The following is a 141,137-nucleotide window of genomic DNA, read 5'->3' as shown; positions in this document are numbered from 1 at the left end:
CAACCCCATTCATGCAGGGGGACCCCAGCCTCCCGGTCAGGGCCGGCAGGGTCCGCCACTATGGCGTGGTTGCTCCTGTAGCCTTAAGTAAATATAAAAAAATTTCCACCAATTCTTAGGTTCCTACAAAACCACATCTTCTATCTCCACCCACCCCCACATCTATTCTAAGGGCAAGGAAAAGAACAAATCAATGTAATAAGTTTTATTTCTGCTCCAAGTACTGAAGGCGCCTTGCAGGCAGATTTTAAATCCCTGTGCAGCCCCTCAGTGGGGGTGGGGTGGGTGGTGAGTTCACTCTTCCCAGCCTGTGATCAGGCCGCCTCCCTCCTTTTCGCATCAACCATCAGGTACTCAGCTTCCAATTAGGACTCTTAATGGACCGCCAGTGTTCCCCTGGCTTCTTACCCTGAGCTAATGGTGCCCTATTATTAAGAGTCCTCCATGCCTACCCGGGAAATGCAGAAGGGAGCACTCCATCCCTCAGATTTGCCCAGGGACAGTCCCCTGAATGCACTGTAACTGGAGGTTCCAGCTCTCCCTTTGGGGCCTAACAAAGCAAATGTTTAAAGAAATAAAGTCTTTCCACCTTTTAATGTCAATTGCACAGGATACTGCTGATGATATAATTTTAGAACACAATGAAAAGAGTTCAGAGATTTTGCTTACAGGCCATAAGGCCCTCTTGGGTTTGGGAAGAGGGGAGAAGACAGTGAAGTGTCCGTGGTTCATCAGGATGAGCTGTTGGGGCAGCTTGGCTTTGTGCAGTCCCCTGTGGTCCCAGTGTCTGTGTGTTCCTGGGGCGGGACCGTGCCGGCTGCTGGCTCCAGCGCTGAGAGAACAGAGGGTCTGGGAATGCGGCGAGGCCGTCCCTTCATCCCCGAGCATCTTCCTGGCAGCCCCATCGCTCCGTTTCTGCATGCGCTCACACAAGCTGCCACGCTGGCACCGGGGAAGCACGAGGCCTCCTTTTAGCTCCAAGTCCACTCTCGTCCCTGAGCTGAAACCAGGCGGCGCTCCATGCTGTGGGGCCTCCATCTGGGATCCTGTTTCAGTTTTTTTCTAAATACCAGCAGCATAAATTGTCTGTAATCACAGCTCTGCGGTGAATCTGGAACTACTTAGGCAGCTGTAATGCCCCTCGGCCTCCCTAGTTGGGGGCGCGGTGAACCCAGGAGGATGGCTACGGGGCCACCCCAGAGGTGCCCGCGGGGCTGTCGGGGTGCAGACCAGAACCCGCCCTGTCCCGGCGCGTCCTCCCCTGGTGGCCCTTGGTGGATCTGTTCTGGGGAGTTCAGGGATCACTGTCTCCACTGGGGCCTTGACTCGGGTTTCTCTCTTGGAATTATTGTAATTACTCTAAAATGACAGTGTTGGCACCCGCAGCTCTTTGTGAAATAGTTCACAATGAGCACTGGCTTTTGGGGTAAACCAAGATTTTCCAGGAGTTTGCCTTTGGCCAGCAAGCCAGTTCCTGCTAGAAAGAATATTAAAATAAACAGCACTTTGGAAATTGAAGCTGCTGCAAGTCTTATACAATATCTGATGGATTAAAAACCAATTTCTTCCTTTCACAAACATCTATCGAGTGTCTGTCCCACCCAGGTCAGGCTCAGTTCTAGGTGCTGGGAATACAATGGCATTTAAAACTGACACAGCCTCCGCTTCCCCCAAACTGTCTCCCTGCAGCTTAGGTTCTGATACGGTGAAAGTGATGTTAATTCGTGTGTGGTAACAAGCAGGCAGGCAGTGTCTCTGAAGGAAAGGAACAAACCCCTATGAAAGCACCTGACGCAGGGATTGTGAGTTGGGCTCTGAAGGATGAAGCCCAGCAATGGAGGACGGTAGGGGACACCCTGCGGAGACAGCGGTCAGAGACGCTGGCGCGTCAGAGGAGGAAGGCAGGCCAACAGGCACCCCGGCCGTGTCAGAGATTTGTGACTTAATACACGTTTATCCCTCATTAACTGTGGCATTTCCTCTGTAAATTGACAGAGCTTTACACACTAGGCCTTGATGGAGCAGGACGTGGATTAACTTTGGAGAGCTGAGACTGCGTGGCTCACAGAGCGAGACCGTCCGGGGGGGAGGACATGGCCGAGCGTGGCGTAAGCAGGGGTCCCTGTGCTGGGGGGGGTGCCCTCAGCGCTGGCCCTGAGAACCCTTTGTCGTGGGGCCACGGTGCAGACGCGGAGCTGCTGCCTCTGTCCGAGCCAGGGTCTCCTCCTGCTCCCTTTGCGGGCACCCCCCCTGGCCCCCACGACCGGTTCCTCAGATAGCCGTCAGAATGGTCACTGAAAGGCATGAGCCTTGTTCCGAGGCTGGGTGGCCAGTAGTTTCCCATGGGCTGCAGTCCACAGCACAGATAACAGGAAGCTCACTCCAGCCGGCAGGGTCGTCTGATGGCCAACCCACAAACTTAGTGGCTGCTGCAGACTGAGTACCTGTGTGTTCCCCAAATTCACATGCTGCGCCTAACCCCCAGATGATGGTATTAGGAAGTGGGGGGCTTTGGGAGGTGATGAGGTTGTGAGGGTGCAGCCCCCATGATGGGGTAAGTGCCCTGATGACAGAGACCCCTGGAGACCCCAGCTCTTCCTCCAGCTGAGGACACAGGAGAAGACGCTGTCTGTGAACCAGGGAGCGGGTCTCAGACACTGTGAAGAGTAGTCAGCTTTCCTCCAATCTGCTGGTCTAAATATTAGTCTCAACTAAAAATACCTTCACAGAAATACCTTCTAGACTGGCATTTGAGCAAACACCTGGGTGCCGTGGCCCAGCCAGGCTGACGCATCGCCACTGTCCTGTTCAGACAGGAAGAACGACACGCAGCGGCCGCTCTGTGGGCAGCCCTGCAGGGCCATCGGACACAAGCGGGCTCAGTTCCAGCTCCGGGAGTGATTCTCAGATGCTCCTGCCTTCTTGATCCTCCAAGTCCTCCTCCCTTTTTCATAAAAAGTGCCTGGTGCTTGCAGCTGAGTGATTTTCTCAGCCTGCCTCCTGGTTTCTTTGAGCTGATTTGGCCTATTGACTCCAAGCTGGCAGAATCTCTTCCTGTGCAATTATCTTAAAAACGTTGTGGGCTTTCTATGGATCTGCTGGGATTGAAGCCATTAGACAGAGGTGTCATCCACAAATCCACTCAGTCCTTTCTCCACCTTGGACTCCCTGCAAGGCCGCTGTGAAAAGCATCCTTAAAATTCCTAGAAGCCTTGTGTTGTTTACCACAAGACCCTTCCAGGGCCTCTGCCTGGTGCCCCTCAGATACCAGGAGGTCTTAAAAGAGATCTGATTGTGCTGCCTAGACTGATCTTGGCTCTGAAGCCCCGTCTGAATTCGACAGTCTTGGAGGCGCTGGGAAGGAGAAGAGCTTCATCTGTGAACCCAGTAAGCCTGCTTCCTCTTTGTTTCCTCCAAATTGCACTTGAAAACGGAACCCTTCCTTCTCCAGCTCCCCTCTTCTCTCAAGTCACAGAGACAGCGCTCAGCAGGGCCCCCCCGGCCCCCCCGGAAGTCTTCTCCGGCATCATCCGGCCGACTGGAGCACCCTCCGTCTCTGGCATCGTGGGGCCGCGGTGCTGCTGAGCCCTGCCGTCCAGGAGCCCCGCTCGTCTGTCCTCGGAGCCCTGATGTGTCTGCCCACTGCCTGCCCCACTGGCTCTATAACTGACCACTCCAGACCTGCCAGCTCAGAACAGCAGGGCTGCCATGCCCTTCGACTTACAGGCTGGGCAATCTGGTGGGGAAGCTCGATGGATGCCCTTAAGGCCACCCACATCTGCTGCCAGCTGGGGCCCCTGGCAGCACTGTCTCTGTGGGCTCCAGCTGGGTCCCCAGAGGCTCTGGATTTCTCACAGGTCGGCACCGGGCCCCAAGTGTCGGTCCTAAGAGCGGAAGCTGTGTGATTGCCATTTTCAGCACAGCCTCCATCACCACAGTGACCAGCGTTTAGGATCTGGGGGCCGGAGCATACCCGTGGGGGGGCCGCTGTCACCCGGGGGATGACCCCCTCCTCTCTCATCTTGTCCACGTGGCCGGGCTGCACTGAGGGGCCCCAGGGACCATGAGCCGCGTCCTGCGCCATCCTGCCGCGCCCCCTCCAGCTCCTTCTGCCAGCTGGCGGGGCTGAGCTCCCAGGCCCGAGCTGCCCGCCCTGCGGTGCCTGAGTGCAGCCCTCCTGCGGCCCGGCTCCCTAGCCCTTGAGGTCCGTGTCCCGCGGAGGCTGGGTGTCCCGGTCTGAGTGCAGGGGCCTCGTGTGTGAAGAAGGTTCAGCCTCGCTGGCCCTTTGGTCTCCGAGGGTGGGGCCGTGCGGGGCAGGGCTGCCCGGCAGAGGTCCAAGCAGAGCACGGCCAGCCGACCCAGCGGGAGGCCTGGGAGAGGGCCCACCCCTGGGTGCACGCCGTGGCCTGGGAGAGAGGGCCCACCCCCGGGTGCACGGCCGTGGCCTGGGAGAGAGGCCCCACCCCCGGGTGCACGGCCGTGGCCTGGGAGAGAGGGCCCACCCCCGGGTGCACGGCCGTGGCCTGGGAGAGAGGCCCCACCCCCGGGTGCACGGCCGTGGCCTGGGAGAGAGGGCCCACCCCCGGGTGCACGGCCGTGGCCTGGGAGAGAGGCCCCACCCCCGGGTGCACGGCCGTGGCCTGGGAGAGAGGGCCCGCCCCCGGGTGCACGGCCGTGGCCTGGGCCCTTGGCGCGGTGGAGCCCATGCCTGCCCGGTGAGGGCCCGCTGTGCGAGGGGCTTCCGGGGTCGGCTGTGCTGGGACTGGGCCTGCAGATGCCCCCCACCCAGCCGGGCTGTGAAGCATCAGCTGCCCCGTGCACGGGATGTGGCCACCTCCTTGTGGACTTCCAGACCCCAGAAGACGGCAGGAAGGGGCCGTGTGTGTGTGTGTGTGTGTGGGCGTGTCACACCCTCCCCAGTCACTACTGCCTGACCTCCTGTGGTGTCTGCCCCAGTGGGAGTGCTGTTTCCCAAAATAGCTTCTTCCTGAGACTGAAGTGATCCCCTCACCCTGACCCCACCACAGCCCGGACTCCACACCCACATGTGGGGGAAATCCGGTGGAAACCAGTATGTTGGCAGCCTTCACCTATAAACTCTGTTTAGGCAGATGTTGGGCTTCCCAGGTGGCTCAGTGGTAAAGAATCTGCCTGCGATGCAGCAGACGCGGGTTCGATCCCTGGGTTGGGAAGATCCCCTGGAGGAGGACATGGCAGCCTACCCCTGGAGAATCCCATGGACAGAGGAGCCTGGAGGGCCACAGTCCATGGGGTCAGAAAGGGTGGGACATGACTGAGCAACTAACACACTGACTTTAAAAGAGTTTGCAAAGACAGCAGGTTAATAATATATTGGGCTGGCCAAAATGTTTGGGTTTTTCCATATAATGTAACAAAAACCTTAGCCAATTTTTTGGCCAGCCCAATAGTTTCCTTGGATTGAGTCTCAAGATCATTTAAATATTTTGTTTTTGCATCCACTTATTCCTGGCTGTCTCAGGACTGTCCTGATGGGAGAGGCCTCTTTGACGCTCACATGGAGGAATTCCCACTGACAGAACGTGTCTGGATTTCTGCTTCCGAAGCCAGGTGTCAACAGTGAGAGACGAGCTGGCATTTCATCTGCCTCCGCATCCCGTCCGCCACCCTCGTTGCTTAGAGGACAGAGATCACATGTTGAATTTGGATGAATTCCTCCCTGTAAGCTCTCCACCAGGTTCCTTGTCTCCTGACAGCCAAACAAAAGGCAGTGCTGCTCTGCAGCGGTTTCCAGGCAAGACTCAGGCCCTTTCCCAGGACCTGCTAAGCCGGAGGGGGCGGGCCTAGGTCAAGAGCATTGCTTCTGGGGACCGGCAGGATACCTGAGGACATAGGTCGGGGTGGGGCTCTATTGTTACGTCTTAACCACAGCAAAGCAGGAGAGAGGTCAGAGACAGGGCTTCCTAGCTTGTGATCCATTCATGCCAACAGCGATAAGTGCGCGAGTGCGATTAGTAGGCGAGGGAGCTGGGCTCCAATTTGCCAGTAATGGTGTGTGATCTTGGACAAGTCTCTCTGTATAAAACCAAGAAAATTGTAAAGTGTGAGTTTTTATTTAACTTCCCCACATTTCAGTTTGACCTTGACTTTACTCACGTACTCGTAGCACTAAGAATATGGCAACTTAGGAGTCTTGTTACCTAGTGAGTGACTTCGTTATGTTTCAGACTGTGTGGCTTCCACGAGAGTCAGTCGCAGTCCAGATTGATTATTTAATTGATGAATACTGATACACATATGGGATAACATTTTTAAGTTGTAAGTTATAATCAAACGCCATTAACAATGTGATTAAAATACCCATGGTATCCCAGTGAGCTTTAATACACGTTATCATCTTGCCGTTTACACTTCAAATCCTTAGGAAACCAGGTGTTAATACAGCAGGTAGACAACACCCCCCCCACCCCCACCCCCCACCAAGCCCGTCCCTTTCACACTTCCATGAGTGATACAGAGTTTTTGTTTTCATGTTTAAATGTATGTAAATAGTATTACGGCGCTTCCCAGGTGGCTCAGTGGTAAGGAATCCACCTGCCAATGCGGGAGACACAGGTTCAGTCCCTGGGTCAGGAAGATCCCCTGGGAGAGGAAATGGCAACCCACTCCAGTATTCTTGCCTGGAGAATCCCAGGGACAGAGGAGCCTGGCGGGGTGCAGTCCATGGGCTCCCACAGAGTCAGATACGACTGAGCACAAGCATAAGCAGAAAATCGGATTATACGGCATCTTTCTGCAAATGGCAAACCTTCAAAAATTCAAAATTATGTGTTTGGAATTTATTCACACCGATACATGTAGGTTTAGTTCATCCATTTTAATGTGTGTGGCCCTTTTGGCAGTGATGGAAAATCAGTCTGAAAGAAGTTTAATCAATCTTTTTGTACAAAAGGACACAAAGCTCTCTTTCTGAAACAGGAGATGGATTGCGTGGCTGCCCTGTCACCTCCCTCCACTTCTTCGAAGCCATCAGAGGATTCCTGTTGTCATTCGGACGTGAGGGTGGGGCCTGGCCCTGCTCACCCTGGGGCTCCTGGCCGCGCCAGGCTCTCCAGTTTCTGAACTGGTCAAGCTTGTTTCCAACCCAAGGAGTCTGTTCTCGCTTCCCCTGGCCCTGTGTCTGGCTCCCTCCTGCTCTCAGGAATCTTCCCCGATGCCAGTAGAAACCAGGTCCATCAGGCCTCTCACACCCTTGTTTATGTGGTTTGTAATTCACTAGAGTTCGTATAATGATGGCTTAGGCTTGTTTTCTCCCTAGACTGGGAGCTCCGTGGGGGCCGAGGTCAAGTTTTTTTGGTTCCTGCTCCCATCTAGGACCCAGGGCACTTCCTGAAACATTGTGGGTGTTCAGCTATATCCACTCAGTATGTGAACCAAGTAAGTGACAGAATACTATTAATTATTTATCACCGCTGATGGGACTTTAACAGATTGAAGATCTGGGGGGAAGTGTGAATTTGTTCAGCCCAGGCAAGTCTCTCACTTCTGACACCAGCTTTCCATCCCTGGTGGAGAGCTCACCTCTGATTTCAGAGGATGCCCAAGACAGCCTTATCTTACTCAACTGTTGCTCAAAACTGGGTCTCATGGCGACAGGTTTCCTGGTGGGACTGTGGCCCATGCACCTCCTTCCAGCCCCGGTGGTTCCTTGTGGGATCGCGGTGTTCGCAGTCCGTGTCTGCCTAGGTCAACACCTCCCAAACCCGAGCCGCAAACAGAGGCACGTGCTTCTCTTGCAGCGCGTTCTGGGCTTGTTCCCTGGAGGTGCATCTGGAAATCAAAGGTGTTGTTTGTGCTCATATAACTTGGGAGTCTTCCACGTGACGAGTGCACACGTTTATCTCCACCTGTTCTCCTTTCAGTCCCTCGGGGTGTGTGACTCCGCGGAGCACAGGACCGTGTTGTAACGGCACCCAGTTTGGCCCTGTCTGTGATGTCACGTTTGGTGGTGACTGAAGGTACAGGCTCCCTTGAGCCCGCAGCAGCAATGCCCCTGAGTGCCCCCGCTCTAGTGTGCTGACTTCAGGAGTGAGAGTTCATCTCCTGCCAAGGGCTGTCTCGTGAGTCACGATGCTCTGACACCGTGTGTGTCTCTCAGATTAAAAACAAAGACTGGCGATCTGACGAGGGAGGCGGAATGGTGAAGCTCTCCTACAGATCTTCATGACCTGGTTGTCCTGTTGGATTAACGTACGTCTCATCCCTTCACCCTGGGCATCATCTTACCCAGATGGCTCATTACTGGCAACAGCCAAGGGCACAGAGACGCTCCCCTGATTTTGGCTCTCTGACCCGCGGGGCTTTTCTCCCACATAAACCGAGGCAGTGCTGCTGCAGCAGGAGGACCATGGGCCATGCCTTTGACAGCACTCTGAGGGGGCAGGGCACAGGGTCTGCACGCACAGGCACACCTGTGTGGGGTGTGCATGCACACACAGCCTTGTGGGGCTCACCAAGGTGTGGGGTCTGCATGCACAGGCACACCTGTGTGGGGTGTGCATGCACACACAGCCTCGCGGGGCTCACCAAGGCGTGGGGTCTGCACGCACAGGCACACCTGTGTGGGGTGTGCATGCACACACAGCCTCGCGGGGCTCACCAGGGCGTGGGGTCTGCATGAACAGGCACACGTGCGTGGGGTATGCATGCACACACAACCTCGCGGGGTTCACCAGGGCACGGCGGCAGTTCTGCGCTCGCCCCACAGGTGGAGAGGCCTTTCTGGCCCAGGATGAGGGTCGAGCTCGGGGCAGACCTGGGAGCAGACAGCTCAATGCCTTGTTTTCCAGCCTAAGGAGTTTGGACTTTGCGAACAGCTATTACGTAAAGGCTTTTCTTCATGACATTCTGTGATTTTACTTCCTCCAGTGCAGCTGTGCCAGAGAGTCAGCCCGCTGTTATTCCCCTAAATCACACCCACACAGACAGCCCCAGCGGGCCCGTTCCTGCCAGACCTGCCCGCGTCTCCATCTGCTTCCCTCTCAGGGCTGGGACAGCCCCCTCCACCAGCATCCTGCCCCCCAGCTGCGCTGGGCAGCGGACCAGACCCACCAGCGTTTTGTAGGCGTCCCTCAGCCCACCGCGCGGATGCGGCAAAGTCCCGGGCTTCACCTTCAAAACTGGAACAGACAGGAAGGACCTCCCTGGTGGCTCAGTGGTAAAGAATCTGCCCGCCAACGCAGGAGCCTCAGGTTTGTTTCCTAGTCCAGGAAGATCCCACATGCCTAGGAGCAACTGTGCTCCACAACTGCCGAGCCTGTGCTCGAGAGCGGGGGGAACCGCTGCTACTGAAGACTGCAGGCCCGGGGGCTTGTGCCCCACAACAGGAGAAGCCATCGCCACAGCTAGAGAGCAGTCCCCGTGCACTGCAACCAGAGGACGCTGGCACCCTGCAATGGAGACCCAGCACAGCCAAAATACATAATAAAATTAAAAAAAAAAAAAAAAAAAACACTACTAGCAGCAGACAGAAGGACCCAGAGCATCGGGCGGGCGCTGGGTGGCATGGATGCTGGAGCCAGCCTGTGGGCCCCGTCTGGCTCAGCCACTTGCCGGGCGCAGGGCTAGTTAATTGTATGAAGTTGGTGAGACTGCTTCACATCTCATTTCCTCTGGTAAAACGGCTAAAAGCTACAGCCCCGCAGAAGGGTTCCTGCAAGGGTCACATATGTAACACACACAACAGCAGTGCCTGCAAGATAGACGAGACAGGCTTGAGCTGGGTCATGATCACTCCTGCACTGAGGTTGCCTTACAGTCTGGCGAGTCCTAGAAACGTCCTTCGTGAAAAGCAAATTAAAAATTACAGTGCTAAAGCCTGGTAGTGTAGACTCAGGTTAACGTCATCCCAGGATTCACTGGCTGCTCACTGTCTGAGTGGGGTCGCCCTGGTGTGTGGGGGTCAGTGGTGGGCAGGGCTCAGGGAGTGGTCCTGGGACCCTACTGTGACAAGCAGGTGGCTGGACACTCGGATTGGACACATGGTGGGCCTGACTCAGAGGACCCCCAGAAGGAACTGGCTACAACAACAGGCGCTGCAGGTGTTTAGATAAACTTCATAAGTCTGTTCACTAATGTTTTTTAAAAAATTGACTTTATTTGAAAGGGAGATTCTCTTTAGCAACCTATATCATGATAATGAAACAAACTTAATTTTAAATGATCTGATGTCCACATTAAGTGCATAAATAATGTCCACATTTGGAAATCATACACAATCTTTTTTAAAAAATTCATATTGAGAGAAAAATTCATAGGAAGAGACTAAAAACTTCTGCTTGGGTATTTACACTGTGGAGAAGAGGTGTATATCCTTCACAGGTAGTGCTACCTAAGTTATATTTAAAGCAGACATGTTCCTATTAAAATATTTTCTCACCAGTAGTCAGGAAGGATTCTGTTACTACCGCACACCCGCACCTCTGCTGACACATCCCTTCCCGTCAGTCACGACGATAGGCGGAGAGGCAGTTGTTCATCTAACAGCCCCCAGAAAGGTGCTTGGGGGAGAGGCCCTTCCCGTGCTACGGTCGGTGGGGAGTCTGGTGGTTTCCTTGCTATCAGGGCCGGTGCCAGGCTCAGAATCCTCCCAGAGCCTCCGAGGGGGACTCTGATTCCAGAGCCAAGTGCAATATGGGGAAAAGTCCCTTTGGAAATCCCGGACTTCCAATCAAAGAAACCTGACCTGAGCATCTTGGCAAACCCGCCAATGCCTGTTAAACACAGGACTGTTAAACACAAAATGGGCTGATTCCTTCCCATCCATTTAATGGGTCATTCTAGGGGAGAGGGTTTTGCTCTGAAAGTTGAGTTTCTTGAACATCATTTGGAAAAGGAAGTGGTCCTCTGCTTTCTCCTGGGGATGCTGACTATTTGTCCTTCATGGTGTGTGTGTGGGGGGGGGCGGGCAGGACCTGTCGACCTGCAGAACCTTCCTTCAGACAGTGGGCTGCACACGGGGAGCTGGCATGGACGGGCCTGCTGAGGCTGCTGACCGCCTAGATTGTGTCTGTTTCATCACGCAGCTCTTGCTTAGTGCGGCTATGACAAAATTTCTGCTTTGCCTGATTCTTTCAGGCTTTAAGTGGACTCTGAAGAGCTTTTAAAACACGAGAGTTCCGAACTCAGGCTTTTCAAGTGAGTCCCGTGCCCTGCCTTGGCTTTGAGTCTGTGATGCCTTCCAAGAGGAGAGCCCTCAGGGGTTGGGCCTGTGCACATTCTGATGAGAGTCAGGCCAGAGGAGTAACTAGGAAGTTCTGAAACTCTTTTCCTGGCTTAAAACTAGTTAGTTTTCTGAGGTCCAAGATTGGCCATACCATACAAAGAAAGTGTGAAAAGAAGCAAGTCAGAGAGCCAGTTCTCTGGTTCTACTTCAGGCATGGATGTGTATACATATATTTGGGTAAGATATGTAAGTATGTGTTACTTTTTATCTAACTTTCCCTGAATGACTCAGCTGACTAAGAAAACACCTCTGGCACTTTGGGAAAAAGCCAGAACTTTTGCTTATAAAATCTGCCGGTTTCCAGTTTGTCATCACATTCCGGTCACCGGGGGCCGGAGTTCATTTCCATCTCAGTGGACACAGCACCTCCCCAGCAGCTCCGCAGGCTGGTGAACAGCTGAGTAAACACGCAGCTCCCCCGTGACCCTCACGCCTGTGGTCAGAGTTTCAGCCCGTCCCCACCGTCCCCACCGTCCCCACGCTGCCTTTCCACACTGGACAGCGCCCTGCACGTGGGAATATGCCCCATGGGGTACTGGTAACAGTTTCTGGGCAATAGGGAGGGAGGGAGGTGAAGAGAGAGGAAGGGAGAGGGAACTGAACGTCTAGAATTTCCAACTCTGAGACACTTGTATTTCCTAACACGGCAGCAGGAAAGAGCCAGGTAAACGTGTTTATACACATACATACACTCAGCCCTGCACATTTATAGGGATCAGGTAACAGTATTAAGTACAATTAGCAGAGAATCAGAAGCAGCTGAGGGTAGGTGGTTAGGTGTCACTATATCTGGTCTAAGAAGTGAACACAGCCTGGAAAGACGGCGGGCCTGGCTGTGTGTATCTGGTGGATTTCTCTCGTCCACAGCCTCTTTGTAGGAAAACCAGAGCACAGCTGCCCCACCCCTTATGCCAAGACCCCCTTCCAGGCTGCTGAGTCTCAGTGAAGATTTGGCCAATTTAGGAAAGATAGTTTATTCTTCTGATTCATCTGCAGGTGCTCACCTCTGCCTTCCAAGGAGTTACGTGGGTTTTGTTTTCTGTTTCGTTTCGTCTTGGCTTTCTCTTTGGGGGCACGTGTGCTCTTTGGAGCATCCTTTCTTGGAGGTTTTCGGAGGTGCAGTGCAGAGAAGGAGCAATTCAAACGGGTTTCAGGTTGGAGCCTCGGAGGCCAAGCCCACACCAGAGCCCTCGCTCAGCACCTTTCTTCAAATACTGGCTCTAACCGAATTTGAGATAGCTGACTGGATCAGGTTTCAGGAAAACTGTCCCACGGCAGAACTGAGGAGGTATCATAGGCTAACTGTGCTTTCTCACTGAGAGTTCTTAATTTCACACATAACATCTCATTAGGTTGGAGTTCGGGAATGGTTGATACTGTCACTGATCCTCCAAACCAGCAGTTTTATGGTTCAACCCAATGAATTAATATTTAAGGCCCTTGGCTGAACTGGGTCCTTCCTTACAGGCCTCAAAAATCAGGGGAGGACAAGTCTTTTAATTCCTAAATAGTATTCACTGAAATCTCTCTCCAGCACTGAAAAGCCAAAATCCCCTTCCCACCAAATCTGAAGCCTACAGCTTGTGGGGTTGCTGGGGGCAGATGTTATCATGAAATCGCCTATGGAAAATGCAAACTCAAACATCCTCTCTTTCCCCTGTAAACAGGAACACGAAGAGCTGGTGACATGACATGGAAACACCTGATGTTCCGACAAAGGAAGTCGCAGAGGAAGGCCCCCGGTGGATGAGTGAGGAAGACGGGTCTAGTGTGTGCACTGACTTGTCCTAACGCCCACCTGGAGAGTGAATTACGCACCCCCGCCTGCCCCCAGGTGAACACCGCCGAGCCAGGCCCGCACTCAGCCCTAATGGCGAACGGGGGTCACACACGAGGAGAAAGCTCCCCCGGCGGCTGCCTGTAAAGCAGGACTGAAAGTCAGGGTTGGGAAGCGTGGACCGCAGACCGGCGCCGAGCGCAGACGCGATGGGATGCGGACGGATGGACGGTGACTCGGGGAGACAGGGCGGGCCAGGTGCTTAGTACCCGACAGCTGAGCCCGCAGAGCGGGACCCGTGCCCAGAGCGGCGGCAGCGGCTGCCCGACCGTTCCGTCCGCCCGCGCGGAGCCCCGACTACACAGACCCGGGCAGACGGCCGCCCGCCCGCGGGGACCGCGCTGGGGTCACAAGTTCAGCCGGGAGCGGGAGCGCGCTCCCGCAGACACACCCCTTTCTCGGGATAGCGGGCGGGCGGGTGCGAGCCGAGCGGCGCAAGAGCGAAAGCCGCTGTGGACACAAGGGCGGTCTGATCGCACACCCGGAGCCCGGAGGAGCCATCGACCTTGGGCAGCCCGAGTCCGGGCGGAGTGATGCGGAGCTGCTGAGGGGGACAGCTGCCCGAGCGAGCGCGCATGGAGAACCCGGTGGTCCCCTGCGTCCTCTACCCGGGCGACGGGGCGTGCGGCCAGGCCGGAGGCCGGGGCGGCGCTCCCGAGGCTCCGGGAGAGGGCAGCCTGCAGCCGCCGGACGCGGCCGAGGGGGAGGGCGCGGCGTCCCCGGCGCAGACACCCTGCAGCCTCAGCGCGTCCCTGTGCTTCAGCTCCGGGGACGACTCCCCGCCGCAGTCTCGCGCCTCCTCCGCGGCGGAGGACGCAGCGGCCTCGCCGCCCTCGTGTTGCAGCGGCCGGCGGGTGGTGGAGAGGCAGTGGGGCGTCGGCAGCTCGGGCGCCGCGTCCCCGGAAGACTCCGCGTCCCCCGAGGAGCCCGCGTTCCCCGGGGAGTGCCCGCCGACCGAGGAACCCACATCCCCGGAGGAGCCCGCGGACCCCGCGCCCGTGCCGCCCGGCGTCGGCCCAGAGCACGGAGAGCCCGACCTGCTCATCGAGGTCTCGGGCCGCCGGCTGCGGGCGCACAAGGCTGTGCTGGCGGCGCGCAGCGACTACTTCCGCGCGCGCGCGTCCCGGGACGTGCTGCGGGTGCAGGGCGTGGGCTGGGCGGCGCTGCGGCTGCTGCTGGCCTACGCGTATAGCGGGCGCATGGCGGGCGTGCGCCCAGACAACGTGGCCGACGTGGTGGCCGGCGCGCGCCGCCTGCAGCTACCCTGCGCCGCGCAGCGCGCCACCGACGCCGTGGCGCCGCAGCTGAGCCTGGCCAACTGCTTCGAGGTGCTGAGCGCGGCCAAGCGGCAGCGGCTGGCAGAGCTGCGCGAGGCCGCCTACCGCTTCATGAGCGACCACTACCTGGAGGTGCTGCGCGAGCCCGCCGTCTTCGGGCGCCTGTCTGGAGCCGAGCGCGACCTGCTGCTGCGCCGCCGCCTACGCGCCGGCCGCACCCGCCTGCTGGCTGCCGCTCTCGGGCCGGCCGGGGAGCGCGCGGGCAGCCGGCCACAGAGCCCGTCAGGGGACGCGGAGGGCCGCGGCGAGGCCGCCGTCTACTGTTTCCACGAGGCGGCTGGCGAGTGGCGCGAGCTGACACGGCTGCCAGAGGGCGCGCCGGCGCGGGGCTGCGGCCTCTGCGTGCTCTACAACTACCTCTTCGTGGCCGGAGGCGTGGGGCCCGCGGGCCCCGACGGCCGCGCCAGGCCCTCCGACCGGGTCTTCTGCTACAACCCGGCCACTGATAGCTGGAGCACTGTGCGGCCGCTGCGCCAGGCGCGCTCCCAGCTGCAACTGCTGGCCCTGGACGGCCACCTGTACGCCGTGGGCGGCGAGTGCCTGCTCAGCGTGGAGCGCTACGACCCGCGCGCCGACCGCTGGGCCGCCGTGGCCCCGCTGCCCCGGGGCGCCTTCGCCGTGGCCCACGAGGCCACCACGTGCAACGGCGAGATCTACGTGTCCGGGGGCTCACTTTTCTACCGCCTGCTCAAGTATGACCCACGGCGTGACGAGTGGCAGGAGTGCCCGTGCAGCAGCAGCCGTGAGCGCTCGGCCGACATGGTGGCTCTGGACGGCTTCATCTACCGCTTCGACCTGTGTGGGGCCCGCGGCGACGCGCCGGCGGCCGTGCCGGCCGGGGGGGTCAGCGTGCTCCGCTACCACTGCCTGGCCAAGCAGTGGAGCCGCTGCGCCTCGCACCTGCGGCCCCCGGGTGCGCCCTCGGGCCTGCAGCCCTTCCGCTGCGCCGCGCTGGAGGGCACCATCTACTGCGTGAGCCGCGCGGGCACCTGGCGCTTCGTGCCGCCCGGGGAGGGCGAGCCTGGCGCCGGCGACGCGGGCCTCGAAGGCAGCTTTGAGCTCCAGTCGCTCCAAACCCCGGCGGACGCCCGGGGCCTGCTCTTCCCCTTCGTGCTCAACTTGCCGGAGGAGAAGCCGGACCGAGGGGAGGAGGGCGCTGTGTAGAATGAGCCAGGTGGTCACCCGGCGTGTCCCTCCGTGGCCCGAGACAGGGAATGCGCCGTGGGCCGAGGTCCCAACTGGGAACCCGGAAGGGCGCAAGGGGAGCGGAGGCCGGGGGAGAGGGTCGGGGGTGGGCGCTGCCCACGGGGATCACTTAGGAGGTAGTGCTTGTCACTACCGGGCCTGGCAAACCGTGTGCAACGCTGCCTTAAGGCCCCCTTTCTACTCTGCATTCCTTCTGCTTTGTTTTGCTTTGCTTAAGGGGGGGGGGGATGTCGATGGCTTAAGAAGCAGGATATGAGCAAATAACTTTGCAAATAAGATACAACATACCTGAGAAAGAAGGAAACAGAATCAGAGACTGCGCTTCCGGGTGCAGTGGGTGGGCCCTGTGTACCCCGGACGGTGTGGCTCGTCGGGGAGGCAGGCTTGAGTGCTGCGGGGTGCCAGCCCCCTTGTTACTGCGTGCTGAGAAGGCCCTGGGAAACGCGGGGGGCTCCCAGACTGGAGTCCTAAATGAGGCCAGTGTGAACCATATTCCTGGAAACCCCTGAAAGAAGGTCGTGCTTTTTTTCAGCTTGGAGTTTAAAATCATAACCGATAAATCAAGCTCTTAAAGCTTTTCTAATTTAGTTTAAAAGTTCCTGCCCTATGTGTCAACTCCGAATGTAAGAAGTACTAAAGATGAAATCTTTGATTCCCAATAAGGTCTCCTGTCCAGTGAGCACGGGAGATCGCAGGGGCCCCGGACAGGGGCAAAGGTCCACACACCTGAGAGCAGGTCCCTCTCATCACCTAACTGAGGTGGGCTTAATACTTTCAATTTCAAGGATGCTCATCATTATGTTCAATGTGTAGCAATGATTGACTGTTACTCGGGCTTTAGATCTTTGGTGACTGTTGGCCAAAGAGCGTATCATCAGTAGGCGAGGCTGACAGCGGCCAGGTGCTCGCCTGCTTTGAAAGCAGGGCCAGGGTGCCCAGCCGCTGTGATATTTTATAGTGGGCTTGAAGAGAGTAGTATTCCCCCGGAAAGAGGACAAAAATCCTTTCTTTTTTTGAGAGTTCTAAAGAAAAACATACAGGCATAGTTTGAACCCACCAATTGTGATGTTTTAAATATTAATTCTGGTAACTCTGAGGGAAATTCATTTTTACAACCATTATTCTAAGAAAGTGCGGCAGAGTGACAGTGAGCATGTAGACACGAGGGGGAGCATGTGTTTATAAGGGAGTATGGGGCTTTCCTGGTGGCTCTGTGGTAAAGAATCTGCCTGCCAATGTGGGAGACTTGGGTGAGGAAGATCCCCTGGAGAAGGAAATGGCAACCCACTCTAGTATTCTTGCCTGGGAAATCCCATGGACCGAGGAGCCTGAAGTCTATGGGGTTGCAAAAGAGTGGGACATGAATTAGCAAGTAAACAACAGTAACATAATATAGTTTAGCAAATGAACTACTTTTGTCTAATTGTGAGCTCCAAAATACCATTAATAAAACTAACATGAAATTTCACTACTGTAATAGGGCACAAGGATTAAAAGGCAGGGTTTACTATCTATTAAACATTTAAGGATAAAATGTATGTTCATAAAGAGAGGCCAACTGACTTGGATTCTGAATCCAATCCACTTTTTTTTTATGACAGGAAAAGTGCCCATTGAAGGTTACTGGCACAGAAGTCAATGAAGTCATGTGTAGCTTACTGTGATTTCCTCATGAATCAGTGATGGGAGGGAGCCTCCCTGTGCGATCTGTGGGTGTGCGGGGAATAGGTTATGCTTCCTAAAGAGGCAGTGGTCGTTAAAGTGGTCAGTTAAGCATGCTTAGAAATTCAGCATGACTCATGCATGTCCTGAGGACAGGGCTCTGCCGTCTTAGCTGGTGTGTTCTGGGAACTTGTGTGCCTGCCCGTGACCACTCCTGACACCACAGGATGTCTTGGCAACTCGGGTCAGCATCTTAGGAAAAACCAGGCTCCAGATTGCCTGACTTTGTAGGAGCAGACTGGAGACATGGCAGGAGAAGAAGAAGTGAGATCCAAAAGAAACTGTGCTTGTAAAGACACGAGCGTTTCACATGACAGTACATTTTTCTCCAGACTTGCATTACTTATGCTCAATTTTTATTTGAAATGGAACCGAGGTGATATTTTCATTCCTTCAGTATCAAACTCATGAGATATGATCACTGTGATTTTACTTGAGAAATCATTCCTAGGATGCTTACCATTGAAAAACACAGATCCTAAAGTGGGCTTCCAAAGTCAACTCTCCCCATTGGAGATGGGAGACATACTAGCTGTCAGACATGGACAGCCAGACGATGACACACCCCTCGGGAGTGTTTGGATATTATTTCATCCTTGAGTTGAATGAAGGGACGCTTGGCTGAGATGCAGCACCGCTTCCTGTGGGAGCTGGCCCTGAGCCCCAGGGAGTTGTCAAGACAAGATCCCGGAGGATGCCTAAGGAGGGTGGTGGGCTTAGAACCTTGTAGACCACGTTTCTCAAGGCAGTATCACCTAGAACAGGTGCCAGAGGACCTGTGTGCTGCGAAGACCAGTTCATTTTGTTTGGGGGCCAGTACCTGGGGTGTGGGGCCAGTTGGGCCGTGTGCCAAGCACACAAGTGGAAAAGCCCCAGGCCCAGGATCCTTCTGCGCAGGAGGGCTGGGCGAGGGGCAGGCCTCCAGGGCTGGCGTTCCAGGGCCGGGGCTTGTCCTATTGCTGAGCCTGTGTCCAGCTCTCTGTAGAGAACCAGTTGGTGTAAAAGGATCCCTGCTCTTCTATCGCTTGAATCAAATGAAGGCAGAGCATTTACAACATCTGTAATTCTCATGAAATTAAGAAACCCCCAAACACTGACATTTCCAGACATTTGAAAGAGCGGTGGGGCATTTTCAGGGGAAACGTAATTCGCAGAAGCTTAATCTTTCGGTTAGTTCACAGCAATGACTTTTGTGTTGTGAATCAAGGTTCGTTTGGAACCTGAAGGATTGGGGTGAAGTCATCTTCATTTCCTTTCTGTTTTTCCTGCTGGTTGGGGAGAGCCCTGGTGCCAGCGCCAGCGTGGACTCTGGCAGCTTTATGGGGCTGGCCTGGGACTGCAGTGACTTTATTTCTGCGCCAGTTTATTTTCCTTTCAGAGAATGAATGCTGCAGAAATTCTTTGGCTACTTAGTGACAACAACTCCCGGTATCACTTTTGCTGCTGCTGCTGCTGCTAAGTCGCTTCAGTAGTGTCCAACTCTGTGCGACCCCATAGACGGCAGCCCACCCGGCTCCCCCGTCCCTGGGATTCTCCAGGCAAGAACACTGGAGTGGGTTGCCATTTCCTTCTCCAATGCATGAAAGTGAAAAGTGAAAGTGAAGTCGCTCAGTCGTGTCCGACTCTTAAGTGACCCCATGGACTGTAGCCTACCAGGCTCCTCCATCCATGGGATTTTCCAGGCAAGAGTACTGGAGTGGGGTGCCATTGCCTTCTCCAATCACTTTTGCTACAGATACTTAAATCACCTGGTCCATTTTTGTTACTTTCTGGTGTCAATTTAGTAATTCTGGTAGCCACTGTTCAATTTTTTTGGTCTCTTGGGTAACTCCCTCTGAAATGTTTTGAAATGAAATGTGTTTTTAAGTCTTTGCCTTTTCCTGAAGTTAAGGTGGTTTCAGGATGTTATCTGTTGTGACACCTTCCTGGGTCGAAATGTAAACAAAAGTGCTCTTTTGCATTCTGTCTTATTGTAGATGATTTCCTAGCTTACAAAATGATTTATTTTTGGTGTCTTTAAAAAAAATAAGTGTTCTCCTTTTCCCCTTTCCTCTGCGACATCATTATTCACGGGAAGATAACAGGAACTAAGGATGGGAAGGGGTCATGTTCTGGTTGCATCTGAGTGTGCATCAGAGCCACGTTCTGTTTGCTTCCCCGCGTCCTGGAGGGCACCGCGAGGCTCCGGCTCCTAGTGTGGGAAGTGGCATGGGTGAGGGCCTCCTACCTGCTTGGTGAACTGGTGTGAAATGAAACAAAAGACCAGATTTGTCCTCCTGCGAGACGCCAGCTCCTCTGAGGCTTTTGACAGCGCTAAGCAGTGCCGTGATGTTGCTGGGTCTTGAAGACAAACAGCCGTCTTGAAGACACAGCTTTGCCCAGCTGATGCTGTACCGATCAGCGCTCATGTTTCGAGTCCTGAGTGCCAACTCCGTAAAACCCTGTCCATCTGCCTGTTTATGCCGAGATGAAATAAATCACTGGGGTTGCTAGCGCTCCTGCAGTCTGCGAGGCTGTCCTTGTGTCTTCTCTCCGGAGCAGAGCCCTGGTGGAGGGCCTCTCTGGGAATGAGCTTCGGGGCTGGGAGATTCCGGCCTGACCTGCGAGGGGTGGGGGCGGGGGGCGAGCCCCCTGTGAATGAGGCGTGTGGAGTGTGGAGGGGCTTCCAGCGACCAGATCCAGGCATGGGGTCTCTTCATACTCCTCAGGCACCTGTGGGCGCCTCTGCCACCCTCCCCACCGCACGCCTTCCAGCTCACTGCTCCCGGGGGGCAGCGTCTATGCCGGGACATTGCCCGTGGGCCAAGGGCGGACCCAGGGCGGGCCGGGGGGCTCATCACACTCATGGCCCCGACAGGGGTCGGCACACATCTGGACAGGGATGCAGTGTGAGGGGAGCGCTTTACTGGGGTTCCTGTGGGAGGGGCAGGTAGGGGTGAACAGCAGGGCACTGGGTGCTCTGAGCAGTCTCAGGGGCTGTCGGGGGTCCCTGGGGTGCCAGGCAGGGGGAATGAGTGAGGTGGGCTGGGGAGGCTGGTTTGAGGGTGACTGAGGCTGGGAGTGTTGGGGGCCAATGGCCGTGGGGCTGGGGGCGGCCTGGGTGGGGGCTGTGGGGCTGGGGTGTGGATGAGAGATGGGCAGGGGCCTCGGTGGGTGGAGAGGAAGCCCGCGCCCTGGAGGGAGGCCCTCCCGGGTCAAAACCTCCCGAGAAAGCAAGAAGCCAGGTGGGCACAGCTGTGGTCCGCGGCTCAACCCTGCCAAGGGTCTGCGCCCAGGGACATTGGGCGAAGCTCAGGGCACAGCCCCTGCTCCCTGGGATCCTCCTCCTTCCCTGAGAAGCACCTGATGCCACTCAAATCCAGAGGACACAGAGTCCCCAGGGTGTGCCCCCTACTCCCCTCTCCGCCCAGCAAAGTCACCCCAAAATAAGAAAGAGGCTCAGGGATCAGAGCACACTTTCACCAGCACAGGAGGGGAGGAGAAGTGGGTTACTTGGCCAAGAGTGGCTGGTACCCGCCCCCTGAATCACTACCCAGGATGCAGGCCTGCAGACCCACGGGAGTGGGTGGGCTGTATCCATTTAAAGTTGTCTCCTGTGATGTTCTGACAGCTGAAATCCCGCCTGGCAGGAAGATACCCCCATATTGCTGAGACCTGTTGTGGGCAATGGGCGCAGACGGAAGCCGGCCCTGGCAGGGGCAGGACCCACAGAGGGAACCCAGGGTGTGACGGGCAGGGCCTGCTGTAGGGTGGGCCCCGCCAGGCCCGGGGAGGCCCAGCGAGGCGGGCCCAGTGCCTGAGAAGCATGGCGGGGCGGCGGGGCTGGCACGCTGGGTGAGGGACAGCCTGTGCAGTGCGGGGCCGGGCTGTGGCTGGGGCACTTTGGGGTGTGTTGGAGATTTCGAGCATTCAGGTCAGAGCCAAGAGAGATGGAGACCTCGTCCACCCAGCCTGTGTCTGGTGCACCCATCCGACTCCAGCCCGAAACCAGGCGGAGCACCGTGGACAACCTCTGAAAGGCTCCTCCTCCCAGCACACCCGGGAGATGGCTGCGGGTGGACGGGCCTCTCCACACCTCTTCTGTGCAGAGGGAGTCTCCAGGGGCACACCTGGGGTCTGTCTGCACCTTGCCCCCTTCACCCAGGACGTCACGGGGGCCGCTGTCCCTCCTCCACATCAAGGCTCAGGCATGAGCGCAAGTTTCCTGGCCTTTGGAGCCAGTCGAAGACAAACGGACAAACGTCCATTAAAGCAGATTCTGCTCAGTGCCACCCATGGCGAGAGGAGCCAGCGTGGGGCTCAGCCAGGTCATGGTGCCTTCCAGGGGGTGGGAGGGGGCAGCAGACAGCGCCGGGGCCGGTCCCTGGACTGCGATGGGGCCGCGTCTGAAGCTGGCAGCTGCTGAGTTAGGGTTCCGCCTCCCTCAGGGCCGGAGGCCCAGCCAGCCTTCCTCAAGCTTCCTCTGGAAGGCGTGGCTTGCAGGCCCCTGAGAAGGATGCCCCGAGTGGTGGGAGCACGCAGGTGTCTTGGAGGAACAGAGGACGGGCCCATGCGCGTCAGCCCTTCTTAGTGAAAGCTTTGGAAGGTCAGGGCCCAGCTGGGCACGGTGGGAGCAGACAGCGCACCCTTCGCTGCAGCCTGGAGCTTCCCAGGAGGCGCTTCCGCGGGGCTGGTGCCCGCAGGACTTCCTGGTGGGCAGGAGGCCCTGCTTGGGTTAGACTCAGGTCCTGGTGCTGAGCTCGGACGGAGCGGTGGGTACCGGGAGCCCCGGCCTTCAGACAGACGGGGCCACACAGCAACACCCGCCCGCGGTGAGAGTCGAGTCCAAGCCACTGCTGTCTCTGCGGGTTTCTGATGCACTCTGGAGACATTCTCTTCTGCTTCCGGAGCTTAATTTGAGAACTCGCTGAAATTGAGCAGGAGTGGTGTAACTGGGGCTGCACACTCGATGGAAGGAAGAGTCTGATGTATCAGAAGTATACATCCTGCCCATGCCCACGGTCGCAGGGGTGAGTGATGCTCTAAACAGACCACACGTGCCAAGCCAGGCTGCCCGGTTTCCACTGAGGTTTGGAGTACAGGCCCCTGCGGAGCCCCTACGAGTAACCCGATTACCGAGGCTGCCACTCCAGGGGATTGGGGGACTGGAGTCCAGCCCCCTCCCCCGCTCCAGCCCCGTCTGCCCCACAGCTGCTGCGCCTTACAGCCCAGCGTGTCTGCCCTTCAGATGAGCTGTGACTCTGCGGTGACTCACACACGGCTGTGGGCAAACCTCCCTACAGGCCGCACAGGCAGGGCAACGGTCGGGGGATGCATGGCTGAGAATCTGGGGCTGGCCTGGGGCCCCCGGGGCTCACCGTCCTGGAGGGAGGTCGGGGGACAGGCAGGCCGGGGACCTGCAACCAGCTGGGGCCTCGGGGTGGCCAGGGGAGCTCTGTCCACCTCCAGGATGGTGGCCGGACGCCTCACCAGCTTTCTGGGTTCTTCTGTGCACTTTTCCCTGCAGGCTCTATGCCATCCTGGTGCCCGCTGAGCCCGCCCCGCCCCTCTGTAAACAGCATAGCAGTGTCCATGGCCCTTTGTGACACAGCGGCTATGGGAACCGGTCCTCGGGCAGACAAAGACTCTTTCTCTCCGCTGCTTGCTCTGAATCTCCTCCTGTCCCCAGGCCGGCGGGTTGGCGTCCCTGCGGTGTCCTCGGCAGTTAAAAGCTCTGCGTTCTTTTCAGAAGGTCGTGGCCGGGGGGTCTGTGTCCCGGTCAGGGAGGCCACTCTCTGACCTTGGCCCTGAGGAATGGACGGGCCCCCCGGCCCCCACCCACTCCGTCCAGTTACTAATCATTTACTTGGCACAATTCAGATGCATTAAACCTGAACAGAGTTCAGGTTCTAGGGAAGGATGGATAATAGAGATGTGTAAGTAGGAAGGGATGGATCATAGGAGATCCTAAGTGGTAGCTGTGACTGGGGCAGCAGATGGAGTGAGGGCAGCTGGGGGGCGGCGGGGGGCGGACCACCCCCTCTGTCTTTTCAGCCACCACCAGCCCGTCACAGCCCAGTTCTGGAATGCTAACTCAGTAAACTGACTTGGGCCATTGTTTCCCCATCTATTTGTCATGAAGTGATGGGACCGGATGCCATGATCTTCGTTTTCTGAATGTTGAGTTTTAAGCCAGCTTTTTCACTCTCTCACTTTCATCAAGAGGCTCTTTAGTTCCTCTTTGCTTTCTGCCATAAAGGTGGTGTCATCTGCATATCTGAGGTTATTGATATTTCTCCCTGCAATCACCTCATGGTAAATAGATGGGGAAACAGTGGAAACAGTGAGAGACTTTATTTTTGGGGGGGCTCCAAAATCACTGCAGATAGTGACTGCAGCCATGAAATTAAAAGACGCTTGCTTCTTGGAAGAGAAGTTACTATCAATTTACACAGCACATTAAAAAGCAGAGACATTACTTTGTAAGCAAAGGTCCTTCTAGTCAAGGCTATGGTTTTTTCAGTGGTCATGTATGGATGTGAGAGTTGGACTATAAAGAAAGCTGAGCACTGAAGAATTGATGCTTTTGAACTGTGGTGTTGAGAAGACTCTTGAGAGTCCCTTGTACAGCAAGGAAATCCAACCAGTCCATTCTGAAGGAGATCAGTCCTGAATATTCATTGGAAGGACTAATGCTGAAGCTGAAACTCCAGTACTTTGGCCACCTGATAGAAAGAGCTGACTCATTTGAAAAGACCCTGATGCTGGGAAAGATTGAAGGTGGGAGGAGAAGGGGACGACAGAGGATGAGATGGCTGGATGGCATCACCCACTCAATGGACATGAGTTTGGGTGAACTCCGGGAGTTGGTGATGGACAGGGAGGCCTGGCATGCTGTGGTTCATGGGGTCGCAAAGGATCGGACACGACTGAGCGACTGAACTGAACTGAACTGACTTGGTCACCCCTTCCTTTTCCTCCTGCTCTTTGCCCAGGGCCCCGCCCCCCACACCCTCTTCGCCTTCACTGGGGCCCTGGCATCCACCCTGGTTCCTCACTTCCCTCTGGCTTCTGTGGGCACCTTCCCCTCTCAGCACAGCCTCTACTTTCTCACACTCTCCCCACCTCCTGTCAGTCCAAAGCAGTGCCCACCAGAGCCGACGTTAAATTCACTAATGTCAAGAGGGGGGTGACCTTCTTTTCCCCTCTGTCCTGTTCTGAGTCTGTTTGTAAAGGTGACTGCATGATGGCAGGAAGTTGGTCACATGTTACTCACAGTCCCCAGGAGAGAGGGGAACTCCTGGATGTGTGGACGCGCGGGGGATGGCCTGGGGTCGGGGGCAGAGACACGACGGAGGCAGGACGGAGGCCACGGGCTTCCCTGGGTTCCAGGATGGAGGGCAGGTGTCCGTCCTCGAAGGACACAAGGGGACTCAGTCTCAGGGCTGCAACCCGCAGGGGGCCCACGGTCTGCGGAGGAGGGTTCAGAGCCGCTGCAGGACGCTGGGGGTGGGAGGGGCTGCCAGGACGCCCCCGCCCACCTGCAGCTGCTGCTTCATTTTGTGTTTCTCAGTTCTGACAGTGAGTCCCTGGTCCCACCCCACACAGTCCTAACGCCGGCAGGAATCAGTTGTCTTTGGGATCAGTGTTCTCAAACCTCAGGCTGTGACTCACTTGTCAGGAAGTCCATGTGCTTGGGTGCAACTGCACACGCGAGTTGAAATAGAGCTGGATAACCAAAGTCAGAGCTCCTCTTTCCCCCTGCACCCACACACGTGCTCACACGTGTCCTCCAAGACGATGGGCAGGGGCGTTTGATTTCACATGTTCTCCTCTCCCCTCCTGTTTGGTGTCACACCCCCAGTGATCTTTGCATCATCCATCATTCGTAGTTCGAGGACAAGGAGGCTGAATCAGAGAAACAGGGGCAGTAGGAGGTATAGAGATAGGTAGGTAGATACTTGACAGATGAATGGATGGATAGATAATGTTGATATCAATACAGACACATAGATGCACATTTGTGTCTGGGTCACAATAAACTGTGGAAAATTCTTCAAGAGATGGAAATACCAGACCACCTGACCTGCCTCTTGAGAAACCTGTATGCAGGTCAGGAAGCAACAGTTAGAACTGGACATGGAACAACAGACTGGTTCCAAATAGGAAAAGGAGTACATCAAGGCTGTATATTGTCACCCTGCTTATTTAACTTATATGCAGAGTACATCATGAGAAACGCTGGGCTGGAAGAAGCACAGGCTGGAATCAAGATTGCTGGGAGAAATATTAATAACCTCAGATATGCAGATGACACCACCCTTATGGCAGAAAGTGAAGAGGAACTAAAAAGCCTCTTGATGAAAGTGAAAGAGGAGAGTGAAAAAGTTGGCTTAAAGCTCAACATTCAGGAAACGAAGATCATGGCATCTGGCTCCATCACTTCATGGGAAATAGATGGGGAAGCAGTGGAAACAGTGTCAGACTTTATTTTTTTGGGCTCCAAAATCACTGCAGATGGTGACTGCAGTCATGAAATTAAAAGACGCTTACTCCTTGGAAGGAAAGTTATAGATAGCATATTGAACTTAGCATATTGAACTCAGATAGCATATTGAAAAGCAGAGACATTACTTTGCTAACAAAGGTCCATCTAGTCAAGGCTATGGTTTTTCCAGTGGTCATGTATGGATGTGAGAGTTGGACTGTGAAGAAGGCTGAGCGCCAAAGAATTGATGCTTTTGAACTGTGGTGTTGGAGAAGACTCTTGAGAGTCCCTTGGACTTCAAGGAGATCCAACCAGTCCATTGTGAAGGAGATCAGCCCTGGGATTTCTTTGGAAGGAATAATGCTAAAGCTGAAACTCCAGTATTTTGGCCACCTTATGCAAAGAGTTGACTCATTGTAAAAGACTCTGATGCTGGGAGGGATTGGGGGCAGGAGGAGAAGGGGATGACAGAGGATGAGATGGCTGGATGGCATCACTGACTCGATGGATGTGAGTCTGAGTGAACTCCAGGAGTTGGTGATGGACAGGGAGGCCTGGCGTGCAGTGATTCATGGGGTCGCAAAGAGTCGGACACGACTGAGCAACTGAACTGAACTGAACTGATACATACATACCTGGGGCTCCCCTGGTGGCTCAGTGGTAAAGAAACTGCCTGTGGTGCAGGAGCTGCAGGAGGACGGGCAACCTGCTCCAGTATCCTTGCCTGGAGAATCCCAGGGACAGAGGAGCCTGGTGGGCTACAGTCCATGGGGTCCCAAAGAGTTGGACACGACGGAAACTACTTAGCATACACATATCTATATCTATTTCTAGAAAGATCCATCATAAGGTGTTTGCTCACGTGAGGCTGGAAGCTTAGGAGCTGGCGACGAGCCCTCTGGGAGCTGGTGGCCAGCGTAGCCGATGGTGCAGCCTGGGGCCTGAGTGGGGAGCTGCCGGGCAGACCCCGGTCTGAGTGCAAGGCCAGGAACCTGGGGAGCCCAGGACAGAGGCTGGGCACGGGCAGAAAGGCAGAGAGACACATCCACCCTGCTCTGTCCACACGGGGGGTGGGATGATGCCTCCCAGACACACCCGAAAACACTGCTTAATCTTACATCAGGGTGGTCCTGAGACCCACGGAGGTGACACTTGAAACCACCTGTCACAGAGGCAAGTACATTTAACACAAGGGATGCAGCCCTGGAGGCAGAGAACCCGGGCAGGGTCACTGGCAGATGGGGCCATCATGGGGCGGCTGGCCTGCTGCTGCTGCTCTGTTTAGGAAGATGATTTATACCTATTCCCGTGTGGGTCTCTACAAACCTGCACGTCTTTGGAGCCTCACTTGGTTAACTCTCAAGGGGGTGACAGTTTTGTTCGGTTTCTTCCGGTTTGGGCCGTGGTTTACAGCACCGCGAGTCCACTGCACCCCCTGAATTTCTGGACCTGGACTCTCGCGGTGGACCGAGCCGGGGTCAACACCCAGGCCTCCTCTCAAACCTGCGACTGGAAGATTCCAGGACTTACGGGTCTGCCTCGGATCCCGGGCCTGAGCCCAGACTGTGATGGGCCGCGCTGCCGCCATCTGGTGGAAAACTGCAGACATTACACCTTAGCCCAGCGTGAACTAAATACTCGGTACATGGAATTGGGGAAAGATCAGAAAGTTCTAAATTATACAGCTACTATAACATAGACCAGGGCACATAAGATACTTGCGAAGCCCTTTTATGTACATCCAATATTATTTAAAGTGAATTCATACAATAGATGGTTGCTAATTAAAGGACTGACATGCATCTCTACTTTCAAAGGTGACGCACACCCCAGGACAAATTAAATCCTCCAGCGACATGCATTTCTGATCGTAACGTGACACACGATTGGCCCCTTCATGCATGTGCACTGTGGTGTGTGAAAGCCACCCTAAGGGGTGAACAAACGAGGATTCCTGCTGTAGTAGGCACCTTTAGGAAAATCCCAAATAACAGCCCAGAGTTATTAAAGAGGCCAGTAGAATATAAGAAATAAGGAACCTTAAGCGGAAGGCTCTTGGAAATGCTAACATTTGCAACTACAAGTTCATGTAACATTGAGAAAGGATGTCTAATTTCTTCTGATCTGGTCCTTCCCTCCTCCATCACCGTGTCCAAGACGGCAGCCCAGCCCAGCTCCAGCCCTCTCCCTGCTCAGCCCTTAGAGTGCAGCCAGCACCAGTGTGTTCCTGTGGGCCCCCTGGTCCCGGCCTAGTGTGGCCTCTGTGGGTCAGGGCTCTGGCATTTGAATACAAGCATGCACAGCGCCTGCCCAGGGGAGGTGCATGGTGCAAGGGCTGGGGCCAGGTGTGGGCTTTGAAAGGTCCCTGTGGCTCCCAGGGCCGGTCAGCAGAACCAACAGGATGTAACACAGAAAATCCCCATAAGAGCCAAGCTAGGATAGGAACCCGGCTGACACCACTGCAGGCCGGCAAGCCCCAGATCTGCAGGTGGGCGGTGGCAGAACCCAGGCGAGGGCTGTAGTTTGGGTCTGAAGGTGGTCTGCTGACAGAATTCTCTTTCTGGGACCTCAGTCTTTCCCTATGGAGGCCATCAACTGATCGGGCAATGCCCACCCACACTGTGGATAATCCACTTCCCTCGGATCCCACGGATTTAAGTCTGAATCCTTTCCAGAAAGGACCTTCATAGGAACAGCTGCGTGGGTGTTTGACCAAATATCTAGGTGCCATGGCTTAGCTGAGTTGACACATGAAATTAACTGTCCCAGTGTGTGTACACACACATGTACACACATCTTCAGATTTTTTAAAAACATATTTTCAGTGTAAGAGTTACTATAAATAACTAACCTGACGTTACTCAACTTGGAGATTTTTTTTACACTGATATGCTTTTGGTTAGATAAAATTACTGTGACTAGCTGGAACCATGTTAGGATTATTATAATTTATTTCCACAGTGAAAAAGATGATTGGTAATACAATTATTTAAATTTGCATTTAGTGTTTTTCCTCTTAGAAAACGCTTTCAAATTTCTTGATGGAACTGGTAATTTTTGGATGGTTCTGCCGGTTTGGTGCGCCCTCCAGTGGATGTAAGTTGAATATGCACTTGGTCAAGATTTCAATGGATGGTTCGCGGCTTTAGCACTTCTGAGCGTGGTCCGGAGTCACCTGGACGTTTCTGATGCCGCTTACAGAGCCTGGGTATCAAGAGTCATTCTCATAACACTGATGAGATTGTTGGGTGTATCAACAGTGTGAGCTTTTGCTCCTGTATGATGGAATTTGGAAGGTCTGTGTAAATTCAGGGAACTCTTGTTTTCTGAATGGCCAACACAGGATGTCACAAACTGTGGGGTGCAGATGGTGTGTCAAAGCTGCAAGAGAGATCACAGGATGTAACAGGCGTGTAAGGTGGTGGCTGTGGTTCCAGGTTCCCTGTTGTAAAGAAGCTTTAAGAAATTACCAGAGAGCATCTGACTGCTGTAAAAGAAAAAACTATTCGCTTCTGAAAAGGCTGTGAAGATTGCCTCTCCTGCACTGTGTCTACGAGAGCCTGGATCTTCTCCACATATTCCAGGCAAGAACCAGACTGCAACAAACTGAACGGAGGAACACCCCAGGTGACTTTTCTTAAACCAAACGTCAGAGAGAGTCTTAAAAATATAAAGAAGTGCCACTCTATTTTTTTTGTTTTAAAAATATATTTATTTTATGTAAATACGTTATTTGTGTTAACATAAAATGGGTTAGATTTCGTTACCTTAAAGTTAACTAAATTTCTCATGTGGTAAATATTGGTAGACATAACCCATGTAAGTAAGAACTGTTTGGGATATTTTTAAGGGCACATGGGGGTCCAAAAAGTTTGATTAAAATGTTCAAGAAATCTTGGGCTCAAGGAGTACTTGATAGTCTGCAGATAATCAAGAGTCAAACATAATGTTGAATTTATAAACTACAATGGAGTAATGAATGATGTCTATATGTTGACACATATAGTAATGATGTCTATATGTTGTTACTTTTTTATACTTTAACATTATTTCATTTGTACCTCTAACAAATCAAGAGTTGATATTTGTATCTTTACTTTTCACAGGATTAAAGCAGGTTCCACTCCTGCCTTGACTACAATTCTTAACTCAGTTCATTTAATTTTCTTCTAAACAACCAAATCAAGGAATATTTATCAAGCATCTGTTCTTGCCAGCCCCAGGAATAGCTGTTTAAGAAAAAAGAGAATGAGACATGGTTTATGCCTCTCCTGGAGTAGAATAGCAATAGCTTTATTTATGTACATTTTTGAAAATAATTTGCTCAAATTTCTAAAATCATTGCCAAATTAGACTTCGGACGGTTGTCTTTTAATTTATGAGTAATTGAGTACTCTTAGATCCTAGGCACTGTGGTCTGCAGTTTCATTCCCAATTGGGCAAAGTTAGAATTTTATGTAAATAGCCGTTGCATGAACTTGGGCTATTTCAGCAGCGGGGCATTATCTGCACCCTGTTTCTCAGCGTCTTCTCTGTACAATAGTCTGTGATGATGAAAGGAACCTTCTCAGGAAGAGCACCATGGGAAGTTCAAGTTGAACGAGGTAATCCTGTGACAGCTCTTCACAGGCATGAAAAATAAAGTGCAGGAGCTCACGGGAGAGACAGTAAAGCTCCGTGAGCTCAGCTTTATATTCGGCTGGAAGGGAAAATGAGAGTCTTTTGGAGAAAAAGTCATCCTCACGGAGTGTGCCTCTCAGGGGTTTCATTTTCATGGGGCAGGTCTGGGCCCCCATTCGTGGGGTGAGCGTATGTTGGTTGTAATTAGGGTGCTGTGGTCAGCGTGCTCCAGAGAGATGGTGGGACAGACAGATGGACAGACAGACACAAAGGGAGGTTTAGAACAGGAAGTGGCCCACAGACTCACAGAGGCCCAGAGGTCCCACCGTCAGCCTTCGGCCTGTCTGGACCTGTTTATGCATTTGTAGGAAGCTAAGGGCTGGCCGGCGACAGCCGGTGCTGTCCAGCCCTGGGGGTCCTCTGAGGCTGGCCCTGGCCTGTCTGTGCCCCCTGCAATCTACCCTGGAGCCAGGGCACACGGCCAGCTTCCGCCGCGCACAGGACACGCGGCCCTGCCAGCTGAGCGCTCTTCCCACCCGCTCTGTTTTGTGACAACCGCTTTTTTAGAAGCACGCGCTCGCGGTGAGCTTGGTGAGCTCCAGGCCATGATGCGCTTACGGAGTGGAATCCTCTTGGCAGGCGCGTCCTGGGCTCTATTCCTGTTTCCTGGATCCTGTTCCGGGCCTGGCCGCGGGGGACCCTGCTCGCGGGGGCCGTGCTCTCTTCCCCGGGTGCTGTCGTTCAGGACTGAAGTCACAGCAAATCGGGGCTTACACAAGGACCATCTAATCCGAGTCTCGCTCTCCTACCGGGAAGCCAAGTCCCGGGCAGCGGAGCCTGTGCCCAGGGCACGCAGCTTCAGCTGCAGATTAACAGACAGGAAAACCAGGCCGGCGGCCAGTGCCCTTGACAACGGGCTCAGGGTGCCCTGGGTAGCTCTCACCTCCTCTGGCCCTGCTGTGATTATTTAGTGACAGGGTGGAGATAAACTTCCCATTAATTGAGGGCCATATCTGTAAACAGAAGCCTGTAAATAGAATCTACAGGACGAAGGCCATGCTCTCCCAGTTAGTAAACACGTCTTTATTGAGCTGGGACGAGGCGGAGGCCCAATTCGGTCACAGGGAGGGTGCAGGTGCCAACCAGCTCCCGTCCTGGGGGTGGTCCTTGGGTGTGGGGGACAGTGGGCTAGGAGAAGTGCCCACAGGGTACAGTTCTGCTGGTCAGACGGCAGTCCTCAGCTTAAAAACACAGCCATGAATACTGCATTCAGGATTGAGTTATAACTTCGAGCTTTACCAAGACATAGAAGTCTGTGGTTGCCTTGACAACCATAACCCACTTCAGGGCAGCCCTTCCCCTCCCACGTGGGTCTGTGGGGGCTCTCTGGGTTTCCCACCTGCCGAGACAACTTTTATTCTCTAGCTCATTGGGAAGAACCTCCCGAGTCAGGAAACATCAGCTCCCTGGGGAAGCTGGGCTGCAGGCCACCTGAGGCCCTGGGGGCTCTGACACCCCCATCTCAGGGAGGGACGCGGTAGAGGTCACGCTGAACAGAATGTACACATGACCCTGAAAGAGATGCAGCCGGGAGCTGGTGCCAGGTTTCCTAGGATTAGTTCTGATTTACAAAATATGGAAAAACTCCGGGCTCCATTACAGACGCGCTGAGGAATGCTCCAGGCACCCGCTCTTTGATGTCAGGGAGAGCGCGGGTCGGGTCACCCCTCCGTGTCTTGCTAATGTTGAAGGAGGCCTGTTAGCTAGTTCGGTCGTTCTTCAGGAAGCACCTCTCTGTTGAGCGTGTTTTCCCTGCGGGCCTGGAGGTGTTTTCACGGCCAGCTGGGTACACGGTGCTCAGAGGCTAGAGGGTAGATGGACGGGCCAGACCATCGCCCCGGTTACTGCACATGTACGTTTACAAACCACGGTGAGGGCTCTCAGGGGACATGACAGAGGAACCTGACTTAGACGGCGTCAGGGAGAGGCGCCCGAAAACTGGAGCTTGAGGTGGAGACTGGACTGGGTTAGCTGAGCAGAAGTAGGGGGCAGCCTGGGGCCTTCCAGCCAGGACGCCATGGCCAGGTGGACATCGGCATGCTAGTCTTTAAGGCGTGACGGGCTCTCCGAGGTTGGGGTGGCGGCTCAGGTTTGCACCCCGAGGCTGTTGCTTGGGACGGGGCCTGGCCTGGGGAAGCCAGGGCACGTGTGGGTGCAGACAGTGGTGGTTCTGGCGGAAGGGCCCAGCTCTGCCCTGGAGGGGGACAGAGGCGTGGAGGGGCGTGTCAAGGAGGACTGTGCATGGCCAGGTGGGCCTGGGGGAGGCGCCCAGGGTCCCTGCCTTGTGTGGCTCGTGGAGCGGGAGCAGAGGGGCCTGGGCTCAGCCTTCACCTCATGGAGGTTATGACTGCATCCACTCTGCCTAGGAGGATGGGCGTCCATGTCGGGTACCTGCCCCCCCAGGCAGGGAGTCCGTGGGGTAAAGCGGGCAGAGATGGGGAGAGAGGGGCTGTGGCCATGCCCCAGGGCAGCCGCGCCGTCTCTTCATGGTGGTCCCTGGGGTTAGATGGTGGCAGAGGTGGCGGGTCACAGCCCCTGGAGGTGGTGACATGGGGTCGGGGGACTGAGGGCTATTCTGGTGAGTGACGTGACGGCCGTGGAAGGTGGACAGAGAGGCCCAAGGGCGGTGGAAAGTGGATAAACGGGGAATGTGGCCACGTGCGGCCGGGAGCGGGGGGAGGGCGAGGCTGGCAGAGCACGTGGGGGCTGGGGGGGCACCGCAAGGACGCCAGGGCCGTGGGGGCAGGCCGGGGGGTGAGGAGGGGCATCAGTGGGCTGAGGGGGCACTGCAGGGATGCCGGGGCCGTGGGGGCAGGCCGGGGGGCGAGGAGGGGCAGTGGTGGGCTGGGGGGCACTGCAAGGACGTCTGAGCCGTGCTGGGGCCAGGGGTCGGGAGGGGCAGCAGTGGGCTGGGGTGGTACCGCAAGGACACTGGGGCCATGGGGGCAGGCTGGGGGGTGAGGAGGGGCAGCAGTGGGGCTGCAGGGACACCTGCACCCTTTGAGCACCTGGGAAGGGGCTGGGTTCCGGGAGGGAGGTGGGGGAGCAGGGTAGGGGGCAGCCCTCTGTGCAGACCTAGCTGGCTCGGTGGAGAAGGAGGTGGCGGAGTCTGTGTGGGCTGTGTTTAGATCAGGCCCCTCAGGCCCCAGCCTGGTGGGGTGGGGGGTGGCTTATGCTGCCTGGTTACTGGTGAGACCAGGGCCCCCAGGCTCCGCCGACACCCTGGGTCTGAGGCAGGGGCACCCCACTCATAGCGCCCCAGCTGTGTGTGTGCGTGGGGGAGCCACCCACATTTCTGAAAGTTTTTTGCTTTTGGCTGAGACCCCCCTTCCCACTGTCTCCATGAAAAGCTCTTCTCGTCTTCACCCCTCTGTGCAGAGCGGGTCCTGTCTGAAGCCGTCCTGGTGATTGTGACTGCTGGCCTTGAGTGCCTGGATCACCATGTGGCCCTGTCTGAAGCCGTTCTCGTGGATCACCACGTGGCTGGCTGGAGCTTCGTTCACGTTTCTTGACCTTCACGTCTGCTGAATTTCTTACATCCATGGGTTCAGAGTTTTAGCAAATTTAGAAACATTGTGCTGGTTATTTCTTCAGGTATTTTCTTCCGTCCAGCCCCCTCCCTTGGGGACCCTAATGACTCCTGTGGGACCACATGTATTACCTGCCTCAAGTCATCCTGCAGCCTCGGAGGCTCTTATTTTTCCCCATCTTTTCCCTCTCTGTATTTTATCTTGCTATGTTCTATTGTTGTATCTCCAATATTCAGTGAGGTTTCAATTCTGAAGTAACGTGCTGTCAATCCCATCAGTACTTTTGTTGCTGTTTTTCAGCTGTTCGGTCGTGTCCGACTCTTTGCAACCCCATGGACCGCAGCACATCAGGCTTCCCTGTCCTTCACCATCTCCCGGAGCTTGCTCAAACTCATGTGCATTGAGTCGGTGATGCCACCCAATCTCTGTCACCCGCTTCTCCTCCTGCCCTCAGTCTTTCCCAGCGTCAGGTTCTTTTCCAAAGAGTCGGCTCTTTGCATCAGGTGGCCAAAGGATTGGAGCTTCAGCTTTAGCATCAGTCCTTCCAATGAATATTCAGGGTTGATTTCCTTTAGGATTGACTGATTTGATCTCTTTGCTGTCCAAGGGACTCTTAAGAGTCTTCTCCAGCACCACATTTCAAAAGCATCAATTCTTCTGCACTCAGCCTTCTTTATGGTCCAACTCTCATATCCTTACATGACTACTAGAAAAACCGTAGCTTTGACTAGATGGACCTTTGTTGGCAAAATGATGTCTCTGCTTTTTAATATGCTGTCTAGGTGACTAGACGGTAAAGCGTCTGCCTACTATGTTGGAGACCCAGGTTTGATCCCTGGGTGGGGAAGATCCTCTGGAGAAAGAAATGGAAACCTATTCCAGTACTCTTGCCTGGAAAATCCCATGGACAGAGGAGCCTGGTAGGCTACAGTCCATGGGAGCACAAAGAATCAGACATGACTGAGCAACTTCACTTTCACTTTAGGCTTTTCATAGCTTTTCTTCCAAGGAGCGGGCATCTTTTAATTTCATGGCTGCAGTCACTGTCTGCAGTGATTTTGGGGCCCAAGAAAATGTCTGTCACTGTTTCCATTGTTTCCCCATCAATTTGCCATGAAGTGATGGGACCAGATACCATGATCTTAGTTTTTTGAATATTAAGCTGGTGTTTTCACTCCCAGTGGTAATTAGGTGTATGTATGCATTGCTGGAAGCAATGTCGATGGAGTCTTTCCGTTTGGATCATTGATTAAAGTTTTTCATCAAATTGGGAAGGTTTTTGGCCATGATTTCTTCAGAAACCAAGTTTTGCTGTCAGAAGAAGCAAATTTATGGCTTGTGCCTTTATAAGCTCAATGTGATGAGCAAAGTATAAAATGGAATGGGGAAGCCCTCAGCTTTGCTGGCCTGAGGGAGTAGACCCAGCGAGGGTGAGCAGAGGACCCCTGCATTGGACCAGCAGAGGGTCCCTGGGTAAGGTATTTGTGGAGCTCTTCTAGGACACGCCTGCGTCAGTGGAGCAGTGGCCTCGTGGGATGGTTGTGTCCCGAGGACAAGGTCCAGGGGGCAGAGTCCAGGAGGCAGAGCCCAAGGGGAAAGCCTGCAGCCCCCATGCAGGGTGACCAGCAACGTGAAGGGAACGGGATGCACAGGGGGTGTGATGGGCACAGATCCCTGTCCCCCATCGTGTAGCCTGTCAGGTGGCATCTGCAGGGCATGCACCCAGTCTCCAGGCTCAGGACGGGCCAGGCAGGGGTCAGCTCTGGTGAGCTGCGGTAAGAATGTCAGGATCACATTCTTCAGTGAGAAGCGAAGCCTTCAGCAGAAGAGGGGTGACCCGCCTGGGGGAAGAGTTGGGTTCTGGGCTTGGGGCCGGCTCTCCAGGGCCCCTGCTGGCAGCATCTGCTGGTGGGGACCCTCTGCAGAGGTGAAGGCTAACACGCGTGCCCGGTGCCACTGCGCCCGGCCCTGGGCCTCCTGCTCTCGCCAAAGCCTGGAGCTTCCTTTCAGTGGGCCTTCGTCCTCTGCAACGTAAGACAGTCAGCAACGTCTGGCCAGCTGGACACCTGTTCTCTAAACTGTGTTGAAACATTTCTTTTGCTGCTTTCTGAGACAGAATATGCGGAAATTAACAAAAACCCTTAGAATATTATGTTACTTTTTTCAAGCATTCAAACAGCTTTCTCTGAACTGAGCATCAGTGTTGGCCCTGTGTTATAACTTTGAGAAATCCTTACCACTCAACAGATGGGGACATGGCCCCCCTAGCCCAGCAGCCTGGGGGCTGGTGCTGCGGCTGGGTGGGGCCTCGGAGACAGGGGTCCCCCGCTAACCCCTCCTCTCGGCGCCAGGCGCCAGGTGGCAGCCGGGGCTCGATCGTGCCAGTCGTGTGTTATTTATATTTGGACTTGGGCCGCAAGAAACGACGGGCACCCTGCAGTCATCTGGGCGGATGAGATGCCACGCACGCCTGTGGTAATAACTATAAATAAGACGTAACTTGCCGACTAGGCATGGGTCTTCTTTTAGGTGGAAGTTCTGGGTAAATTAACCCCAGGATGAAACCTGGGGTGAAACCCCCAGCTGGAGTCGTCTCTGAAATAAAAACCCAGCCAGAACCTCCCCTGTCTCCACCAAGGCCACCTCCCTGCACCCACGGCTCAGAGCCTTCTCGGGGTTTGGAGCCCAAACGGTTCAGTGTTTGCTGCAGTCCACTCTCCACGAGAGAGCTGTCTCGGGGTGTCTGCTCATGAACCAGGGAGACTTTAGCTCAGAAGTGCTGGAAATAGGTCTGTGGACCCCTGTGCAGAGGGAAGCTGTGGGGGAGGGAGGGAGGACGGGCGGGTAGGGGGTCGGGCCCATGCTCCTTTTCTGGGTCAGTTGCCTCGGTTTCCTGGGTGTGAAAGGTACACCTGTTGAGTGTGGGCGGATGCTCTTAGCGTTTCCATTTTTCCAACTTGAATTGGACTTTCTCCCTCCTGAGATCAGGCTAATGATTTAGGACACAGGTAGCCCCATGGGGCCAGGCGTCCTGGGGTCTATAAATAGAATCTCCTCGGCCATAAATGGGCCGCGGCCGGGCCTCGGGAGGCAGCCGCGCTTAGCTGCCCCAGCAGATCCCGCGGCCCTGTGAACCCTCTCCCCTTGGCCAGCCCCTCCTGCGGTGAGTCTCCTCTTCTCTCCTTTGCTCATGGGAGGCTGGGCAGGGAGGACTGAGGCGTGGGTAGGAGCTGACCGCATTCAAACTCCCAGTGGGTGTCGGGGGAAGAAACGTGAACCAGAGCAGTCCACTCGTCGCAGACAAACGTCAGCCAAGAGTTGGAGTCAAACTTTGAGTTTCTGTGCCAGGATTTGAAACTTTCTGTGCTGTTAGGCACTTCTGAGCCCGTTCCAGCCCTCGCACCTTAGCCTGGATTTTGCAGCATCTCCAGGTTCCCCAGTCGGTTGATGGATGTCTGCAATTTTCTGGAGCCTCAGAAATGAGAGCCTCTGGCAAGAGAGGGCAGGTTTGAAGTGGTGTGAAATAAAGCTGGATATTTTCTTAAGAGAAAAAGAGAACCCAGGGCCATTGCACTCTGATCCGGACTGCAGCGTCTCAGGGAGGGGACAGCTCCGTGCTTCTCGTCACTGTTTCCAAGAGCTCCCGTCACAGCAGCAGGCTGCTCCCCCAGCTCTTCCGTGCGTTATGAGCCTGCACAATTCCCTCTCGGTTCCCCTGAGAGAGCCAGAGTGCTGGTCATGCTTTTGAAACGCTGCCCCAGAGGACGGCAGTGGGGTTGGAAGCCTACACCCGGGAGGTCCAGGGTGCAGGGGGAGCAGCGAGGCAGGAAGGTGGGGGCTCAGCGGTTGGAATCCCATGGGAGGACACAGGCTCGAGCCCTGGTCCTGGCCGGGAGGATCCTCCATGCCACACGGTGCCACCAAAGAAACCCAGAAATGCTGCTCTCTCCCCACCTCCTGATCTAAGGTCCTGCCCTGATGAATACAGCAGTAACACAGGCTTCCAAGAGCACTCGGGGCAAAGCTGATTTAGAGTTCTGTCCTAGAGTAAGGCTGGGCCGTACGTGTAGGGCATCTGTGTGAGGCTCACGCTGAACTAGGGAACTTGGCCCACGTGTTCTTATGGAGACAAGGAAACCAGTGGGTAAAGTTTGTGGGGTGAAATCTCCGGATAATCTCCTTTGTTGCTAGTTCTCTCCATTTGTGAAAGCTGCGGCAGGCCGCTGGGCTGCTGGAGAGGGCAGTGCTCCTGTCCAGGAAGCAGCGCCTTATCCTGTTTCTCTGTCTAATTTGATCCTGCTTAAGCGCCGGGGCGGTGTGGACCAGCTCCCGGGGACTGCAGCAGCAAGGAGGGAACTGCTAAGACATTCAGTCCCGGGGCTCAGAGGCTATTTGGGGAACACTTGAAAAACTGGCTACCAGACGTTAGGCGTCAGGCCGCGTCAGGGGGTGAGGATTTGAAGGGCTACTCTGTGCTCTGTTGTTACACTGACTTCTGGGCTGAGTAGCTTGGAAAGCCTCAGGGAAAGCAGTCCGTCTTGGGAACCGGGATGGGGGCCGGCTCCTTGGGGTGGGGGCTGGGGGCCGGCTCCTTGGGGTGGGGGGAGGTGGCCAGCTCCTTGGGGTGGGGGGTGGGGCGGGCCGGCTCCACGGGGTGGGGGCGGCTGTGTGCTCTGTTCTCTGGAGGCGCTCGCACCTGCTGTGCTCGTGGACTCTGAGCGCGTTAGCTGCACAAACCACACTTTCTTTTACTGCATGGAAGTAAATGGACATGTTTCCACGGATTAAAGTCCTTCTGGGGACATGGGTGATGACTCCGGTCCATCCTCATGGGACGGGACCAGGGCGGAGCCTGCCACGGAGGCACGTCCAGCTCGTGTTTCATTTCGGGCTCACGATCCCCAAACGTGTCAGGAGCACCCGTGGGTGGAGAGCAGCGGCTCCGGGTCAGACGGACGCTCAGCTCTGCTGCCGGGAGCCCGGGAGCAGGCGGCTTATTTTCATCACCTGAGGTGGCTTCCTCGCAGGAAAGGTCGAGACTCAAACCGGGACAGAAGGAGACCACGCAGCTTGAGTTGTGTAAATTCACTCAGAGTTGTAAACAGCGAACCCCGTGTGCTTTGACCACGGTTGACTGGTTGACTGTGTACCTTTGGTATGGAGGACGGTCAGTGGTCAGAGTGGGGTGTTGTCTCTGGAGGTCACAGAGCCTGGCCACCAGTGTGCCCAGTGTGCCCTGCCCCCTCCCCCAGCCCCTCTGTTCTCCGTGAAAGACGCTGACCTGGGTGGGCGGTGGGGTTAGAGCTGGGCTCTGGCCCCAATGCCTCCTCCCCTGGGACTCACTCCCTTAGGCTGTGCTGGGGGCAGCTGAGGGGTGAGTGAGGGGATTGTTTTCCTAAAGAGGAGAAAGCGGAGGGAGGTCTGTGCAAACATGCTGTCACCCCTTCCTCTTGGAGGATCCCCAGAGGGCAGCTGGCTGTGTCCCCATGGTCCCCTGAGACCCAGGGGCTACAACTCTGGAGCAGGGGCTGGGCCTGCAGGGCTCGTTTCCACGGGCATCCTCCCCGCATCTACAGGCCCCGGGCAGGCAGGGACGGGCACAGCTGGGCAGGTTCTAGAACCCGAGGTCCACCGAGCAGCACCTGCACGGGGCCTGGCGTGGGCTCTGGCTGTGTGGCAGTCCCGCTGGCATGGGTCTCATGCACAAAGATAGGAGTTCGCTGTCAGCCTGGAGCAGGCACCCCCAAGGCCTCTCCATCCTTGAGACGCAACCAGCCGGGGTCCATGCGTGGCTGGCACGGACAGGTGCGCCCGTTGTGGGCGGGGTGGATGTGGGGGAGCCTCCTGGATCTCTGGGCAGGATGTCTACTCAGTGAGTGGAGAAGCGTGTGGGCTGGGGGCTAGGTACCGCCGGGCCCCTGATGTCCTGGGGGACACATCTCCGGCAAGTCCACAGTCAAAGCAGGGGAAGGGCAAGCACTCGACTCCAGCCCTGCGTCCCCATCACCACAGAGGTCTCGCCCGCAGCAGGAGAGGGTGGGTTCGCCAGCCACCCATCAGCCCAGCACAAGCTGGGCGCCTACTGCACGTAGAGCCCATGGGGCGCTGGCTCTGAACAGGACCGGGGTCCTGCCAAGGGGCGGCTGCCTCTTTGGGGCGCTAGCTGCTACACTCTGAACACATCCTGACAGCTTATTCTCCCCTGTCACCTTGGCCATTTTTGGACTCTTCCCTCTGCCAAGAAAGGCGACAGATTTGACGGGTGGCTCAGCAGAGACATGTACATATCATGATGGGCCAGGACACCGGTGCAGCCGCAGCTGCAAGGCGTCCTGGGCTTCTCTGCCGTAGGACTCCTCCCCACGAGCGCACGGCCGGTGGGAGAAGGCGTCTCGGAGATGAAACTGGCTCCGAGTGGTGACCCCTGGCCCCCAACACATGGACTCAGCGACCCGTTTTCAGAGATGGAATGTGTGCCTTCTTAGAGGGGAAACTTTCCTTGAAGATTCGCTCTGAGTCACTCCCTGGAAAATCCCAGGGATGAAGTTGAGGGACTGCAGATATTAAAATGATAAGCGTGTGCTTTCAGATGCCCCGTCCTGCCTACACAATTAAGCTCGATAACAACAGACACTAGTGTGCCAGGCACAGACGGCCACTGGTGTCAGTGTGCGTTCCTCCCTGCGGAGCGTGCACGTTCAGCCGGAGGTCCGGGTTAGAGACAGAACAAGAGCATCAAAGCCACGCAGAGCGCTGGAGGGTCGAGTCCCTCCCAGGGCTGCAGGTGTCCGAACCTGCGCACTTGACCTCAGAGTCACAGCACCTCTTTCAGAGCTGGGTGGGATGGAGGGGCTGCGTCTGCATCGGCTCCCTTAGGCGGAAGTTCCCGTTGTGTGTTTACAGTCAGATGTACACCACGTGCCACACGCCGGACCCCAGGGATCCATGGTGGTTGGTTGACTAGCTGGCTTTTAGGAGGGAATTTGGAGATGAGTTAGTGCAGAAAAGTATAAAATGCCCAGGAAGAGCAGTCTGGTGGTGTCTGGACCTGGTCTTCTGTATGCTTCTGTGTGCACACAGGGCATTTCTGTTTGATTTTGGGAAATCACTCCCCTCTCTGGCCACGGGGGCACCTGCCCATCCTCCCCCAAGGGCAGGAGCTTGGCTAACCCCCAAGGACCTTGCCAAGCTCTGCAGTTCTGCGATTCTGGGAGATCACAGACTAAAGGGACCTGATTGTGAGTCACAGACGAGGAACAAACCCTGTGTTTGGAAGGCTTCCTAGCCTCCGCTCAGGAGTGTGGGTAGTGGTGCAGAGTGGGGGGCTCGCCGCAGGCAGGATCCTATGCTTGCCCCTCAGCTTTCACCCTGTCCTGTGGGCTGTACTCTGGGCCAGATCACTCCAGTTTGAACACAGAAGATGAGAATGGACTGGGGTTTGGGGGGTCCTTGAGCCCCTCTGTCTGGAGGTCAGCAGCCACAGGGCCTGGGGGACGCTGTCTGCTCCCCTCAGAGAGGCAGGCAGCTGGGAAGCTGGCGGGCTACTGGCTTGGCGGGCACGTGCAGCACATGCTGCTAACACGCCCTGCCTCAGACCCCCACATTCCCGCCGCAGGGGGCCCCCTGTCTCTGGGATCTAATGCTTGGTAATCTGAAGAGCTGATCATAGGTATAAAGTGCATGATAAATCTAATGCACTTGAATCATTCCAACCCTGCCCCCTCCAGTCTGTGGGAAAACTGTCCTCTTCAAAACTGGTCCCTGGTGTCAAAAAGGTTGGGACCACTGTTCTAGCAGAGAGAAGCTTGGGGAGAATTTAGCCAAAACACACTCACTTTCCTGCACCCCGCAGGCTTTGAGCTGGGCTCCGTCCCCAGGCCTGCTCCCCCAATGAAGTAAGCTGACAGGTCGCCCGTGAGTGGGCCAGGCTGTTAGACGGGTGGGCCTGGGTGTGTCCTGGAGACACCATCCTTTCTCAAGGCCCCTTCAATCAGGAGTGGCTTCAGCCTCTGCACAGATGCTGAATGCTCCACATGTGGCTGTGGTCTTTGCAGAGTGAAAGCTCTCCTTTTGGGACCCTGCGACCCTGTGTCCTGCCTCGCCTTGCTCCAGGGATGCCCTCACCCGCCCTGCGGCCGCCGTCACCTCCCCACCCAGAGAGGCTCCTCTCAAACGGCGCCTTCTTGGGGGCTGCTGGCTGCCGCACTCCAGGGCCACGTGCCCCGCTCCCGCAACCACTCCACTTCCCAGAGGGTTTCGTGCCTCTCTCTGCTTTGTCTCCTCCTCGCTCGGGTTCTAAGTGTTTGTGTACTTCTTTGACCTGTGCTTCAGTTATTTTTATCCTTATCACTCACATTGCTTTCCACATCGCCTGAACAGACTAGGTCGTCTGTAGACACTGGGTGAGTTTATTCATTAAGTGGAAAGTGTAGCTCAGTCTTCTGATTTTTTATGGACTCAAACAAGAAAGGCAGTCAGGTGCCGGGGGACCTAATAGGCGTCCAACACTATTTCCTCTTAGAGAGTCTTCCTTTTGTCCCCTTCTTTTCTTTTAGGAAGGGTTTAGTTAGTTGGAGTTGATTCTCGTGTAGGAATTGCAGCAGCCTGGTCAGTGGAAATGCAGGGCCTCAGCTCTGCCTGTTGCTCTTTCCTGCAGGAGTTACCAAGATGTCGCTCGTTGCTGTGCCCTTCTACCAAAAGAGACACAAGCACTTTGACCAGTCATACCGCAATATCCAGACAAGGTACCTTCTGGATGAATACTCAGCGAAAAAGAAGTAAGTCGAAAGTCACTGATGAGGCGGCTGATCTCGAGTATGAGCTGTGTCTGACCTTGGAGGCTTCCTAAAGCCCAGAGATGAACTGGTTTGGGGGTTCAGGGAGGGCTGTGATCCCCGATGCTTGTGTCCAGAGCAGAGAGGGAGCTGGGAGCCCCAGCTGCACAGAAAGCTTTGGGGCTACTGCATGACATCCTGGCAGGTCCCAGCAGGTCCTCTTAGATCGGCTCTGAGCCCCGGGTTTAGCTCATGAGGCAGGGATCTTCCTTCACATGCCTTCAGAACTAGAATTTAAAAGCTCACCCAGAAGCAAGGACCATGAGAAGGAACTCCATGGAAGGGAATGCTGGTGGGACTGAGTGTGTAGGGGCAAAGTGATGACTGGATGGAAGCTGACCTCAGAATACTGCTACGTTAATGACAAAGGTAGCAGAAGGTAGACTGCTCTCTGTCTGATGGGCTGGTGTCAAGCTGCAGCTTCATCAGTGAGCTCCTGCGGCGATAATTTAGGAGACGGACACTGGCACTGGCTCTGGCCTCAGCTCCGCGGCCCCTATATTTAGAGCTGCCCGTGGCCCTTGTGGTCGGCTGCCATCCCAGGAACAAACAGAGCCAAACATTCGCTGCCCCTCCCGCAGCCTTGGGGAGCTTCAAATCTCTTAAGATAGACATCACTGCGGCCTCAGGCCAGAAGGGCCTGGCGGGCACCTGCTGGCCCCAGAGGGCGGGCGGGGGTGGCAGGGAGCTGAGTCTGGGGAGAGGGGGCGCCCCCAGGGCTGGACACGGGCAGATGGGGAGGAGGTCACACACAGGGTTGAGTGTGTGCACGCGCGAGCAGGTAGGTGTGTACACACAGGCGCGCCCACAGGCGTGGGTGCCCGTGCATTCCGAGGAGAGGCTTGGGGGATGGAAAGAGTGATGCTGTTTGTAACTACACGTTTGCACTTCTCCCCTGCACCAAGGCGCGCTTCCGCCCAGTCGTCTTTGCAGAGATCGGTCACTCGGAAGTCGTCCTCGCAGAGGGAGTCCAGCCGGGCGGCGTTGGGAGAGTCCACCCTGGGGGAGACCACCCTGGGGGAGACCAGCCTGGGGGACACCACCTTGGGGAGGACCACCTGCCCCCTGTGCGCCAAGAGGATGAGCAGTGCGCTGGAAGAGGAGGCGCAGGAGAGGAAGCGCAGGTAACTCCCAACCCCCGCCACAGCCACACTCGGCGCCCCAGCCCGGGACCGGGGGCCGTGTGGCCAGAGAGCAGGGGCAGAGCTGGAGGGGCCTGGGACCCCCGCCACCGCCACACTCGGCGCCCCAGCCCGGGACCGGGGGCTGTGTGGCCAGAGAGCGGGGGCAGAGCTGGAGGGGCCTGGGACCCCCGCCACCGCCACACTCGGCGCCCCAACCCAGGACCGGGGGCTGTGTGGCCAGAGAGCGGGGGCAGAGCTGGAGGGGCCTGGGAGACGCGGGGGCGCTCCTGCTGCAGCAAAAGCCACGAGCGGCTGCTTTCAGCCCGTCTTGCTCTGCACCCCCGTCGTCTCCACTGGTCCCTGCAAGGAAGCGAGCGGGGTGGCTTTTCTGTACCCTCGGGCAGAGAGGAGCGCTGTGGTCCAGGGGACCCACGTCTACTTCCCCACGACACAGCTGGGCTGGCCTCAGGCCTCTGTCCCCTCCCCGCTAAATGCACTTCCCCACCCAGGGAACATGACTGCCACACTTGGAAACATCGAGACCTAAAGGTGTGAATTGGAGTTTTCAAATTTCCATCAACAACCTCTCGGGCTACCAACCGCCAGCTGTGAGGCCTGTGCTCAAGCAGGGGACCTTCCAGAGAGGGGCCAGGGTGCCAGCCGTCTGTCCTTGTGGACATGGAGCTGCAGGGAGTGGTCTGTGGACCCTCGTGCTTCACATTTCTACTGGCTCAGCTCATGGGGAGAAGCCGCCGGAATGGGGCGGGTGACTGAGAATGCCGGGCTTAAAATTATCCCAGATCACAAGAAGCTGGTGGTCAGCTTACTTGAATCTTCTAAGAACAGAGTGCTTACGCATCTCGAGAATGCTTTGTATCTGCTCTATTTTTCCTCCTCACCTTCTACTTATTTCTAGAAATTTCTCTCTATATCTCTAAAACACTCAAAATTCAGAAGGAAAAAAGGGATTTAGGTCAACATGTTTCAGTCTGAAAGTTGCACTATGACCAAGGAATCTGTTTAATGAAAATATTGTATAGCTGAAAAGATTAGCCTTTATTTTTGAAAATTTGAATTATCTTTAAATGCCTTATGGGAATGTTGTCCTGTAAATTAATTTTATTGTCAAGAGAAGACTTATTTTTTCAAAGAATCGATTCAAAATGTGTACCTTAAGAAATTGGGTTTTTATGTGTTGGATTATAGCAGAAAGAGTTCTACTCTACTTAAGTTGTGGCACAGCAAATGACAAGACCCGAGCCTTATCACTTTATCTTTATTTGAACCATCAGTTTTATTAATAACTTGGCGTGATCTTGTCCCATAAGTTCCCATTCCTCAGTTTCCTGAGGTGAAGTGGATGAGGAAAGTAAACTTGTGTTGATTTGAACAGTTAGGGAGTCGGTTACTGTGACTCGTGTGGTTTCAGCAAAAAATGACTTTTGTGACAGTTCTGGCTGTTGGAAGTTTGCCTAAAACCTTTGCTACTGCTCTCTTGCAGTAGCAAATCTGACTCAAGAATGTATTTTGATTCTCGGTGACTGGTTATAATCTTACTGTGTCCCTGGAGCTCAGGGTGAAAGTCAGTCTGTCTGAGCAGGTGCAGTGTGGACAGGGCTCGGCTGTGCCCGCCCTCCACGGAGCCCAGCACCCAAGCTTTGGGCGCTGCTTTTAGGACCCTCACAGGGTTTTACTCTCACACCCCGTGTGCACATCTCCCGTGCAAAAGATCCTACAAGGTCCTTCCTCCCTTCAAAGCGAGCCTGAGTACAGCTGGAGGTTTTGGTGAGCTGAGCCAGAATTGGTGGAGATTTTGTAGCAATTCCCGCTCTGTCCTGGCCACAGAGGGGAGCGGGTGTAGGGGGATTTGAGGAGTTAGATGAATTCCAGTCCTGGTGATGATTTCCTACTCTTGCTGGCCAAAACCGTTTCTGAAAGCACATATTTATTCCTTACGTCCTGTGGCAGACAGGAGTTTAATCTACAGTTAAACAGTAGATTTATCTGGACAAATCAGTCTTTGGTGAAAGACGAAATTGTGGCTCAATCAGTGTGAGTTAAGCTATGAGCTCTTCATGTGAGATAAAAGCCAAGGTGGCACCAGTGTGCTCTGAAGGGTCTGGGTGTGTCCTCCTGAAAGGAGGATTAGCAGTGTCCCTTTGATGCCTGTCTGTCTGTCCTGGGCAAAGTGGGCCTCCCAGTCTCACGAAGCTGTCCAAGGGGTGTGTCGTTAGGGCAGAAGCTCGGACACTGACATTACTCGGCACAGGAGGATGGGGTCCTGGCCTCCTGGACAGGGACCAGCAGGGACACTTTGTCAGTGTCCTGAGTGAGGGTGTTTGGGGCGAGGGGCAATTCCAGTTCAATTATAAATCACTAGGGGCTGGTGGTGCCATCAACAAGCCCCATGCTCGTAGTTTGTACACAGGTCAAGGTGGGACTTCTGATCCTTCAGTCTTGCTAGGACAGTCTGCGGCACGTGCAGAGATCCATCACTGCTGTGTCTGTCACTTCGTGGGATCCCTGCAGACAAGAAGGCTCCATTTCTGGGAGCCCGCTTAGCAGGTCCCCGCTGTCTCCAGCACAGACTCGCAGAGCCACTTGCGTGGACGAGTCTCCTGGAGTGAATGGGAGCCCGGCAGCCAGGATCAGGGTGTCCGGAGCCGGCCTGGAGCCTGGATGCCGGCTGGGCAGGGGTGTCGGGGGTCATCTGTGGGCCCACGGCAGGCAGCCCTCGGGAGAAGGAGTGGGGCCCTCATTTCTCCGCCCCTATAGACCGAGAAGCTGCCGACTGTGTGCTCTGGAATACAGACTATTTCACTCTGAATTTGCTAGTTCAGAAGGCTTTACCTGGGTCTTTAATTCACTCAGACATGGCAGCCTCAGGTGGAGACGAGTGGGTTTTGTGTGACGCAGGGCTCGCGGAACAAGCGAGCGGAGGGGAACATGAAGAGGGGAGCTGGCGGAACCAGCTTTCCACCCCAGGAGATCCTGGGGAGGCGGGGTCTGGCCCCGCCCATGGTAAGCGCGCCCCCTTCGCGGCTCCTGCAGGTACCAGTCGATGGTGGCTGCCTACGGGGAGGCCAAGCGGGAGCGCTACCTGAGCGAGCTGGCCCAGCTGGAGGAGGACGTGCACGTGGCCCGCACCCACGCCCGGGACCAGCTGGACAGGCTGGCCCTGCAGCACGCGGGCAGACACGGCCTGCACCATGCGGTAGGCGTGCGCACTGGGGGCGTCCGGGGGCGGTGGGGTGCTCCGGGGCCCGGGGCGCCCCCCAGCGCCCTGACCGTGCCGCGCCCTGGACAGGTGGACGATAGGCTGGCCTGGGAGCGGCACTCGTTTGAGGAGCGAATAAGCCGGGCGCCCGAGATCCTGGTGCGGCTGCGCTCGCACACCGTCTGGGAGCGGATGTCAGTCAAGCTGTGCTTCACGGTGCAGGGGTTCCCCACCCCCGTGGTGCAGTGGTGAGTGGGCGCCCTTCGGGTGGCCCGGCTGCTCCCCTCTGAAGGCTCTGCGGCCTTCTGCTTACCTGGGTGGATGGAGAAGGTCCGCGTGCAGGGAGCCTGGCACCCACTCCAGGGAACAACACACACAAGAAAGGCAGCAGTAAACGTGCCCGGGGTCCTGGGCAGGTGGTTTCATTTCACTGCAATTAAGCCAACTGATTGTCCAGAGGACTGTTATGTAAAACCCAGGAATTCCCTGGAGGCCCCTGGTCAGGACTCTGAGCTCTCGCTGCGGTGGCCTGGGGTTCCAGTCCGAGTCGAGGAACTAAGATCCTGCAAGCAGCACAATGCAGCCGGGAAAACACAATAAAGTAAAATAAAACCAGGTTCCCTGAAATGACCAGCGTTGACACCCACGGTTCTGCTTTTACTCGTGTGAGTGGAGACGCTAAACTCCAAGGCTTTGAAACCACAGGGCAGGGTTTCTGGAGCCTTGAGATACTGACAGATGAAGTCTCTAAGCCCATCAACACTTGGTTTTGATGTGCATTGCTAAGCTGACATATCTGTCCATTTCCTTCCTACTTGCTCATGCCCGGTCCCTGGAGTCTGTCTGGCCACAGAAGACATTTTGCTTGTGTCCCACATTGAGTCTCTTGGCAGCAGAGGAGACAAGTGTTTACCTGGCTCCTTTGGCTGCTTGATAGGCAGGGAGACTGGGAGCTGCCTGCCCTTGGTCTCGGGGAGCCGTGGTTCTGCTGTCCTGGGGGACCACTGGTCCAGCCTCCTCCGGGTGAGACCAGAGTGGCTGGGTCTCTCCATGTGAGTCCCGGTGACCCTGTAGCTTCCAGAGGCTATACCAGGGCCTGACCAACCTTGGCTACATTTTTTTCTTGGAATGATGTATCCTGAATCTTTAGCAAGTTCCAGGGGACCTTGGCCCATGCTCTGTTGCAGGTTGAGGGTTGCCCAGGTCGTCGGAGTCTAGTGAGAGCTGCCCCCTCTTAAACAGCTAAGGGGGGTTCTGGACCCTTCCTGAAGCTGCTCCCCTTGTTCATCCACCTGAGATGTGAGCGGTGACTCAGGCAGAAGCAGGGCGATGATGCGTGTGTGTGTGCACGCGTGTGTGCACGTGTGTGTGTGCACGCATGTGTGCGTGCGCATGTGTGTGTGAGTGTGGGGCCAGGCGGGGGCAGGGATGGAAAACGAGCAAGGTCGGGACACGCACCAGACTTCCACCTGCCTTCACACTCAGGTGCTTTCCTTGTTCAGGTATAAGGACGGCAGCTTGATCTGCCAGGCTGGGGAGCCGGGCAAGTACAGAATCGACAGCAAGTATGGTGTGCACACGCTGGAGATCAACAGGTAAGCGCCCAGACGCCTGCCCGGGTGGCCAGGCCCCAAACACAGGAGCACAGGGCAGCTCACTCCACGTTCCGCACGGTGCTCCCGGAGCTTCTGAGTTAACTCTTGGCGGGAGACACAAGTGTCCCTCCGTCTCCCTGGTGGCATCTGAGGGGTGTGGACCCGAGCTCTGCCCAGGCTTCTGCTTTGGACACAAAGGGAGTAGGTGGTTTAGACGGTTTATCGAAGGACGACGGCGGCCAGTCCAGGTGTGAGGCCACGGGGAAAGCTGAGACACCCTCATGCCCGCCCACCAGCCGGGCTGAATCTTCTCCCAGGTTTGGGCCACAGTCCCTAAGCTCCACTCTTCAAGGAAACGTGACTTTTTTTTTTTCTCACAACAAATTGGAAACATGTAATAAATACAGGTGGGCTTCCCAGGCGGTGCTGGTGGTGAAGAATCCACCTGCCAATGCAGGAGACCTAACAGACTCAGGTTCGATCCCTGGGTTGGGAAGATCCGCTGGAGGAGCACACGGCGGCCCGCCCTGGTGCTCTTGCTGGAGAATCCGTGGGCAGAGGAGCCCGGCGGGCTACAGTCCCTGGGGTCGCAAAGTCAGACACGACTGAAGCGACTAAGCATGCACACATGTGCAGTAAATACAGATAAGTAAAAGATAATGACGTTCACCCCTGTTTCCAGCGACTGGGGTCAGTATTCTGGTGCACTTACAGCACTGCTGTTTCTGTTAAACAACATTCACCCTCTATGCATACTTCAATTTTTTTTAACAAAAAGTGAAATTCTGCTGTTCATTTTCTTTCTGCTTTTCTGAATACATAGCTTTCATTTTTTACAAAAAGATCATAACATTATGCAGGTTAATGAGGACAGAGGCTAACAGGCTACAGTTAAGATTAAAGTCTGTGTTGAGTCATGACTTTGTTTCTCTAAAGTAAAGCTGAGGCTGCTTAGAACAGCTGGAGGCCCCACTGGCACTGTTGGCTGAGAACCTACTGTGTGCCCCACACTGTCCGGGAGCTTGGGATAAAGCAGCCAGAAGCTGGCTTCCTGACTTGGAGGTCTAGCACACGGAGGTGAGCTGTGCACGTCAGGAATGGAGAATCAGGCCAGGGTGATGGTGCTGGGCACCCAGATCCAGACACGCAGCCCGGCCATGGGGCGGGTGTAAGCTGAAGGGGCATGTCTTTGGGGAGAAGCTAACGGCGAGGCCTGCAGGTGACGGCAGAGGGACGGGGGCTCCCAGGAGGGGCACTGCCCCGGGGCTGCAACGATCGGCAGGCATCTCAGAGCAGGAGGGCAGAGACGACCCCCCCTACCCTGAAGCCATCCGCTGGGACCATGGCTGTTGTCAGGTACAGGGTGGAGGGCAGGTCTGACGGGTCCCCAAGAGTCACCACTGCGAGTGGCAGGAGGGCAGGTGGGCAGTTTGGCCGGAATGTAGGCAAGGTGGCGGCGTGTGGGCGGGTGGACGGGGTGAGGACAAGTTTCGAGAGTGGAGCACGAGGGTTTGTGGTGGAGTGGCCAGGCAGTCCCGTGTCCGCTGGGGTGTGGGTGGCTGGGGGACGGTGGGGGCCGGGCATCCATGCTCCTTCGAGTCCTAGAGTTTCCGGAAGTGTCCACAGGCAGTGAGCCATGCAGTTTATGAACAGGGAGAGGGGCCAGCTGCTGTTTAGGAGAGTGCTTTAATTTGAGGTGGCTTTCTCACCTGGGGTGCCCTGGGAGTGCTCGGGGTGAGCTTGAGGGAGCAATTGCTTCATTTTAAAGCTATATTTTAATCATTATTTTGAAAAGAGAAACAAATTCCCTTTCTCAAGTATGTGTGTGTTAGTTAATCAGTTGTGTCCGACTCTGTGCGACTGTAGCCCACCAGGTTCCTCTGTCCATGGGATTCTCCAGCAAGAATACTGGAGTGGGTGGCCTTTCCCTCCTCCAGGGGATCTTCCCGACCCAGGGATGACACCTGGGTCTCCTGCATTGCAGGCGGATTCTCTATCATCTGAGTCCCTGGGGAAGCTCTTCTTAAGTATGGAAAGATCCTACTCACCCTCACGCGGCAACTTTTCATGGTGTATTGAGAATAAGAGAAGCTTTGAACCAGGGGAGCTAAATCAGTGAGGCCCCAGTATACCCAGGGATCCTCAGATAGACTTGGTGTTGGCGTCAGCTTGCAAGTAGCCAAGGAACTGGGGACAAGGACATTCCCAAGACTAACGTTTTTCTCAGTATTCTTACTCGTGTGGGGACATTCTTAGCAGCTGAAATGAGCATATTCTCCAGAAGAAGTGCCGGGAGGTCCCACACACGACAGCTGCGTTCAGCTGTTCATTCCAAACTGCTGAGCTGCCATCATCTGATCCGCGCCCTGTAGGTGTGGGAGAATGTGCCTGCTCCTTGCCGCCCCGCCGGGAGCCAGCCCCGCCTTCTCTTACCCAGTGACATTTGCTCCTATGAATATTTTTTGGCTGCTGCTGCCAGATTCTTGAAGTGCCGAAAAGAAGCTTCGTCCCCTTCGGTACTGTTCGAATTGAAGCTGTAATTGACACGGTTTTACATGCTCATAAGACTTTCTCTTGGGACTCACAGGGTGAGTTCTGTTTCTTCAAAGAATTTTTATGCTGCTGCCGTTTTGGTAAAGGCGCTCAGAACATCACGTATTGTGTTTCAGTCTGACCCCAACGCGCCCCACTCCTTGTAGGGTGACTCCAGGGCTGGCCTCTTCTCGCGCTTTATTTTTAGACTTTGATATTCAAATTCTACTTTGAGTGAAAATTTAAATCCCGTGTCAACACCGCTTAGAGTTTGAGGACATGGGCCCCGATGACCCAGAAGAAATTCATGTCCTGCTTAAACGTTCATCTGTCCCTTTTTTAAAATAGACAAGGGACTTCCCTGGGGGTCCAGTGGCTGAGACCCCACGCTCCCAATGCTGCGAGCCTGGGTTCCATCCCTGGTCAGGAAAATAGATCCCAGGTGCCGCAACTAGGAGTTCGAATGCCACAACCAAAGATCCCACGTGCCGCAGGTGAGACCTGGCGCAGCCAAGTGAATAAGTAAATATTCAAGTAAAACAAAATGGACCACGTTGGACTTCCTGGTGATCCAGTGATTAAGACTTTATGCTTCCACCGCAGGGGGCACGGCTTTGGTCTCTGACTGCGGAAGTTCCACATGCCACTTGGAGTGACCCCCAAAAAAAATAGATAAGGTTTCTCGCCTGGGGTGGCTTTGGGAACACTTCAGATCGAGGCTTTGGGAAGCAAAAGTGCCCCACGACGTTTGAAACAACTGAGACAGAAGGAATGCCCCTCTGTGTGCCCTGGGATGTCGTCCAGATAGAAAGGAAGTTCTCTGCCCCTCATCACTTGTGTGTGGCTTCTGACAGTCTCGAATTAAGACTCTGGGCTACCCCTGGTGCGGCCTCGGGAGGGAGAGAGAGACTGGAGGCCCCTGGCTGTGGTCAGGCATGCGGGTCTCCAGGTGACCTGTGAACGAAATTTCACGTGGGGCGTGGTCCCCTCTGAACACTCTGTCCTGCATGCCCTGGCCCTGCTGTCTGCCCTTTCGTGCGGTGCCGCCGTGTACGAGGCTTCCTGCGGCCCACCCCTGCACCACAGCCAACCAATACACATGGGCAGCCCCGCACACCCGTGTGCTTATTTATCATCTGTATACGTTCCACTGTGTCTCATAGGAGGCGAAGCGTTTACAGAGACGTGTCCAAGAAGAAATAGATGAGAGTAACCCGAGTTCCGCCCTGCGCTGTGTGCTCCCTTAGGGGGCGTGCCTGCCCGGGGTCCTCTGCATGGAGTCAGCAGGTCTGGGCACTTGTAGGGGCCGTGGGCTTCTGTCCACATCACACGGTCCGTGGAGCCTCTGTACTGGATAGGTGCGTGTGAGTGGGTGCACAGGCCTTCTGTGCACCAGGACCCTGGGTCCCAGGCGCCCTTTCCCTGGCCCGGTCCCTCCTGCTAAGCGGCAAGTGCTGGCGGGTTACTTGACCTGCGTTTGCGCTAATGCGTTAGGGAGCTCTGCCCCGGGTCCTAATTCTGTGAATCAACCGAGGAAGAGCTCAGACTCCAGCAGGAGACGCTGTTGTCCAGGTGGGCTTGGCATCTGGGGCCGGACTGGAACCTCGCAGGGGTGGGCCAGGGTTCCTCCGAATGTTCTGAAATATGCTCTCCTTTTGTCAGTAAAGAATCTACCTGCAGTGCAGGAGACCCAGGTTCAATCGCTGGGTTGGGAAGATCCCCTGGAAAAGGAAATGGCAACCCACTCCAGTATCCTTGCTTGGTAAATCTCATGGACAGAGGAGCCTGGTGGGCTGCAGTCCATGGGGGTCGCAAAGAGTCAGGCACGACTGGGCCACTAACACTTATTTACTGTTGGAGACACTGTGTACTTTTTGGTCAAAGAAACTATTTTCAGCCCCAGGTGGAATAGAACATGCAATAAAATTAAAGGACTTCTGAAGAACCGGTTCGTCTCTGGGTCACTGGATGCTTGAAGCATCTAAATGTGACATTTGAGTAAATGTTCTCCGTGTTTTTGTCACTGTGCGTGTGATGCGCACGCTTGGAGAGGCGGCAGAAGGCAGAAAGCTGCGGATTTCAGGATTTTGTGTGTGTTTACCCAGCTTCTTAGAGACTCTGCTTTCTCTTTGTATTAATAGGGTAACAGGACTCTCTTGCCTGGCACTTAAGACTTGTATACAAAATAGCTGATGAAAAATGACCAGCAGAGTGTGTATATGCTAAGTTGCTTCAGTCGTGTCCAACTCTTTGTGACCCCATGGACTGTAGCCACCACGTTCCTCTGTCCATGGGATTCTTTAGGCAAGAATACTGGAGTGGGTTGCCATGCCTTCCTCTAGGGGATCTTCCCGACCCAGAGGTTGAACCTGTGTCTCTGGTGTCTCCTGCACTGGCAGGTGGGTTCTTTACCACTGGCGCCACCTGGGAATCCCAACCAGCAGAGAGTCTGCATTTAGTTTAAGTCCTCCCCTCCTCTCAACTCTGACGTTTCTGGGGGAAGCTGGTGGGAAGACAGTGCAGATCCAGAAAATAAGCTTCAACTTGTGTGAGATAGACGTGGGGTGAGGAGCCCCTCCCCGATAAACTGGGGTCTGTGGTGCCCGGGTCACTGTCCTTCCTGGGGCTGAGCACACGTTCCCGTGATTCTTTGGACCCCAAGGCCTCGGGCAGGTCCAGTTCAGGCACCCTGGATACACCCGCCAGTGGGTGCTTGGGGTCTGCACAGGGGCCCCCTGGTGGGGAGGGAGTAGGGGTGATTCTCCCAGAGGCTGAGGCCATTGGAGCTGCCCCATGACAAGACAAAACCACGGACGCAGCAGGTAGGAAAACAGAACCAGAGGGAACACAGGCTCCTCCTCGAGGGTGAAACTCGGGGTTTTAGGAAGGGCCAGTACATATTTTTGCCTGCAAAGCCAAGGCATAGTGTGTGTAATTAATACCTCATTCCGAGGACAAGCTGGCATTGTTCTTAAACAAATTGCTCAAGGACGAGGGATCCAGGTCACCCGAGCCGCTTTCGAGGAAGGCTGTGCTTGCATCCGGGGCCGAGCAGGGCGGTCCCAGGGCACCGTCAGGACTGTGTCTGGCTTTTCCCCCAGGGCTGACTTTGACGACACCGCAACCTACTCGGCGGTGGCCACGAACGTGCATGGGCAGGTGTCCACCAATGCGGCAGTGGTGGTGAGAAGTGAGTGTGCCCTCGGGGTGGGTGGGGCTGCTCCCGCCTTCTCTCCCCTTTCTCCACCTGCCGTGACCGCCCGGCTGTCTTGCAGGGTTCCGGGGTGACGAGGAGCCGTTCCATTCGGTGGGGCTCCCGATTGGATGTAAGTTGATTATTTTCCTGTTTGTACAGAAAAATGTGTCCAAATATTTTCTAAGCATCAGATGTTTTCTAAAACCATGTTGCAAAAGGCCCTTTCTCCCGGCTGGTGTCCGTATGCTGACAGTTGCTGCAAGGACTCGGGGCTCAGGGTGCTACGACTTGATGGGAGCCGCACGTCTTGGGGCTGGTGCAGGGTTTAGACCCCTTATTCTTACACAGTGCTCAGAGCACACACGCCCTGCACACTCTGATTCTCCCTCCTCTTTGGCACAAATGTTCAGATGTGACTCCACGCTGATTTTCTGGTTCTTCAGAGGTGGCTGAGTCCACGCAGGCATCGTAATGAACATCACACATGGGCTTGAACATCAGACTCTTCCTTCCCCTGGTGCTGGAAGGCTGGAGGTCCCAGGTCGAGGTGCCCACCGAGTGGGTGAGGGATGCTGCATCCTCTCTGAGAGGAGAGAGGGCTCTGGTCTTGTCCTCTTCTTATGAGGGCATGGATCCTGTCCCAGGCCCCACCCTCATGACCTGATCACCCACAGACCCCCAATATCATCACACAGGAGCTCCCCCACATGAGACCTGGGGGACACAGACGTTCCGTCCACGGCTGTCTGTTAGAGGCAGAGGGCACAGGGGTGGTGGGGGACCCGCTCTACCTGCTGGCCTGGCCGTGACCGTGCCCGCTGCTCTGTGCAGTGCCCCTGTCGTCCGTGATCCCGTACACGCACTTTGACGTCCAGTTCATTGAGAAATTCGGAGTCACCTTCCGGCGGGAGGGCGAGACCCTGACTCTCAAGTGCACACTGCTGGTGACACCGGACCTGAAGCGCGTGCAGCCCAGGGCCGAGTGGTACCGAGACGGTGAGTGGCCGTGGGCTCTTCCTGGGCCTCGCGGGTGGACGTGAGCTCCGAACCTGCCGCTGACGTGGCGCTGTCTCCGCCTCCATGACAGCTGTAGGGGGCAGAGCGGGCGAGCCTGGGCGGAGCCTGGGCCTGCCGTGACCTTGACCTTCCCCGGAATGCTGTTCACGGGCCTGGAAGAGATGAGGCATCAGAGCTGTTCTCGGTCCACAGAGAGGGTCTCGTGTGATTAGGGGGAGAGAGTGAGGCGTCTGTTTCCGTATGTTTTTCCTCGGCTACAACAGTTGTGAACAGTCACCAGAGCTGACTGTGTGTCCGACTCTTCTGAGGTTGATGACCCAGTTCATTTCATCAGGACTTTTGGAGTGACTGTGCTCAGCCCCTTATGGGTGGATAGCTGAGGCAAGGAACCACTGACCTCCCCTCCCTGCCTCTGGGAGCCAGCAGGATAGGGAGTGGGACCCAGGAAGCCTGGCCCAAGTCTCCACGGCCCCAGGGCCCTGCCCATGCTGCCGCCAGCATGGGCTGCCCTGTGCAGCTGTGTGTGAGTGTGTGTGTGTATGTGAGTTTGCATATATGTATGTGCAAACTCGTGTGTGTGTGTATGTGTGTGACTATGTTTGAGCTCCTGTGTATGTGTGTATGTGTGTGACTATATGTGAGCTCTTATGTGCGTGTGTGAGCTCCCATGTGTGTATGTGTGTGTGTGTATGAGCAGAGTGTGTGACTATGTGTGAACTCATGTGTGTGAGTGAGCTCCCGTGTATGTCTGTGTGTGAGAGAGCTCCTGTGTGCATGTGTGTGTGTTAGCAGAGTGTGTGACTATGTGAGAGCTCTTGTGTGCATGTGTGTGTATGAGCAGACTGCAGGAGGAACCTTCTTCACCTCTGGCGGCTGCTTGTTTCCTACGGATTCGGTCACAGAGCCTCCTGCTTTTATCTGTCCAGGACTAACGCAATGGGAAATACCACAAAGGATCCTATGCCATTCCTGTCTGTAAGGTAGTTTATAACCCTGGGGAAGTACACAAGATGGTAAATCGAGGTATCTGTGAAATATAAGGAGTACCCCAGAAGAGCCTGTGACAACTTGCCAGATGCCTGGTACTGGCCCCTGGTGCTGTCAAATGTAGCCAGGAAACCAGGCTCGCGGTGATGATGGAGAGCTTGATGGAAAAAAGCTGCTGACAGACAATGCAGCCCTGGGGGGGTGGGGCACAGAGGAGCTGCCGCTGACCTTGTGGCCACTGCGAGGGTGCTTTAGGTTTGAGGGCGTTGACAGTGGTGATCTTGGTTCGAAAAGGACAGTGTGTCTTATCTTCACTGCCCAGGAGGGCAAGGGGCAGGGAGAGACATGCTTTGTGGTGGCAGAGGAGATTAATCTATGCTTTGTAGTTCTGAGTTAGGATTTAAGGTCTCATGTAAATCCTAAGGTTCTAATTTACCCTTTCTGGAGAGAAGTGACAGGGACGTGAGGAGGGGTCTCCTGATATTTCCAGAGGACGTTGGCCTGGATGCTAGAAGGTGTTCCCGTGCCTAGGTCTTAAGTTCCGGGATCCCCAGACCACGTGGTGTCACAGTCTTGGCTGATTAGGGCGGAGCAGGCAGGCCCGCTCTGCACTTTCTGGTTGTGGACGTTACGGAGTCAGCGGATGAAAAATAATAGCTAATTTCTCATTATTTTATCCTGTGTCTCCTTGATGCCCAGTGTCGATTTTTTTTTTTTTCATTTATATTTCTTCTCCTGAAATTCACCTTTTTAGTTCTGTACCCTTTAGGCTGTGGTTTGTTGGCACGTTATTATTACTGTCTAAGGAACACTATGAGGGCCTCGTGGTACGTTTCCAAGGCTCAGGAGGGCCGTGTGGGACCGTCCCGCCTTCCACACGCTGCGAGCCGCCCTCTACTCCGCCCTGGGCGGGGCCCCGCGCACCGCTCGTCCTGCCGTGCGCGCTGTCCTCCGCTCGCCCTGCCGTGCGCGCTGTCCTCCCCTCGCCCTGCCGTGCGCGCTGTCCTCCCCTCGCCCTGCCGTGGCGCTGCTGTCCTCCCCTCGCCCTGCCGTGCGCGCTGTCCTCCACACGTCCTGGTATGCACAGTGTCCTCTGGATGCACCTGGGCCCTGCGTGTCCCTGAGGCCCGTCTCCTTACCCGTCTTGCAGACGTGCTGCTGAAGGAGTCCAAGTGGACCAAGATGTTCTTCGGAGAAGGCCAGGCCTCGCTGTCCTTCAGCCACCTCAACAAGGATGACGAGGGGCTCTACACCCTGAGGATCGTGTCCAGAGGGGGGATCACCGACCACAGCGCCTTCCTGTTTGTCCGAGGTGCGTGGGCTCCCGGGGGTGGGGACCAGCGTGATACTCGGTGTGAGTGGCGCTGGGGCAGAGGCAGGGCTTGCTGCCTGGGTGCCGACAAGCCACTGGAATCCAGGGGATAAGTCCTGGGGTGAGCACCTGCGGTTCAGGGGCCACGCCCGGCCGGGGTCTGGGGGAGGCCGGTTCCAGGCACCTCCCTCCTTCCCCTCTGCCACCCTTGAGGTTCGTGACAGCTGAGGATGGTCGCAGGAAGAACCAGCCTCAGCACAGGGCAGCCGCATCCTGGAGTGTTCACACAGGACACACTTGTGTTGTCTCCTTTCATCCTCTCGTTTCAGCTCGCGGGAGGGCCTCACCCACCCAGGTGTGGAAGGCGGGACAGAGCTCAGGACACCGCAGGCACAGTGGGCGAGGCTCTGTATAAGAGCATTTACCTTTAGACACAAGTGTAACATATGCATTTATATATCATATACACATGCCTATCCTTATAGGCTTATAGGTATACATTCATGTATGCATGAAGTACAGGCCATATATACATATTTTATATACATTTACATGTAAAATGGATAAAGGGATATACAAAATGGATAAAATTGTGTATATAATGTACACATATATGTATACGTACATATATATGTATTAATATATATATACACACACATATATTCATATATCATATGTAATCTAAACTTCGTAACAGTTTTGTAAGGAATGTTCTTCCGTTTCGTGTGGCAGGCAGAGGCCTGGGCCCTTCTCCAGGGAGGGGGCCCTGGGTGTCTAAGCTGGGGAGGGTCCCCTGTGCTATGATGGGGGCCTTGCTCCCCCCGCCGAGCCCTCACCCTGCATGGCCTCTGGGCGCACAGGGACCTCAGGCACAGAGCCCCACCTGGCCAAGGCACAGCTGACCACCCTCACCCAGGACACCAGCATGGTCTATTCTGGGTGGCCGGTGGCCACTGTCCTAACCTGGTCCCCCACTCCCCGTGGCCCTGGACGCTGAGCCCCCACCCCCCATCCTGTGCTCCTGTCTCCTGCACCTTTATGCCCACTCGGGCTCCCCTCCCGCCGTGGCCCTGGATGCTCAGCCCCCACCCCCCCATCCTGTGCTCCTGTCTCCTGCTGCGCCTTTATGCCCACTCGGGCTCCAGGTTCTGGGGGCCTGGAGTGACCCTCTCCTTACATTATGTTTCCAAACCAGATCAGTTAGATCCATGCATGAAGGAAGGGCTGTACCATCAGCGAATATTTTAGCTTAAAAAAAAATGCAAAACAAGTACAGACACCTACCTTCCCCACCCCCTCAAGACAATGAGGCTGGGGTTTCAGACACTTCCACAGAGTTTTGCCATGTTTATGAGGATGCCATTAAAATGTCCTTTGCACTCTCTGGGCAGACCTTCCAGCAAGATGTTTCACCTCATCAACGTGAGATACATACACTGGAGCTGCAATTTCTAGCTTATGCAGCACTGCCAGCAGAAAGAAAACGACGCGCGTGCGGTGGGGGCAGGGCTGGGGCTTAACTGTTCTGATGACTCTCTGAGGAGTTTGAATGTGAGAGAGAATATTTGGTTTAGTGTCAAGAAATCCTTAGATTTCAATGTGCTGAGGGGACAGAACAAGAAACTGTATACACCTGGCACTGATAGGAGGTCCAGTGGCTACAGGTCCCAAGTAACTATGCACGCCACACCAGGAGATTAAATGCTCAGTGTATTAATACTTCTGAACAGCTCTGTTGGCCTTCACAGCTGCAGTAATTAACATTTGGAAACAAACGCAATTGCACTCTGGTCGTAAACGGCTGAGGAAGGGACACGTGGGTACAGACTCAAATGTGGTCACAACTCGCAGGAAAAAATATAAGTCTTCAGATCTTGTGAGGACTCTGAAACACACGAGTGTTAAGGTACTGTGTCTCCAGTGTGCAAAATGCCTCCTGATAACAGTAATATTTCATCGGTCAGTTTTTGACATCCTGACATTATGTGACAACAGGCCATCAGGAGAAGGCGAACTTCAACTTTGGAGTCAGTTATGGAAAATCAGACTGAATGTGTGATAGAGGACAGAACGTTTTGAGTTTAAAAGTCACACATACGGGCACCTCTCTGGTTACCAGTGGTCACAGTTGAGTCATCTGGGCCTCAGGGTTAAGCTGGGGAGAGGAATAAGCAGGGGGGCCTCTAGGTTTGAGGGGCTGTCAGAGCTTCAGCTGCCCCCAGGCCCTGGCCACGTTCCTCTCCCCTCCCCCCAGAGGCCGACCCTCTGGTCCCTGTCCCCTCCCCTCCCCCCAGATGCTGATCCCTGGTCCCTGTCCTCTTCCTCTGAGACGCTGACCCTGGTCCCTGTCCCCTCCCCCCCCAGATGCTGACCCCTGGCCACTGTCCTCTCCCCTCCAGATGCTGACCCCCTGGTCCCTGTCCCACCCCCAGACGCTGACCCCCTGGTCCCTGTCCCACGCCCAGACGCTGACCCCCTGGTCCCTGTCCCACCCTCAGATGCTGACCCTTGGTCCCTGTCCCCTCCCCCCAGATGCTGACCCCTGGCCACTGTCCTCTCCCCTCCCCCCCAGACGCTGACCCCCTGGTCCCTGTCACACCCCCAGACACTGACCCCTGGCCCCTGGCCCCTCCGCCCCAGATGCTGATCCCTGGCCACTGTCCTCTCCCCCCCAGACGCTGACCCCTGGTCCTTGTCCCCTCCCCCCAGATGCTGACCCCTGGTCCTTGTCCCCTCCCCTCCCCCACCAGACGCTGACCCCCTGGCCCCTGTCCCTCCCCCCCCAGATGCTGATCCCTGGCCACTGTCCTCTCCCCCCCAGACTCTGACCCCTGGTCCCTGTCCCCTTCTCCCCCAGATGCTGACCCCTGGTCCCTGTCCCCTCCCCCCAGACGCTGACCCCTGGCCCCTGTCCCCTCCCCCCAGATGCTGACCCCTGGCCCCTGTCCTCTACCCTCCCCCTCTAGATGCTGACCCCTGGCCACTGTCCTCTGACCCCCCAGACACTGACCATTGGCTGCTGTCCTCTTCCCTCCCCCCAGACGCTGACCCCCTGGTCACCGGGGCCCCGGGTGCACCCATGGACGTGCATTGCCACGACGCGAACCGGGACTACGTCATCGTGACCTGGAAGCCCCCCAATACAACCAAGGAGAGCCCCGTCATCGGCTACTTCATCGATCGGTGAGTGTCCTGCTCCTCCGGGGCCAGAACGTGCCCGAGGCGAGTCTTCTCCTGGACAGCGGGCGCGGGTATCTTTCTCATCTGAAGGGTGTGATGGCCTCTGTGGGTGTAGGTGCTTCACGATGCGGTTGCTTATGGCTCCTGGCTGGGTGGTTGGAAAGCATCGCCTCCTTGGCAGGGCCTGGTGAGCCCTTGATTCCTCTGGGTGCTGAAGGGGCTCCGTGTGCCTGACCAACACTAATCCCAGCCTGCCCCAGGCCATTTGGAGCCACCTCAGGCTCTGCTCAGGTCCAGCCGGGGACACCGAAGGTCCAGCTGGAGGTCCCTGCTCAGCCCTGTCTCTTCCTCTGGGGCTAGAGCCCAGCACGGTACGTGTAGACATGGATGCCAGCTCATTCACACCCGAAGGCCCATCTTCTTTTTGGTTAAATAGTATTTTCTTCTTGTTTCCAAGTAGAAAATATTGATGTTATAATGCACAAAATATTGGGATTTGTCTTTGAGTAATAACGTGATGGTAGGTCATCTCTGATGCAAAAGGAGTTTTAACTTTCTTGTTCCTTTACCTGGAATGGAGCTCTGATCCTGGGAGGGAGACCAAGGGGAGCTGTGAAATTACTGGAAATGCAATTTATCATCCATTCTCATCAGTTCAGTTCAGTTGCTCAGTCGTGTCTGACTCTTTGCAACCCCATGAATCGCAGCACACCAGGCCTCCCTGTCCATCACCAACTCCTGGAGTTCACTCAGACTCACGTCCATCGAGTCAGTGATGCCATCCAGCCATCTCATCCCCTGTCGTCCCCTTCTCCTCCTGCCCCCAATCCTTCCCAGCATCAGAGTCTTTTCCAATGAGTCAACTCTTCGCATGAGGTGGCCAAAGTACTGGAGTTTCAGCTTTAGCATCATTCCTTCCAAAGAAATCCCAGGGCTGATCTCCTTCAGAATGGACTGGTCGGATCTCCTTGCAGTCCAAGGGACTCTCAAGAGTCTTCTCCAACACCACAGTTCAAAAGCATCAATTCTTTGGCGTTCAGCCTTCTTCACAGTCCAACTCTCACATCCATACATGACCACAGGAAAAACCATAGCCTTGACTAGACGGACCTTTGTTGGCAAAGTAATGTCTCTGCTTTTGAATATGCTATCTAGGTTGGTCCTAACTTTCCTTCCAAGGAGTAAGCGTCTTTTAATTTCATGGCTGCAGTCACCATCTGTAGTGATTTTGGAGCCCCCCAAAATAAAGTCTGACACTGTTTCCACTGTTTCCCCATCTATTTCCCATGAAGTGATGGGACCAGATGCCATGATCTTCGTTTTCTGAATGTTGAGCTTTCAGCCAACTTTTTCACTCTCCACTTTCACTTTCATCAAGAGGCTTTTGAGTTCCTCTTCACTTTCTGCCATAAGGGTGGTGTCATCTGCATATCTGAGATTATTGATATTTCTCCCGGCTATCTTGATTCCAGCTTGTGTTTCTTCCAGTCCAGCGTTTCTCATGATGTACTCTGCATATAAGTTAAATAAACAGGGTGACAATATACAGCCTTGACGTATTCCTTTTCCTATTTGGAACCAGTCTGTTGTTCCATGTCCACTTCTAACTGTTGCTTCCTGACCTGCATACAAATTTCTTAAGAGGCAGATCGGGTGGTCTGGTATTCCCATCTCTTTCAGAATTTTCCACAGTTTATTGTGATCCACACAGTCAAAGGCTTTGGCATAGTCAATAAAGCAGAAATAGATGTCCTTCTGGAACTCTCTTGCTTTTTCCATGATCCAGCGGACGTTGGCAATTTGATCTCTGGTTCCTCTGCCTTTTCTAAAACCAGCTTGAACATCAGGAAGTTCATAGTTCACATATTGCTGAAGCCTGGCTTGGAGGATTTTGAGCATTACTTTACTAGCCTGTGAGATGACTGCAATTGTGTGGTAGTTTGAGCATTCTTTGGCATTGCCCTTCTTAGGGATTGGAATGAAAACTGACCTTTTCCAGTCCTGTGGCCACTGCTGAGTTTTCCAAATTTGCTGGCATATGGAGTGCAGCACTTTCACAGCATCATCTTTCAGGATTTGAAAGAGCTCAACTGGAGTTCCATCGCCTCCACTAGCTTTGTTCTTAGTGATGCTTTCTAAGGCCCACTTGACTTCACATTCCAGGATGTCTGGCTCTAGGTCAGTGATCACACCATCGTGATTATCTGGGTCGTGAAGATCTTTTTTGTACAGTTCTTCTGTGTATTCTTGCCACCTCTTCTTAATATCTTCTGCTTCTGTTAGGTCCATACCATTTCTGTCCTTTATCGAGCCCATCTTTGCATGAAATGTTCCCTTGGTATCTCTAATTTTCTTGAAGAGATCTCTAGTCTTTCCCATTCTGTTGTTTTCCTCTATTTCTTTGCATTGATTGCTGCAGAAGGCTTTCTTATCTCTTATTGCTATTCTTTGGAACTCTGCATTCAGATGCTTATATATTTCCTTTTCTTTGCTTTTTGCTTCCCTTCTTGGATGAAATTACAGTCAAAGATCATGAGTTCAGAAGTAAGAGAGAAGGGTATAAGCTATTTGGTTATAAGAGGATGGTTCTGGGTAGGAATTTAAGGTTTTGTATGTGATAAATGCATTGGCATAAGGGGGTTATTTCAGAAAAGAACAAGGAGCTCTTTTTTTTTTCGCTTAATATTGGTTAAGTTCTCTTTCTCATCCAACACGTATGTCTTGGTCCTTGTGTCTTGGTTCCATCCTTTGACTTGTTTTCTACATGAAAGCAAAGTGGATACAGGCATGCCAGGTCTTTATCCACATAATACACACCCTAGAGCAAAAGAGATTGTCACTAGTTAGTCAGGCCATGGGGTTGCGAAGAGTCGGACACGGCTGAGCAACTTCACTTTCACTTTTTACTTGCCTGCATTGGAGAAGGAAATGGCAACCCACTCCAGTGTTCTTGCCTGGAGAATCCCAGGGATGGGGGAGCCTGGTGGGCTGCCGTCTCTGGGGTCGCACAGAGTCGGACACGACTGAAGCGACTTAGCAGCAGCAGCGGCATCAAACAAAGCTATGTGTTTAGGTAAAACATGCACCATCAGGGCGATAATTTGATGCTATGCTAGGGTCAGACTTGCATTGTTCAGGGTTTACGTTGGATTAATAACAGAAACCAAAACAAATTGGGAGATGCTCTCCCACTGTAACCGTTATACGTGTGTATAATGAATGCTGCTGTTGTTATTCAGTTGCCAAGTCATGTCTGGCTCTCTGCGACCCCATGAACTCCAGCACACCAGCCTTCCCTGTCCTTCACCATCTCCCTAAGTTTGCTCAAACTCATGTGCCTTGAGCCAGTGATGCCATCCAACCGTCTCATCCTCTGTCGTCCCCTTCTCTTCCTGCCCTCAATCTTTCCCAGCACCAAGGTCTTTTCCAGTGAATCGGTTCTTCACATCAAGTGGCCAAAGTATTGAAGCTTCAGCTTCAGCGTCAGTCCTTCCCATGAATGTTCAGGGTTGATTTCCTTTAGGATTGACGGGTCTGATCTCCTTGCATACACGTATTAGACTGCTGCAGTTGTTACTCTCTGCTCTTTTTTGTGCTCTGAAGATGCGAGGTGGGAACCGACAACTGGATACAGTGCAATGACGCCCCCGTGAAGATCTGTAAATACCCCGTGACTGGGCTCTTTGAGGGAAGGTCTTACATATTCCGCGTGCGGGCTGTCAACAGCGCGGGGATCAGCCGGCCTTCCAGAGTCTCCGAGGCCGTGGCTGCCCTCGACCCTGTTGACCTCAGAAGGTTACAAGGTAGGTCCTTTGGAGTTCAAGGTCCGGCAGGTTTGTGTGGCTTGTTCTTTCTCTTTCCCCCAACTTGGCTCTGAGCCTTGAGTGAATCCTCAGGGCTGAGCACGGCAGGACTGTGGCCCAGGGGCTTCGGGCAACCCTCGAGATCACGTTAGGAGTGTGGACACCAGACTGACGTTTACACTTCGGAAGGCAGGTTCTTCATCGTCCTAAGGCTTTTCACTGAAATCAGTTAAACTGGTTCAGAATTAGACTTTTCTTTATCCACTGGTTCTGTCAGTTCGGTGCATAATGAGAGCTGGAAGGCATTGAAGCCAAGCCCCTCTCTTTCTAAATTTTAATTTCATGTGACTCAGATTCCTCAGCAAGATTGTGTCCTTAACGATGCTCTTTAATGACGTTTGAAGTGGTCACTGCATTGTCCTGAGCTGTGTGGTCTCTTGAATCCAGTACAAAGAGCTGAGAAACACTGGCTCTCCTTAAGCCCACTTCCAAAACACCAACTCAGACCACCTCAGCCTAGTGCAGATGCTGTCATCGTAATGCAGAGGCTTTCTGGATTCAGATTCAGCACCGACCTTTCTCTCTGCAGCCGTCCACTTGGAGGGAGAGAAAGACATCGTGGTCTACCAGGAGGAACTTGAAGGTGAGGCGCTTGGCACCACTTCCTTTTGGCTGTTTTTGCCAGAGGGGTTTAGGGCTGTGATTAGAGAGTGGAGGGTATGCTCTTCACATGTAGAAATAAAGCCTTTGGACCCAGCTTAAGGTCATTGAATCAGAAAGATGAGCAGGCAGAGGGTAGGGCTGAGAGAGGAGGTCAGCAGAGTCCTGGCTTCATGTGGGTCATTCCAGCGTCTGCAGGGGCCATGGAGCAGTGACCAGCCCAGCCTGAGCCCTGATTCCTGGCCAAGGAGGCAGTCCTTTACCCAGGACTACATGCATGAACAGTATTCCATTTTTTTTTCTTTTAAATCACAAATTTTATTTCTAGCATTGTAACTAAGAGGGACTAGTTTTCCCATCAGATAACGTCCCTGTGATTTGAAAGTTTGCATTTCCCTTTGTATACTGGGTTTTCTGAACACTTCTGGATATTTCTCCCTGCTGTAGCAAGATCGATTCACTGAGGAGGAGAATCCTGCACTGTTAACCGGGATCCAAACATTTTGATTGCAGTTATGATTACCATCCACAGAGGACAATGAATGAAAATTTAAACATGCAAAAACTAGCTTAATTTGGAGCTTCTGTCCAGGGAGATGTACTTCTGAGCTCTTTTTAAAAACAGCCCAGGTTCTTTCCCTGGAGAGCTGCAGAGTCAGAAAGTCAGAGGTTGATTTTCATATTTGCTCCTCAATCTGCCCCCCAAACACTGTATCTTCTACCCCGTAAAAATTTTCCTTTAGTGTCTCAAAACAAACATGTGTCTCTCAGAGGAACTCCTTGACGAATTTTGGTTAATCCCATGGTAATATTAACATCTCCATTAAAACCTCTGCTTCCAGAAAAATGCAGAAACTGAGAAGCAAGCCCAACAAATAAATAACAAAAGAAAATAGTTTAGGAGAGGCTGAGAAAATGACCCCCTGTACAACTGAGAGGGGTTTCCCTGGTGGCTCAGTGGTAGAGAATCTGCCTGCCAGTGGGGTCGCAGAGTCGGACATGACATAACCTGGTGGCTCGGTGGTAGAGAATCTGCCTGCCAGTGGGGTCGCAGAGTCGGACACGACATGACAGTAAAGCACCACCATCAAACAACTGATGAAAACATAGGTGTTTCAATGAATAAAAATGACCCTGATGACATTAGAACAGGTGTTTCGTAGGACACCAGCCTGTACAAAATACGCGTTTTTGACCTGAGAGGGGAAAAAGAAGCTCTTTTTCTTCTAAAGGTAGCAGTGAAGGGAGGAGTATCTCAGTTACCCTGAGTGGACACATCAGAGTTCAAATACGGTAAAAATAACTTAAAATGAAGGGTTGTAACTTGTTATATAAAGTGAAAGTGAAAGTCACTCAGTCGTGTCCAACTCTTTGCGATTCCATGGACCAAACAGTCCATGGGATTCTCCAGTATTCTAATACTGGAGTGGTAGCCTTTCCCTTCTCCAGGGGATCTTCCCAATCCAGGGATCCAACCCAGGTCTCCCGCATTGCAGGCGGATTCTTTACCAGCTGAGGCACCAAGGAATCCCCATGTAAGTTGCTACATAGATGCTGAATATCCAGGATAGAATCTGCACTGTGTAAAGGTCACTGTGAAAAGCGTGTGTGTGTGTGTGTGAAGTAATATTTCCTGACACACTTTCCAAGGCAGGACTGTGCCCCTCTGGGCAGAACAGCTACCTCTTGAAACATAGATATGGGTGTTCTTGGGTTGAAACAGCCAGTGATTCACTAAGCACCAAATGAAGAGATGACCCATTTCCAAAGACTTGCTTTTCCAGCTGATTCCAAGGGAGTGTGTCTTACAGACACAGTAGGTCTTCTTTCTAGGTCTTCTAAAGTTACAGAAAACACCTTTCATGTTTTGTCTCCTGTTTCCTCGTAAGAAGGCAGTGTTTCATACCAACTGGAGGGCTGAGGCTCAGACGCTCAGAGAATTGCTGGAGTCGGTTTGTTGATACGGCCTGGAGTTCAACCTCACGGGCCTCAGTTGCTATGTGAGGCTTTGCCTGTGGGGCACAGGCAGTGTCCATGGTCTAGAACAAACCAAATCTGAAACAAAGACCTGTGTACTTACACAGGGATCGGAGAGTTCATTTGCTTACCTTTCTCGTTTTAAACAACGACTACCTCTTCCAATCTATAAGTCTTTAGCGAGAGAAAGAAACGCCATGATGTTTTCAAGGAAACCATTTCTGGGTTCAAAATGGGCTATGAGGAACTTCTTCCTTTCCTACCCGTATCTCTTTTCTTCATCTAAGCTGAACTTTCTTGGCATTGCTCTTACTAGAAAAGTGCTGGCAAATGCCATTTGTTTTAATGAAAAAAAAAAGTTATTTTTGTTGGCTAACAAAGTGCTCTTCTGTTAGTTCAGGGTATTTTTTATGTTTATTGTTTTGCTAATTTTTTTCTAATCATTTTAATGTTGGTTAATGTCTTCCTGCAAACATTTAAATTAATATCTATGCTCTTCTCTCAATATCATCTAGCTTTTGCAACCTTTCTTGAGTGGTTCCCTGGAAGAATAGATACTTCATTCTTAGAAAGACTAGAAGAGGCTCTTGGAGAAATAATGAGATTGTTTCCATCCTGCTAATTATACATCCAAGCATTCACTGCACTGTCCCGGGCCAGGTCATCTGTAGCCAACTCACTGAGCTCATCCTTTTCTCTGAATGCCGCAGACTCATTTACAGTCGTTCACTCCTGAATCCTGTCTTCTTGGCTGTTCTAAAACTTCCCAGTAAACTTTATGTTTCACTGACAGCTGAGAGTCTCCTGGGCGGGCTGTGGAGGCTGGGGCTTCCTTGGGTCTACAGAACAGAAAACCAGAGTTGAAGTTGGGAGACCCAGGCTGGGCCACTGGCGGGCTGTGTGATCCCAGGAAGGTGCTGCGTTTTCCTGCATCCCTTCCTGGGCCGCCTTTGCACATCACGTGTCTGCTTTCACCGGTGCTCACGTGGCTCCTCAGAACAGCCCGCGAACAGGCCGTGATGCTGAGGCAGGGCTGCGGGTGGTGCTCACCACCATCACCACTGTGAGCACATCCCCTTTTCTGTTTTGCCTCCATCTGCTTCTCTCTCTCTAAGGCGCCTCTCCACGGTCAGAGGGTCAGTAACAGACCTCAGCTTCTGTCCATGGTCCCCGCCTTGGCTTCTGGGGCCATGTAGAGACCCTCCTCTTCTGCTGGGCTCAGGGGCTCAGGCTGGAGCCAGGGGTCTGGATGACAAAGTATGCTGCCCTGATCGGGGGTTCCCAGCTGACAGGGAGGGTTCTTCCTTCTTGCCTGGGCTCAGATCGAGTGCTTCTCACTGCACTTTGCTCTGGGCCCTAAGGTCTGACCGTGCGGGAGAGGCCAGTCTGCACTGTCTTCCATGCTCCCGCTGCTGCGTCATCTGCGTGGCTTCCATCCATCCTGCGGTTTGTCCCTGTGTTGTCAAGTGCCTCTGAGACAAGCTGGGACTCAGTTTGGAAGCGAGGTTGCATTGCTGGGTTCGGGTGATCCGAGCCCTCCCTCTGTCTGGGTCTCTCTGGGTGAGGATGCGGCAGGTGGGCCCGGGGGCCCTGCTCTGCCTGCATACTTGGCATCTTTCTGGATACACTCTGGTTCCTTGTCTGAAACCCAGCCCACTTGCCAGATGCTGCTGGGTGAAACCAGGTTGTGCTTTGGTGTCCTGTAAAATGTGATGAGCTCAGTCTCAGGCCTCTTGATGAAACAAACCCAGGCTTGTGTGTGCTGTTTCCATGCAGCCGGGCAGCTCCTCGCCAGCAGCAGAGTCTGGAGGGAGCAACTGGATACTGAGCAGGGTTCTGAGATGTCCCCGGGGATGTCTGAACCTCTTTAATCATGTGCTAATCTAATCAGAAGCTCGTAATATTTTGTATCGCAGTGACTGGGACTGTGGGTCTGGAGAGCCTCCACTCCTTACGAGAAGGTCTCACGTCCAAACATAACACCGCTGACACGTAACGTTTTATTAGAGAGAGACATGTGGCAGAACAGAGGTGGCGGGCTGCTCTGATGCAACGTTCTGTTATGGCTGCTTGCTAGTGGATATCACGTGGGAATGCCAAGTATACAGACCTGGAAGGCAGTGCCTGTGGTGTGGGCCAGACCTACCTGGGGAGGTGGGGGGGAACCACGTGCTTTGCTAGTTGATGTATAGTCTCAGTGCTTTGAGGGCGTCATGAAAGGAAACCAGCAGGAGGCCCCCACTCCCTGCTGCAGAGCACGGTTGCTCATACCTTCTCTGCATAGACTCCCCTCCCAGTTAGAGCTGCATGTCTGGTTAAATGCCCTATTTCTTGGGCTTCTCAGGTGGTGCTAATGGTAAAGAACCTGCCTGCCAATGCAGGAGACATAAGAGACACAGGTTCGATCCCTGGGTTGGGAAGATCCCCTGGAGGAGGGCATGGCAACCAGTATTCTCCAGTATTCTTGCCTGGTGAATCCCATAGACAGAGGAGCCTGGTGGGCTGCAGTCCACGGGTTGCAAAGAGTTGGACTTGACTGAGCGACTGAGCACACACGCATGCCCTGTTTCTTCTGGGTGAACCCTCCCCTCCCACGTCCAGTTGAAATTCTGGATGAGCTTTGGATTAGATTCTGTTCTTACAAACTGGCTTATACTGGGAACAAAAGTACTTGGATGATCTTCACCCGTTCATTACACTTTGGCTCTGGAGAAACAGTTCTTGCCGTTTACTGACTTTCCCAAAATAGAAATGGAGCAAAAGCTGACACTGACACTCGAGTCCTTCAGGGCCTGTGAAGCAGCTGAGGGGCCTGCTCCGGGATGTGCCGGGGGAGCGGGGCGCCTGCTCCAGGATGGGCCGGGGGAGTGGGGCGCCTGCTCCGGGATGGGCCGGGGTAGCGGGGGATGGGCTTCGGCCAGCGCTCATGGTGTGGATTCCTCCTCCAGGTGAAGTCCAGATCCCGGGACCTCCCACCAACGTTCATGCCTCGGAAACCAGCAGGACATACGTGGTCCTAAGCTGGGACCCCCCCGAGCCCCGGGGCAAGGAGCCGCTGATGTACTTCATTGAGAAGGTACACACTGGCCGGGTTTCCAGGAGCAGCGAGCCTGTCGGGTCTGCCCAGGCGCTGGGTCGTGGGTTCTCAGGGTGGGCAGCTCTCGGATCGATCATCTCAGAGACTCCACACGGTTTTCCATCGTGAAGCTGCAGGCAGTGGCTGAGCCGGCAATGCCTGAGCAGTGCTGTGGTGGACGTGGCCTTGGGAACGTGGTGGGCTCTGGCTGTGCGGTCTTTGTGCGGACCAGTCGGCCCCTGGGTCCCGCTACACATGACGGCCTTCTGCTGGGGGAGCCTGCAGTGTGCTTCCTGCTGGAACATTCTAGGCCCCAGGTTCTGAGGATTTGGGACATAGGGGGACAGCGGCCCCTGCTCTCAGTTTGCTCATAAGCTGAGTAACTACTCAGTGGTGGCGACTGTGTTGAGCAATTCACAGTTCAGATGGTGAACGATTACACAGAGTCATTGCTTTTAGGTCTGGACGCACACAAAGAAAGAGTGTGTACACAGTAAATGTACACCCCCACCTAAACTCCGAACACGTGTCCTTACTACATGCCACGTGCCCTCCCTCCTGCTTTGCTCAGCCGATCACACGAAAATGCAGCTTGTGACCCACTCGTGCAAATCGCTGACCTGTGACTGGGTCATGGGCTGTTGAAAAACCCGTGTAGCCACGTGAATCCTGTAACTGTGGTTTCATGATACTGACTTTATATGACAATATAACATACAATCCAGTACACATAACATACAGGTAGAGTCTGTAACACTGACACGAGCAAATGTCCCACCCAGTAATGACGTGAAATACAAGGTGAAGAGAAGCAGAGTATGAACAGTTTTCAGAAGTTTTCGTTACACCAGAAGGTATAACGACCCTCAGTTTTCCCCGCTTATCTGCAGGACTTTCTTGTGTTGCAGAGTCGTGTTAACCTCTTTCTTCTGAGTCTAACTTAAAGTTCTTGCCTCGTGAAAACCCCAGATGAAGGGCTGGCAGAGGAGGAAAGGTGTTTTCTCTCCCCCTCTTCAGGGATATTTCCTTATCGACTTACCCAGAGCTGGAAAGGTCAAGTTTCAGCAAACATATTTAAAAATCTTAAAAATTTTTTAATTATATTAAACTGAAATATAGTTTCTGTATCGTATCATGTTCTTTTTGGAAAGGAAGGCACATCTCCAGAGGAGGGAATATTACATTAGGCATGCAATCCTGGTTTTTAAAGTAATTATCACTGATAAAAATTAAATACATTATAAAAAAATTGGAAAATACATCAGATCAGATCAGATCAGTCGCTCAGTTGTGTCCTACTCTTTGTGACCCCATGAATCGCAGCACGCCAGGCCTCCCTGTCCATCACCAACTCCCGGAGTTCACTCAGACTCACGTCCATTGAGTCAGTGATGCCATCCAGCCATCTCATCCCCTGTCATCCCCTTCTCCTCCTGCCCCCAATCCCTCCCAGCATCAGAGTCTTTTCCAATGAGTCAACTCTTCGCATGAGGTGGCCAAAGTACTGGAGTTTCAGCTTTAGCATCATTCCTTTCAAGGAAATCCCAGGGCTGATCTCCTTCACAATGGACTGGTTGGATCTCCTTGCAGTCCAAGGGACTCTCAGGAGTCTTCTCCAACACCACAGTTCAAAAGCATCAATTCTTCAGCATTCAGCCTTCTTCACAGTCCAACTCTCACATCCATACATGACCACAGGAAAAACCATAGCCTTGACTAGATGAATCTTTGTTGGCAAAGTAATGTCTCTGCTTTTGAATATGCTATCTAGGTTGGTCATAACTTTCCTTCCAAGGAGTAAGCGTCTTTTAATTTCATGGCTGCAGTCACCATCTGTAGTGATTTTGGAGCCCCCCAAAATAAAGTCTGACACTGTTTCCACTCTTTCCCCATCTATTTCCCATGAAGTGGTGGGACCGGATGCCATGATCTTCGTTTCCTGAATGTTGAGCTTTAAGCCAATTTTTTCACTCTCCACTTTCACTTTCATCAAGAGGCTTTTGAGTTCCTCTTCACTTTCTGCCATAAGGGTGGTGTCATCTGCATATCTGAGGTTATTGATATTTCTCCCGGCTATCTTGATTCCAGCTTGTGTTTCTTCCAGTCCAGCGTTTCTCATGATGTACTCTGCATATAAGTTAAATAAGCAGGGTGACAATATACAGCCTTGACGAACTCCTTTTCCTATTTGGAACCAGTTTGTTGTTCCAAATACATAGATGATATATAGGACAAAATGAAAATCACCAACAATTTGATCATGTGAAATAGTCATTGTTAACATGGCACATGTCCTTTCCTCTATAGGTGTTTGTATCTTGGTATCGAGCCCATAGATATGGGCTTCCCAGGTGGCACTAGTGGTAAAGAATTTGTCTGCCAGTGCAGGAGACATAAGAGACTCGGGTTCAAACCTTGGGTCAGGAAGATCCCCTGAAGGAGGGCATGGCAACCCATTGCAATATTCTTGCCTGGAGAATCCCATGGACAGAGGAGCCTGGTGGGCTACAGTCCATGGGGTGGCACAGAGTCAGATGAGACTGAAGAGACTTAGCACATACATGCACACATATTGTAGATGTGGTTGGCATGCTGTATTACATTTAACAAAATGATACACTTTCTCTCACCCCAATGAAGGTCTTTATACAATGACTGAAGTGGCCACATTTAATACATATGTGTCATTTGGAATCATAATGTACCTACGCTATTGCATTATTTAGGGAGGTGTCACTTTGTGACTACTATAGCAGCTGGGAAACAGTGAAAATTTTAAACTCAAATGTGAGAAGTTTTGATGGAATTTTCTGCATCTACTCCTCGGTTAGCTCTGTTTACAGTTCATTTCACCTTTACTAGAGCTACAACCTATGTATTGATTCCCTGAAGTTTTCCATCACTTATTGGCTTTCACATAAAAATTTTCATTGTTAACATATCCAGCTTTGGGTAGTTTCTCACCCCCTTCTCCAGATTGGCTTCCTTTTCCTAAAATTCAGAACAGGGGTGTTGATGGACTCAGAGGAGCCGTTGGCTGTTGTCTCCCACTGTGTAATCTGGGAGCCAGAGCCGAGCGCCCCCTGGGATGCGGGTTCAGGGACTGTGGCTTCCATCGGGCCCTTGTCTTCTCAGTCCATGGTGGGGAGCGGCAGCTGGCAGCGGGTGAATGCCCAGACGGCCGTGAGGTCCCCCAGATATGCCGTCTTCGACCTCGCCGAGGGGAAGCCATACGTGTTCCGAGTGTTGTCAGCAAACAAGCACGGCCTGAGTGACCCGTCGGAAATCACTGCCCCCATCCAGGCCCAGGACACCATTGGTGAGCAGTCCCTGCACATGACCCGTGTGTGAGACGGGCCCTGGGCAACGTCACGCGGGACAGCGAATGTCGACAAAGACATTAATGTCACCTGTGGGTTAAAATTCAAGTTGTCTTAAAGTTTCATTGTGCTGGAGTTGACGATCTCTCTACCTTGTTTTGGTCAACATTTCTCCCAAGTTCCATTTTCTTTTTATGAAGCCAAAAAAAGGGTTAGAAATATTTTAAAACAACAATACAACCCTACATGCACTAGGGTTCTGGTCCATGTGGCTTGCGATTCTGTCTCTGAAGATGTCTAGTATGGGTTAGAGGGATTCTGACTTGCACCAGGGGAGAGATCCAGGGCTGCATCATTGTTTGATTTGAGGCCCTTGCTGAGTCTGGCCCTCATCATTGGCCCTCTCAATCTGCTGGAAACGTGTCCTGTTTCTTAAATGGCTAGCTTTACACCCCAGTTAAGAAAGCACGTGTGTTACTGGAGGAGCACGCTGGAGGGTCTGGACCAGGGCTGGCGGGGGTGGGAAACTCTGTGATGGGGCTTCTTTCTTGGGGAGCCAGGCTGGCACTTTGGGACAGAGTATGAGGACTGCCTGGTGCCTCCTTGGCCCCCTTCTCTGCTCTGTCCTCGTTGTCCAAACCTCACTGAAGCCCCCGGCCCTGTAGACGAGGGGACTGTGGGCCCCCGTGTGGCCCCTGGCCCTGATGCCGCTGGGCCTGTGCGCCTGTCTCTGCAGTGGTACCCTCGGCGCCTGGCCGCGTCCTCGCGTCCCGGAACACCAGGACCTCGGTGGTCGTGCAGTGGGACCGGCCGAAGCATGAGGAGGACTTGCTGGGCTACTACGTGGACTGCTCTGTGGCCGGCTCCAATGTCTGGGAGCCCTGCAACCACAAGCCCATCGGCTACAACAGGTGTGGCCACCCGGCACCCCCCGCCCCTGCCCCCGAGTGAGCAGGAGAGGCCCAGCCCGGGACCAGGGCCCTCGGCTCGGGCTGGGGGGACGCTGCGGGCATCCATTCTGGGCCCCCGTCAGAGTCTAGCTTCCTCCAGCCCTCAATCTGGGACCCACCAATGGTGACGGGAACTAATGAACTACAACTGCAGATGAGAATGGATGGATGTTAGGCGTTCACGAGACACTCAGAAGAGTAAACTTCCTTCCAGTCCCAGGGACTACGTTTCTAGTGTGTTCAAGGCAATTTCTGTGTCTGTTGAGAAGGACAAAGGGCTGCCCCTGGCCATCACGCCCCTGATTCATATTTTCCAGGTTTGTGGTGCATGGCCTCACCACCGGCGAGCAGTATATCTTCCGAGTTAAGGCTGTTAATGCTGTCGGCACGAGCGAGAACTCGCAGGAGTCGGACGTCATCAAAGTCCAGGCCGCCCTCAGTAAGTGCTTCTCTGGCCGCTCTGCACCAGCTCCTGGTTCTCCACTACGTCTTCATTTCTGCAGGAGTCAACTGTTATGATGCCGTTTGGAACATTACACGTGGGGAAGCGTGGATGTGAATTGTTGAGCAGAAAAACACGCAGTTACATGGAGCCCTCTCATCAATTGGCTACTTGTCTTGCAAATGCCAGGGTGACAGGGGAAATGATAATATGCGTTAAAAATAGGAAATGTTATTAGAGGTCACATTGGTTTCCAAGCACACGTGTCCACATTAAAGTGCATGCTATAGGGTGTGACTGTTTCCTTTCAAAATAAGATGCTAAGATAGAACATCAATGGCCTTTTCAGCTATTCTTAGTTCAAGGAACTTAGTCATTCCAGAAAATTTCAAATGTTTATGTAACTTTGTGGCTTTGTTCATAAATGGTGATCTTTAGAGTTATTATATTGACCACACTGAACAATTTGTGTCTTAGCTTGTAGCATTGTGCCCTAGGAAACTTGATCTGTGCAGTTCTGCATTTTATAATTGTTTATAATTATTTTATATAAAGTGGAACACAAGGCTTAAAAGTACCCATGAACATTTTGAAACAAGATCATCTCTTATACACATTTTGAATCAGAGTATGGATATTATTTTTACTTAGGAGAGACACATTTTGCTCTTTATTTCTGTCTCCATCTAAATCTAAAAGCATCTTCAGAAATTATGATCTCCCTTTTAACAGTAAATAATGTTACTGGAATTTCCAAGGAATGTCAAATCTGATAATACTTTGGTGGGCAATATAGTGAAACATTAATGCTCCTTTTATTTTATGGTCATTGTCTTAATCTATCAGGTTTTCTCAGGAGGGACTTTCAAACATTACCACTTGCCTCTTCAAGTCATTCCTACTAAAGGAAAAGCAGTCATTTGTGATTTAGTCCCATAATAGGGGCAGCTCATTTCTGGGCAGCTGTGTTTGGGTATCAGTGAGGGGTGTGCCGTGGGGTCTTCAGAGTCAAGCAGAGGCAGCAATATCCTTGCCATCCTGGTGGGAAAAGATGGTCCACTTCCAAACACGGCAGTCAAAGGAAATGAAGTCGTGCTTATGTGAACTAGTCTGAAGTTTCTGTGACTGTGTAGGAAGTTAAGGCTCCCTGGCCTAAGGGTACTGGTCATCGCCGGCAATGGGAGGCTTGGCAGTCCTTCATAGGCATAACGAGAAAGCTGCTCTCTCCAGCTTTTCCTTAGAGGAGCGGGGAGAGCCTGTTACTTCACATGTCCAGGCCAGACTGAAATAATTCTTGGCCCTTGTGTTATTGAAATATTAGAAGACCTGTGTATGTATTGGAAGGTGTGTTTAGAGATTGCAGTGAACTCGTATGAGAGGCTTTTACCCATATTTCTTAAGCCTCCTGCATGGACGGTGGGTTCTTTACCACATGTTTCCCCTGGGAAGCCCTTTATAAAACCATTCTCTTTAAAAGAAGCAGCAGAGACGGGGCAGGGAGGCAGGACAGGAAGGAGGAGGGTGCGGGGCCGGGGTGCCACCCATGGTGAAGAGGTGGCCGTGGGGTCTCGGGCTGAGGCGCTGGGACGCGGGTGACTTTCCCGCCGTGTCTCCTGCAGCCGTCCCTTCCCACCCTTATGGGATCACCCTCCTGAACTGTGACGGCCACTCCATGATCCTGGGTTGGAAGGTGCCCAAGTTCAGCGGCGGCTCCCCCATCCTCGGCTACTACGTCGACAAGCGGGAGGCTCACCACAAAAACTGGCATGAGGTCAACTCCTCGCCGCTTAAAGAGAGGATTCTGACGGTGGGTGCTTGCGGGTTCAGTTCCTCTTGCCTGGCGACTTCTCCCCGGGGGGCGGAGTCCCCCCTCCAGCGTCTCAGAGTTCAGTGACGTTAGAGAATTTGACACAGAAGCAAAGATGAATGAAAACAGTGTGAGACCTGAGGCCCTTAGGAAGCATCTTCTTCTGAGAAGCAGGGAGGAGAGCGGGGCGGTGGGCTGCTTCCCGGGGCTGGTGGGCTGGTAGCGGCGCTGGAGGCAGGAGGCTCTGTACTCGGAGCAGGCAGGGGCGGAGGCAGTGGAGACGGCGCTGCTGGGCCTGTGTGTGCCCGTCTCCCAGGCCCGTGTGTGTCCAGGCCCCTCAGCGAGTCACTTGCTCAGGTGTACATCGAGTCCAGGTGCAGGGAATCGGGGCCATGAGGACTTAGGGCAAGAAAGACCTAGAATCAAGTCCCAGGCGGACCCTTGGCCACTGCTCTTGCTCCCGGAGCCCCTCCTTGTGAGCCGCCACTCAGGGTTTCTCGGAGAGAAATAAGCGAGGTGCTGTTTGCCCACCAGGGTCGTGGGTGACGGTCACACCGTCTGCAGGGTGACATGGCCGTGTGCCCCGTCCCCACCCCGCTCTGCCACTGGCCCCTCGTGGCTCTCATCTCTGAGTCCTGATTTCCCGACCGGGTCATCAAGTCGTCCCCGAGGGAGGGCGTATGGAGTGCACAAGGGAACTGTGTGAGAGGGAGAGTGGGGATGGCCCCGTGGCAGGCGGGCTGGACTCACTGACCGGCTCCTCGATCGGCCGGAAATGCTTGCTTCCCCTGATGGACAGTGGGTTGTGATGCAGCTTCGTTTTGCTTAATAATTAGAAGTTGAGTAGTAGAGCTGATTTACACTGTTGTGTACAGCACAGTGATTCAGTCACACACACACATAGGCGTGTGCCTGTCCTTTTCCCTCAGAGGTTCTCATAAGACGCTGAGTGGAGTCCTTGTGGTCATTGTTGCTCACCTGTTTTATGCACAGGCGTGTGTATGTCAGACATTGATCCCAGTCTCCTGACTTACTCCTCCCTTTCCCCTTTGATGACAGTAAGTTTGTCTTCTGTGTCTGTGGGCTCAGTGTTAATGTAGACATATCCTCTGAATAGGTGGAGGGCTTGACTGAAGGCTCGCTCTATGAATTCAAAATTGCTGCCGCCAACATGGCAGGGATCGGGCAGCCATCGGACCCCAGCGAGCTGTTCAAGTGTGAGGCCTGGACGATGCCGGAACCAGGTAAGGGGGGGTGTCTCCTGTATACACAGGGCTGCCCAGAGGAGGGGCCTTTTGTGGTGCAGGCTTCCCAGCCAGCAGATGCTCAGTCCCCCTCACAGGTTCTGACACCACCGCCCCCACGGGCCAGGGCTGGGCATCAGGTGACCTGCCCTGTGTCCAGGCGGTAGACACACAAGCCAGGCAGTGACAAGGGGGCATGTGAGACGGGAGGCCACCCACCTCCGCTGCAGATTGAGCCCGGCTCCCCTGAGTCAGAGACGCTGTGGCCAGAGGCTGGTCCAGGGCGGACCTGCTCCAGGGGTGGGGGGAGCCCAGCTTCCCGGAGGAGGCGGGAGCCGGGACTGGCGTGGGGCAGCTGGATGCCACTGGCTGTGCGTTTGTTCAGGACCCCCTCCCAGAGCACCCAGGAGCCCGGGGTCTCTGGTTCTGAAGGGCCTCGTCGTCAAAGATCTGCATTTACTCAGAGCTCTACATGCACAGATGTGTTTTCACAAATTCACAAAGACTGGGCGTATCCAGAGAAACTGATCCAGCCCATCAGGGCCTGTCAGGGTACCCAGTCTGTCAGGGTCCCTAATGCAATGGTTACTATGCTCACGTTTTGAACAAAACCAAACAACATAAAACAGTAAACCCAAAGTTGAAGCCTAAAATATCAGAAATTCTGAGGCTCAAAATTTTCAATTTTGGGGCCAAATTATATTGCTTTTTCCCTTCTTTTTTGGGCAGGGAGGGAGGAGAGTGGTTTTAGTGATATTAATTTTTTCCCCTTAGAAAAGTCAGTGGAAGAGAAAGCTGTGGAAGTTCCCTGAGGCTGTGGGGGTTTAGAGTGATTAGTCAGGGCGGGGCTGTGGCCCTTCCTGCTTTCACTGCTCAGGGTTCCTCTGGACCTGGGTGGGGGGTCAGCCCCACCCCAGCGGTGCTGTCGCAGCGGGAGGGGTCCCCTGGTGGTGGAGCAGGTGCCTGGTCCCTGGGTGAGTCCTGTGATGCTCGGGTGTCCAGGCAGATGTGGGCGGGTACCGTCTTGCACGCCTTTCTCTCTGCGGGACGGGCCTGCGGGTCCTGGGCGAGCGTGGGGACTCGGGCGTCTGTGCGCTTTCAGGCCCTGCCTACGACCTGACGTTCTGTGAGGTCCGGGACACGTCCCTGGTGCTGCTCTGGAAACCCCCAGTGTATTCGGGCAGCAGCCCTGTCTCTGGCTACTTCGTGGACTACAAAGAGGAGGACTCCGGAGAGTGGCTCACTGTCCACGAGACTGCCACACCGCATCGCTACCTGAAGGTGACGCAGGCCCCTCAGGCCTTGTCTTCTCGGGAGCGGCTGTGTCGGGGTCTAGCCCGAGGCCCCTAGGGGCTGGCGTGTGTGACTGGGTACCCCTCCTGCTTGCTGGGGGTTCTGGACTGCCCGCCCTCTGCAGACCTGCGCAGCAACTGCGTGTGGGGACCGTCTGCACAGGGCAGCTTCCTCTCCCTGCCGCCGCACGACCACCCCTGACAGTGCTGAGACCTCACGGTCCTGGCTGCGTGGATGTACCATCCACAGTGATGACTGGAATTACGTCTTTTCACACTGACTCTGTGTTTTATTTACTCGATTCATATGATTGCTGGTGGACGTCTATCTGATAAACACACACACATACACAGTGTGAACACATCTGAAGAGTTTATTCTCCAAATGTTTCTATTTCTAGCTCCGGCAGTAGTCACTGGGGTCAGGTCAGCGGTGACAGGTCAGGTCAGTGGTGATGAGTCAGTGGTGACAGCTCAGCAGTGATGGGTCAGGTCAGTGGTGATGGGTCAGTGGTGACGGGTCAGGTCAGTGGCGCCTGCTCAGCGGTGACGGGTCTGGTTATTGATGAGGGTTGGGTCAGTGGCTCAGACCTGAGGCCCTGCCCCTGGATCTCGTCTCCCCTCCTGATCCCCTGACTTCCTCTGCATGGCTGGTTGACCTGGAAGAACATGATATTTATACAAAGAAAGCATGTTCGTAATAAAAATGTGATGAAGGATGAAGTCATTTTCGTTTATCGGTTCATGTGTGACTTTTCTTTCATCTCTCAAGGTGTGTGACCTTCACCAAGGAAAGACCTACGTGTTCCGCGTGCGGGCAGTGAACGCCAGTGGGGTGGGGAGGCCCTCAGACACCTCGGAGCCAGTGCTGGTGGAGGCCAGGCCAGGTGAGACTCGCCCGCTCAGCTGGCAACAGGCAAGACCTCTTGGTGGGGTGACCTGGAGGGGGGAACAAGCAGGCATGTGGAGGGTGGGCAGGAGGATGGCGGGACTGTCGTGAAAGGAGTGGTTGGCGCACGTGGTAAAGGATGACTTCCCTGACATTCCACATGCCCCGCCACCCCAGGCGGAGAGGGGCACGTGAGGTCTTCCCGAGGGGGTGGGAGTCTTCACTGGCAGTGGCAGAACAGCAGGCAAGCGGTGACGACGGTGTCTTAGGTTACGGCTGAGTTTTGATCAAAAATTATAAAGCCTCTGGTAATCGTCTTGGTTACAAGTAGTCAGAGCCTAGCTTATGGGCCCTTGGTGGGGAAGTGGTTCCGAGGGTGGGAAGTGAGCTCCCAGAACACGAGACACGCTGGGAGGGGGCCCCTGCCTCCCAGAAGGGGTGGAATCGGGTGGAAGCCATGGCATCCCCGGGGGTCTCCCCTCCCTGAGACCAGCGAGGCGGGGTGTTCCGCCTCTGGCTCTGTCGTCTTGGTGAGGAGGGTGTCAGGGAGCTCCCAGCTCAGCCGGCATGTCTCCTCCGGTTCTGACCCCTAAGGGACAGCCGTGAGTGGCCTGTGTGGGGCCAGGTGTCCAGCTGCGTCCAGCACACCCTCCCTGACCCAGAGGAAAAGTGGGGACAGAAGAGCGGGGTGTGGGGGAGACCGCTGTGACTGTGCTGCCCAGGCCCAGGGGTGGAAGTGATCAGACCCCAGGGGGAAGGACCGAGTGTCTGGACTTCAGGGGTGCCGGGTGCAGAAAAGGACGTGGACAGAAGGTGATGATGGGACAGCAAACCTGTCCTCCTCTGCCCTCCGTCACTGCCGAGGGCGTGTTGGCCGACATCCTGGGCGGATGGTCAGTGAAAACCGCTAATTCGATGTTGCACGCGCTCTGTGCCGGGCCACGCCTTCTCCAGAGAGAGCCCGGGGCGGACGCCGCGTCCCTAAGTGCTCCTGGCTCCTCCGCAGGCACCAAAGAGGTCAGCGCAGGCGTGGACGAGGAGGGCAACGTCTACCTGAGCTTCGACTGCCCGGAGGTGACGGACGCCTCCCACTTCACGTGGTGCAAGTCCTACGAGGACATCGCGGACGACGACAGGTTCAAGGTCGAGACCGCAGGGGACCAGTAAGTTCCTCCCTGGGCCGGCCGGCGTGACCCGCTAGGAGCACCTTCCAGCACAGCAACTCATGCCCCGGGCTCTCTCCCCTTCCAGCTCGAAGCTGTACTTCAAGAACCTGGACAAAGAGGACCTGGGGACGTACTCTGTGTCGGTCAGCGACACAGACGGCGTGTCCTCCAGCTTTGTCTTGGATGAGGAAGGTAACACCTGCGGGACACTGGCTTGCCTTTGGGGTTTTCGTAACACTTTGAAAGATTGATGCTCATAGAGAAAAGACTTACTTGCTCAGAAAATGTGTGTGTCTTTTCGTGAGGCTAAGGGTGGGGAATCTTTTTTAAATCCAAAAATTATTTTGGAAATTACACAAACTCTTGAGTTTCTACTCTAGCCACTAAGTAAATCACTGGTCCGGGAATATTTTATTTATTGCTCTCTATATTGCATTTATTTGCCTCCCATTTTGTTTTAGAGATGAGTTTTATTTACATTTCATTAGTTTGGCAAGTACCAACTAGAATATTATAAATAAGTCCATAAAACTAATGAGAGGCATGCAAAGAAGCTTCCCTTTCCTCCCAGCACTGACTAATTGGATAATCAGCTAATAAAAGAAAACACACACATATGGATGTATGTATTTGTGTGCACGAGATAACATTTAATTGCCATAGTTAAGATCCCTCTCTGTTTTACAAATAGCAGACGGCAGAAAGGAGTGAAGGAAGTCAGCTCATCACGACCTGGTGAAGAGCAGCCCTTCTCTTAGGCGGGTCCCGAGGTCTGAGTCCCCAGGCACTGAGCCAGCCTTAGGAGGAGGCTTCCCCCTGCCTGGGTTGATGTTTCTTGTGTCTGTGATCTAGAGGGGACTGCATAACTCTGGGTAGAAGCCTCAGATCTTCATGTTGGGTCTTTAAAGTCTTCCGAGTGCCGTAGAGTCCTCAGTCAAAAATGCCATAGGTTGCTCATCTAATCCTTTCCTTATCAGCTGGCAGTTTGTTTGCCATAGCCAAAGGGGTGGTCTCAGAAGAGGGATACAGTTGTGGGGGGTGGAGGCTAGGACGGGAGGCGGGGCTAGGACGGTGGGGGGCAGGGGACAGGGTCTGAGGATGGCAGGCATGTGAGGGTCCTGTGCAGACATTGGGTAAGTTGTGGGGAGCCCCTGTGATCTGACGGGACCAGCAGGAGAACGGCAGAGCAGTGCACCATCTCTGCTTCCTGGGGTCCCCAGCAAGCAGGAACAGGCTGGAATCTACTCACAGGCCTTCTAAGCTGCCCTTTCTGACCCCTATGTGGTGGTCTTCAAACAGCCTTTTATTTGCAAAACATCCTTTAAGAATTCTGATAAGTGGTGTACTCCTCTGCTCCATTTGAGAGTTTGAAGACATTTCACCTAAATTTTAAATCATTGCAAAGGATGAACGTTTCCAGTACCTTTTATATTGTATATGGACATCAAGTCCAGTCAGGCAAAACCTTGATGCGGAAGCTTTAGGTCATCTGATGTATGGAAGTTCCTGCTGTGAGATCTGCTGTGAGACCTTTAAATCCACTGTCCAGGTTGAGTTACTTCTGGTCACAAGAAATCTGCTTCATTGTTCGGTTCAAATGCTGTGCTGTGCTCAGTCATGTCTGACTCTTTCTGACCCCCTGGACTGCAGCCCACCAGGCTCCTCTGTCCATGGGATTCTCCAGGCAAGAATACTGGAGTGGATTGCCATTTCCTCCTTCAGGGGATCTTCCCTGCTCAGGGATCGATCCAACCTGAATCTCCTATACTGCAGGCAGATTCTTTACCCCTGAGCCATTGGGGAAGCCCAAAGGCTGGAGTGGATTTGCATACAGACCTCTGTAACCATGATCTCATTTCTAAATTCTAATTTTAAGTAGAAAGGAAGGAAGGTGAAAGAAATTATTTAGAACCTTCAATTTTCTTAACTCATTCTTGAGACTCTTAGGAGCAATGTATTCTTTGTTTTTTTTTTTAATTTTTATTGTTTAGTTTATTATAATTTTTTTAAACTCATGAAAATACACCACAGTGAAATTCTGGGTAGGTGAGAGAGATGTTGAAGCAGGACAGTCTGAAAGCAGAAGGAAAATCACAGACCAGCATGTTCTCGGTGAGCCAGACTGATTTCATGGAAGAGTTCCTACGGAATGAGAGGATGTGGAAGTGCAGCCCTCTGTGTCACCCTGTGCAGGTCGGCCTCTAGTCTGGTACACAGCTGCCCTCCCAGCCCTGCACTCAGGACCACCACCCTAACCAGTCCTAACACACCCCTCTAGGAAGTGGGTTGTCTCAATGTGAGGCACCACTGACTTCCTGCGGGACTTCCCAGGTGGCACAACTGGTAAAGAACCTGCCTGCCAACGCAGGAGACATCAGAGATGGGGGTTCAGTCCCTCGGGAGGATCCCTTGGAGGAGGCCCTGGCAACCCACTCCACTATCCTCGCCTGAAGAATCCCATGGCCAGAGGAGCCCAGTGGGCTGCAGTCCATGGGGTGGCAGAGAGTCAGACACGACTGAAGCGACTGAGCACACACGTGCACTGATTCCCCAGAGGGACTGTTCACAGCTCGTGTTACCCCGTCTCCTTCTCACTTCAGTTCTCATTTCTTTCACATCCTCAAATGAAATCCTGGTGACGTCGAATCTCTGTTTTGTCTAGCTTTGCTCTGGCTTAAAACTTCTGAACATACAGGTCAAAACCACTGATGCTCTTTGTCTTAATTTCAGAGCTGGAACGTCTGAAGGCCCTGAGCAATGAGATCAAGAACCCCAGTAAGTGGGCCTGGATCGGAGCAGGGCCATGTCTGTGACCTGTGCAGCCCTGAGGGGCCTTGCTTCGTGTGGCAACTCACGTGCTTGTCACTGTGTGGCTCAGAACAAGTAGTGCTGACACTGTAACCGGCAGTGATTTTCACTGCAAACCATGTTTTGGATTTCGGGTTGAGTGTGTCTGCTTGATCCAAGTGAGAATTGCACCAGGTGGGATCTTCAGCTTCGGATTACGCTGAATTCAGACGGAATATGTCTGTGGTCCCTGGGCCCTCAGGGAAGCAGACCATGCATGCTGAGGACCCACGGGTGTGAGGCTTTGATTGCAGTGCCAGGCTAACTAGAGTTGTGTTTCGTAGTTTTGGTTTTCATAATCAAGTCAATGCTCAGGGGTTTTTTACATTTTCAAAAAATGTAATACTGAGGATTGAGATTTTCCTACAACACGCAACTCTTCTTTCTCACTGGGATTCACGCACTATTGACTTGGTATTTCTTGTCTTGCACTAGCGATTCCTCTGAAGTCAGAATTAGCTTATGAGATTTTTGACAAGGGCCAGGTCCGCTTCTGGCTCCAGGCTGAGCACTTATCCCCAGACTCCAGCTACCGCTTTATCATCAATGACAGAGAAGTCGCCGACAGCGAGGTGAGTGTGTGTGAGCGTGGTCTCTGGCTATGGAGGCTTCCGGGTGTGAACGGGAAGGTCAGCTCCTGAAAGTCGGCATTCTGGTTTGTTTGCATTCCTTTTGGGCTGTAGAAGGCTGACGAGGTGGGTGAGAGAAGGCTGAGGCTGGCACTGTTCAGAGCTTTGGTCTGGGTTTCATGAGAGATGGGGAGGTCTTTAAATTCAAGCCTATTACAATTAAAAAACAACGACCTACGTTTTAGAGACATTAGCTTGGTGTTATGGAAAAGTTCTGGTTGCACAGGGTGATATGCTCCACAGATCCATTTGTTTCCTCTTCATGGGGGTTTTGAAGGCGGATATTTTTGCCCTGATGGGAGCAAGGCCTCCCTCACCCTGCCCCAGCCCCCAGAGCTCCTGTGGGAGGCGACACCAGGGAAATTAGTGTCTTGAGCTTGAGCTTTAGGCTGCCTCCGGGCGAATCTGGGCCAAGAAAATGCATAGGATGCTGTGATGCAATACTTTGTCCTTCTGCTGCTTTTATTTGTATAGAATGAAGCTTACGAATGTTAGAAGGTTCCTGTTTTGCTTGTGGAATATTGTGTTTCCATATAAGTCATTCTGTCTAATTACTACAGCACAACCGGGAACACAGTTAAAAAGCCGACCACTTGACTGGATCCCTTCCTTACTGTTCAGTGGTGCCCTGGGGGTGTCTGTAGTCCCGGCGTCCTTACCTCCTCTGTCCTCCTTCCGCTTGGTACCCACTGCTTTGTATCTGTTCAGCAATCCCACTGAGCCTCACTCAGGCGCCTCAACCATCTGCTGCACGAGTGTGAACGGGACTGGCTGGGAGGTGGGGTCGCTCACTGTCCTTCTGAGCCGGACTCCTCATCCCTGGTCTGACGCCTATGTCTGACGGGTTTTAGTAAAGCTTGGTTAGATGGATGTCCCTCAGGGAAACGTCGTGTGTGGACAAAGATCCTGTGAGTTTCTTTCCCAGTCCATCTTCCCCTTGAGAATAATGACGTCCTTGAAGGACTGTACAAGCTGGGGGGTGGCTAGTAAGCAGAAAGCACGCAGCTTCCTCTTGGCTGCAGAAGAGCCCACAGTATGGACACTGTGCATAGAAGAGCGTCATGGTCGAGGTGACTGGAAACATTTTTTATGAGCAGAGATCATGTAGGCGTGCAATGGAATTTAATGTAATTGTGCTTTATCTGCAGAGTATATTTTGATTAACATTTCCTACCTGCTCTGGATAGCTGACTTTAAGATTGGCATCTTCGCTATACAGCTCATCTTTTGCAATAGGGCTGTACTATTTCACTGCCTTAATTAGCAATCCACATGTGACTTTTCTGTATGGAGATTGATACTGTTTTGTGAAAGTCACATAGAAACCTGTATTTATGGCCCCCATAAAATCATTGAACTTCATCTCACTGCATAATGGAGGTTGCCAGAAGCCTAATTTTTTCACAAACCTGCCCAGACCCCATGGTGCAGAAGCTAAGAGAATGTAGAAGGCTCTGGGTTGCTGAGGATCTCGTTGGTGAGAGAGGTTCCTTTTCACCTCTCAGGCCTAATTAGAGTAGGTTCCTGCAGGCTGCTGCTCACAGATGCTTAAAGGGAGCAAAAGTCTGACAGAATCAGAGCGGCTCCTTGAAATTTGCTCCTGGTTTGCAAAAGCAAATACTCAGAACTACAAAGACACTCACGGGCCCCACAAGGTACTCTGTTCAGCCCTCAGCCTGCTGCCCCTTCCTTGTCCAGCCCCCAAGAACCACCCGAGTCTCCAGGAAGGAGACAGGTCCCATGCACTCCCTGTGATCAGCACCATCTCCCAAAATGACCACCCTCAAAAGTAATCTGAGCTCATGTGTCTCAGAAAAATACCTAAGCCATCCTATACAGGAACACAATTTCCAACTGTCAAGGTGATTTTTTTTATGTTTACTGGAAGTTAAGGCCCATGGGCATGGGCTGGCTTGATTCAGTTAAAGCCCGAAAGTCATCTTTGGTCAAGGAGAACCTGAGGCATCACGTTAACCCCTGGGACCTCACACACTCATTCTCTTTTCCCCATGGTTGGCAGCTTATATTCTGCAAATTGCATTTGAGTGCCCTCTGTAGCCTAGACAAATGACATATAGCCTTGCCCTCCTGGAGGTTATCCCAGAGTGGAAGAAACACAACTTGAGTCAGAGGATGATATAGAAAAAGTACAGAGCGTGTTAAAACAGTTATGTGTGAGCTAAGTCATTTAAGAGAGAAAGAAAGTGAAGTCGCTCAATCGTGTCCAACTCTTTGCGACCCCCCCGTAGCCTACCAGACTCCTCCGTCCATGGGATTTTCTAGGCAAGAGCACTGGAGTGGGTCACCATTCCCATCTCCAGTGGATCTTCCTGATGCAGGGATCGGACACTCAAGTTTCCTGCATTGGCAGGTGGGTTCTTTACCACGAGCGCCACATACAGTGAGTGCTGATTCTGAGAAGGAGCTGTTAGAGCCTGGAGAATATAAAGGAGATTCCCAGAGTAGTGGGTTCCTGGGTTCTCCTCAGGAGGAATAGTTTGGGGAACAGGCGTGCCCTGCAGCCTTCCCGAGGGAGAGTGGGCAAGGTGTGGACTGGAGACAAGGCGGGGTGGGCTGACTGAGCGGAGTGGCCATGGAGAGGGCATCTTGGAAATGCACTTGGATAAAACGGAAGGAGGGAGAAGGCAGAGGGGCCTCCTCCAACACCAAGGGGGGAATTTGGAGCCAACCCTTGATGCTGAGGGGGCTGAGCTTAGGGACACTGAACAAAGGCGCTCTTTCACTAACATTTATCTCGACGCTCTTGGGACGCTGGCATTTGGAATCCACAATATGAATGTCAGCTGAGAGGGGAAGATGAGCATCCTGAAAATAGATGTGCGTGATCTGTCAGGACGTGGCTGATCTTATGCAGTTTCTATTAGTCGCCTACAGACAGAAGTGTGTCCTGGTAGTGTGGTCAAAGTGAGGGTCGTCGGAGGAGGGTGTCTCTAATGAACGGAGTGGCCTCCCCTGGTTCCCGCCCTGGGTGCTGACCACAGATCCCGAGCGGCGACCCTGCTCACCTTGCTCCAGGCCACGCTCTCCTGGGACAGGTCAGGTCCAGGCAGGGAAGCCTTTGCTTAAGTCCCGGCTGCCTGCCTCTGAAAGGAGGCAGGAACACCTGCAGGAAGCATCACCGGCAGAGGTGGCTGTGCCTCTGTTCACTCTGGGCGTGGAGCAGGGTGAGGTCCAGGCTGAGGGAGCAGCCTTCTGCTATTGCAGTGGACGCCCTGGGGAGCCCATCCTGGCACCTTGGCCCCCTTTCCCTGCCCAGCGGCTGCGCTGGAGATGGTCATCCATGTGCTTGTGCCCCTCCTGCCTCTGACGTGCTCAATGGCGACCTCGAACCCAGGGTGGAATAACACGTGGCCCATTAGCAACCACACGGGATCGGAGCACCTGCGGCTCATCACAGGCGACGAGGGTGGAGTCTGCAGACTGAGCCCTGGGCGGGCTGCGCCAGGAAGGGTTCCCCTGAGGCTGCCCAGCTGGGGTTGCAGAGCCTGGAGACCCTCAGCCCTGGTGCCAGCGTGGTGATGGGGCAGGGGCGACCAGTCGGGAAGCCCTCACGGTGTGAAGGTGGTTGTGTTGCCGTCTCTGGTTCTGTGGTCACACGGGTCCCAGTGCATCCCGCTCTGCTCCCCATGTGCTATCTCATGGCGGTTGCACATTCCCAGGGCATGTGCAGAGTTTCTGCTGGATTCGAGTGTAGGTTGCTCCTCACGTAGACCCAGGGTGTCATCACCCAATGTCCCTTATTTGATCTTTGCTTCACCAAGAGGTTCAGTGGATGGAATTTCACTTTCTGGTTTTGGGCAGCATACTCCTTTAAGATACAATAGTTGAGTGACTGTCAGATCCCAGAGGGGAAGCTTCGGGAAGGCATTTTCCCTTTCGGGAAGGTGGGATTCTCACCTCCCCTGTGTGCTCCCAGACACACAGAATCAAGTGTGACAAGTCCACTGGCATCATCGAGATGGTGATGGATCGGTTCACCATTGATAACGAAGGCACCTACACCGTGCAGATTCAAGACGGAAAAGCCAAAAGCCAGTCTTCTCTGGTTCTTATTGGAGACGGTACGCTATGTGGAAGGTCCTTGTATGTCCATAAAAGAAAATTCAAAACAGATTCTTCTGATTTGAGAGAAGCATGTTTATTTCATTTCTGTTTTTTCCCTTAAATATTGGATTTAGCATTCAAGGCTGTCCTAAAAGAGGCTGAATTTCAAAGAAAGGAGTTCCTCAGGAAACAAGGTAGGTGGTCGGCTGGCTCCCCACCACTGGCATAGACGAAGGTGTAGGATTTGAGTATTTGTTTGGAGCAGATCCTGTCTGAGGCCAGACGGCTAACTGCAATTTTAAAATGATGGAGAAGTCAGATCTCTTGTATTCTGTAGAAGTTTGGACCCTTTCTGTTCCTTTATTTCATCTGTGCTTTTTTCTTGCTTCTACTTGAAAAGCCCTGGAATCTCTTGTTTAGTGTTGATGTTTTCCTGCAGTGACAAGGAAAGGGTGCCCCCGTTACAGGTCCATATGAGTCCAGTGATTGTAAAAAAAAGAGGAAAGAATGGAGGGAGGCAGTGAGGTGGGGGCTTTGTTAGGAGAGATGGAGAGAGGGCCACAGACCCAACTCCAATGCCCAGGAACTTGTTATTTTACTTAAAATTGTGTGAACTTGAACTTTTAGATGTAATTGTTTAGTTATAAATAATATATTTTAAATACATTGTTTTAAAAATGCATATTATCAATAACTAGATATGAAGGAAAATAGATAAATTTTAAAAACTGAAATATAGCCCAGGGGTTTATTTGAAAAACACTTTTATACAGAATTTCTGTTTTTTTTTTTTTTTTTGGGTTAGAATACAGATTTTAAAATATAAAAATATTATTTTATTGTTTTTATGTTATTTTTTTAATAGACAAAAATATTTATTTTACCTATTTCTACCATATGATTCTTTAACTTTGTAGAATGTATTTATATGGAAGAAATTAAAAAATACTTTCTAAATCTGCTTTGTATTTTTGTGTTGAATGTGTTATTAGCATATGACTTTTACATTAGGCAAAATGGTATTTTCTACAGATATATAAATTCATCTTTGATTTCAGATGCTATGTAAATAAAATATCACATGTTGATATGATTGCTAGGTCAAACTGCTTTTTCTTCATCATACTTAGATTAGTTCTCCTATTTCAAGGTTTTTATAGGCTATGCTGGTGGATGTTTATTCAGACACGTGCCTTGAGAAGAAATATAGCATTTCATTATTCTTCTTTCTAAAGGGCAGTAGCCGTCAGATGTCAGTAAGCAGGAGAGAGTGGGCAGCGTCGTCCTGTTGGAAATAGAGATTTTTGTACCAGGATTGCACATGCTGAGGTCAAAGCCCTGAAGATTAGTTTTATCAAGTTATTTTGGTTTCAGACTGAACAACTACTTTCTTTTGCCCCGAATGCATTTATATGTATGTGTCTGTGTATACATTTTTCTCCTTTTTAAAAACTTTTCTCCCCTTCTCCCCCCAGGCCCGCATTTTGCTGAGTATCTGCACTGGGATGTTACAGAAGAGTGTGAGGTTCGGCTTGTGTGTAAGGTGAGAGATCGGTTCCACCCAGAAGGGAGTGACAATCGGGGAGATGGTCACATCACACGCGTGTGGCTTTAAATTATTTATAAATTTAAAATACACTGCTCACAACTTGTCTTTATTATTGAAATCGTCTATGAACCAAAAGAAACTTACACCATCTGATTTCTTGGATTAGAAGAAGGAGGAGTCATTCATTCTTCCTGTTGGGGCTTAATTATTTCAGAAGCTGGAATTTAGAAATGTATTTACCGTTGGTAGAACAGATAGCTTTCTTGTGAGCTTCCATCTGACACCGTCTATAATAAAAGTTTATTCACTTTTTTTAGGTCTGTGATTTGAAATCAGAAAAGACTTTTTTCTCACGAGCTCCAGCAATTCACATACTCAACATAAGACCCCTGTCTTGTAGGTTGCAAACACCAAGAAGGAAACAGTTTTCAAGTGGCTAAAGGATGATGTTCTGTATGAAACGGAGAAGATGCCTGACCTGGAGAAGGGTGTCTGTGAGCTGCTTATACCAAAGGTGTGTGTGTGTGTGTACACGTGTGTGCGTGCTCTGCCATTTCAGTCATGTCTGACTCTTTGCGACCTTCTGGCTCCTCTGTCCATGGGATTCTCCAGGCAGGAATACTGGAGTGGGCTAAAGAAAACAGAAACAAGGAAGAAAAGTCTTTCAAACCTCTTGCGAATTCTGCCTTATCTCCCAATTTGCATGCTGAATGTCCATGGTTTGCAAAGGAAACGTATTAGCTTGTATTAGGTTTTATATCGTGGCATCAGTTTTACATACGTGTTGGGTGTGTTTCATTTGCAGCTGTCGAAGAAGGATCACGGTGAATACAAGGCAACCTTGAAAGACGACAGGGGTCAGGACGTGTCTACCCTTGAGATAGCTGGCAAAGGTAGATGAGAGCCTTGTCCCGGCTCCCCAGGGAGGTCCACCTGGCCAGCAGGATGGGTGTGAGATGCGGGCGAGGCGTCCTGCGCCCTTGGGCATATTGTGTCTTTGGTGGCAGCGCAGCAGAGGGCAGGCTTCTACTCCTGCTGTCCTCAGAGGCGTTTGAGTGAGTTGAGAAGAATGTTACGCTGGGCTTTTCTGAAACGCCATCTTCGTCCACCAACAGGAGCCAAATCCTGTCCCATGATGAATGTGTTAAAATGATTGAACCCAGGATGAGGTGGTTCAGTTAAATGCAAGGTCAGATGAATGTTGAGCAAAATGTCCTTGCTCCAGGTTTAAAAAATGGAGAAATTAGGATTTATCACCACATAAGCCTTTCATGGATACACATTGCCATTTTAATATTTCATTTTTCAACTGAACATCCTGCTTTCCAGTATCAATTTAATTAAACGTGAAAACGCTGCTGATAAATTAGGCCTGTAACTGTGCACTTCCTCCTTCCTTTCAGTGTATGAGGATATGATTTTGGCGATGAGCAGAGTCTGTGGTAAGTAAATGCCTTCTAATTTTCAAGTCATTTCGGGGCTAGACTCTCTATTTCCCGAGAAGGGCATTTTCCACAGCTGATGGAACCACAGCACATCTGTGAACAGGCCCAGATTTAGTGGCAGGACAGCGGCTTGTGGATGACAAAGGCATACAGAAAGGGCTTTCTGGGGGGTCAGGCTAACGGCCCACAGAACAAGAGTCTGTTCTTAGTGTCCCCAGGGCTGGAGGTGATGTGTGGCTGCAAAGCAAATCCGTTGTGATAGAGTTAGGGTCCCTTGACCTCCTCACCCTTGTGATAAGGAATCTGGAGGGGTGACTTTCAAGTTCTCATTCAGAGGTAAAATTCTGTAACTGTGGATACAAACAAACCCGTTATAAGAATCGATGCCAGAGTGACAGTTCTCTGCATGGAGGACGCTGTGTGTGTGAACACACACGTGAGAACATGCTGTTGACACTTCTCTACGTTCCCACCTGACTTCTGAGGCGGGAACAGAACTGGAGCCTCAGGCTCCTTAGTGAAGTCGCAGCATCTCATCACTGTGTCCACGAGGCGTGCTAAGACACCCCGTGTGCGTCTTCTGCGTCTTAGGAGAGACCACGGTATTCAGACGAGAACTCTGGTCCCGGGGCAATTGTGCGACCTGCTGTCACCAGCAGAGTCCTGGGGAGCACTGGGGTCATCTCGTGTCCCTAGTTCAGGAGCCCAGGCTTCCTTCTCATATCCTTCAGCATTCCCTCCTGTCGCGAGACGTGTACTCTAGGATGCGACCCATCCAATTCTTTCACATTGGTAATCCTCCAGTTTCACAAAAATGTCTGAGGTGTAGGTTCTCTAAAGGGGGCCAAACTTATAGTGTGTCCCTTGATTTTTAATACTTAAGAACTCTGAAATGTCTAATCAAATAAGAAGCAATTGTGGAACAGAAACACCAACGGCAGAACTCACTTTTTGGTGTGGTGACTGCAAAGATTAAATATGTATCTGGTTAAATTTTGTCTGATAAGACATAGATGCTCTTTAAATCTTCAAAGTCAAGGCTTAGTAAGGATGCAGTTGAGATAAAGTGGAGGATAAGCATAGGACTTCCGCGGCGCGTTGCCCCAGTCAGAGTCAGCCCTGGAAGCCAGGCTCTTGTTGTCTGATTACCCGGGATGTGCATCCTGCCGTCCCTTCTCCCCGTGGCGGCACAGTTGCTTATCCATAGATTCTATCTGAAGTGAGTCAACCCGGCTGGTGGTGTGGGGCAGGGTGTAACCCGTGCAGGCATCGATGAGGAGCACAGGGACATACCGGCACCCGGATCTGAGCTGAGATATTTCCCAGAGCCGCTCTCCTGCCCGGCTGTCCCACGTGCGTGCTCAGTCACCGCAGTCAGACCTGACCACTCTCCTCTGCCCCTGCGTCTTACAGACGGTACCAGTCCCCACTCCCTGCTTGACTGGAAACCCTTCTGGACACGCTGTCATTTACTAACCCTATCTGTAGTCTGAAAAATGACCCTCCTCTTTACGCTCTTCTGTTAAGACTGCAGCGTTTCCGCATCTTTGTGTTCCAGGATGTGCGGCTTGCTGCCCTCTGCGGTTAGTCCACTCCGCCCCCCACCACAGGGTGAAATGTGCGGAGAAGCACGATGCAGAAAGGGGTTTAGAAAAGCCATTTTCTGGTTTACCTCCAGGCAGGAGCAGAGCGAGGACTCCAGAGGCCACGGGGTGGGGCGTTCAGGTAGCTGGCTCTGAGCTCAGAGCCCTGTGGAGGGACTCCCACCGGGGCATTGTTGATGCATTTCCACAAGACGTGTAGGTGACGGAATGCCTGGGGTTCTTCCCTTCAGGGGGTAGGAAGAGGGAGGGGAGGGGTGTGAGAAGCTGGATGTGGTCTTGCCCACTGGGCAGGCCCGTCGGCATGGGGCCCCGTCTGCCCTGGAGGCTTGCCTGTGGTCTAGTTGTAAGTGGACGCTGTAGTAGTGGCTGCATGGACGTGGTCAGGGATGTAAGGAGCCCCTTGGGAACATTTTCTCGGGGCCATTTGAGTCACTTCATGCCTCTGTCAAAGAGATTTTCAGGTACTTTCGGTGTGGATGTTAGAACACACTTGGGTGAGGATGTTTTCACGGGGATGTGGCTGGGCTTCCTGGCCCAGGGCCAGCCTGCTCTCACCCAGCACAGACCGCTCCCCTCAGGTCTGAGTCTGCTCTATCTTCTGCAGGAGCCTCTGCGTCTCCACTGAAGATTCTCTGCACCCCAGAAGGAATAAGGCTTCAGTGCTTCATGAAATACTTCACTGAGGAAATGAAGGTGAACTGGTACCACAAGTAAGTGTCCACGTGCTGTGGGCCGCGGCCCTGCGTGTCCACAGGGTGGTGCCCGGGGCCCATCGCTGGGACACGGGGCTCCTGGCCAAGTCCTTTTGAGACTTGGCAGTTTTGAGACGTAATGACAGCCGTGGGCTCAGGGCGGGGCCATCTCAGAAATGGGGGAGAAGGACAAAGAGAAGTGCTGAAGGTGCCAGAGATCGAGTCCTCTGCTGTCTCCGTGTAGACGAGGGTGGCTTTGCTGGTGACACAGGTTTTGTCGGCATCTGGCAGAGCTAATGGAAAAAGACTATTCAGAAACCACGCTCCAGATTTCCAGTCTGTTGCTTTCACATTAGATCAATTAAAAAGAAAGGGCCAAAACACACTTAATAGTACTTAAGAGAAGAAAGCAAGTGAAATCAAGCCCTGCACACAGCAGGTTTCTGTTTTGACATCTGCTGCAGTTGCCCGTCCAGGTAGCCATGCTCGCTCACGGCGGTGGGCCAGGGCCTGCCCCCGGCCCCTTGGGGTCTGCCCTTCTGACCCTCCTCCCCAGGCTTATCTCCAGCACACTCGTCAAAACTTCAAGTCTGTCAGGAACAGGACCAAGTTCAGGGTTACCGTCCCCCGGGCCTGGCCTCCGTCGGGCATAAGTGGGGACGGTGGGTAGTCTGTCTCTAACCTGAGGACACGGGCAACCTTTCCACACCACATTTTCAGTGACGTCCACAAACCCAGACTTTCTGTTCATCAGCGGACAGGACCCCAGCGTGTTCACACGTGCCTTACAGAACCTTGGCTATATGTCACTGTTTGATGATCAAGTTCTTATTTGACAGTAATTGGAAACACAGAGAATAACAAGCATTTGTTGAAATACAGCCTGCCACTGGAGGCTACAGGGCCCACTTAACAGAGTTGGGGTGCCCGAGGGAGACTCGTCCTGGGGACCCGGGCATTCTGCGCCAGTGGGTGATGAGAAATCAATAGAGAATGATGAGGATTTGGTGAAACGTGCACGTCAGCAAGGCCGATTGTTCTGTGAGGAAAATGCTGAGTAAGACATCAAGGGCCACTTAGAGGAAGGCGGAAACCTGCTCCTGAGGACTTAGAAACCCACAAAGTGGAGTCAGCAGAAACGTCCTCTGGTAGGGGATTTTTTTTCTCTTGCTGGAAGGTGAAATGACTGTGATGGGGGAGGGCTAGACCTCAAAGTGCGAAGTACTGGCTGCTGAAGGCATCGAAGCAGCAGAGCCACTGAAGCGCCAGTGGCCTCTTTACAGAAGGAAACAGTCAACGCTGCTTTAATCCCAGAGTGTGGACTTTAGCTCAACTTCGGAGCTTTGCTCTGAGGCCCCTGAAGTCTCAGTGAAGCCTGGGGCTCCCGGGGGAGGGGAGGTTCGGGGCGACCCTGCTGCCAGCCCACCCCTGCAGGGACCAGCCTCCTGGTTGCTTTCACACAAACAGGCAGACACATGTAGGCTTTCGCACATCTGCCTCTTTCTCTCCTTAATGTAAGATGTTTTAAGATTACTTGGGAATAAAGGGATTCAGTCAGGTTTTGTGATGAACTAATAAAACCAAGGAGACGGTTTTATCCAATTTGGCCCACTTAAGTCCCCAGGCAGTAAGGAACAGACAGTCCTTTGAGCCAAGGTCGCGGTCAGTGGGTGACTGTGACAGTGAACTCTGCTGCAGTTGTGCTGCTCCAGCAGGATTGGTCTGCCTTCTTCTAAGCTGACAGGTTCCTGGAACTGCTGTGGCAGGTGTGGGCTGAGCGTGGGGCTGCTGGCCAGGGAAGGTTCTGGAGGCAAGGGTTCATCTGGGGATGGAGCCAGGCTGGGGGTGGTGGAGGGGTGGGTCTGCTGCAGACGGGGGGCTTCCTGTGTGTCTGGGGGACAGAATGTGTCCCCAGTCCAACAAGTCGGTAGGGCTGTGACCATGGGGTGGGGGCAGAGGTCAAGTCTGGGCTTGGGATCGGAGACTGGAGCTGGTCTCAGGGTCACGCTGGGCTGGGGACGTGCTGGCCCAGGGGCCGGGGGTTCCTGCAGGAGACCCGGTGGGCGGCAGGGCTCCAGACACGTGTGGGCAGGCTGCGTGTGGTCTGGCGTTCGGTGGACACCCCCTCCTTCAATGCCGTGTTCAGCCTTCGTCATGGCTGAGTCGATGCTGGGTATAGTTCTCCCTTCGCGATCAGGTGGTTTTACTCGGCATGATGTCCTTGAGGTCCATCCATGCTGTAGTGGGTGTCAGAATTTCCTCCCACTCCATCGTGTGGATGGGCCACCGTTTGCTTATCCGTCGTCTGTCCGTGGACACTTGTTTCCACCTTTGGCTACTGAGTCATGCCTAGTGAATCTTTGTTCCAGTCCCTGCTGCCCATCCTTTTGGTTACATATCCACAGGATCATACAGTGGATCATACGGTGATTCTGTTTTTAATTTTTTAAGTAGAAAAATAAGTCATGGCCTAGAGGATTTGATAGTCTATGTGTGGCCAGCAAGCAGCTGTTAAACCACAGTGTATCTCTATGAAGTAAGTATCAGATTTAATTTCGGAAGGTTTTCAGAGCTGAGCTGCTGATGTGGTTCGTAAATGTACAAGATCCAGAGACATCTACGATGACATCGACTCTACAGCTTGGAGGAGGCTCCCTCCAAAAACGCCCAGCATGCCCCAGAGTGTCTCACGTGCAGTGTGAGATTGTAAGTCGAATGTGTCCTGTGACTTTTCAAAGGGATGCTAAGATCACATCGAGCGAGCACATGAGGATCGGCGGCAGTGAGCAGATGGCCTGGCTGCAGATCTGTGAGCCCACGGAAAAAGACAAGGGGAAGTACACCTTCGAGATTCTCGACGGCAAGAAGAACCACCAGCGCTCGCTTGACCTGTCTGGTCAGGGTAAGATCATTGTTCTCTGGCCCCTGGTAATTTTGTACTAGGGGATCAGGGTAAGCTGGATGCTGAAAAGGAAACCACCAATTTTACGATTTTCATTCAGAGAGGATTACTTCTGAATCAGCGCTTTATTCATTCAGCTATTTGTCAGTATTCACGAAACAAATTCAGGAGCCGAGAGAGTGGGTGAATAAAAGCCAAGCACGTTCAAACGCTCACTAATGTGCAAAATATTGCCTTGCAGCTTTTGATGAAGCATTTGCCGAATTCCAGCAGCTCAAGTAAGACTTGCATGTTTGTCCATTATTCTGGGGGCCAGGGCACCAGGCGTCATTTTGGTTGAGTGTGGGGACCTCTGTGGATGCCTCACTGACCCCAAAAATGTGAAGCTCTAGGAATTGGGATAAGTTGGCAATTTAAGCCATTCCACATCCAGAAGAAGGCGTCCTTCTAAACTGTAAATGCATCTAACAGTTAATTTTAGAGTTATAATGACCCTGGGTTACCTTAAATGAATTTAAATACTGAATTTCTGAAATAGGCATAATTATAGCCACACGTCATACAGAGCAACGTTTAAAATGTTGGACGTTTAGTTTCCTTTTAAAGGCGTCATATTTTTAGGGCAGTTTTAGGTTCACAGCAAATTGAGAGGAAGGGACAGAAAATACCCGCCCCCTCCATGCGTGGCCTCCTCACTCAGCACCCGCATCACACCGTCCACGAGTTACAGCCGGTGAGCCTGCGTGGACAGGCCACCGTCACCCCGAGTCTGTGGGTCGTGTTAGGGCTCGCTCGTGGTGTTGGACAGTCTCTGGGTTGGGACAGACATATAATGACAGGTATGACAGCTATACTCACGAGAATTCCCCTACCCCTGTGCTGGTTGAGGGGCCCTTCTGCTGGGATCCCACAGTCTGCAGCCTCCTCAGACTGGCTTCTTTCACTCAGTCATAAGCACCTAACCTTCTTCCATGTATTTTCATGGCTTGAGAGCTCTTTTCTTTTTAGCTGATTAATATTCCATTGCTCAGAGCAACTTTTTAAAGAATGACTTGGGATTTCTAATCTGTGTCTCAATTTTAAAGCATCTTTAAAGCTGACAACACTCTTTCTCCCACACTGAGTTATTCAGTAAATATTTGTTGATGGATGAATGCGTAACTGAGGTAAATCAGAAATCAACATTTTCAAAAAATATCTAAAAATCTCCAATGCAATCTGGTGAAAAAAGAAATCTCTTCACCCTGCGAGTGCGGATGGCAGGCCTTTCTGTGGGTTTCAGCAGCTGGAAGGCAGGGCGGAGGGAGGCATCAGAACTCTGTTCGTCCCTGTGACCTGGATTATTCTTGGAGAAGCTCTGTCTCTAGTAGACCTCTTGAATATGTGACGCTTTAGTTGACAGCATTTGCTCATGACTCTTTTTTTCTCTGCCCTCTGCCCTCTTTAATTTTTAGGGCTGCTGCTTTTGCAGAGAAAAGTGAGTACATGCTTGATTACAAGCACAGTACACTTTTGGGGGTGGGGGTAGAGGGTCCGTATTTTAGAGCATTCACAGTGTACACAGAGTGAGCACAGCAGACCCGCCTCACCTGACGAAGCCCCAGGGCTGCCCATGCCCCCTCTTGCCCCCAGCTGCCCACCCCTGTGCCCTGCAGCCCGATGCCAGCCCCCCTTCCCCCTTGCCCTCCTTCCTGCCCCACCTCCCCACCACCCATTCTGTGTCCTTTTATTCACTGCTCACTCAGGAGTGGCCACCTGAGGATACGCAGGACAGGCTTCAGTCCTGGAGGCAGGGGTGTGCCAGGCATGCGGGGTTGGGGTCAGGGGCAGAGGGCAGGACAGAGGGGGACAGAGGCCGCGGCCTGTCCTGGGGTTTGCAGGGAAAGGCAGGCAGGGTGGGGTGAACACGAGACTGGCCCGTTCTAGTGATTTCTCTGGGCTTTGGGCCACAGGGGTGTTCTGAGCTGCCAGGCACCTGGCTGGGGTGATCCAGGCAGAGGGGTGTCCCCTCCGGGGGCAGGGCAGGTGGTGGAGGCCGGCCTGGCTGGGGGGTTGGCATAGGTTGTGGGCGACTCCTGGTGGGCCCTTGGCGGGTGGGGCGGGTATCTGCCCACCAGGTGGGATTTCAGATGTCAGAACATCATGGGAGGCAGAAAATTATACTATATATATATATATATATATATATATACACACACACACACACACACACAAAACACTGCCCTTGCAAAATCCTCTCTCCAGAGGCCAGGCCCCTCCAGCTCCTGAAAGAATTTAGGAGGTCATGGTTTGCCCGGTGTCATGGCCAAGGTGAACCTTCATGCTCAAAGCCCCGCTCAGTCTGAGCTTCTAGAGTGTTTCACAACCTCCCTTTTCTGCCCACCACCCTGCCAGCCCCTCCCAACACAGAATCACACCCCTCCACACAGACCTCGGCCAGGGGCCCCCCAGCCATGAGCCTTGTTAGGCAGCACCCCCACACCTGAGCCCCTCCTGGCCCCTGGGTGCCCCAACCCCCAGGAACAGCCCCACAGATGGTGTTCTCAGCCGAGTTGCTTTCCTGTTGCAGATCGTGGCAAGGTGATCGGCGGCCTGCCTGATGTGGTGACCATCATGGAGGGCAAGGTGAGGGCAGGGCGTGCCCGGAAGGGCAGGGGATCCTCATGCAGGCCCTGGGTGTGGAGCTGGCGTGAGGGGTCCCTGCATCCTGCTGGGTCTGGGCTGCCTCTGCAGACCTTATCTCCTCAAGGGACAGATGTTGATTCTTCTGAATACACAGGGCACCCCTCCCACCACGGGACACCTTCCGTGCTGTGTCTGAGGCTCCTCGTGTCTCCAGTGGTGCCTCCATATACAAAGAGCATGTTGACCAAATAAATGACGGGTGGGGCAGATCAGTACCTGGGCGGGGCCACAGGTCCAGCCGCACAGAGGCCGCCTGACTCTTCTTTCTCTATCTCCCCCTCTCTGCCTGCTCTTCCCCCAAGACCTTGAACCTGACCTGCACGGTGTTTGGGAACCCTGACCCAGAGGTAGTGTGGTTCAAGAATGACAAGGACATCGAGCTGAGTGACCACTTCTCAGTCAAGGTGGAGCAGGCCAAGTATGTCAGCATGACCATCAAGGGCGTGACCTCCGAGGACTCCGGCAAGTACAGCATCCATGTGAAGAACAAGTACGGTGGCGAGAAGATCGACGTGACGGTCAGCGTGTACAAGCATGGGGAGGAGATCCCCGACGTGGTGCTGCCCCAGCAGGCCAAGCCCAAGCTCCTCCCCGCGGCTGCCCCCTCACCCGCCCACTGAGGGGCCAGGGGCCGTGCCATCGCTGTGGGTGGCGTCCTGCGTGGCCTGACAGCCCCTCGCACGTTGTGGTTTTATCTTGGTGTTCTGTTGTTAGTAGTTTCGGTCCTTCTGAGCAGAAGAGCGGGTGTTTCCCCGTACAACTGTGTCTGCAGGCACTGGACAGCATGGGCTAGGGGTGAGCTGACGCCTCGCTGGGGTGTTCTGTCCATGATGCCTGCAGGCCTGGGGGCTCTGAGATGCTGGGGCGGTCAGCATATGTGCCTCTTGCTCTCTGCTTTCTCTCGCTTCAGACAATAAAACTTCAAAAGGCAACTCTTGGTGTCTCTTCTGTACCAAGCAGTTCCCAGCTCGTCATCCTGCTTGTGTCCCCGATCTGGTCTGGTTAATTGCAGGACTTGGGGCAGCTTCACAGCAGGAGCCAGCGGGCCACGTTCCCTGAGGAGCTGGGCGTCCAGGGTGGAGGGGGGTCCAAATTCCCACGTGGGTCCTGTTCCTGCAACTTCCCGCAGGCAGGACACCCCGGCCAGTGAGAGGCCTCTGGTTTCCTAGGATTCCACCTGAATCCTTTCCTGAAAACCCCCGCCACTTTCCCCAGTCAATAAACACGGAGTGAAGCCCAATCCTGTGCTGACCCCACCTGCGTATCCATTTTCAAAACAGGAGGAGCCCTTGAGCGGTATTTATGTCAGGGGCAGGCAGACAGTGTGAACGATGGCCGTACTGTTACTCAGGCTTGACCGTAACTCTTCTGCCTCCTTCCGAGGGAGACAAATGTGCTGCTGTCAGGAAAACATGTGTTTTTTTTTCCCATGAAAGGTTTTTCACCCAGGAGAGCAGTGAGAATCCACATGTGAACGTTAATGACATAGAAAATTAAAAGCCATAAATAGATTGAGAAATTAAATTTCATAAAAGTGCACTCACGGTAATGATGGCGCAAAACAGATGAGCAGACACACGTTTGTGACTCGTCTGAAGGCGTCTCATTAGCGGGGGGTGTTTATGAAAGCGTCTTTTAAAAAACTGATTCAAACAATCGTTTAAGTACATAAAGGTAGGTTTGTGTGTCTGTCGATGGGGAGAGCATCTGTAACTGGGGAGCGAGGGCTTTGCTTCTGCGTCACAGAGAGTCGTTTCCCGTGTCTGGGGTCCTGGGCTGGTGCCTCACAGGGCTGGGTTCTGCAAACACGGTTTCCAGCAGGCGTAAGAGCTGCGTTAGGGCCGTGACTGAGTCGTGACCAAGAAGGGGAGCTGGACCGCTTCTCCGTTTTTACGGAAGGCAGGCGGCCACGGAGGTCAGCCCAGCAGGCTCTCCTGTTCTTCTCCAGGGCCAGCTTCTCAGCGGTGCTGGGTTTTGCAGCTTCCATGGGCTTCTCTGGCCTCAGTGCAAACCTGCCCCTGATTCGGTTCAGCCCCACCCCTGTGCCTTGCTCTCCACTGGGAAGGTTTCCGCAGTTCCAGCTCAGCGTGAAGGGATGAGATAACCTAGTTCTTAGACATGTTCACTCTCAGCCTTGAGGGTACACTCTCCACAATAGGTTAACGAGAAAGCAGAGAAAGCCCTGCCAGCCAGCGCCTGTGCTGGGGCTCACCACCTGTAGATGGCACTCGGAGAGAAGGTACTGAACCACAGCACGCCCATCAGCGTGGCCAGACCAGAGCCGTCTTTCTGATGCAGACATGTTGCTTAATGAATGGAAGATTATTGAGGGCGTTATGCTCGCCCCAGAGGCAAGGACAGGTCCAGAAAATTACTGTTTCCAGGAAATAGCAGGTCATTTTGAAGGCGATAATATAGCCTCTTAATCTTCACGTGATACACATTACAAGGAATAAAACATACCGTGTGAGAGGTTACGAGGCTCTTCTTACACCAGCGAAGCCGTAAAAAGATGTCATCTATCTATGCATTAAGTTTGGGGTATGGATTTTAAATATTCCGTGTTTCAAAGAAGTATGTCAAACGCAGCAGGCTCCCTCATCTTTCAAAGCAGTAAATTACAGCTTTGGAACTTTTCCCATTAAAGCCGCCGGCGCTGCAGGGCTGTGGGGCGGGAGTGGGACTGGAGGACCCGGAGGAGCTTCGGGGTCTTCGGGTAGCCGTGTGCACCCAGCTGCCCTTGTCTGTCCTTGAGCATTTCTCAGCGGTTGTTCTACCTCTTGATTTTTTAAAGGACTTTCTTACAATGGATGTTTGGGAGAGGAAGCTGCTGGTCGGCGTGAGCAGCCCTCATCATCTTCTGTTTTATAGTGTTTTATAGGGTTCATTGGGAGGGGGCATCTGCTTTTTATTGTAGTTGCCCCCTTGGATGTACAGTTAAATAAAGAAATGGAACAAAAGTGTACATATAATCATCTCTTTTTTTGGCTTAAAGTAGTTGAAAATCCATTTAAACATCATTTAAGCATAGGATTATACTGGCATTTTATCACAGACTTATGATGGTATTTTTAAACAAAGGGGGCATACAAACAAGGCACATTTAAGGGCTGTGTTAAAAATGACGGGAAGATGCAGCACCCCACTCGGGGTGCTCCGGGATGCCAAGCACACATCGCAGCCGCTCTCCTGTGTCCTGTGTATCACTCAGCCTCGACTCAGCCTCGCCCACCTGTCACACTCGCGATCGATCGGCTTTTGTTTCATTCAAGATGACGGCTTCTCCAGTAACCAGACCTCGCTTCTTTCACTGCTTTTAATGCATTGCCCTAGAAAAGCATGGGGTGGGGAACAGAGCTGAGGGGGCACGGGGGTTAGTCCCAGCTCTCTCAGAACCAGCTACCCAGGAGCCCTGGAAAAGCCTCCATCCGTGTGTGCCCAGTGCCCTCACTGTAGAGGGGATCCCGACAAGCCTCCATCTGTGTGTGCCGTGCCTTCACTCTACAAGGACCCCGACAAGCCTCCATCCGCATGTGCCCAGTGCCCTCACTGTAGAGGGGACCCCGACAAGCCTCCACCCGCATGTGCCCAGGGTCCTCACTGTAGAGGGGACCCCGACAAGCCTCCACCCGCATGTGCCCAGGGTCCTCACTGTAGAGGGGACCCCGACAAGCCTCCACCCGCATGTGCCCAGTGCCCTCACTGTAGAGGGGACCCCAACAAGCCTTCATCCGCATAAACCCAGTGCCCTCACAGTATGGGGGACCCTGACAAGCCTCCACTGTGTGTGCCCCGTGCCCTCACAGTATGGAGGACCCCGACAAGCCTCCACCTGTGTGTGCCCAGTGACCTCACTGTATGGGGGACCCCGACAAGCCTCCACCCGTGTGTGCCCCATGCCCTCACTATAGAGGGACCCCGACAAGCCTCCATCCGCGTGTGCACAGTGCCCTCACTATAGAGGGGGACCCCCAGTTCTCCAGCCGAGCGCCATCTGTGTGCCTTAGGAATGCCCTGAGTGGCCAGCTCCCTGTTAGCCTCAGGCCCCGCCGTGGTGACCTCAGCTTCTGTCTCCTTCGTGACATGTTCTGATAGGCTCTTGGGGTTTTCAGTCCAAAGTTTTCTCCTTGGAAACTTTTCAACCCTGCCCCGGGGGGTCCATGCTTCAGGCTGTCTCCTCAGGTCCTAACTGAACCATCAAGAGTGTTTAAAGAAAGAGGTCAGTGCCAGGGGACGGATGGTGGCCAGGAGCCCAAAGAGCGAGAATCAGGGGAGCAGGGGCCCCGGCCTCGCCCGCAGCGCCCGGAGGGTCAGCAGGCGTTTACTAACTGCTGGAGGGTCAGGACCCTGGGGGCAGCAGGGTGAGAGGGGCCAGGGGCCAGGGGTGAACCCTGGCGCTGGGTGAGGAAGGGGCACGGTGTCCAGAGGGCTGGTCCCCAAGAGCGGGCACTGCAGGACGGCCGGTCCCCACGGGCGTGCTCCAGGAGGGCCATGCTCGCTGCACTGGGTGGCCTGGAGTGCGCAGACTGCCCTGCCCCGTTGGGACTCCAGTCAAGGCTGCTGTCTGGTGGCTTTTTTAGATGCTCAGCTCTTCCGTGCAGTGTAAGAAAACGCACAGGTACATCAGTCCACATTTTCCCTTCTAAAGATGAACAGAAGGAAAAAAAATGACGCCCAACCGTTTCCCTGGCTATGCCGCTGTCACCGCTCAGCCTCGCACAGAAATGACCCGTCCCGCCTGCCCCCCGGGTCTCGCACACTCCTCGCTGCCCCCCTAGGACCCGGGGCCCTGCCGCTCAGTGGTCACTGCCTGTGCTTCCTGTTCACCACACATGTGCACCGAGCAAGAAAGCGGGGAGCTTTGCGCTTTTTCCAGTACGAGTTCACCTCCTCGGCAGGAAGTTCCTGTGTTCGGTGTACCAGCCGGCTGCCCTGTGAGGCCTGGGAGCCCGGCCAGCCCACGCGCCCAGCTCCGTCTCCCACATGCCCAGCTCCATCTCTCCCAGCTCCTCGGCTCCTGCCACCGGGGCCTCACAGTCCATTGAGAAACTGCTATAAGAGCACGTCTGCGTATTTGCAGGAAGAATTTTTTTTACATTATCCTTGTCTGTCATGTTTCTAAATGGGCAGCCTCAGGGAGTATTTGTATAAAGCTGGTATGCAAAGACGTGTTTTAATTAAGTCCAAGCCTTAAAGGATGAGGCAGGGGATGTGCGCCCCCACCCACGCAGATTCTCATGTGGGATGCGGCATTTGTGGCTGTGCAGTCATCTTAGATTATGTTCTGGGCACAAATATGATGTCTTGTACTGCTGTCTGCTGTGAGCTTTCTGTACGGGACACAACGTACAGCTGGGTGGTGGTTTCTGTAGGGAGATGATGCCTTAATTTATCAAACATCATACACTTTACCTAAATGATTTCATTTGTTACTCAGTCTCCATCTTGGTTACTCCTCTGTTGATGAATACCATCCTTGAAAGGCTCTTCTCTTCCCTGAAGCTGTGATGGATTCCAGAAGGAAGAATAATATCATTCTGTAAGGGGCAAGCAAGGGACCTCCCAGGTGACTCGGTGGTACAGAATCTGCCTGTATTGCAGGAGACACACGTTCCCTCCCTGGGTCGGGAAGATCCCCTGGAAGAGAAAATGACAACCCACTCCAGTATTTTGCCTGGGAAATCCCAGGGACAGAGGAGCCTAGTGGGCTACAGTCCATGGGGTCACAAAAGAGCTGGACACAGGAGGGGCAGATATCATGGAGCAACCTGAATATCTCATATATGTAATTCCAGGTAGCTCAGTGGTAAAGAATCTGCCTGGTAATGCAGGAGACATAAGAGATGTGGGTTCGATCCCTGGGCTGGGAAGATCCCTTGGAGAAGGAAACAGCAACCCACTCCAGTACTGTATCCTGGAGAATCCCATGGACAGAGGAGCCTGGTGGGCTACAGTCCGTGTGATCACAGAGTTAGACATGACTTAGTGGCTGAACACGCACACCACACTCCCTTTTCACATCCTTTTGTGCCCTTATTTTGGTTCAGGCTCTTAATCCCTCTGACCAAGATTCTCCCTGGCTTCCTCCCTGGGTCTGTATCCTCCCACTCCCCTTACCTGGCTGCCACCTGCGGCCTAATTCACCCTCTGAAAGCAAAGTGCTGACAAAGAGAAAGCTTCTGTTTTACTACTCGGCCATAAAAAGAATGAAATTTTGCCAGTTGCAACAACATGGATGAACTTGGAGTGTATTACACTATGTGAAATAAGTCAGAGAAAGACAGATACTGTATGATATCACTTATACGTGGAACTTAAAATACACAACGAACTAGGAAACTCACAGATGTAGAGAACAGCCCAGCGGTCATCAGTGGGGAGAGGGCCAGGGGGAGGGGATTAGAAGGTGGAGTCTGTTAGGCATAAAATAAGCTACAGGGATACACTGTACAACTCAGAATATACTCAATGTTTTGTAATAACTATAGATGGAGTATGGGCTTCCCAGGTGGCTCAGTGGTAAAGAATCTGCCTGCCATTGCAAGAGACTTGGGTTCAATCCCTGGGTTGGAGAAGATCAGTGGAGAAGGAAATGGCAACCCACTCCAGTGTTCTTGCCTGGAGAATCCCGTGGACAGAGGAGCCTGGTGGGCTACAGTCCATGGGGCTGCAAAGAGTGACTTAACACACACACACACACACACAATGGAGTATAACCTTTAAAAGTTGTGAATCACTACAGTATACAGGCATAATTTATATAATATTTTAAATCAACTATTCTTAATTAAAGAAATGCAATCATACAAAAAAGAAGAAAGCTTCTGTCCAAAAACCTTTAGCTGACTCCTTGTTGCCTGAAGATCCCCAGCCTGACTTTCATTAGATAGAATCTGTCCTTTAGACTGGTTTCCGGGAAGATGATTTTTCCACAGACCAGTGTTGGAGGGGGGGATGATCTGGGGATGATTCAAGCAGATTATCTCTATTGAGCACTTCATTCCTGCCCTCAATGCAAACTCACAAGTCCCTGGAAAGCGTCTTTAAGTTTTCTTCAGCGTTTTCTCTGGAGGCTTAGGAGGCAGACTGCTCCGCTGTGCAGCTGCTCTGCCCAACCTGTTTCTGCTACAGACACTCACACCGACATGCACTCCCTAGACAGGTCTCCATGCGCACAAGCTGCAGCCCGGCAGGTCCTCGCTGGTCTGGGAGGGACACGTGGGTCCCTGGTCCCCTGAGCCTGATTCTCCAGCGCCGTCAACTCAGTGTTTCAGTTCAGTTCAGTTCAGTCGCTCAGTCGTGTCCGACTCTTTGCGACCCCAAAAATCGCAGCACACCAGGCCTCCCTGTCCATCACCAACTCCCGGAGTTCACTCAGACTCACATCCATCGAGTCAGTGATGCCATCCAGCCATCTCTCCCTCTGTCGTCCCCTTCTCCTCCTGCCCCCAATCCCTCCCAGCATCAGAGTCTTTTCCAATGAGTCAACTCTTCGCATGAGGTGGCCAATGTACTGGAGTTTCAGCGTTAGCATCATTCCCTCCAAAGAAATCCCAGGGCTGATCTTCAGAATGGATTGGTTGGATCTCCTTGCAGTCCAAGGGACTCTCAGGAGTCTTCTCCAACACCACACTTCAAAAGCATCAATTGTTCGACACTCAGCCTTCTTCACAGTCCAACTCTCACATCCATACATGACCACAGGAAAAAACTATAGCCTTGACTAGATGGACCTTTGTTGGCAAAGTAATGTCTCTGCTTTTGAATATGCTATCTGGGTTGGTCGTAACTTTCCTTCCAAGGAGTAAGCGTCTTTTAATTTCATGGCTGCAGTCACCATCTGCAGTGATTTTGGAGCCCCCCAAAATAAAGTCTGACACTGTTTCCACTGGTTCCCCATCTATTTCCCATGAAGTGATGGGACCAGATGCCATGATCTTAGTTTTCTGAATGTTGAGCTTTCAGCCAACTTTTTCACTCTCCACTTTCACTTTCCTCAAGAGGCTTTTTAGTTCCTCTTCACTTTCTTCCATAAGGGTGGTGTCATCTGCATATCTGAGGTTATTGATATTTCTCCTGGCAATCTTGATTCCAGCTTGTGTTTCTTCCAGTCCAGCATTTCTCATGATGTACTTTGCATATAAGTTAAATAAGCAGGGTGATAATATACAGTCTTGACATACTCCTTTTCCTATTTGGAACCAGTCTGTTGTTCCATGTCCAGTTCTAACTATTGCTTCCTGACCTGCATACAGATTTCTCAAGACACAGGTCAGGTGGTCTGGTATTCCCATCTCTTTCAGAATTTCCCACAGTTTATTGTGATCCACACAGTCAAAGGCTTTGGCATAGTCAATAAAGCAGAAATGGATGTTTTTCTGGAACTCTCTGGCTTTTTCCATGATCCAGCGGATGTTGGCAATTTGATCTCTGGTTCCTCTGCCTTTTCTAAAACCAGCTTGAACATCAGGAACTTCACAGTTCACGTATTGCTGAAGCCTGGCTTGGAGAACTTTGAGCATTACTTTACTAGCATGTGAGATGAGCGCAATTGTGCAGTAGTTTGAGCATTCTTTGGCATTGCCTTTCTTTGGGATTGGAATAAAAACTGACCTTTTCCAGTCCTGTGGCCACTGCTGAGTTTTCCCAATTTGCTGGCATACTGAGTGCAGCACTTTCACAGCATCATCTTCCAGGATTTGAAATAGCTCAACTGGAATTCCATCACCTCCACTAGCTTTGTAGTGATGCTTTCTAAGGCCCACTTGACTTCACATTCCAGGATGTCTGGCTCTAGGTGAGTGATCACACCATCGTGATTATCTGGGTTGTGAAAATCTTTTTTTGTACAGTTCTTCTGTGTATTCTTGGCACCTCTTCTTAATATCTTCTGCTTCTGTTAGGTCCATACCATTTCTGTCATTTATTGAGCCCATCTTTACATGAAATGTCCCCTTGGTATCTCTAATTTTCTTGACCAGACCTCTAGTCTTTCCCATTCTGTTGGTTTCCTCTATTTCTTTGCATTGATCGCTGAGGAAGGCTTTCTTATCTCTTCTTGCTATTCTTTGGAACTCTGCATTCAGATGCTTATATCTTTCCTTTTCTCCTTTCCTTTTCACTTCTCTTCTTTTCACAGCTATTTGTAAGGCCTCCCCAGACAGCCATTTTGCTTTTTTGCATTTCTTTTCCATGGGGATGGTCTTGATCCCTGTCTCCTGTACAATGTCATGAACCTTACCTGCAGCCAAAGTTCCCTCTTGACTAAAAAGATACAGTCACGTACACAACACAAGACAATAAAGAAATCAAGGAGGTGGAACCTACAGAAAGCAACCCTTCTTCGGGAATGAGAGCAGGTATGATCGGCTCTGGGCTTCCCCAGTGGCTCAGTGGTAAGGAATCTGCCTGCAGTGTAGAAGCCACAGGAGATGAGGGTTCGACCCCTGGCTGCGTCGGGAAGATCCTTTGGAGGAGGAAATGGCAACCCATTCCCGTATTCTTGCCTGGAGAATCCCATGGACAGTGGAGCCTGGTGGGCTACAGTCCATGGGTCACAGAGTCAGACATGACTGAAGCGATTTAGCATGCAAGCACGCACACACGATCAGCTCTGGCCTGGATCCCACTTCTTAGCTAGACGAGGGTCAGTGACCCGTCCGCTGGCCGTGGGTTCCTGACTGTAAACCAGCTCTTGTGGGCATGGTGGCAGCTGGGAGAACTTCCATGCTGACCTGAGGGGTTTCTGAGGCTTCCAGGTGGGACCAGCCTGCAGCTTCCACCCGGCGCCGACAGGCTCCCTGTCCCCTGACCTCTGACCTCTCCTCTCAGACATGGACTGTGTAGCTCTGCTGCATAAATTTGGCTTCTTCAAGTTCTCTGTTCCTGACTTTAAGGGACTTTTAGCATCTTCACCCCCCTCCCCCTTCACCTGGAAGATCGCCTTCAGACTGTGTGTAACTGCAACACCGTGAAGCGACACCAGGAACAATTAGCCTCATCAGCTAGCAGTGGATCCCTTCACATCATTTCTCTCGTGCTTATGATCTTTCTAAGATGCTGGTTTTTCCCTAAGTGATGAGGGGTTTGTTAGGTACGGGTGGATGGAACGCCTGAGAGGCGGGAAGGGTCAGTGGAAAAGGAGAAATTCTGGCATGGGCTGAATATTCAGGAAATGCTCTTACTGTATTTATTTACTTTTTAACATAAAGCAATGTAATATCATTTTAAGTTCATAAACATTTAGAGAGGTGGAATTCATATGGTTTTTGGACCCGGTGCAGTTTCTTCTTCCACAGGATTCTCTGTGGCTCAGATGGTAAAGCATCAGCCTGCAATGCGGGAGACCTGGGTTCGATCCTTGGGTCGGGAAGATCCCCTAGAGAAGGAAATGGCAACCCACTCCAGTATTCTTGCCTGGAAAATTCCATGGATGGAGGAGCCTGGGAGGTTACAGTCCATGGGGTTGCAAAGAGTCGGACACGACTGAGCGACTTCACTTGCACTTGCAGTTTCCTCTTGAAAAATAAGAAGTTGACAGGCAAAGGAAGTGGTCTTAAATAAAACTAGAAGTGTAACATCGCTCTAGGAAGAACAACAAGTGGAAGAGAGTTAATAAACTTTTATGCAACCTGCATCCAACTATGGGAAGTGGTCTTAAATTTCTGAAGGGGGGCAAGTTGCTTCCACGTGGTGAGAGTTTGACTTTTCCTAGGCATAGTGAAAGCCGGAACTGGGCCACTTGTCAGAGTTGGCACCACGCCCCCTGCACAAACATGCCAGTGCACACCTGCACAAATATGCCAGTGCCCCGTGCGGTGGCTCCCCGAGCAGCAAGTCCTCCTGGCTTCTCCCCAGACTGGAGGGCTCATGGCTCCATCGCTGATGAGTCCTGGTGCGTCTCCTGGATCGCACCTTTGGCGGGATGGCTGGAGACGGCCCTGCAGTGGGGCTGTAAGAGGTGGGTACCTCAGTTGCCCTGACTGGTGTGAGCAGCTGTTTCTCTCCCGTGGGAGTTGACCACTTCTAGAGCCTTCTGAAGCACGGAGGTCAGCCTTCATCCTGTCTCTGTCTTGTTGGCTGGTGGAGGGAGCGTCTTCCCGGTTTTCTGCTCTCGTCCGCTGTTAAGTGTTTCAAGTGCCAGGTGTTGAGAGTTCAGGAGCAATCACTTCCCTGGTTTGTTTTCATCACAATACGTGCTGATAATGAAAATGACCGAAGCCGTCCCCCACCGTCGCCTCGTCAAGGTGCAGGTATTGAAGTAAAGCACCTCTGGTTCTCTCTGGCTTCCTCCCTCCGTTTGTGAAATTGAGGCAGCAACTCTTCGCAGGGTTGTTATGAGACTGCAGCCAGCTTGCCCTGTTGACAGAGCGGACACGGGTCCGTGTGATGTGGAAATCGATGGCTTCTCCCCTCCGTCTTTGGTTCGAAGTTTGGTTCAAACTTCGTCAACTTCAGACTTAACTAATATGGAATTTCACTTTCTCTCCCTGAGTTCTATTCGCATTTCTAAGAACTTAGCAGTGAGCTGACATTTTCTTAATCCAGTTTTCCAAGTCAGACACGGGAAAGGATGGTGCAGACACCCGTGGTTTTGAGAGGGAGTGTGAGTTTTGTCTGTTTGAAAATGTTAGCCGTTTTCACCCATGCTGTCATTGCCTACTTCAGAATGAGGAGGGGAGAAACTTTATTTATAGAGCATCCACCATCCTGGGCTGTGAAGGATAATGAAGAGACTGCTGTCTGTGGGACAATTCGTGCCAACTTTCTGCCAGCGATGGAGAGGGTGAAGGTGTTGGCTGACAATTTTAGCAGGAACTTACGCAACACGGCTCGGACGATCCACACACACCGGGAGTCCTGCTCGTCCTGACGGAACGCGGCTGTCAGCGCCCCTGCCCCACGAGTGTGCTCTTGGGTGGCTTTTATGAACTCGACAGGCTTTAAATACCCCGTCCAGGGCCGGCTTCGCCAGCATGTCAGGACGCAGCTGACATGCTTTAGGAAATTCATCCTTGAAAAGTCAAATGTCTGTTTTTCCAGTGTTGGCCTTTGCAACCCACTGTAATTCCTGTTTCTTAAAGTACTGTGTTGACAGATTGTTTAGCTGGTGTAAAACATTTTCTTTACAATAATATTTAGTACTATTAATATTATTAAAATTAAAATAATATTTAAAATTAAATTTTATCCATGAATCTTGTGTCAAAGTAGGGGAAAGAGGAGAAATCAGGAGAAAATAAGTGAGAACTGTGTGTTTATGATACTGTATATGTGTGTGTGTGTATGTGTATATATATTTTGTGTGTCTGTACCATTTTTAGCCTCAATGTTTTGTTTTGTGTGGATCAAAAATTTTCTCTAGATTTTATTATTTTTTACTATTTAAAAATAAACGTATCCACTGTATACATAAACATGTCTATTTCTAAATACTTACTACATTTAATCAAAAATCTCATGGACTCCAATTTACCATAAATCTTACCTACTAAGCAAACAAAAATAAAATCACTTAATAAAAACAGTTAATGATCATGCTGTTAATATTCTGCTAATAAATTTACTGGAAAATACGTATCTTTAAACTCTTGTGAAGAGTGAGTTAAATATCAGTGTAGGCCTCTCTTTGCTCTGTCTTCAGTCTTCGATAATCTATTTGTTACTACCTTTCAAATATACAGTGTTTATATAATAAAGGTGTCTTTTAGGCACCTTAGAATAGATGAGAAATTGGGTTTTCAACAAGTTGGAGAGGCTGTGGGAAACAGGCCTCCCCTGTGCTCTACAGATGGGAATGCACACTGCTTCCCCTTCATGCACTTTTTATGTAGAATTTAAAGATACATTACATGTCAACCCTATATTTGCTTTATATTTATGGACTCATTTATATTTCCAATATTTTATTTGTCGACATTTACTTTATAGAGTATACATGTTTCTAATGCTCTGCATTTTAAACTCTTGAAAGTAACAAGTGCTCATGGTAAAGAAAAAATACTGGAAAGTGGTAAAAGGAAAATAAATCCTTGCTCCTCTTTATTCCAGTTTTCTCTTGTGGTCAAACCAGGTCATCAGTGCCAAAAATCTGATTCGTGTTCTTCTACACAGGTGTAGAGGACTAATAACATCTTGAATTATTCTATCATCTATTTATGTATGTACCTATCTATCAACTATGTAGATATCTATCACCTCTGTATTGATCTGCCCTATTTATCTTCTATCTGTTCATCCATCCATCTGGTCAATCTATCCCATTCCTCACTTCAGAACTGTTTAGAGATAATTTACAAAAGAGTGTCCTTACAAATAACACAAAGTGACGGACAGTTAGGTAGAGAGAAAATAAGAAGGAAATACTAAGATTAAACAGAAATGCATAGAAATGCCTGTGGTGGTGAGAACCTGCATAGTAATTAAATTTGGCAAAAACTCATCTCTGAGCTCAGCAGCATCCAAAGACAACCGGGAAACTTGAGCAAGTCTCAAGAAATACCAAAGCAATTTTGTGGGTGCCGAGTCCTTTGATGTTTGGGGAAAGGTAACAGAAGGGAAAATAGCTTTCATCTTAAAAGGTTTAATGTAAATTTAATTCAATTTTAAAAAGCACACAATAAAACCACCAATCAACCTATGTGCCCAGCACACGACTTTAATATCTCATTGCCAAAATAGCCTATAAATATGAAGAGAAGTGGTATTGTTGAAACGTGAAAAAATGGTTTTGAGAGGTAATTCATGGTTGTTTCTATAGATAACAGACGTAACACTGCTCAGATGTGGCTGGAATTACGGCCCACAGATCACTGATATGATTTGTGTGGCTGTAACCTGCCCCCCCTATGAATCTTGCAGAGTGGTGTTTCCCAAAGACTCTCGCAGCTCCAGGCTCAGACAGTGAGCATAAATCTCAGAGGAGTGGCTACTCTTAAGCAGGCTGAGTGTGATGGAGGAGAAGCTGATGCATATTCACGACTGAAGGGAATAAATAAGAGGGGATGGTAAACATATGGGCAAATGCTGAGGGAGCAGCAACTGTGCAGTGCGGGCAGCTATTAATAACTGTGCATAGAAGTGCTTCTCAGTTAACTCGATTGCTCAGTTGTGTCCGACTCTTTGCGACCCCGTGGACTGTAGCCCACCAGGCTCCTCCATTCATGGGATTCTCCAGGCAAGACTCCTGGAGTGGGTTGCCATTTCCTTCTCCAGGGGATCTTCCCGACCCAGGGATCGAACCCAGGTCTCCTGCATTGCAAGCAGACGCTTTAACCTCTGATCCACCAGGGAAGCCTTAAATAGCACTCTGTTTTAAACTTAGTAATTATCTATGTTTTCTCTGCTTTGTTTGCTTGTTTGTGCTCTGAAAAATAGGCTAAATAATTCCTGAAGGATGGACTAGGTGATGAATCATAACTAATCCTGATGACATTAAACCAGGGATACACAGTGTTTTTGGAAATATATGCATGTAGATGGATTTTGTTCCTTTCTAAATGTTTAACAAAATCTTGTATGTGTAACAAAGTACTATATACATTGTATGGTAAATATATTTTCCTTTTAACACTGTTTCTTTAAGCAGCCCTGTCTTTTTCCCCCTAAATTTCTGTCACCCACATGGGTAGGAAGGCAATTTCATACTGATAGGTTTATGTTACACGTGCTGTTTACTTTCATGAGCGTTTTGCTTGCCTTTTCTCTCCACATCTAACCCCTAAATCCACTGGTGTTCATGGGGCAAGGATGGGGTTTGTCTGTAATGTGTAAATGCTTTCCTTAGCAGGCAGATAGGGGTTTATCCTGTAAGTCAGACGTCACAGAGCCAGCCCCAAGGGTCCAGGGGGACACTAGGCCCTGGGTGGCGGGGCCTGGGGTGCGTGCCATGAGGACAGCAGGATTAAAGGTCAAGCCCCTCTGATGCCCACAGACGAGGGCTGGGCTGCTGGAGCACGGCGCTCCCAGAAGTGAGGCTGGTGATGCCCACAGACCAGGGCTGGGCTGCTGGAGCACGGCGCTCCCAGAAGTGAGGCTGATGGGATGCTTACTAAACTCTTACCTGGTTAAATAATGTGACATCAGCTAAAGTTGAGAGATAGGTTCTGTCTTCTCTGTATGGAGCCTTTCTGGGGCTTTAGACCTTATCAGTGAAGGTTTCCAAAAGGCACTGCATGGCCTGGAGAAAGGGGAACCCAGGAGAGATATGTGACAGCCAAGACCATGACAAGGTTTCAGAGGTTTCCCAGTCCCCCACGTGAGGGTGGCTCTTTGGAAAACCTAGTACAGAGCCCAGTCCAACCCGGCCCAGTGGCATCCCAGGCCCTGAAGTCCTCAGCACCTGCCAGCGGATAAATGAAAGCTCCTTGCACTTGACTCCAGCTCTCAGATCTGTGCTGAGAGCTTGGAAAACCGTTACAGCCCATTTTCTGGCTCACGCTGGTTTGTTATCACCTGCCAGGCTGCGTGTCTTTGTATTATTTTAGCTCCAGAATATATTAGGCCTGGTCTTCACTTCACAGTTAATAAAAGCACCGCTGAATCATGGCCATGCACAGATGGTGGGCTGGGGTGCTCCCCCTCTTCTTCCCTGTTGTGACTCTGGGCCTTCCCCAGCTTCTACAGGCCTCCGGGGTCTTCTGGTTCCAGGTAATGCTTGTTTGGAGGCTCCGAGGCCAGACCCACTGGAGCCACTTCCCCTAAGATGGTTCGTGGAGCCGGGAAGGGGGTTTGTGGTGACCTTGGGGTTACTTACTGGTGTGAAATGCATTGTTTCCACGTGGCTGGGAATGGCTCAGCACAGACATCATAAACCAGGAAAGCAGTAGTGTAAACACGACTAAGGAAACTTAAGGAAAATGCCAACATCAATAATTCAACACTATTTAATATTGTTTTCAAAAATAAAATTTACAAACAGAACATAGGTTTTTCCTGACAATGAGGCTTATATTTTCTCCCATGAGGAGGGATGTGTAGACGGTCAGAGACGTGAGCTTCTCCTCCATCGGGTTGTGCGCCTGTCTGAGTGTCCGCCCGGTCCCAGGCTCCCTGACTCCTCACTGCGTTAATGACACTTCTTGCGGGATGAACGTCCACTGGCAATTTCAGCAGGCGTGACCTCAATTTCAGAGCAGTTATGTCTGTTTCGAAGGTGAGCCCCGTGGCCAATTCCACACGACAGTTCTGAGGCATGGGGCGGCGGTCCAGCTCTGGGATTTCTGGCTTCTTGGAAACGTGGAAATAGCTTTGTCAATCAGGCTGCCTTTATCCTTCACAAAATGGGACCATGACACCATCACATTTCCCCGTGGAGGCAGGAAGATAATCCTGCACCTTGCATTGCCTGCCTGCACACGCAGGAGCATCTTATTTCACTCCCGTGAGGATATTTTGAGGGGATGAAGGCTGGCCAGACTCTGCACTAAACCGTGACATGCCCAGTGTAAGCCTTTTCCTCTCAGCATCTTCCAGAGCCCCTCTTCTCATTATGTGAGATCTGCAATATCACTGTGAACAGATTAATCTCTTCCTAGATTTAAACTGAAACAATCTGAGAGGTAACGATGGCTAATTATGAATTCTAGCCCCAGAGAAAGGCTTTGACATGGCTCTGAGGGGCAGGAGGACCTTCAGGTGGTGATGAAGTCAGCTGCCTTAGCTGGTTCCGTCAAACTGCCCCTTGGAGTCAGTAAGGAAGTACGAGCTAACAGGTTATTTGCTTAGTGATATGGAATGATGCTTTCCAAGTCTGCCTTTGAGGCATAATAAAACCCGAGGACATTGTTTAACTTTCCACTTGAGACCTGGCACAGCCTGGGCAAATAAAACACCCCCGCGGGCTGCGCTCAGCCGTGTCTGTGGAGGGTTCCTTTCTGCCTGCCTGACCTGCACGGGGTTGGGGGAGCTCTGTGTTTGTCACCAGGGAACCCCAGCCTCCACGTGCCCAGCCTCTCAACTGTGCAGAGTCAGACTCACGCTCCCCTCTTGTTCACAGTCCCCGAAGCACAGACACAGAGGTTCTGCCGACTTTGAGAACACCCTTGCTGCTATTGTTCAGTCGCTCAGTCGTGTCTGACTCTTTGAGACCCCGTGGACTATAGCCCACCAGGCTTCTCTGTCCACGGGATTCTCCAGGCAGGAATAGTGGAGCGGGTTGCCATTTCCTCCTCCACGGGATCTTCCGACCCAGGGATCGAACACAGGTCTCTGGTTTCCCCTGCATTGGCAGGCGGTTTCCTAAACACTAGCACCTCCTGGGAAGCCCTCAAAGCACAGAACTGCCACCAATAACTTTCCTTTTGAGATTTCTGGTCGCTGAGATGGCGTCCCTGGGATTTGCTCGGCTCCGGGCTGACTCTCCCTACAGGGAGCAGATCTATCCTGCATCGAGCAAGGAGAGAGCAGAGAAGACCATGATCTGGGAACAGAGAGACCGCGTTGCAGCCGAGACTAAACCTGTGGTTCCTAACCTGTAGTGATACGTAATTAACCAGGACATGTAATTAATCTGTTTTCCAGGATGGCTTGTAAGCATCTTAAAGACCTAATGCACAACTTACTACAGAGACTAGAGCTGTGGCAGTGACATGCAGCAACAAGTCGTCGGCAGAAGAGACAGTGCCCTGAGCACTTCCTACTCTGCGCCAGTGACCCCACAGCCACTCATGCTCCTGCATCATCTGCTCTGTGTTTCATCGACATGCCCTCTTCCACCCCACTTTTTATTGACACTGTCATACAGCAGTTGGGAAGCTAAGTGTTTCAGAAGCAACTGAAATTAAAATAGATTTATATTGGGAAGAGCTGACAGTTTAGAGTTTGATAGTCTATAAAAACATGAAAATTTCTCTCTTTTTATTAGCCCCTGGGTCATACGTTATCGATGGAGCTGACATACATGAGCTGATACACTACAGAGCTTTTCATCAATAACATCTCTCCTGCTTAGCTTAAGCTCAATATTAAGAGGACAAAATCGAGTGGTGAAAATATCTACTCCCCCACTGCGACAGACAGAAGAGGCTGTCAATCCGTCGATGATAGGCTCCTTGACAGGGTATCTGAGCAGCTCTCCTCAGGGAAACTCCCAGGGTCTCTGTGTCAGAGACTCTGAGGGCTGGCAGCTGAGGCCTCTTCCTGCGGCGCGCAGCTGCGGGACTGCTTCGGGAGCGGCCAGGCCATGGCCTCCTGGCTTCGTGGTCCCAGATGAGGGCCCGGGCCCTGGACACTGGCTTGGTGATGCTGTTGCTTACTTTTTTTTAAAGATGCAGATTTTATTCTTGGCTGGTGTCCTGAATCTGTGAGGATCTCCGATTCCTCGGTCATCATGAGTTAGACTTTAGATTCTAGAGAGGCAGAAAGCTGTTTAGACATTTGAAATAAAAATATCAGATAAGAGCAATGGACTATCTTTAAAATTCCACTGGACGTGAGCACACTGGACTCTCCAATGTGAAAGAGATCTCCTAGTGAGTACATTTAAAATGGGTCACTTTCTCCAATTTTAGCAATGTGTAAAGAGGGGGTGATTTTTTTAAGCCAATATTATGCCATTTTGAGAATGAAGTAAACGGGTGTTGACACGTCTCTGCACGCTGAGGTTCTATCTAACTTGCCATGTGTGTGAATTCCAGCCTCTTTGCCTGATGGAGCTAAGGATTTCAGGTGAGAGCTCTGTGCATCTGGAATGTCTCTGACCTGTGGAATAAGATGGGGCCCAGTCCTGCAGAGCTTGCCCTTCAGGGGCAGGACTCACACAGGATGGGGCTCTGGCTAACTCCTCCCGGATTAAGAGCAGTGAAGAAGGAGGCTCTGCAAATGTCCTTTCTTTTCTCCTCGCAGTGACTCCAGGTAAGGTTTCCACACATATCAAGCACTTTGTTGATTTTGAAATCACTCTTGCAGCCCAGGTTTTCTAAACTTCACCAATCAACAAGAAGGCACTTAGGTAATTTGAGGTAAAAATCAGTAAATCGGTCAATTATGGAAACGAGACTTCCCCGGAGTGGTCTGTGAGTAGACAGTTCACGACCCGGAAGCGCTGTGCTGACCCTCTGCTGAGCTGCACGTCACTCAGGCAGCTCGGGCTGCGTTTCAGAAGTTTTCTATGCAAATCGATTCCGACACTTTTATTCCATGAGAGATTAATGAGCACATTGATCAATTATGGGAATGAAGACATCCTCAGTGTGTTTCATAGATAAAAACTTTAAGCAACAGAAAGCATTAATCTGCAGGGTTTTTTTTTTTAAGTTCTGACACCCTTGCATGTTGTAATTAAGACAGAGCAAAATCACGCAGACACAGACATGTCACTTAAAAGGACTTGATCTTTTTCAGTTAGTCTTTTCAAACGGAGTTTTAAAAAGTCAGAAGTTAAAAACTGTGCATTTCTCATTAGAGCCTATTCAAAGGATTAAAAAAAATGTACAGAGAGAATAAACATCAAAAGGATGATGACATTTCCGAGGCAGAGCTTCTTTTAGCAGCTTTCTCGCCCTCATATCAGATACCAGGCGGTGCTCTTGATCTGCACTTTTATGTGCTCTGCTTTGAAAACAAAATGGGTTATAAACTGACTCACAAAGTCCGGGGAAACCCACTGGCTTTCAAGGCGGAGAGGGGGTCACCTGTCCCGCCTCTAGGGGCTGTGTGGCAGAGTGGACTTCCATGCCTCCCAAATCTGGGTTTTGTTTTCTTTGTGTGTGTGTTTTAATAAAGCCACAGGGTTGGATTCAACAAGGTTTGATGGTGTTACTGGTCCCCTGGTCCCTTGACTCTCCTGTTGCTGACATTCACAGAAGGTGGTGCCCGGACCGTCCTGGGGACCAGCTGTGTGGCTCCTCTCCTCTCTGGCTGTGGCCAGTCCTGAGAACAGGACAGGCCTCGGCTCATCTTTCCCAGTCCTCACGGATGCCCGGGAGCCAGGACAGGGCTCGGTGCCTGGAGGGCACTGGGAGACTTACTGAATCAACGACGCCTGGGCTGAGCGCTTCCATCAGCTGGGGCTGCTCTCTCAGAACCACACGCGGCGGCTTATGAACTGCGTCGGTCTCTCAGTTCCCGTTTACTGATGGCTGCTGTCACTGTGGCCTCATGTGGCAGAGGGGGCAAGGGAGCTTCTGGGGTCTCTTCTCATAAAGGCACTGATCCCACTCATGGGGTCTCCACCCTCATGCCCTCATCCCCTCCCAAAGCCCCACCCTCCCACCTTAACCCCATCGCCCTTGATGTTAGAATTCAGCATAAGTTCTCGGGGGACACAGATCGCCAGGCCATAGCACTGAGATTATTAGCATTCCCTGTGGTCTGTGGCACAACCTTGCTTATCTGGCCTTCTTGGCTGTGCTCACGCCGAAAGGGGGCTTGATGTTTTTAGTTAGGGTCATGGCAAGACCGAGAGGAAGGCACAAAAATTCCCACACACCCCGTCCCCGCCTTGCACAGCCTTACCTCCATCAGCATCTGCATCGGATGCATTAGTGCCTGTGTGACAGTGGGTGGGCCTGCAGGCGTCATCGCCTGAGTCCATGGTGCACGCGCGGGTCCCTCCTGGTGGACTGTCCTGTGGGTGTGCACAAACAGGGGGGCTTGGGCGGGGTCTGTCAGAGGCTGTGAGGGGATTTTTCTCCATGTGGCAGCTTGTGATCAAAAGAAGCCACCACGTCAGCCTGGGCAGCCCCATCACTCTCCCCCTAAATGCCCACATACGTGCTCTTCTATCTGGTTTCTTCATATCGCTTATAAACTCACGGCTGTTTAAGTTGCTGGGGGTCGTGGTTTGGCTGACACCTGCTATTTCCTCCATCCCCCTTTTCTTCCTTTTTCTGCTCTGACCCCCTGATTCAGGATTGGCTGGTGATGGTGCCGTCTCTGCTCCAGAAGGCCCGGCTGGCCTGTCACGTCCACGCTGATGAACTGGAGACATGTCCACGGGAAGGATGGCCATGGGTGCATCTTCTGGGTGGTGTGGCTGAGGGGAAGAGGATGGAAGGCCTCCTTCTGGGTCGGGGGTGGTGGGCGCACATCCAGGGACACTGGGAATCTCACAGGCACCTTTGCTGGGGTCGGGGGAGCCTTACCCCTGAGGAAATAGCAGTTCAAGGTCACTGGGCTGCTTGCCTCTGGCACTGAGAACGCACTACAGATTCCCAGGCTCTTTAATGGTCCTGCATCAAAGCTGTTCAGGGTTTTCTTGGGCACATGCCATCTCTGAGGTCACAGGCACAGACGATCCTCATCCACCAGGCTCTCTGTCTCCATGTGGCTCCTAGGAGGTGAGGAGAATGGGAGCCCTTTTTTAGTAAACGTTACCAAATAGGTTGGAAACACATCTCATACTCGATCTATGCTTTCAATGCTTCTTTGCTGCTGCTGCTGCTAAGTCGCTTCAGTCGTGTCTGACTCTGTGCGACCCCATAGACGGCAGCCCACCAGGCTCCCCCGTCCCTGGGATTCTCCAGGCAAGAACACTGGAGTGGGTTGCCATTTCCTTCTCCAATGCATGAAAGTGAAAAGTGAAAGTAAAGTCGCTCAGTCGTGTCCCACTCTTAGCAACCCTATGGACTGCAGCCTACCAGGCTCCTCCGCCCATGGGGTTTTCCAGGCAAGAGTACTGGAGTGGGGTGCCATTGCCTTCTCCGAATGCTTCTTTAGTCGTGTGCAAACGCATTCTGCTTTCTCCTGGGGTCTCCCTGAGACCAGGAAAACTGTCCACTTTCAATCCTCTGATAACTGAGAGTCTCCCCATAATGAACTAACAAGTATCTTCATCAGCGCCTTTCTTTCCACTCCTGGTTCACTAGGAATCAATAAACGTGATGCTTCGGAGGAGGAGGCCGTTTCTGGGCATCTGCACAGAGGCATGCGGGAGTTGACTTCTCATTTCCCCGCAGACCTGTGCTTACAGAGGAGCCCACGCGGGTGGCTCTGAACTGTCTGTGCTAAAATGAGCAGAGATGACTTGAGAAGATGAAATCCCCAGTGCTCAGAAGCCCTCCCTCCCCCCGCCCCACCATCTATTTCTGCCTTTCGTCCCTTCCTCCTTCCAATGTGTGTGAATGAGCATCCAGATCACAGGCAGGAGGAAGACTCCAGATGCTGGGAGGACTCCCACTCAGAGTGCCCCCTGGAGGAACTGCCATCGTAGGGACACACGCAAGCTGGGTTCCAACCTGTCAGAGAGATGCAACCACGAGGGCTGGCACTGAGTGTTGGGATAAACAGAAATCCGCTTATTTTCATTCTTCCTGCCAGAAAGTCTCCCTCCTTCCACGGCAAATGTATCGAATAAAACCGGTCACATCTCAGTTCCTCTGTGTCAGATAACTAACTCCCCATTTTGCCTGGCGGTGGGGATTTTCCTGTCTCTCCCTAGGCCCAGGATTCCATAATATTTTAGTATATTTTTCCTTTTGAAATTTGAACACAAAATAAAAATTTTGTATTTTTGCTCTTGGCCTTTTGTTGTCTCATCTGTATGAGCACCGGGTAACTTTGCACGTCCCTTTATCTCGTTTCAAGCTGCAGGAGGATTTAGGTCCGCGGCGAAGCCTCACGCTTGGAAGCAGTAGCGTGCCCAAACGCTGCTGGACTGTCCTGCCGTCGGTCGGCCCTCTGAGGTCCTGTGTCCACACAGGGTGGTCTGAGCGGCTCTGCTCCTCGCAGCCTTGCTCTTTCCCGGGGTCTGCGAGCCCAAGGACTCAGCTCCCCCTGCACCCCTCCCATCTTTATCTCCCCTTTGGCTTCCTGACACCTTCTCTTACCCTTTTGGATTCTGATTGACACATTCTTTAAGGTTGAGCAAAAGATTCAAAGGCAGGGAGGCTGCGGGCGAGGGGTGGGAGGTGGGTGAGCGGGGAGCAGGCCCCGGGGCCCGGGAGGCCATAGTTCAGGGCTCTTCCCTGTGGACGGTGGGGGCCACGGTCAGGCCGGGTGTTGGCTGCCCTGGAGACAGGAGGGAGGCGCCACCTGACTCAAGGTTTGGGGACGCTCCGGGAGAAGACCCAGGGTCACTTTCATATCTGAATGTCGTTCTCCATGTCGCGGTGACGGGCAGTTAGGGAAGCAGCCTCCCGAGTTCTCTTAAGAGCCGATGACACAGGGCCCAGCACTGCGGTCAGCGCTGGGCGGAGGTTCTCCTCCTGGAGTGTGGCACCCCTGCCTAGCGCCCCAAGTGGCCCTGGCCCCCCCGGGACACTCCAGGTCGCCTTTCTGCTCATCACCCCCCTCTCCCAGGGGTGCACTGCATTTTAAATGTCATCATTAAAAGTCCAGACACCAAGTTCCTTTCTTTTCCCCTCCATGTCCCTGCATGTTCAGGAGGGACGAGTCCTGGGTGCCTGTAGCTTAGGCGGTGTCTTGGGGGTTGACAGCTGCCTTGCAGGTGGTAGGAGATTTGCTTCCTTTGTTATTTTTGATCCATGTGTATCATCCTCTCCGAGCTGAAGTTATTTACCCAGACGGTGCGAGGGAAGAGCTGGGAGGAAGGGAGATTAAAACAAGCAGGATGTCCCTGCATTAGAAACGGCGCTGAGCAGATGCAGCTCACGAGACAGAGCCACGGGCAAGGGTGGATGCCTGGGAAGGGGACGGTCAGTGGAACTGGGATGGGGCGACCAATGTGCGTCTGCAAAGAACTGTGTTTTCTTTTTTAAAAAACTTATTAGCAGGCAATGAGGATGAAAGGATGAATGAGATGTTTGCCCTCATCTTTGTAAAAAGAATCTTTATTTACAGGCAGACCTTAAAACCATGCTATGCCCTTGGGGGCTGCAGCAGGAGTTGTGGGGTATTCTTACGATCGTGAACTTGGTGGCCATGGAGCTGGGTGGCAGAAGGCCTGAGACTCAAGTAACGTGGGGGGCCTGCACATCACAGAGACGGGCCTCCAGCCCAGCCCTCTCCCATCGCTACGTCCTTACTCCGGGGACGAGGAACTAACACCACGTGTAATAATACGCTTGGTGCCCAGAGCATTCTTCGGTAACTGACTAACATCTCTTCTGCTTCCTCTAGCAAAGCTGTTTGCGTCTGCTCATCAGCAGTTTGAGCAGCTGTGGTGCTGGGTTGAGGTGGTGTTGGTCAGAGCAGGGCTGGGGCAGGACCCTGACTCCTGTCTTTGTTCACACGTCCCTCCCGTGTCAGCAAGATAACTGAGAAGTCTTTCTCTCTTTTTGGCCCTGAAGTCTCATGGCTGAGCCCCAAGAAGGCAAAGCTCACATGTCTATCCATTACAGGATTCCTGATGTATGACCCATGGAAGGTGCTCAGTGTAGGTTTTGAATGAGTTGATTAGTAATTTATCCCAATCAATAGAAATTGAACCCAGATATATATATATATATATATATATATATATATATACACACACATTTATCCTGCACGTGCATGCTAAGTTGCTCAGTTGTGTCTGACTCTTTGTGACCCCATGAACTTGTAGCCCACCAGGTCCCTCTGTCCATGGGGATTCTCCAGGCAAGAATACTGGACCGGGTAGCCATGCTCTCCTCGAGGGGATCTTCCTGACCCAGGGATTGAACCTATGTCTCCTGTGGCTCCTGCATTGCAGGCGGGTTTTCTCCCACTGAGCCACCCAGGAAGCCCTTACCCTGCCTGAGTCATGGTAAAGTAATAAAGTGTAGTGATTCAGAGTCTGGGCTGCAGGATTTGACAAACTGCGAGTTTAATGAGTTCGAGTTCAGTTCTGGGTCAGCGGCACATTCACTCTGTCCTGGAACAAGTTATTGAATCCCATTCTAAAATGGACATAATAGCTGCCCCTTGCTTATGCAGGCTTGTTGTTCAGTCTCTAAGTCATGTTAGACTCTTCGTGACCTCGTGGACTGGAGCACACAAGGCTCCTCTGTCCCCCACAATCTCCTGGAGTTTGCTCAAACTCATGTCCACTGAGGCGGTGACACCATCCAACCAGCTCCTCCTCCGCCGCCCTCTTCCCCCTTTGACTTCAGGTATATGCATGTACGTCACATACTACACCTGTTACATACGCATTTTATGTTTCTTAGCGTGCTGATCTCCCTTCTGACCAACTAGTGCTTGAGCCCCATGAAGGTGGGGCCACACTGGTTCAGGTTGCTATTTTTTGACCAGCACTTAAAGCAGAGTCAGGACCTCAGCATCTGTCTGTTGGATGCAGGGCCCCACAGAGTTGTAGCAAGGTGGTAACAGAGAGCCCGGATTTGATGAGTGCAGGTCCCACCCCCTCTGCCGTATCACTAACAGGAGCTGGTCAGCACAGAGAGGAGGTTTTATGCACTTTCCTACACAGAGGAAGTTCAAGTAGGTTACATGCATAGGAGGTTTGAGTTAATACATAGATGGGATTTGTTTATAATTAACATATTAATTGCTTTTATGCAAATCACAACTTTAAAGTGACAGTGTTAGAAAACTGTCCCCTTAAATGCAAGTTTAATCATTGCTCCTGCATCTTTGTTTATGCTAGGCAATCTCCTTTTCTGTATTAAAAATCAACAGATATTGAGAGGAAGAGTCTACAAATACTCTTAATTCCACTACTTTACGAGGTTCTGATCCCAGTTTGAGCAGAATTCTCATTAGAAAAAGAAGTCAGTTTGTTTATTATTTTGGCCATGCCAGGGGTCGAACCCAGGGCCACTGCAGTGAAAGTGCCGAGTGCTAGCCGCTGGACTTCTAGGGAACATCCCAAGAAATTCAGCTTTTTATTTTAAGCTATTTCCCAAAAGACAGTGTCTCCTAGATTAGGTCCCCATTTCTACTGCAGTTCTTAGCGGGGAGCCACGTGGCGGTTGGGCTGCTTAGACTGTACGGTGAGCGTGTAGTTCCTAGAATTCAAGAACTGACTTCTGACGGGAGAAGGCGGCTCCCACAGTGTCCCTCAGAGGTAGGCGCTGTAACGCTACATTTCGGTGGGACGTTTCCTTTCCCTCAGATGGTGGAGCATTGCCTGGCAAAACTTACCTGTCATATGTGGCATTTAATTCCTTGAGTTTTAAGAGCAAGTTACTAACTTTAACATTCTGGAATCTGAAAAAACCTGTGCAGGGAACAACAGAAAGAGAGGCACTGTATTAATTATTTGGCTGCTTAAGAATGACTCAATTATATAACAATTATATAACAACTTGCTGTGTGATTTATAAGGTGTGTTTCCTGTGTTTATTAAAAAGGGAGTTACTCCAGCAATTATGTAATGAAATAAAAGCTTGTTTATACTTGAGCTGAACATCTTTGAGAGTTTATTGTTTTTATGCATTTTCTTTCATTCTTCTTCCTTTCTTAATCGGTCTACTCTGACGTGTTTTCTAGACTTCACATTAACTGGTGATGACTCTGAATCATTTGGCTGATAAAGTGAGCGATTTCTTTAATATACTGAGAACGTCCAAGAGACAATAGAGGTTTTATTTATTTTTAATTAAAAATTATTCTACATCACAAAGTTTCTTCCTGCACTAATCCCTCCTTTTGCAGTCCTCAAAGCTGGCTGATGAAAAGGCTCCTAGGAGGATGCGTCCTGGTTCTTCTCTAGGACAGCCAGGAAACAGATGCACTTCCCGCCTCCAGTGCGGCTGCGCCAAAGCGGTAGATTTCTGTGGCCGGAGAGGACCCGGCAGCCCCCGCGGAGCCCTCGCCACGGGGAGGGTCCCGCTCTGACCGCCTTCCTTTCAGGGGTGGTGCTCTCCTTGGGCGCTCCGGGCCTCGGGGCCTGGCCTCCCCTCTCGGGACTGCGGGTGCTCCAGACACAGGCAGCCCGCGGCGCCGGGCAGGGCGGGGCGTCCTGCATCTCCACCGCCCTCCCGGTGTCCCGTCGGGGCCTTAGTTCTCCGTCTGCCAGGCGGCCGCCCCTGGTCACACGGACGGTGGGACCGCGAAGAGCAGGTGCTGCTGGCCCCGGCGGTAAACCAGCTCCTGAGGCGTTCCGGGGGAACTGGCTGGGCTTCCTGCCCTCACTTTCCTCCTCTGTCAAGTTCAGAGTCTCTGTTTAATCAGCGAGTCCAACGCCTGCTGCAGGGAGGTTATAAAGCCGTGGCCTGGCTCAGCCCTGGAGGTGGTGTAGTAAGTGTGGTCTGAGACCCCAGCCTCCTCTCGGGAGCGGGGAGGACCCGGTTCGTCTCCCCAGCGCTCCAGGCGACACTGGAGCTGAACCAAGTGAGCTGTGAACGGAGGAGAGAAGCGGCTGGGATCTGCGCTGAAGCCGGCGTCATGGGGGCCGATGCTCAGGCCTCTGCCTTCCTGTGCGACAGGACAGGGTGCATGGGCTGCTCAGACACAGTCCCTTCCGCGGGCTGCGCCTCAAAGGCTCCAGGAATGAAAACATGGGCTCTGACTACTGCACTTCGAACTCTATGGACTTCTGGAAACAAAGCTGAAAAATGCTTTCAGATGTGGTTTCAGAGCTTGTAGCTTGAGATTTCCTCTGCATATACAATGCAGTGACACTTCTCATTTGTGAGATACTGGTACTTGCTATCTTTTTGTAGAAAAGACGTTAGACTGACCCGCACGGTGATGCCGGCCTTTAGCTTGTGACTTGGGGTGGGGAACTTCAGCTTTCTGGCCCTGAGTCACCCCAACCCCAGAGCCGTATCCTGATATATTGCAAGAACTTCATGAATCCGTTTCTGCAGTGTTGTTGCTTCCAGCCCTTTATGAGAATTTTTTTTTTTTTAGGTTCTTGTATATTTTTTTAAATACTTTTGGAGGGATGATTGCTTTACAGAATTCTGTTGTTTTCTGTCAAACCTCAACATGAATCAGCCATAGGAAGACATATATCCCCCCCTTTTGAATCTCCCTCCCCATCCCATCCCTCTAGGTTGATACAGAGCCCCTGTTTGATTTTAATGAGAACTGAATGCACACTTGTTTATATTGTAAGAGGGGCTAGAGATACATCAGTTATCACTGCCTTTTCTTTGGTCATCATTGTGGGAAAACACACGAAGCCCCATCAGCTTAGAGCTTAGGTCTTGGGAGCTGATGCTCAGGCCTGAGTTGGTGTTAACGTTGGCTCAGCTGTGGGAGGAGCGGGGGATTACAAACAGCCCTGCACGTAGCGACCTGGAAGAGACCCGACGCATGGCCGCAGGCGATCCCAGTGATCCCTGCGGGGCTGGGGAAAGGAACAAGCACAGCAAACTTAGGGGAATGTGGACTTTAATTAAAGGTGGAGGCACAGTGAGGCTCTGGACACCAGGGTGGCTGCCGACGGTCCCAGGGCCCGCAGTCCTGGACGATCTCATCACAGCCCGTCACAGCCCAGCACGACCACACAGCAGTCACCGCCCACTAGGATGTGCTCAGGAGCTAAAGTGTACGACAGTTGGTAGAGAAAAGGGAGACTCAACCCAGCGAAGGGGAGCAGACAGCAGGGGTGCGCCTTGGGGGCCGTCTGTGCCCTGGTCCATCTTCAAGGCCCAGGGAGCCCTGGGAGGCGGGCAGGCCCCGACCCGTCACGGCCATAGTTTTCCTCTTTTCTCTGCACCTCTCACCTGGCCCTGCTACCGCATCTTCTTCACCCACCATCCTGACGGCGGAGAAGCAGGGCCTGACTGGAGGCCTCCTGGGTGCTCCTGGGGCCAGGAGTCCCTAACCCATGGTGGAGGCTCCCCCGGCTGTGGTGCTGGTGGGCTGGCACCGCTGGGCAAGCGCTTTTCTAGATGCACCAACTCAGACGTGGAACTCGTCCAAGTTCGTCCTCATGGACACACCAGAGTAGGGTCTCACCCGTGGGCCATCACGTGATGGGCAAGATTCACCATCTCCCTAGTCCCGCTGTCCCGGGGCTCAAGGTGAAGCCAGCTTCCCTGACCCGTGCCGGCCGAGCTGCCCTCCGACCCGGCCTCCTGGAGCGCGGTCTGTGCCCAGCCTGCTTGCGGCTCCATCCTGGGTGTGGGCAGCTCTGGGGCCCCCATCCTGGTTTCCGTTCCTGAGAGGGCTTTGTGCTTCTGTAACTGCTCTGCACAAATGCTTTTCTTCTTTTTCATCTGCCCTGGACCTGGCGAATCCCCAAGCGTCATCTCCCCGGGCTGTGCCCTCACCGGTTCACAGTCAAGAGTGAGGACTCGTGACTTTTTTCTGGTATAGGTACTGTGATAAAAGTATTTTTCTCCTCTAGACTGAAGGTCCTGGGTGATGAGCGACTGATTCTGTTTCTGCTGACAACTATGTCTTTGTATCCACCCTGACCAGGAACCTGCCTGGTACCTAACAGATGCTCGGTAAGTAAGATGCCATGTACCTGGAGGGGGGCAGTGTGAGAGGGGCCGGGGCTGCTCTCTGATCCCCGAGGCCCCACACAGAACGGGGTGGACTGGGGCACACTGCAGAGTCCTGGCCTGCACCCCGGAGATGACGTAAAAGCTGCACTGTGAGGTCAGATCTGATCACAGCCCTTCATCAGCCACAGGGAACATCACACTTGGCAGGAGGCAGATGTGAACATCGAAGTGAGGTTAGAATGTACTTTATAAGAAACACAACAAATAGGCTTTGGAATATCCCTTTGCATAATTAACTCATTATACTCATGCACTGAGTAAATGTCTGTGTGACCATACTCTAAATTAGAAAATTATTTATTCCCATTTCTGTCTATAAACATATGAAAAGGCAACTAAATCACTGTGATTACCTTTGTGCTATGTTCTAGGAAGCTTGTTTTACTCACTTTTAAAAGGAATCTGCGCTATCAGAAAATGAAGCTCCACGTGAGTGGTGAAGGCCCAGGTCTGACTCAGCCAGAATCTCGGTCTCACTCTCACATGGGCTGGACTCTCTAGAATCGGTTCCACCTACCCAGGGCTGTGGCAGTGATGCACAAGTGAGGTGAGCTACTGCGCGCTGTCTTCCGCACGTTTATGTAGAGACATGAGAGATCGTGACCACCTTCTGTGTGGGAGAGAAGGCTTGCTGTCACACGGTGGGCAGAGTCAGCTTTCTGTGGATCCATTAGAGGAGCTTCCAGAGCCTTCAGGTGGGTGTGCTGAAGCTCCCTATGCCTGCTGGAAGAACATGCAGGTGGGAGACACGTTCCACGGTCTGGATGGCGTGTCAGTGCTTGTGTGTGTGTGCATGTGAGTGAGTGTGTATGTGTGTGTGCGTGAGTGTGTGTGTACGAGTGTATATGTGTGTATGTATGAGTGTGTCTGTGTGAGTGTGTACCTATGAGCATGTGTCTGTATATGGTTATGTGTGTGTGTGCACACACACGTGTGTTTGGAGAGGTGTGCCTGCTGGGCGAGGGTGATCTCTGCATCACAGATTGAATGAGACAATATGGTGTGATCTCAGCCGTTAAATAAAAACCACATCACAGATTCATTGTTTCACTTTTAAATTATATTGTTTAGCGGCTTGAAGGGGTTCACCAGGGTCTGAATATCAAAAGATTTTGGCAAATCGAGAATGGATTCACTCTCCTTAACTGACTCTGAATGAGGATACAAAGCACTCCTTAAAAAATCTCTCCTCCTTTCCACTACGTTATGGAAACAGCAAGGCTCAGATGTGACAGAGGCGGCCTTCATTATTAGGTAGTTTAAGTGAGAAAGTGATAAATTAGTGTCAGACTTTATTTCTTGAACCTATACAGATGGTGACTGCAGCCATGAAATTAAAAGATGCTTACTCCTTGGAAGGAAAGTTACGACCAACCTAGATAGCATATTCAAAAGCAGAGACATTACTTTACCAACAAAGGTCCGTCTAGTCAAGGCTATGGTTTTTCCTGTGGTCACGTATGGATGTGAGAGTTGGACTGTGAAGAAGGCTGAGCACCGAAGAATTGATGCTTTTGAAGTGTGGTGTTGGAGAAGACTCTTGAGAGTCCCTTGGACTGCAAGGAGATCCAATCAGTCCATTCTGAAGAAGATCGGCCCTGGAATTTATTTGGAAGGAATGATGCTAAAGCTGAAACTCCAGTACTTTGGCCACCTCATGCGAAGAGTTGACTCATTGGAAAAGACTCGGATGCTGGGAGGGATTGGGGGCAGGAGGAGGAGGGGACGACAGAGGATGAGATGGCTGGATGGCATCACTGACTCAATGGATGTGAGTCTCAAGTGAACTCCAGGAGTTGGTGATGACAGGGAGGCCTGGTGTGCTGCGATTCATGGGGTCGCAAAGAGTCGGACACGACTGAGCGACTGATCTGATCTGATCTGATCTGATGGAGTTGTCATCTGTGACTTGTATTTTAATTATTATTGCATCTAAGGTTACATGCGCAGGCATTTAAAATGTTAGCTCTTTAATAAATAGGCGTGTGTATGTGTGACCATCTGCCATCTTTCCAACAGCAGGTGTTACAGTTTCCTATTCAATACTATTTGCGTGGACAAGAATTTACTCCTTGTCATGGGAGTCACTTTTCACATTTCTATAGATTTTTAAATGAAAACCAATTTTACCTAGTTTTACAGTGTATCTGTAGTAAAGTTTATCACAAGCCCATTTGTGTTTACTACTTTCTGCAAAACTATTTGAAACTTGTAGAGGTATGTGCAGCCCGCAGGAAGGCCCTGGCCCAGTCTAAGTGGAATTCGCACAATCGTGGTAAAGAAAAAAGCTTTTCTCCAGTTGTGCTTTACTGTGAGGATGCTGTCTGCTTGCTCTTCTCCCAAATCATATTTAACACTACTTCAGTAACTTGCGTGTCAGCCACTCACTGCGTTAGCTTTTTTAGTTCCCAAGCTAAGGACTTCCTGTAAGAGGTGGTGCTGAAAGCATCTTACTTTATAGATGCGGAAGCTGAGCCAAAACCAGATTACTTTGCCCAAGAAAAAGAACCAGTCAGTGGCAGAGCCAGGATCAGAAGCCTGGCTTCAGGGTTAAACTTTTAACCTATTAAACAGGTTTATCATGGATACTGAATATCATTCCCTGTGCTATACAGTAGGATCTTGTTTATTCATTCTCTATGTAACAGTTTGCATCTGCTAATTCTAAACTCCCAAACCATCCTTCCCCCCACTCCCCACCTTGGCAATCCAAGTTTGTTTTCTATATCTGTGAGTCTCTTTCTGTTCTGTAAATAAATTCAGTTGTGTCATATTTTAGACTGCACATATAAGTGATATCGTATGGTATTTGTGTTTGACTTATGGGGGTTCCCTGGTGGCTAAGTGGTTAAAGCGTCTGCCTGCAATGCAGGAGACCTGGGTTTGATCCCTGGGTCGGGAAGATCCCCTGGAGAAGGATACGGCAACCCACTCCAGTACTCTTGCCTGGAGAATCCCATGGACGGAGGAGCCTGGTGGGCTACAGTCCACGGGGTTGCAGAGTCGGACACGACTGAGCGACTTCACTTTCACTTTATTTCATTTACTATGAGAATCTCTAGGTCCATCTGTGTTGCTGCAAATGGGATTATTTCTTTCCTTTTTACGCCCGAGTAATACTCCACTGCATACATGTACCCCGTCTCCTTTACCCGTCCCTGTGCTGATGGACACCGAGGTTGCATCCGCATCTCGGCTGTTGTGAATAGTGCTGTGGTGAGTTCTGGAGCTGGGAGTTTTCTCTGGATATACGCACAGGCACGTCAGATACTGTTAACACATTCCTACTGTGGCCTGTATGTCTCTCCACACTCCATGACATTGAGGTGTCCGCCCTACGGTGCCCACCCCACCAGATCCAGCAGCCTGTTTACGTAGCCGCAAGAGTGCAGACTGTGGGGTGTCCCGAGGCGCGAGGCTGGAGGCTGCCTCGGTGCTCCAGTGGTCAGCCCTGGCCTCACTGGGGACATCGCACCCGCAGCGACTCGGCCGAAGGGGAGCAGGCAGACCAGGACCAGCAGTGGTGCCCGGGGATGAGCTGCTCTGCCAGCTGCTGCTCCCTTGGCGAGACTGTGAGCAAGGCTTCCGGATGTCCTGCCCGAGAGGGGCGAGTGCTGTTTCCACCGATGCCTGTGTCTCAGGCGGGTCTGAGACTCCTTTGTGGACACTCTCTGCTCTGTCTACTTCTTCTGAGGATGCGGATCTAATTCTCAAAAGCAGGTGGGCATGTGAGGATGTGGGCATCTTAAACCCACGTGTGACCTCTTGCGATCACCGACTGACTTTAAAGTAAACTTTGGGTTAATAAGCACAACTTCTTAAACTGATTGTTATGTTTATTACTGATTTCTGGTACTTTTTACATTCTGTATATATGTCTTTTTATTTTTTTATTTTTATTTATTTTTTTTTTAAAGTTATTATTTATTTATTTATTTTTTAAAATTTCAGGTATACACGTGCTCCCCATCCTGAACCCTCCTCCCTCCCCCTCCCCATACCATCCCCTGGGCCGTCCCAGCGCACCAGCCCCAAGCATCCAGCATCCTGCACTGAACCTGGACTGGCATCTCGCTTCATACATGACATTTCACATGTTTCAATGCCATTCTCCCAAATCTTCCCACCCTCTCCCTCTCCCACAGAGTCCATAAGACTGTTCTATACATCAGTGTCTCTTTTGCTGTCTCGTATACAGGGTTATCGTTACCATCTTTCTAAATTCCATATATATGCGTTAGTATACTGTATTTATGTTTTTCCTTCTGGCTTACTTCACTCTGTATAATAGGCTCCAGTTTCATCCACCTCATTAGAACTGATTCAAATGTATTCTTTTTAATGGCTGAGTAATACTCCATTGTGTATATGTACCACAGCTTTCTTATCCATTCATCTGCTGATGGACATCTAGGTTGCTTCCATGTCCTGGCTATTATAAACAGTGCTGCGATGAACATTGGGGTACACGTGTCTCTTTCCTTCTGGTTTCCTTAGTGTGTATGCCCAGCAGTGGGATTGCTGGATCATAAGGCAGTTCTATTTCCAGTTTTTTAAGGAATCTCCACACTGTTCTCCATAATGGCTATACTAGTTTGCATTCCCACCAACAGTGTAAGAGGGTTCCCTTTTCCACACCCTCTCCAGCATTTATTATTTGTAGACTTTTGGATCGCAGCCATTCTGACTGGTGTGAAATGGTACCTCATAGTGGTTTTGATTTGCATTTCTCTGATAATGAGTGATGTTGAGCATCTTTTCATGTGTTTGTTAGCCATCTGTATGTCTTCTTTGGAGAAATGTCTATTTAGATCTTTGGCCCATTTTTTGATTGGGTCATTTATTTTTCTGGAGTTGAGCTGTAGGAGTTGCTTGTATATTTTGAGATTAGTTGTTTGTCGGTTGCTTCATTTGCTATTATTTTCTCCCATTCTGAAGGCTGTCTTTTCACCTTGCTAATAGTTTCCTTTGATGTGCAGAAGCTTTTAAGTTTAATTAGGTCCCATTTGTTTATTTTTGCTTTTATTTCCAATATTCTGGGAGGTGGGTCATAGAGGATCCTGCTGTGATGTATGTCAGAGAGTGTTTTGCCTATGTTCTCCTCTAGGAGTTTTATAGTTTCTGGTCTTACGTTGAGATCTTTAATCCATTTTGAGTTTATTTTTGTATATGGTGTTAGAAAGTGTTCTAGTTTCATTCTTTTACAAGTGGTTGACCAGATTTCCCAGCACCACTTGTTAAAGAGATTGTCTTTAATCCATTGTATATTCTTGCCTCCTTTGTCAAAGATAAGGTGTCCATATGTGCGTGGATTTATCTCTGGGCTTTCTATTTTGTTCCATTGATCTATATTTCTGTCTTTGTGCCAGTACCATACTGTCTTGATGACTGTGACTTTGTAGTAGAGCCTGAAGTCAGGTAGGTTGATTCCTCCAGTTCCATTTTTCTTTCTCAAGATCGCTTTGGCTATTCAAGGTTTTTTATATTTCCATACAAATTGTGAAATTATTTGTTCTAGCTCTGTGAAGAATACTGTTGGTAGCTTGATAGGGATTGCATTGAATCTATAAATTGCTTTGGGTAGTATACTCATTTTCACTATATTGATTCTTCCAATCCATGAACATGGTATATTTCTCCATCTATTAGTGTCCTCTTTGATTTCTTTCACCAGTGTTTTATAGTTTTCTATGTATAGGTCTTTAGTTTCTTTAGGTAGATATATTCCTAAGTATTTTATTCTTTTTTTTGTTGCAATGGTGAATGGAATTGTTTCCTTAATTTCTCTTTCTGTTTTCTCATTATTAGTGTATAGGAATGCAAGGGATTTCTGTGTGTTGATTTTATATCCTGCAACTTTACTATAATCATTGATTAGTTCTAGTAATTTTCTGGTGGAGTCTTTAGGGTTTTCTATGTAGAGGATCATGTCATCTGCAAATAGTGAGAGTTTTACTTCTTCTTTTCCAATCTGGATTCCTTTTATTTCTTTTTCTGCTCTGATTGCTGTGGCCAAAACTTCCAAAACTATGTTGAATAGTAATGGTGAAAGTGGGCACCCCTTGTCTTGTTCCTGACTTTAGAGGAAATGCTTTCAATTTTTCACCATTGAGGATAATGTTTGCTGTGGGTTTGTCATATATAGCTTTTATTATGTTGAGGTATGTTCCTTCTATTCCTGCTTTCTGGAGAGTTTTTATCATAAATGGGTGTTGAATTTTGTCAAAGGCTTTCTCTGCATCTATTGAGATAATCATATGGTTTTGTTTTCAATTTGTTAATGTGGTGTATTACATTGATTGATTTGCGGATATTGAAGAATCCTTGCATCCCTGGGATAAAGCCCACTTGGTCATGGTGTATGATCTTTTAATGTGTTGTTGGATTCTGATTGCTAGAATTTTGTTTAGGATTTTTGCATCTATATTCATCAGTGATATTGGCCTGTAGTTTTCTTTTTTTGGGATCTTTTGTCAGGTTTTGGTATTAGGGTGATGGTGGCCTCATAGAATGAGTTTGGAAGTTGACCTTCCTCTGCAATTTTCTGGAAGAGTTTGAGCAGGATAGGTGTTAGCTCTTCTCTAAATTTTTGGTAGAATTCAGCTGTGAAGCCGTCTGGACCTGGGCTTTTGTTTGCTGGAAGATTTTTGATTACAGTTTCAATTTCCGTGCTTGTGGTGGGTCTGTTAAGGTTTTCTATTTCTTCCTGGTCGAGTTTTGGAAAGTTGTACTTTTCTAAGAATTTGTCCATTTCTTCCTCGTTGTCCATTTTATTGGCATATAATTGTTGATAATAGTCTCTTATGATCCTTTGTATTTCTATGTTGTCTGTTGTGATCTCTCCACTGTCATTTCTAATTTTATTGATTTGATTTTTCTCCCTTTGTTTCTTGATGAGTCTGGCTAATGGTTTGTCAATTTTATTTATCCTTTCAAAGAACCAGCTTTTGGCTTTGTTGATTTTTGCTATGGTCTCTTTTGTTTCTTTTGCACTTATTTCTGCTCTAATTTTTAAGATTTCTTTCCTTCTACTAACCCTGGGGTTCTTCATTTCTTCCCTTTCTAGTTGCTTTAGGTGTAGAGTTAGGTTATTTATTTGACTTTTTTCTTGTTTCTTGAGGTGTGCCTGTATTGCTATGAACTTTCCCCTTAGGACTGCTTTTACTGTGTCCCACAGGTTTTGGGTTGTTGTGTTTTCATTTTCATTCGTTTCTATGCAGATTTTGATTTCTTTTTTGATTTCTTCTGTGATTTGTTGGTTATTCAGCAGCGTGTTGTTCAGCCTCCATATGTTGGAATATTTAATAGTTTTTCTCCTGTAATTGAGATCTAATCTTACTGCATTGTGGTCAGAAAAGATGCTTGGAATGATTTCTATTTTTGATTTTACCAAGGCTAGCTTTATGGCCCAGGATGTGATCTATCCTGGAGAAGGTTCCATGTGCGCTGAGAAAAAAAGTGAAATTCATTGTTTTGGGATGAAATGTCCTATAGATATCAATTAGGTCTAACTGGTCTATTGTATCGTTTAAAGTTTGTGTTTCCTTGTTAATTTTCTGTTTGTTTAGTTGATCTATCCATAGGTGTGAGTGGGGTATTAAAGTCTCCCACTATTATTGTGTTATTGTTAATTTCTCCTTTCATACTTGTTAGCATTTGTCTTACATACTGCGGTGCTCCCTTGTTGGGTGCATATATATTTATAATTGTTATATCTTCTTCTTGGATTGATCCTTTGATCATTATGTAGTGACCTTCTTTGTCTCTTTTCACAGCCTTTGTTTTAAAGTCTATTTTATCTGATATGAGTATTGCTACTCCTGCTTTCTTTTGGTCCCTATTTGCATGGAAAATCTTTTTCCAGCCCTTCACTTTCAGTCTGTATGTGTCCCCTGTTTTGAGGTGGGTGTCCTGTAGACAACATATGTAGGGGTCTTGTTTTTGTATCCATTCAGCCAGTCTTTGTCTTTTGGTTGAGGCATTCAACCCATTTACGTTTAAGGTAATTACTGATAAGTATGATCCCGTTGCCACTTACTTTATTGTTTGGGGTTCGAATTTATACACCATTTTTGTGTTTCCTGTCTAGAGAATATCTTTTAGTATTTGTTGTAGAGCTGGTTTGGTGGTGCAGAATTCTCTCAGCTTTTGCTTGTCTGAGAAGCTTTTAATTTCTCCTTCATACTTGAATGAAATCCTTGCTGGGTGCAATAATCTGGGCTGTAGGTTATTTTCTTTCATCATTTTAAGTATGTCTTGCCATTCCCTCCTGGCTTGAAGAGTTTCTATTGAAAGATCAGCTGTTATCCTTATGGGAATTCCCTTGTGTGTTATTTGTTTTTTTTCCCTTGCTGCTTTTAATATTTGTTCTTTGTGTTTGATCTTTGTTAATTTGATTAATATGTGTTTTGGGGTGTTTCACTTTGGGTTTATCCTGTTTGGGATTCTCTGGGTTTCTTGGACTTGGGTGATTATTTCCTTCCCGTTTTAGGAAGTTTTCAACTATTATCTCCTCAAGTATTTTCTCATGGCCTTTCTTTTTTTGTCTTCTTCTTCTGGAACCCCTATGATTGAATGTTGTAGCGTTTAATATTGTCCTGGAGGTCTCTGAGATTGTCCTCATTTCTTTTAATTCGTTTTTCTTTTATTCTCTCTGATTCATTTACTTCTACCATTCTATCTTCTAATTCACTAATCCTATCTTCTGCCTCTGTTATTCTACTATTTGTTGCCTCCAGAGTGTTTTTAATTTCATTTATTGCATTATTCATTATATATTGACTCTTTTTTATTTCTTCTAGGTCCTTGTTAAACCTTTCTTGCATCTTCTCAATCCTTGTCTCCAAGCTATTTATCTGTGATTCCATTTTAATTTCAAGATTTTGGATCAATTTCACTATCATTATTCGGAATTCTTTATCAGGTAGATTCCCTATCTCTTCCTCTTTTGTTTGGTTTGGTGGACATTTATCCTGTTCCTTTATCTGCTGGCTATTTCTCTGTCTCTTCATCTTGTTTAAATTGCTGAGTTTGGGGTGTCCTTTCTGTATTCTGGCAGTTTGTGGAGTTCTCTTTATTGTGGCTTTTCCTCGGTGTGTGTGGGTTTGTACAGGTGGCTTGTCAAGGTTTCCTGGTTAGGGAAGCTTGTGTCGGTGTTCTGATGGGTGGAGCTGTATTTCTTCTCTGTGTTCAGTTGCGCTCCTTTCGAAGAGTTGGATTGCTTTTCTGGGTGCCTGATGTCCTCTGCCGGCATTCAGAAGTTGTTTTGTGGAATTTACTCGACGTTTAAATGCTCTTTTGATGAATTTGTGGGGGAGAAAGTGTTCTCCCTGTCCTACTCCTCCGCCATCTTCTGTATATATGTCTTTTTAAAGCTATGTGTTGGGATTCTTTTTTTCTAGGCTTACTGTCTTATTTTTTCCAAATGGATTTTTTGATGAACATTATTAAGTCATGTCTGACTCCTTGTGACCCCATTGACTGTAGCCCACCAGGCTCCTCTGTTCATGGGATTTTCCAGACAAGAAGACTGGAGTGGGTGGCCATTTCCTTCTCCAGTGGGTCTTCCCGACCTTGGGATTGAACCCTAGTCTTCTGTATTGGCAGGTGGGTTCCTCACTGACTGAGCTACTAGGGAAGCCCAAGATATGTGTGTTGGGATTCTTTTTTCTAGGCTAACTGTCTTATTTTTTTTTTTAATTTATTGTTTTGATGAACAGAAGTGCAGTTCAGTGAAGTGAAGTGCATTTTATCATTTGTAATGATTAGCACTTATTAACACATGCTGCCTGGTGACCACAGACGCTTGTGGGGGCCCCACGGGGGGCAGCACAGCCTGGCTGGTGGGACCCGCGTGAGTCCCGGATGCCCAGATTGTTATGCAGCAGTGACAGCCCCTGCAGTGAGCGAGAAGGAAGCAGGTGTTCTCTCAAGCAGGGGACACTCTGATGAACTGGGTGCAGTATTAACTCTTCAAACAAATGCTGATGAGTAACAGGTCCTCCCCTGACAGTGGGGCTTGACCATGAGGGTGGGGCCAGGCCCAGGCCTGGCAGGGTGGACGCTGGTGGGGTCTGAGCGTGCCCAGCTGCTCTCCTCCGTGTCATGGGCCCCAGCTGAACCACCTGCACTCCTGACCACGGCAGGCGCAGGTCACCGAAGGGCTGTTGCTGTGCGTCAGCAGGACATGGAGCGGGTGTGGGTGACCCAGCTCCCTAACCCCTGCCCACGTGCTTCACCGCCAACACCATACAGGTGCTCGTCACTGTCCCTTGGGTCCTGGACAGTCCAGTGTGACCTCCTGTGAACACCCAGCCCTCGGGGCCCATCCACGCAGCGGGCCCCTGTCTGCCTCCCCTGCAGTGGCAAGGCTTCTGGGGGTTGGGTGGGGGGGGCACTCTGCACACTTTCGGGACTCCTGAGGGAATCAGGCCAGTCCCTCCCTTCCAGTCTGGGTGTGAAAGCGTTCTTCCTAGGAAGCAGGAGCTGCCTGGTCACTGCGGAGTCTACAGACGTTCCCTTAAATGAGGCGACAGGGACTCTGGGGACTGAAGGGGGAAATGGATATAGCGTCCCCCGCCCCACCAGCCTCCAGAGCCACCGAGGCTCCTGGTTTTTCTACAATGTTCATTTATCAATCTTGATAGAATTTAACTTCATAAAACAAAGTAAAAGTGATCAAAGTCAATATGGGAACATGAAGGACAGCTGGTCTCCAGGAACTTGACGCCTGGAAATCAGGTTAAGTGACGTGAGAATCCAATTAAGGGGGTTCGCAGCTCCAGCACCCTGTCCCTCTCCCCACCACCAGCCCGAGCAGGGGAACCGAGGCCTGTTTGTTTTTCTGAGAGGATTCAATGATTCAGGTAATTTTATAAATTCCTTCTGAGCAGGGAGATGAGCGGACAGACTGATGTATCTTTGCATTTAAATCTAGGTCTCTGGGAAAATACAACCCACTGCCATGCTGAGGGCCACACTGAGGGAGGGGCACCCTCTCAGGAGAGGCTGCCGGGAGGCAGGTGCCCATGAGCACCCATCACGGGCACCCGTGAACTTCCTCTAGGAGCAACCTTCTCCTCGGCTTCAATACAATCCAGCCCAGGAGAACTTTACAGCCTCGGGACATTTTCATTAATACGAGTCCTGGCATGGCCATTTTTGACAAAAGTATATGCGTGATTGGATACTTACTTATGTATCTTCCCTAATAAGTGTGGTTACTCAAGTGAAACATAATCAGGCAAAATATAAAATAAGTGATGAAACAAGCTTGCAGTTTTGACTGTAAACATTCAGCTTACCGTTATGGCTTGTGATTTTCTGGGAAATTCCTCAGAACAAGTATATGTTTAGGCCCTTACTCTCTTTATGTGTTTAAAAGGTCAGGTGGCACCCCACTCCAGTACTCTTGCCTGGCAAATCCCATGGACAGAGGAGCCTGGTAGGCTGCAGTCCATGGGGTTGCTAAGAGTCGGACACGACTGAGCGACTTCACTTTCACTTTTCACTTTCATGCACTGGAGAAGGAAATGGCACCCTGCTCCAGTGTTCTTGCCTGGAGAATCCTGGGGACGGGGGAGCCTGCCGTCTCTGGGGTCGCACAGAGTCTGACACGACTGAAGCGACTTAGCAGCAGCAGCATTCATGAAATAGTTTAATAATTTTAACAAAAAAACAATAGCATGTCAGAAGATCTGAAGCAGGCATTAACTACATTTTTTTCTTTTTAACTAGAAAAGCAACAGTGTGTTTAGCACACACACCAAG

General features: G+C 51.8%; 2 protein-coding genes across 14 annotated transcripts in view; both read left to right on the top strand.

Annotated features, from left to right (window-relative positions):
- Nucleotides 1-19,399, top strand: part of KBTBD11 (kelch repeat and BTB domain containing 11) — a 20,826-nt gene extending 1,427 nt beyond the window's left edge. For 3 of the 13 annotated variants that reach the window (XM_070364055.1, XM_070364056.1, XM_070364061.1), the window contains exons 2-5: nucleotides 5,501-5,700; nucleotides 6,958-7,416; nucleotides 7,902-9,230; nucleotides 12,931-19,399. In XM_070364055.1, coding sequence (XP_070220156.1) covers nucleotides 13,676-15,601 — 1,926 coding nt within the window. In that variant the 5' untranslated portion in view covers nucleotides 5,501-5,700; nucleotides 6,958-7,416; nucleotides 7,902-9,230; nucleotides 12,931-13,675 and the 3' untranslated portion in view covers nucleotides 15,602-19,399. Of the gene's footprint in view, nucleotides 3,388-3,469; nucleotides 5,701-6,957; nucleotides 7,417-7,901; nucleotides 9,231-12,930 lie in introns of all 13 variants that reach the window. The other 10 variants (XM_070364066.1, XM_070364067.1, XM_070364062.1 and 7 more) reach the window with 9 other exon arrangements.
- A 17,667-nt stretch (nucleotides 19,400-37,066) lies between these two features.
- Nucleotides 37,067-101,012, top strand: MYOM2 (myomesin 2). Its single transcript, XM_070364250.1, has 37 exons — nucleotides 37,067-37,205; nucleotides 42,699-42,819; nucleotides 43,782-44,000; nucleotides 47,052-47,214; nucleotides 47,308-47,465; nucleotides 48,720-48,812; nucleotides 54,446-54,534; nucleotides 54,620-54,670; nucleotides 55,372-55,536; nucleotides 57,695-57,856; nucleotides 60,898-61,039; nucleotides 64,640-64,839; nucleotides 65,429-65,482; nucleotides 70,425-70,552; nucleotides 73,688-73,871; nucleotides 74,609-74,783; nucleotides 75,140-75,261; nucleotides 76,884-77,071; nucleotides 78,189-78,315; nucleotides 79,418-79,596; nucleotides 80,380-80,494; nucleotides 81,503-81,659; nucleotides 81,748-81,854; nucleotides 84,393-84,437; nucleotides 84,945-85,081; nucleotides 89,076-89,220; nucleotides 89,338-89,397; nucleotides 90,679-90,746; nucleotides 91,153-91,266; nucleotides 91,558-91,645; nucleotides 92,156-92,194; nucleotides 94,406-94,511; nucleotides 97,232-97,395; nucleotides 97,637-97,673; nucleotides 98,850-98,872; nucleotides 99,965-100,020; nucleotides 100,383-101,012. The coding sequence occupies exons 2-37, from the start codon at nucleotides 42,710-42,712 to the stop codon at nucleotides 100,698-100,700; spliced, it is 4,488 nt and encodes a 1,495-aa protein (XP_070220351.1). The 5' UTR covers nucleotides 37,067-37,205; nucleotides 42,699-42,709; the 3' UTR covers nucleotides 100,701-101,012.
- Nucleotides 101,013-141,137: the final 40,125 nt, after the last annotated feature.

The sequence above is a fragment of the Bos mutus genome, chromosome 27 (genome assembly GCF_027580195.1).
Source record: "Bos mutus isolate GX-2022 chromosome 27, NWIPB_WYAK_1.1, whole genome shotgun sequence".
NCBI lineage: Eukaryota > Metazoa > Chordata > Mammalia > Artiodactyla > Bovidae > Bos > Bos mutus.
Note: the sequence above shows the minus strand (reverse complement) of the source record. Positions and strands in the feature narration are given on the sequence as shown.

Excerpts from the sequence above, each read along its gene's own strand:
- MYOM2 (XM_070364250.1), top strand. The coding sequence starts at position 42,710 with ATGTCGCTCGTTGCTGTGCCCTTCTACCAAAAGAGACACAAGCACTTT. Across the intron at positions 74,784-75,139 it reads AAGCCCATCGGCTACAACAG|GTTTGTGGTGCATGGCCTCA; the intron begins GTGTGGCCACCC and ends CATATTTTCCAG. Across the intron at positions 97,674-98,849 it reads GCCGAATTCCAGCAGCTCAA|GGCTGCTGCTTTTGCAGAGA; the intron begins GTAAGACTTGCA and ends TTTAATTTTTAG.